Source organism: Chiloscyllium punctatum, chromosome 45 (genome assembly GCF_047496795.1).
Source record: "Chiloscyllium punctatum isolate Juve2018m chromosome 45, sChiPun1.3, whole genome shotgun sequence".
Lineage (NCBI taxonomy): Eukaryota > Metazoa > Chordata > Chondrichthyes > Orectolobiformes > Hemiscylliidae > Chiloscyllium > Chiloscyllium punctatum.
The window spans coordinates 52,665,615-52,784,090 of record NC_092783.1 but is presented as its reverse complement, the minus strand read 5'-3'; the positions used below and the strand labels follow the sequence as shown (position 1 = coordinate 52,784,090).

At 43.1% G+C, this 118,476-nt stretch overlaps 1 protein-coding gene across 1 annotated transcript; it reads left to right on the top strand.

The window, feature by feature from the left end:
- Window positions 1-1,248: 1,248 nt before the first annotated feature.
- Window positions 1,249-90,651, top strand: LOC140467116 (polymeric immunoglobulin receptor-like). The gene is made up of 13 exons (XM_072563182.1): window positions 1,249-1,419; window positions 5,015-5,350; window positions 5,652-5,688; window positions 9,532-9,632; window positions 17,471-17,526; window positions 24,620-24,807; window positions 29,900-30,099; window positions 42,435-42,764; window positions 51,201-51,524; window positions 57,939-57,999; window positions 83,175-83,281; window positions 85,494-85,549; window positions 90,124-90,651. Exons 1-13 carry the CDS (start codon window positions 1,380-1,382, stop codon window positions 90,247-90,249), a joined length of 1,962 nt encoding a protein of 653 aa, XP_072419283.1. The 5' UTR covers window positions 1,249-1,379; the 3' UTR covers window positions 90,250-90,651.
- The last annotated feature ends 27,825 nt before the right edge of the window (window positions 90,652-118,476 follow it).

The following is a 118,476-nucleotide window of genomic DNA, read 5'->3' as shown; positions in this document are numbered from 1 at the left end:
CGCTGCTCGTTGGATGCTGCCTGAACTGCTGTGCTCTTCCAGCACCACGAATCCAGTATTTGCTTTCCAGCATCTGCAGTCATTGTTTTTACCTCTAATGTGTTATACTGTCTATTGGCCCGCCCATCTGCATTCCGCAGATACCATTCCCTCTGTGACTCCACGCTCCCCCCCACGCCAACCCACCCTCCACTCCAGGTACCTGCCCTTGCCACTGCAAGAAGTGCAAAACTTGTGCCCACATCTCCCCCTTCACCTCCATCCAAGGCTCTAAAGAATCCTTCCACATCCAACAGAGATTTACCTGCACTTCCATACACATCATCCACAGTGGCCATTGTTCTCAATGTGGTCTTCTCTACATTGGGGAGAAAGGATGCCAAATTGGGGAATATTTCAGAGAACATCTCTGGGACACATGCGCTAAACAACCCTACCATCCTGTGGCCAAACACTTTAACTCACCACCACCCCCCAACTCCGCCAAGGACATGCCTCATCTACCACTAAACTCTAACCACCTGATGCCTAGAGGAAGAAAGCCTCATCTTCCACCTTGGGATCCTCCAACCACACAGGATCATTGTCAATTTCACCAGTATCTCCCTACAGCAACCTCCCCACCTCCACCCCCACCCCTCCCCCACCCACACACCACCATTTATCTCTCCTCCTTAGGCCATCCCTAATCCAGATGAAGAGCGCATGCTCGAAACGTTGACTGTTCTGCTCCTCGGATGCTACCTGACTGGCTGTGCTTTTCCAGCACCACACTTTTGACTCTGATTAGGACTTTTCATGATAGATCCACCTTGAGAATCAAGGACATCCTGGAGTAATAGTGTTGCATAAGGCAAGATTTTGTTGACAGAACCTGCTGAGGGAATCAAAGACATGTTGGTTATCATTTTTCTACACAATCAATCATGATTTAGTTGGGACAGAAAGGCTTTTCTTGTACCTATATGCAACGATTGTAAAATGTGTCTTAAAGAACAATGTCCACAATTTAAATGATTTAACGGCAATTGTAGAGGTTATATGATTTTACCACAGCTTGCAATAGTCATTCTGTCACTAACAATTGAACAGTTGATCCAATTCTTCAAACAACACTAAGAAGGAAAACAATTAGTCTTTTATATAGCATCAGAGTGTTGTACCACGAATGTACTGGTACTTATTTATTCAAACTAGACATTTTGTAAAGTCTGAGGGTGTCATAACTGAAAACTCTCCTTTCAGTCCTCATATGTGGTAATTCTAAGCTCATGAGTGTTAAAGGGAAGGAAATGACTGGTTAGAGAGTTCATTCCAGAAGCAGGGCCACTGAAGTAAAGATTTGAGTGTGGAACGTGGAGCTGTAAAACATTAAAACAATGAGTTTCACCTTCCTCTTGTCCATTGTTTTCCTATCAGGTAAGAAAGTAATAGTGTTTGGATTTTTGGATTTTTGGGAGGTTTGGATATGTGTAATTAGATTAGTCTGACTGATAGAGTATGATCAGCTGAAAGTGTCGCGACATTGAGAGAGCTGCCAAGAAATGTATGCTGCTTTCCAAAAGTGGTTTCTTTTTCAAATTCATCAATGATTGTCTTCAGAGAAAAAAGGTTACCACATCTCCTATTTTATGTACAAACAATACAATGAAATCTTAGTTTCACAAACTCAAATCTCTACTTTATAACTTATTTTCTTTTCGTTGATTTAAACCAGGATGAGTTGAATTTTCTGAATGGACAGATTACTGCTTGTGCTGAATTAGTAATAATGCAACTTAAGAAAGGGCTTAAATTCTGCCATTCAAAGCACTTTATATTGACTGACTTGTGCAATTGGTCATAAGGTTTTAGTTCATTGATCGGTTGACAGATACCAACCAAATTTGAATTAGAGCTTAATGCAAGGAGTTGTTTGAAATCATGATCAATGTCGGGTGAATATTAAGTAAGATATTTTGTATTCATCACTTGAACATCCCAGTTCCTGTAACATACACCAGAACAAATCAAAGAAATAAGATATCTTGTTATATTTTTGAATGTCTGTTAATGACATTGAGATTTTATTCTGGAACCTTTGAATAAACTTGCTTGGTTACAATGTTTAACATTGCCTTTGGGAATCTGTATGAATGTCTTAACTTATAAATTAATAAAACAGCTTTGTACTCATATTGACTAAAAATCAAATCTTGTGTGCTAAATAGATAGAATCTTACAACTAATTGTTTGCATAAATTACAAGTCTCTGACTTTTTATCTGTAGCTATTATTGATTTATTTAGCTGAGGTTTAAATTACAATGGATAATAGACCACATTTGTTTATATATTTTAACACTGATAAACAGAGGACTCATTTAGTTCCACTTACATTGTCTTTCTGACTAGAGAAGGATTCTATATTCCTCCACTCTTAAAACCACCCCTAACCTAACCCTCCACACCACCACACCGAAACCAATCCTTCCAGGATGGTATTTGAAGACTTTTGCCAGACATAGAGTTGTTAGTTATGCAAAACAAAACTCCTACTAGATATATTGAGCTGATATCTTTCTTTGCCCACACTTATAGGTAAGTTGGGAAGCCCCCATCACCAGAAAATATAAAATTAAGAAGTGATGCACAGATATATTGTGCCATCCTTGCTCCATTATTCCTAACAATTTCATTTCAATGTAAATGGGATCAATTCTACTGTACTTAAAGAACTAGGACTCTGCAGAACCAACATAAGTAAAGTTGGGACCATTTCAAGAGCCATTAACATTGAGATTTATGTCAAAACACATAGAAACATTGTTCTGTCCTTTAGTTGTAGAAGATTATAACAATATGAAAATTGATGCAAAAATATTGAATAAATTATTCTTTATACATTAAAGCTTTATATATTAAATTATACTGATTGTCTCAATATGTTTGACTAATAATGTGAACAGATGTCAAAGTTGGCTACAAAAGCAGTTTCACTTCTTGTTTCTTGAACTAAATGGGACAAAGTATGAGAATGGCTAAGAAGAAACAAACTGTTCTGTGAATGCACCACAATCTTATTCCGGTTCATTTAAACTGTGTCCAGACTCAAGCGTTGTAGGTACAATCTGTGAGAAGACTGTAGCCAGCTACATCTGTCCCAGCTCTGAGTCTCTTGCCTCCCCAGAACCAAGTCACTCATTCTAGAGCTGCCTCTGTTCCATCTCTGCCACTGAATTCTGCATCTGCTTATGTCAATGCCATGACCTTCTTTGCGGTAAAATAATTCCAGTTCTACTCTTCTAGGTGCCTGAAGCTTTAGTGCTGCTCCATTACATCTCAGCAATATAAAGTGCCACATATCAGCTTGTCTGCAAAGATAAGGCCAACAAAATGAAAGTTTGGCAGCACCAGTACTGCGCAGTTGAGTGACCTGACATGTAGCAGTGACAGTGGTGAACTGTCCCTTCTCAGGCAATGATATGCTAGGGTTCCCCATTGCTCGGCAATTAGACCACTGCTGTTCTTGATCCATGTTAATGATCCAGGGCACAATTTTAAAATGTGCTGATGACACAACATATAGACACACTCAGAATTGTGAAGATGACAGTGTCGGACAACAAGAAGGCATTCACAATGGCAGGCAGGTGTCATATGAAATTTAATGCAGAAAAGTGTGAAGGGATTTGTTTTGGTATGAGGACTGCAGCGACCATTGTTGACTCTGGCAAGATAGGTTGTGGAACTGATTAATAGATGTTACAGAATCCTGGGCTTTACAAATAAATGAATAGTGTACTAAAGCAAGGAAGCTATGGTGAACCCATTATAAAATATTAGTTCAGAATCAATTGGACTACCATGTCCAAACCTGGGTGCCTCACTTTAGGAAGGCTACAAAGACATTTGAGGTGGTGCAGAGAAAATGAAAAAGAATAATTCCAAAGATGAATATCTATAGTAATGTGGACATGTTGGTACTGTTGTCTTTTAAGGAGTTTGAGAAGAGATTAGGTAGAGATACAATCAAAAACATGAGGGATGTTAACAGCGTAGCTACAGAAAAACTGAACACTTTGGCACAGGAGTTGAGAACCATAAAGCATCAAATTAATGCGAATGGCAAAAGAACCAAAGGTGACTTGATGTAAAGCTGTTTTACAGCTCAAGTGGTCAGAATCTGGAATGCACTGCCTGAGAACATAAAACAGGCATGTTCAATCATTGCTTTGCCAAAGATTACCTGAGAAGAAATGAATTGCTAGACTATAAGGAAAGTGCAGGGGAGTTAAGCACTGAGTTGCTACTGCATGGCTCCAGCAGGGAAGCAATGAGCTAAATGGTCTCCTTTCGAGCAATGCATTCTATGATTTAGTGAAGGTTCTGAAATCTCACGTTGCAAATCTAAAGTGACAGTGGATTGGAGATCTAGATTTGGAAGGTTAAGAGGATGAACTTTGGGGCCATTTGATTTGCTATTCCTAGTACATTTTAGAATTATACTGAAGTAACAACAGGATCAATCTCACGTTGAGGAGCTATCATGCACTGAATAATACACCCAATTCACTCGGAATGTTTCTCTATCACAGTAACAGCTTCACACTCCTGCTCCCAAATGTATGTTCCCTGTTGAGGTCTCATATGTCTGTGTTGGACATGTTCACAACTCTAGACCCTTCAACTTCAAGTAGTCTTAGAGCATGATATTGGATGCCATAATCGAGTCTGTCCTCATAGATTCTAACTTGGTAAGGGCATGGAATGCCCTACCTGCCAACGTAGTTAACTCAGCAGCATTAGGGAGATTTAAACAATCTTTGGATAAGCATATGAACAATGAGGTAGTGACAATGAGGAAGGACAATGAAGGAGACAGCCAGTATGAATGAAGGAGAGGAAAGCCAGCAAGGTCATGGAAAAATAATGTGGAACTCAAAAGAGAAGGGTATATCGATGTTAATGTACTTTTGTTTCTGTGAAGCGTAAAATATAATGTTTTAAAGTTTACTATGTTTTCACATTTACAGTTACGCACGCTTCAATTAGTGGACCAGGAGATAAAAGTGGACACGTGGGAGCATCTGTCACAATCCAATGCAGATTTGACACATATTTTAGAAATTATCAGAAGTACTGGTGCAAAGGCTACTACAAGAGAAGCTGTACTGTTTTGGTACAAACTAATGGCCCTGAAAAGAAAAGTCATGATGGCAGAATAAAAATTACAGCTGATAATGCAAAAGGACAACTTACAGTACATATGGACCAGATAACGAAAAGTGATAAAGGATGGTACTGGTGTGGAATAGATAGACCTAACCTTCTGGATCCATTAACTCCCATACAACTTAAAGTTCTTGAAGGTAAGGCACAAATATGTGTTTATTTGCTGCACATTCAATGACATATTTTTGTTCAGTGTAGGTTTATATAATTTGATGTATAAATTTGTTACATATTTTGCAAAATCTCTGCGATCCTGATTTATCAGTAAAGTTTTAGAATTATAGTTTGGTTAAGAGTCAAACAGAACAACATTACAACACCATGTACTGCGTTTTGATCGTTCTAATCAAAATTTCATTCACTGTACATGTACTTTGGCACAGATAACGTGAAGCTAATGAATGACCAAATAATACTTTTATACATCATTTTGAACAGGTCGAAAGGATTATACTAAGGACAAGGAAAGACTAAGGTAAGTGACCAATTTATTTGAGCAGTGCATCTTGTAGATGTAACAAATAAAAAAACAGAAATTGCTGGAGAAACTCAGCAGATCTGGTAGCATCTGTGGAGAGAAGGCATAGTTAATGCTCAGACCTGAAACATTAGCTCTATTTTCTGTCCATAGATGCTGCCAGACCAGCTGAGTTTCTCCAGCAATTTCCGTTTTAGCTTGTTTCAGACCTCCAGCATCCATAGTTATTTAGCATGTTGCAAGTGGTATACTCTACTGCCAATATGCAGTAGTGGTGGAGGGAGGGAATCATTGAGGTTATGGATGAGGTGCCAGTATGCAAGCTGTTTTCTCCGAGATGGGTCGAGAGACTGGTGTATTACTTGTGCGATCTGCACCTATCTAGGCAAGTGCCTTGTCCAGGTTAGGTTCTGATCAATGGTAACACCAAGGAATGATGATAAAATTGATGATACACAAATAGAAGAGATCCCATTTCCAGCAGTTTGAGTTAAATTCATGCACAGCTACATTAAAGAAAAGGCATTTTTTTTTCCATCATACAATCTCTCTGTCCTATAGAATTCCATTGTGTTACATACAGCAATAACGCCTCAGTAATAGGTAAGGTAGATTTTAGTTGGTTTTGTGTGCAATGCTGGTTTCAGTATCAATATAATTATGTATGTGTGAGATTAACCATTTTTTCTAGATAGTCTTCTGTTATGTATAGGGTAAAGCAAAAAAAGTGAAATTTTGTCTCTTTTCTGTCATAATTTTACAGTTAATTCTACTTCTAAGTTTAGATCTAAATAGAGACAAATGTGACGCCGTACAGAAGAAGGTCACTTGGCCTCTTGTTTTTATGTTGTTGACAACTGTTTTTTATCCAACTATCTACACAGTTGCCTCTTTACAATTCTGCATTTCTGATAAAGAACATTGTGTATATATTGGAAATGAAAGTAGTAAATTGGAATTCAATGTGCAGTGCCAACCCAAGTTTTCAATATGTGCTTCAAATAAACAAAGCTCTTTGCCAGGAGCATGAATTCATTAGAACTATCCCCATTACTATCAGCAACTCAGGAGAGAGGTAAAGTCACCATTGCCTACTACTCAGTCATTAGAAACAGTGGTAGCTAGTGGTGGTTTAACCTGAGGATCACTTTCCCTCAGACAGGGGGAGATCTTGAGAAGGAGAGTCCTTCATGGCAACCTCAGCCAATGACAGGAACTGAACCCATGCTATTGACATCACTACATTGAAAGACTAGCTGTCCAGTCAGCTGAGCTAAACCAAACAGCATTCCCTAGGACTAAGCAGCAATGTGATTTAACCCATTACAATATCCTCAAATAAGCGCCACTGCATCAAACTAAATTTGCATTTAAATGGCATCTCTAAAGTAACAAAGTGTCCCAACATCCTTTGAGTCAACATTATCAACCTAAATGTGACTTTGAGGAACATAAAAAAGATATTAGCAGAGATGACCAGGAGTTTAGTCAGAGAGATAAATTTTAGAACACATCTTAAAGAAGAAAAGAGAGGTAACAAAGTGAAGAATGCTGAAGAGGGAATTCCTGAGCTTATAGCCTAGGCATCTGAAGGCATTGTCATCAATACTGCAACAACTGAAATTGGAGACACTCAGCAGCCAGATTATAAAGAATGTAAATACCTTGGAAGGCCCTCGGAGATATTGCAGAGATATAAAGGTATGATAGTATAAAAAGAGTTGAAAACAAGGATGAGTATTTAAAAAGAAACCAGCAAAATAACTTACAGAATTACATATCTTAAGAGTACATTGTTAACCAATATCTGCTACAATTTTAATTAGGAGTTTTAAGGAAATGTAGCCTTCCCACTATACTTTTAATTCAGCATTTTAGAAGTCAACCAAACTCTAAAACTGAAAATAAACCGTTTTCCAAAAAACATTTATAATATTCACCATAACTCTCCTTAACAACACATCAACACAGTTTGAAATGGGAAGATAATTTTGTGGTTTAACAGATATGTGTTGAGCTAGTATATTCCCCTGGGTTGCTAAGCGATCTAACACTTAAGTAATCAATGCTTTCCGCTGCATGGTCTCGAAGTAACCGCATGTATCTGCCAACTGTGATTCACTGCTATTCTGTTTGTACAATGGTAAAGCGACAAAGTAATATGACTTAAAGCTCTTAATTGTCTTACAAATACAGAAGAAAGTCCGTACTGGGGCTTGCCTGATACTTACCAGAATTAGTTAAGTACTGTTCAGTAAATGTACTGTTAGTTTAAATAGTCTGCAAATTATGTTATGTAGCCTGGGATTGAGTTGAGGGACATGGGATTTGCTAGACAAAAGAAAAGCGAGATTCACCACTCTCTACCATTTTGACAATTGCACACCATAATGGTAACGGAGTTACTGACCAGTTCTAGCATTCAATCTCCATCAGTTACCACTGGTGATGACGAGTGGCAAATCCCAAAGTATTGGGATATTTAACCCTTCCCTTTGAGTTAATGTTAAGAGCTGCTTAGTAATGCTGCATTTTCCAAACATTACTGAAATCAAACTATTTGTAAAATAGAGGGATATATTTTCATTGATGTGATTCAGTTTTGTACACATTGAATGATGGGACCAAAAATACACATACATTTTGGTACATTAAAAATGTTTTATGAAAAGAGTTATGCTGTTTGTCTGATACTTCCTCTTTTCATTTATAGAGAATAGACTGGCACAAATTTTAATTCATTAGTCATCAGGAAATAATGCAACATAATTAGAATTTTTAAAAATAGGAGTCAAACGGAAGTAGCAGAAAGGCTGATGATAGGAATGTTCAACAAGACAAATAGTAGTTTAATGGTTTATACAAATTGGCATTCATAACAACAACATTTTATATTGATGTAGCACCTTCAATGTAGTAAAGTTGCCATAGTCCCAAAGGACCAGAGGTCTGTTCTCTCATCAGAGATGATTGATGGTGGTTTAACCTGAGGAGCACCATGCCTCAGGCAACAGGAGAGATGGAGAATGAGGAGCTTTTATGGTCCCTCATGTGGTATGTAAAATATTTCCAGGCATTTAAGAGGAGTATTATCAGATAAAATGTGACGGAGCCATAGTTTGAGATACAAGGTATCTCATGTATATTATGTGGGTGCTGTTATCAGGACCAGATTTATTGCCCATCCCTCGTTGTCTTAGAGAAGATAGGGGTGAGCTGCCTTTTTGAACCACTGCAGTTCATGTGCTGTATGAGACCCACAATGTCCATATGGAGGGGATTCCAGATTTTGACCCAGCAACAATGAAGGAACAACAACACATTTCCAAGTAAAATGAATGCCTCAGAGGGGAATTATGAAATATAGATTTCATGGCAATCTGAAGGTGAAGAGCAGTAGAGTTACAGAGAATTTTAATATTAAAGCTAAGCTCAATGTTATATTACCAAAGTTAGTTCTAGTGTTAATTACAATTAAGATATTTATTTCACCGGACACAAAGTAAAATAATTCTAAGAATTAAATAATGACAAAATTGAAATAGAAAAGGCTGGGAAACACTCAGCAGGTCAGGCAAAATCAATGGAAAGAGAAACAGAATTAATCTTTCAGGTGATTGAGCTTTCATCAGTTGAATAACAACAATCTGTTGTTGAACTATTAATACAGTGACATTAGATGATAGTCCACTCCATAACCCTATGATATCATCTGAAAGATTTAGCAGGTATTGAAAAATGTTGCACTGTTCTACATTATTATCTGTTATGGTATATGTGTGGATGATTACATTTGTCCTTCAACTCATATCATTTCTCTCTGCTTTTACACAAACCAAGACTTTTCCTAACGTTGGGAATAATCTTCGGAATTCTGATGGTAATGTTTCTTGGACTTGTGATCCTAATTGTCAAAAAAATAAGGAAATACAAAGCTGATGGTAAGTGTTAAAATAAAATCAATTTCCATACAAAATAAACTTGTCTCTCAAACAAACTAAGCAAAAAAAAAGTCCTGATGTGGAACAAATTTTAATAATTGTGTCTTGATTTACTATTGAGATCATACCTACATCTGCACTTCAACAGAACGTGCATTTTTGTCAGGACAGAAATCTCCTTGTATTTACACTTCAACCTGGCACCAAGTTCAGTGAAGCACAGAGCCAAAAATGACGGTACTTCCTTTATCTCTTTGGAAGAATAGGAACTCTGTTGCAGAGCCCATTCACTACAATATAATGGTGACAGGATTGCCAGTAACATTGTGGCAATTTGTATGTAGTGCATAGCAACATGTTTTGTTTCTTGCTGATAATTCTAAAGTGTTTGGGAGTCATTTTAGCAACACAAGAGGTGATTTTATTTCTTAATTAAAAGGACCACTTGTTTGTATCTTCTTTATTTGTTGTGAGCTGGGAAGCAAAGCCATGGTCCAGTTTGGTACTGGATGAAGAACTGAAACAATTATAATTTCTCAAACAAGTATGAAAAGCCAGATGTATGAATGAGCTATCAAATGACCCTTTTGTAAATAGAACTATCATTATTGAGTCAGCTGATAATAATCACATGCAGAATTGCAATTAAATTATTCAATTGTTATAGTATTGAGTTAGATTCATTTAGAATAATTGAATAAGGCAGATATTCCTCAATCTCAAAGATGTATAGAAAACGAAAAGAGATTCTGTTTCTACAGCATTCTCAGAACATCCTGAGAAACTTCACAACCATTGAATTGCATATAAAATGTTGTTATTGTAGTTAAGTAGGCCCAGGTATGCAGCAAGATCCTGCAAACTGCAAGTTAAACAAATGACCAGGTAACAGTGATAATTATTAAAGAAGTCAGCTCACAAATGCAAATCACACATAGCGGTCATTTGTTGATGACACAAAGTGCTGGAGAAACTCAGCCGATCTGGACGTATTTGTGGAGAAAGAACCAGAGTTAACAATTTGAGTCCAACAAGATTCTTCATCAGAACTCAAATTGTTACAAGGGAGAGTCATACCAGACTCGAAACATGAACTCTGTTTCTCTCTACATGGATACTTTCCAGACCTGCTGAGTTTCTCTAGCACTTTCTGATGGTATTTCAGATGTCTAGCATTTGCAGTGGTCTGCTTCTATATTAATGTATTGACAGCACTATGTTGCCGTGGGGCAGCCTTTGAGTTTAGTTATTTAATACTCCAGGTGAAGATTTGGACTGGTGCAATGCGCAATCTAAAGGTTGGTTAAAGCAAAATTATGTTCTGTCAAATATTCTTCCAACCATCGGAAAGGCTTTAATAAAAAAAGTATCTTAATCCATCAACTGTATTTGCCAAGGAAACAGCTGGGAGAAGGTTGAAACATGACAGACATAACATTTGAGAATAAGTAACTAAATGCAACCGCAAATAAGTGATGGTTCAGCTTATACTGATTTCAGGTTCTGGGTTTCAAAATGAAGGTGAGATTGTATGAGGTGGTCAGGAAATGGCTACAACTTGCTTTGATTAGCTTTGTAGTGTGTCTGCAAGGAGCCGGTAGAAGGTCATAAAATGAAGCCTACAATTTAACTTATGAGAACTTGTGTATTGTAAGGTTTGTATTCATATCTGTCAGCTTTTTCTTAGGAGTTGGTAGTCTACATGCAGACCTTTCAGATGATACCATCAGGTTTTTATCGTGGTTGACTGTGTTTTGTATGAGCTCTCTAATAGTTCAGATGGGTGGCCAACTCCCGAGTATAATTCAGTAGGTGCAATATCCAAGTAGTGAGTGAGACCAAGTATCATTTGCAGATGTGAAAAGGAACATGTATTTTTCTAATAAGAAAGAGAAAAAAAGCAAAGAGTTAGAAGCAGCCAGGCAGACAGCATGATAATTGTTTAATCATTTAATCATGTTTTATGCCCATAGTACTAACTGCACATTGAAATGGAATAGAATAGCCTTTATTGTCATAGCAGACAGGAGAGTATCAGGCTGTGGCTATCTGTACATGGACTATCCAATCATCCTGCTTGTTCCTTATTACTAAAGAAGGCTCTTCAATTCCTTATGAACTATAACACTCCTTTATTGATAGCTGTATGTAGTAGGAGCTCAAATACAGCTCTCTAATGTAGTACATAGACCTCTCTTTTCACACACTCATCCTACACTGGTGCCTTCAATCCTACAGATACTTGAACCATGTGCTCAGTTATCTCATGTTTTACACAATTCTCATTGTTTCTCCACTTGCCAAGTATCTCCACTTGATCTATTTTATTCCAGTAGTTTATTCTTAATTGTTTACATTGTATTTGCAATCATCAACATTATTATTAATTTTCACTATAATCACATGTCTCCCCACCCTCTCTAAGTCCAAATCTCACAGGGCACAGCAATCTGGAACTCTCGGTGGCAAACCCAATCTTTTTTTCTTGAGTTCAACACTAGGGTTATCATGCTGGACCACATCTGTAATAGTTTTATTACTCTGTACTCTCTCTGATGAAGTATAAATGTGGCTGTCCCACAGCTTAGAATAACTATATTTGGTCTCACTTCTTCACTCAAGTAAGATTAATGTGTTCCTGTTCCTCCTCATAATATAGGATTGTGATTCTGAAGAAAGGTCTCTGGACTCAAAATATTAACTCTGCTTTCTATCCACAGATGCTGCCAGACTTGCTGATTTTCTGCAGCAATTTCTGTTTTTATTTAATATTCCTCTGATGACAATGCCTTCTGACTTTCTTTTCTTTAACCAGACTTTTTGCCCTGGCTTTAAGACTGACCAGGTTTTCACCCTATTGCTCTTTGCTGCCATTTTTCTCCAGTTGGTTAACCTTTTGTGTTCTTCAGGCGATTATATTTGGCCTGGGATTGTGTTCTAAAGTTAGTACAGTTTTAACTGCTCCCCAATAACAATTCCAGTACCGAATAACAATTGTTCAGTTGATAGATTATTGATCAGTAAGGCTATCAAGGGTTTGGGGAAAGGGCAGGAAAGTGGATGTTAGGATGTTGGATCAGCCATGATCCTGTTGAGTACAGAATAAAATGAATAGGTTTGGAAGTTCCTGCCAAAATTCCTTCCCATTTCCATTCTGAAGTAATGTAACCACACCAAAACAACCAATGGGCTACTCTGATTCCTCTGTATATACACACATATATCAAGTTTATTGACGTGTTATCCTCTATGATTAAGCTTCATGTCAACTTGCCCTTGCACCCGAAGATCTAGGATTCTGGGATCTTGGATGTTTTATACTTGGATTAATTTGCCTGGTGAAGGGCTTTTGACTGAAACGCCAATTTTCCTGCTCCTCGGATGCTGCCTGACCTGCTGTGCTTTTCCAGCACCACTCTGACCTAAACTCTGGTTTCCAGCATCTGCAGTCCTCACTTTTTCCTACTTAATTTGCGCAGGTATCAACCATGGCAAGCTGTCCATGAGTATTGACATGGTTGCTCCTGTGTAAGGTTTAGTTTCCTTTTTAAACACATCCAACCTTTCACTAATGGACCAGAATCAGTTTTGATTCTCTCTTTAACTTTTCCTGAAATATTGTCTTCAACTTTTGTTCTTTAACTTTAACCTGCTAAACTTTTTCTTTGTTGCATGACTTCCATTCTTCTGGGACAAAGAACAAAGAACAAAGAAAATTTACAGCCCAGGAACAGGCCCTTCAGCGCTCCAAACCTGAGCCGATCCAAATCCACTGTCTAAACCTGTCACCCAATTCCTAAGCATCTGTATCCCTCTGCTCCCCACCTACTCATGCATCTGTCCAGATGCACCTTAAATGAATCTACCATGCCTGCCTCTACTACCTCTGCTGGCAACGCGTTCCAGACACCCACCACCCTCTGTGTAAAGTACTTACGGCGTGTATCCCCCTTAAACTTTCCACCTCTCACCTTGAAAGCGTGACCTCTCGTTACTGAATCCTTAACTCTGGGAAAAAGCTTATCTCGATCTACCCTGTCTATACCCTTCATGATTTTGTAGACTTCAATCAGGTCCCTGCTCAATCTCCTTTTTTCTAATGGAATCAAACCTAACCTGCTTAACTCTCTCTTCATAGCTAGCACCTTCCATACCAGGCAACATCCTCGTAAACCTTCTCTGCACCCTCTCCAAAGCATCCACATCCTTTTGGTAATGTGGCGACCAGAACTGTACGCAGTATTCTAAATGCAGCTGAACCAATGTCGTGTACAATTTTAACATGACCTGCCAGCTCTTATACTCAATACCCCGTCCAATGAAGGCAAGCATATAATATGCTTTCTTGACCACTCTATCCACCTGTGCAGCAACCTTCAGGGTACAATGGACCTGAACTCCCAGATCTCTCTGCCCATCAACTTTTCCCAAGACTCTTTTGTTCACTGTATAATTTGCCCTAGAATTAGTCTTGCCTAAATGCATCACCTCACATTTGCCTGGATTGAACTCCATCTGCCACTTTTCCGCCCAACTCTCCAGACTGTCTATATCCTCATGTATTCTCTGACAGTCCTTTATGCTTTCTGTTACTCCATCAATCTTTGTGTCATCTGCAAACTTGCTGATCATACCAACAGATCATTTATGTATATCACAAACAACAGTGGCCCCAACACTGATCCTTATGGAGCACCACTGGTCACCTTTCTCCATTTTGAGAAACTCCCTTCAACTACTACTCTCTGTCTCCTGTTGCTCAACCAGTTCTTTATCCGCCTAGCTAGAACACCCTGCACATCATGTGACTTGTCTTTCTCTATTTGTTTACCATGGGGAACCTTATCAAACGCCTTACTAAAGTCCATGTATATACATCAACAGCCCTCCCTTCATTTATCAACTTGGTCACTTCCTCAAAGAACTCTATTAAGTTGGTAAGGCACGATCTACCCCACACGAAACCATGTTGCCTATCACTGATAAGCCCATTTCTTTCTAAATATAAATAGATCCTATCCCTCAGTACTTTCTTCAGCAACTTTCCCACCTCTGACGTCAGCCTCACTGGTCTGTAGTTACCTGGAATATCCCCACTACCCTTCTTGTACAGGGGGACAACATGAGCAACCCTCCAGTCCTCTGGCACCTCACCTGTATTTAAGGATGCCACAAAGATATCTGTTAGGGCCCCAGCTATTTCTTCTCTCACCTCCCTCAGCAACCTGTGATAGATCCCATCCGGTCCTGGGGATTTGTCCACCTTAATAACCTCTAGCCTACCCAACACATCTTCCCTACTTATGTCAACGTGATCCAGACTAATCAAACTTGTATCTCTAATTTCAACATTCATCATGTTCCTCTCCTCCGTGAACACTGATGCAAAGTAATCATTCAGAATCTCAACTATTCTTTCAGGTTCGACACACAGCCTTCCTTTGTTATCTTTTAGTGGAGCAATCCTTTCTCTAGTTACCCGCTTGCTTCTTATATAAGAATAAAATGTTTTGGGATTCTCCTTAATTCTGCTCGCTAAAGCTATTTCACGACGCCTTTTAGCCCGCTTGATTCCTCGTTTAAGACTTGTCCTACTCTTCTGATATTCCTCCAGAGCCCATTCTGTTCTTTTTCTGATTAGACCTTATGTACGCTTGCCTTTTCCTTTTGGCTAGTCGTACGACTTCTTCTGTCATCCATAGTTCACGAATCTTGCCTTTCCTATCCTTTGCCTTCAACGGGACATGCCTATCCTGCACTATCTTTAACCTATCTTTGAAAGCCTCCCATATACCAAATGTGGACTTCCCTTCAAATGGCTGTGTCCAATCCATATTTCCCAGTTCCTGCCTAATTTTGATATAATTGGCCTTGGCCTACTTTAGTACTCTTCCCTTAGGACCATTCTCATCTTTGTCTACGAAATGTGGAAATGTTTCTTATTGCAGGACTTTTACTTTGATTCTGAAGTGGTGATGGTGATGTGAACTGTTACCGAATTGGCCACATGAATACCCCACAGACATTCTTTGCACTTGTGAGTCTGTTTAAAGTCACATCTTGTGCAACCTAACATGGCCAATGATGTTGATTCCCGCTCTTTTGACATTTTGACACTATCTTACATGCAAGATGAATCACTGATGTTTCCTCTCAGTATCAGGTAACTTTAGTTTCTGCCTGCATTGCAAATTGGATTGTTTGTTCAATCTTAAATCTCTCTTGGAATAAAGAAACTCTGATCATTTCTCTTTCATGACACCAACTACTATATTGTCTCTAATTAATCTATCTTTCAAAATCCTGTATACATAGCATCTTTCCAAAATGTATAAATCTGTTATAAGGTTCCTACTGATTCTCCCAAACATTGAAATCACTGATTAATTTTCTTCAGTCCCATCATTTTTTGTTTGGGAAAAGTACACATAAATGCTTTAATTAATGCATCAAATTGGGTAGTGCTTATCTTACATCATATAAAAATATGGCAACCTTTTGGCATTACTGCATTGTGTGTAAGACTGAAGCCCAGTCTATTGCACAGAAGCTGTTGCTTCAAGAGGACCCACTTCAGGCCTGCGTGTTTTCCATGTTGCCAAATATACAAGGTAATAGAAAGCTCTCTATCAGAGTTGTCATCCCTACCTACTGTTATAGTTGACTCACCTGGGTGAACGAGAAGGAGAATCGATGTTTCGGGCATAAACCCTTCTTCAGGAATGAGGAGGGTGTGCCAAGCAGGCTAAGATAAAAGGTAGAGAGGAGGGACTTGGGGGAGGGGCGTTGGGAATACGATAGGTGGAAGGAGGTTAAGGTGAGGGTGATAGGCCGGAGTGGGGGTGGGAGCGGAGAGGTCGGGAAGAAGATTGCAGGTCAAGAAGGTGGTGCTGAGTCTGAGGGTTGGGAGTGAGATAAGATTGGGGGGGGGGGAAGAGGGGAAATGAGGAAACTGGAGAAATGTGAGTTCATCCCTTGTGGTTGGAGGGTTCCTAGGCGGAAGATGAGTCGCTCTTCCTGCAGGCGTCGTGTTGCCACTAGTCCTCACCTACCACTCCACCTCCAAACGGACCCCACCACCAGGGATATATTTTCCTCCCCACCTCTATCAGCATTCCGAAAAGACCACTCCCTCCATGACTCCCTTGTCATGGGGAGAACGTGCAAACTCCACACAGTCAGTCGCCTGAGGCGGGAATTGAACCCGGGTCTCCGGCGCTGTGAGGCAGCAGTGCTAACCACTGTGCCACCATGCTGTGCCGTGCATTTCTATTGATTGGAAATTGATTAATTTCAATAACAAGGAACTAATCTTTCCAATGGGAATGTTCTAAATTTAGCCGTGGAAGATAGCAGAGACAAGCCTGTAGAAAAGCTAAAGCTCATGAGAAATATAATACAGTATGTTAATGTAAACAGAAAAAAGTTAAACACTTTACCACGAGCTAAAGACAAAATTAATTGTATTTAGTTTTACATTAGTGAACAGTGATTAAACAGTGAAGCAATATCAGGATTTATTATAAAATTCAATACAACAGCCTGACATAGTATTTTACCCAGCAACAAGTAACTAATATAAACCAGTTTTACATTCCAGTTTTCTTATATAATTAATTATGAAACAACGATTAAATTTTTTTCTGCAACTTACGAAGTATGTACTCAATACTTTTCCAAAATTGCCTCACTACTCTCGCCTATCCTAATGTTTCGTCTAATGTTGAATTAGGAAATCAAAAAGAGCAATTCAGTTTTAAGAAGCAGCATTTAATAAAAGTTGAAAATAGTTCTTCCTTCTGTTTTATTCATGACTTTTATGTTTGCATTTTGTTTAGATAACAGAGAGAAGGAAACAACAATAGAAAATTCTATCCCAAAGTCAAACTCCGTGGTAAGGCTGCAATGTGTTGACAATGCTTTAATACTTGTGTGTTTTAATACTTGTGGAATCCACTGGCCTATGAAGTGATGTATGGACACGATAGATATGTATGCTTTATGTATTCATCTGAAAGTCCTTCAAACCAGATCTTTCAGAAGTCACATTTAGAAACATTTCTATACACAGTCTTTGGGAAAAACTTAGAAATCTCAGCCAACAGCAGTTAATGCTAGTTCAATAGTTTATATAAAATATGAAATTTTGCTAGATTTTTTTTGACCAAAAGAATAAAAGGAGTGACAGCAATGTTGAGTACATGGGGAGTTTGCAGATCTTGGCCTGAATTTTACACTCATGTTTTACATGGTAGATGAGTGTGGCCCTTGCCCACATAATGGTTTTACCAGCATCCTAATGAAGGGCTTTTGCCTGAAACGTTGATTTTCCTGCTCCTCGGATGCTGCCTGACCTGCTGTGCTTTTCCAGCACCACTCTGATCGAAACTTTTACCAGTATCAGGGAAGGCACTGCACGAGTTGCTAGTCCAGCAGTTGCTCCCTTATTAAATGAAACATATTGATACATTGGAGGCAATTCAGACAAGGTTCACAAGGATGATCCCCAGGATGGAGGGACTGTCTTATGGCTAAACAGCTTGTGACTCCAGTCACTGGAGTTGAGAAGAATGAGAGGTGATCTCATTGAAACATATGGGATTCTTAAGGGACTTGACATGGTAAATACTAAGAGAATGATTCCCCTCAGCATAGAATCTCGACAGAGGTGGAGGCCATTCTGCCCATTAAGTCTGCACCTATCATCCAAAGAGCATCCCACTCAGATCAACGCCACCCACCCTATCGCTGTACCCCATATTTACCATGGTTATTCCATCTAGCCTGCACATCCCTGGACCCTAGGGCAATTTAGCATGACCAATCCACCTAACCAACACATCTTCAGTTCTTTACTACAGGCCTCCCAACACATCTTTACTACAGGCCCCCAAATAGCAACAGGGAGATTGAAGAAAGCATAGGTCAGCAGATTTTGGAAAAGTGTGAATGTAGTAGGGTTGTTGTAGTGGGTGACTTTAACTTTCCCAGTATTGATTGGAACCTCCTTTGAGCAGATGGTTTGGAAGGAGCCGTTTTTGTAATGTGTGTTCAAGAGGGTTTCCTAAGTCAGTACGTTGACAGGCCAACGAGGGGAGAGGCCATTTTGGATTTGGTGCTCGGCAATGAGCTGGAGCAGGTGTCAGATCTTGCGGTGGGAGAGCATTTTGGTGATAGTGACCACAACTGCCTCACATTCTACATAGCTATGGAGAAGGAGAGAAGCAGGCACAATGGGAGGATATTTAATTAGGGAAAAGGAAACTATGATACTATCAGACATGAGTTAGGAAGCATGGACTGGGAGCAATTGTTCCATGGAAAGGGCACTACAGACATATGGAGACTGTTTAAGGAACAGTTGTTGTGAGTGATGCACAAATGTGTTCCTCTGAGGCAGGCAAGAAGGGGTAAGATAAAGGAATCTTGGATGACGAGAGCAGAGGAGCTTCTCGTCAAAAGGAAGAAGGCAGCTTACGTAAGGTGGAGGAAGCAAGGATCTTGCTCAGCTCTAAAGGATTACAGGCAGGCTAGGAAGGAGCTCAAAATTGGTCTGAGGAGAGCCAGGAGGGGGCACGAAAAAGGCTTGGCAGGAAAGATTAGGGAGAATCCAAAGGCATTTTACACGTATGTGAGGAATAAGAGAATGATCAAAGAAAGAATAGGGCTGATCAGGGAAAGCTTAGGGAACTTGTATATAGAGTCTGAGGAGGTAGGGGACGTCCTAAATGAGTTTTTTGCTTCTGTCTTTACTAAAGAAAAGGACCTTGTAGTGAATGAAACCATTGAGGAGCAGGTAAGCATGCTGGAACAAATAGAGATTGAGGAAGCTGATGTGTTGAAAATTTTGATAAGCATTAAGATTGACAAGTCACCAGGGCCAGACCAGATTTGTCCTCGGCTGCTTTGGGAAGCGAGAAATGTGATTGCTTCGACGCTTGCGCAGACCTTTGCATCCTCGCTCTCCACCAGAGTCGTACCAGAGGACTGGAGGAAGGCAAATGTAATTCCTCTCTTCAAGAAAGGAAATAGGTAAATCTCCAGCAATTACAGACCAGTCAGTCTCACGTCTGTTGTCTGCAAGGTTTTAGAAAGGATTCTGAGGGATAGGATTTATGACCATCTGGAAGACCAGGCTTGATTAAAGGCAGTCAGCACGGCTCTGTGAGTGGCAGGTCATGCCTCACAAATCTTATTGAGTTCTTTGAGGATGTTACTAGATAGGTTGATGGGGGTCGAGCAGTGGATGTGGTGTATATGGACTTCAGTAAGGCATTTGATAAGATTCCCCATGGTAAGCTCGTTCAGAAGGTCAGGATGAATGGGACACAGGGAAATTTAGCTGTCTGAATACAGAATTGGCTGGTCGACAGAAGACAGCGAGTGGTAGTAGAAGGAAAATATTCTGCCTGGAAGTCAGTGGTGAGTGGTATTCCACAGGGCTCTGTCCTTGAGCCTCTACTGTTTGTAATTTTTATTAATGACTTGGATGAGGAGATTGAAGGATGGGTTAGCAAGTTTGTAGACAACACAAAGGTTGAAGGTGTCGTTGACAGTATATAGGGCTGTTGTAGGCTGCAGCAGGACATTGACAGGATGCAGAGATGGGCTGAGAGATGGCAGCTGGAGTTCAACCTGGATAAATGAGAGGTGATGCATTTTGGAAGGTCGAACTTGAAAGTTGAGTACAGGATGAAAGACAGGATTCTTGGCAGTGTGAAGGAACAGTGGGATCTTGGTGTGCAGGTACATAGATCCCTTAAAATGGCCACCCAAGTGGACAGGGTTGTTAAGAAAGCATAAGGTGTTTTGGCTTTCATTAACAGGGGAATTGAGTTTAAGAGCCATGAGATCTTGTTGCAGCTCTATAAAACTTTGGTTAGACCGCACTTGGAATACTGTGTCCAGTTCTGGTCGCCCTATTATAGGAAAGATGTGGATGCTTTGGAGAGGGTTCAGAGGAGGTTTACCAGGATGCTGCCTGGACTGGAGGGCTTATCTTACGAAGAGAGGTTGACTGAGCTCGGACTTTTTTCATTGGAAAAAAGAAGGAAGAGAGGGGACCTAATTGAGGTGTACAAGATAATGAGAGGCATAGATAAAATTCATAGCCAGAAACTTTTTCCCAGGGCAGAAATTGTCAACACAAGGGGTCATAGTTTTAAGCTGTTTGGCAGAAAGTATAGAGGGGATGTCAGAGGAGGGTTCTTTACAGAGAGTTGTGAGAGCATGGAAAGCGTTGCCAGCAGCAGTTGTGGAAGCGAGGTCATTGGGGACATTTAAGAGACTGCATATGGTCACAGAAATTTAAGGGTGCATACATGAGGAAACCCACACAGACAGGGGTGGACGTGCAAACACCATGCAGTTATCCGAGGCTGGAGTAGAACCCAGATCAATGGCACTGTGAGGCAGCAGTGATAGCCATAGTGCCACTGTCCTGCTGAGAACCAGGGGGGCACAGTCACAGAATAAATGGGGGTGAGTTTAAGATTGAGATCTTCTGTCAGGGGGTTGTGAACCTTTAGAACTCCTTGGTGCAGAAAGCAGTGGGGGCAGAGTCCTTGTGTACATTTAAGGCTAAAATAGATCGATTCTTGATCAGTCGGGGAATCAAGAGTTATGGAGAAAGGGCTGGAAAGTGGACATGAGGAATGTTAGATCAGCAATGATGCTATTGAAGGGTGGAGCAGGCTCGAATGGCCTCTTCCTATTTTGTATGGTGTTAAGGTCCTAATAGAGTACCTTAAATGGACAACTAGTAAAAATGTAGTGCAGCCAAAGCAGGAAACTAGGAGGGGTGGGTAGAAAAACAGTAAAAATGACAGTAATAGTTGGAAATGAATGTACCAGTCCTACCAGACCTCCATCTTGAAACATGCAACATGCGTTGACTAGTGCACATCACTTACCATTTTCATTAGTCTTTACTTCTAGATGGCAATTAATACCCACTAAAAGGCCTCATCCCATTGCTGTCTGGATTTACCCATGGGTGGGAGAGGTGCACAACAAGGACCAGCTGGCATTTTCTCCCTGGTTGGGTATTGATAGGCAGAGGGTATCCCTCAAATAAAAGCGAATTACAACAGAAATCTGAAACGGGCACAGATAATGCTGGAGAAACTCAGTAAGTCTGGCAACATCTGTCGAGAGAGAAACATTGTCGAAGTTTCGAGTGTGTTACGGTTCCTCCTCAGACCCGTACAAGCTCGCGGCGGGGGTGGGGGGGTGCATCCACTCTAATACTGCTTAAGGACTTTGTCTAATGCTGCTCTGGGTCACAAACTGCTGAAAACTCCTGGACACATAGTAGAAATATTATCAGGAAAGTACAACTGCTGCTTGTCAACTTACTCCCTTGATATAGAGTGTCCTGTAGGTGGAATGGTGATTTGTAAGAATAGTGAAAACTCCATCTCTTCTCCACCTTAGAACTCTCAACTCCAAGATTCCTCCCTCTTTTTCTGATGCTCATCTGTTGTGCATGTTGCCAAGCTAGGCCAGATCTAGGTTCTGAAGCTTTGGCCTCTCCTTAGTTGGAAACATCTTTGAAGGGGAGAAATATGGCCTGCAACCAGATCAATTGCTAAGATATCTTTATGGAGTCAAACAGCTAAAGCAAGGCCCTTCAACCCATTGAATTCTCATATTTTAAACCGTGAAGGAAGCCATGCCAATTCTAGTCATTCTAATCAAACCTTTGCAACATGTGGGTCAGGAAGGCAAAAACAGGACACGAGATAGCTTTGGCAAATAGAGTTGAGGAGAATCTAAAAAGATTCTAGAAGTACATTAAGGGCAAAAGAGTAACTAAGGAGGCAAAAGGCCCCATAAAGATCAAAGTGGTCTCCTATGTGTGGAACCACTGGAGATGGTTGAGATATTAAACAAATATCTTGCATCAGTATTTAATGTGCAGAAGGACACGGAAACTGGGAACTTGGGAAAATAAATAGTGATGTCTTGAAAAGTGTTCATATTACAGAAGAGGAGATGCAGGAGGTCGTAAAACACGCAAAGGTAGATAAATTCCTAGGAACTGATCAGATTTCCCAGAACTTTGTGGGAAGCTAAGGCAGAGATTGCTGGGCCCCTTGCTGAAATATTTATATCATCAATATCCATGAGTGAGGTACCAGAAGACTGGAGGTTGACTAATGTGGTGCCATTATTTAAGAAAGGCTGCAAGGAAAAGTCAGGAAACTATAGACCAGTGAGCCTTACATCAATGGTGGGTTAGTTGTTGGAGGTGATTCCAAGGGATAGAATTCACATGCACTTGGAAAGGCAAAGACTGATTAGGGATAGACATTGTGGCTTTGTGTGTGGGAAATCATGTCTCACTAACTTGGTTGAGTTTCTCAAAAAGGGTGACAAAGAAGATTGATGAAGGCAAAGCGGTAAACATTGTCTATAGAGACTTCAGCAAAGTCTCCACATGGTAGACTGGTAAGCAAGGTTAGACCACATGGGATCCAGGAGGTGTTATCCAATTGGATACAAAAATGGCTTGAAGGTAGGAGACAGAGGGTGGTGATAGAAGGTTGCTTTTTGGACTGGAGGCTTGTGACCAGCAGTGAGCCACAAAGATTGGTGCTGGCTTCACTGCTTTTTGTCATTTATATATTTGATTTGGATAAGAATATTAAGGTATGGTTCAAAAGCTTGCAGATGATATGAAAATAGATGGCATAATAGACAGTGAAGAAGGTTATCTCAGAGTACATTTGGGACGTTGATCAGACAGGCTGAGGTGTGGCAGATGGAATTTAATTGAGATAAATGTGAGGTGTGACATTATGGTAAGGCAAATTCAGGCAGGACTTATATACAGTTAATGGTAGGGCCCTAGGGAGTGTTGCCGACCAAGGAGACCCAATGGTGCAGATGCTTATTTCCTTGAAAGTGGAGTCACAGGTAGACAGGGTGGTGAAGGAGCTGTTTGCCATGCTTGCCCTCATTGGTCATAACATTAGTGTAGGAGCTGTGATGTCATGTTGCGGCTGTACAAGACTTTGGTGAGGCCGTTTTTTTGAAAACCTAATACAACTCTAGTTGCCCTTTAATAAGAAAGATGTTGTTAAAGTTGAGAGGGTGCAGAAAAGATTTATAAGGAGGTTGCCAGGAATGGACAGTTTGAGTTACAAGGAGAGGATGGGGTTATATTTCCTGGAGCATCAGATGCTGAAAGGTAACTATATAGAGGTTTATAAAATCATGACAGGCATGGATTGGATAAATAACCAAAGTCTTTTTCCCAGGGTAAGGGAGTCCAAAACTAGAAGGCATAAGTTTAAGGTGAGAGGGGGAAAGATTTTAAAAAGGAGCTGAGGGATAACTTTTTCATGCATAGCGTGGGTGCATGCATGGAATGACCTGCAAAGGAAATACAATTACAATATTTAAAAGGTATCAGGGTGAGTTTATGAATAGGAAGGTTTTAAAGGGATATAGGCCAAATGCTGGCAAATGGGTGGAGGTCAGATTGAGATGTCTGATCTGTGCTGACAAGTTGGATGGAAGAGTAGGGTCTGTTTCCATGCTGCATAAATCTATGACTCTATGACTTGAACTCTGACTCCTGGTCGAGAGGCAGGGCATTACCACTGCACCACAAGATCCTAGCAATGGACAGTAACTGATATTTTCTTCATATGTGGATGTCCAAACTTTAACATGGTTTCTGCCCATTCTTTGAACCAGGGACTCTCTTCATGCAAAGCAATCATAATGGCCACTTGTTCAGGAACCCTTGATATAATAGCAGCACTGGAATGGTTAATATTCTTTCCAAAAACAAAGTTAATAATTAACACAAGGAGCAGTTTCCCTGCCTATTTACTGATAAGAGTTTTACAGCGAGCACCTTTTTTTAAACTAAAAAAGTGCTAATTTATACCTGACCTTTCCATTTACGTGCTTTTATGATGAATTGACTCATTCCTTCACTCTCCTCAATCATATCGCAAACACTTTATCTTCAGTTATCAAAGGAGTTGGAAGAAGGAGTTACGTATGCCACGGTGACGATTCAGCCCAATAATCACCCTCAAGAGGACTCTGCTGCTCACGAGAAGGTGAGAACATCCAACAGTCAGGAAGCAATCAAGCCAGCTGTTGCCGAGCCTCCTGCTTCAGAACCAATAGAGTATTCGACAATTGTATTCAAAAAGTAATGTTCTTCCAACATGACATCTGCAAGCTACTTTCCACCCATTTCCTGAAAAGTGATATTCCGATGAATTGTAAACTGTTCCTTTGGGTATGAGTATAAATTACCTTATCGTGTCCAATTAGTGCGTACTGGAATAATCCCAGGCAATATTCCTGAACTTTTCTGATACTTGCCAATGGCATGAATCCTTCCCCTCAGGTGACCTTTGTGCCTCACCAACTACCTTAGTTCCTCAAGTTGGAGGGTTGTTTGGGGTGGGTGGTGGGTGGGTGGGGAAGTGAGCTAGTGGGTGCCCAGGGCAAGGAAGCAGAATATTAAATTTAGAATTGGGACTTTCTGAGCTAATGCTCTTTTCTTTCATTTCTTTTCAAGGAACCAGTTCTTTAAATGAAGTAGGGGCCGTGGGGATACAAATCTGGAACTATATCTCCCAAAAGGGTATTGAAGTAGGGGTCAATCCAAACACTCACATTTAAGACTGATAGTTTTTTATTCAGAAAAGATATAAAGGTGTAATTTTGTCCTGACTCACACGCAGGCAAATGAATATTCTTTGAAATGTTTAACAATTTAACGTAAAAAGCATTGTTGTGAACTGATAATAAATATGGAGAATCAGGTTAGATCCCTATAATGTTTTAATGAGGAGAAGTATGGGAAGTTAATGGAGCTAAGATACAGTTCAGCCATGATTCAATTGAATGGTACAGCAGGTTAGAGGGATTAAATGGCCTATCATGTTCCTCTAAACACATAGCCATGACCTGTGTGCCTGCTGAACTTAACCAGCAATGTTCCCTCAAAACTGTCTGAGCATATGGCTGCAGAGAAATCTCAAAGGGCTGCATTCTACATTGAAAAATGAGAGAGAGCCAATGCAGTTATCCTCACTCTGGTAAAATGCTGGCCATTTTTTCAAAGCCAGGAGAAAACAAAAAAAAGGGCAAGTCCTTCACATTAGTGACGAATGGACGTGTGAACCACAGATGTTGATGGGCTAAACTTATACTCTTATGTCCCATGACTGTGATATTCGGACACATACAGCACCAGAACAAGGCAAGTTATTGTACACAACTGTAATTTCTTCCTTACTATTCACTATGTAGGGGGTAAAATAATACAAAGGTGATCCTTGAAGTTTTTAACAATTCTGTGTGAAGTGGCAATAATTCTTTCTGTAGCAATTCATACAAAATTATTGCTGTCAAACAGCGTTACTCACGATAATTCACTTTTATCATGTAATAGCATTAAAACTGCTGCTGGTGCATGTCTGATTCTATGTAATGCTGATGGCATGTAACAAATAGAGTCCTCTTATCATCGTTACATTTTGTTTTGAAGATACTGAGTGTTGACTATTATTTAACAAAATGCAGCTATGATCAACTTGTGCTTGGCTCTTGTTCCACTCAATAATATTCCATGACTAGAAGTAGTGCTAATGCCATTCCAGAATATTACAGTTGGAACTGACTGATGTTAACTTCACTCTAGAGTAGTGTGATTGAAACTGACTGATGTTGAAATCACTCTCAAATGGTGCAGTTAGGACTGACTGATGCTGAAACTATTCTCGAGTAGTATAATTGCGATTGACTGATGTTAACTTTACACTAGAATGGTGTAATATGAACTGAGTGATGTTACCATTACTGTAAAAATCACACAACACCAGGATATAGTCCAAAAGGTTAATTCGAAAGTACAAGCTTTCGGACCTCAGCTCCTTCCTCATTCCCACTGCCCCACTATAAGTTGCTATAAATTTTGTGACTTATGATCCTGGTCCACAGCTACCTGATGAAGGAGTGGCGCTCCAAAACCTTATACCTCTGAATAACCTGTTGGACTACAACCTGGTATTTTGTGATTTTTAACTTTGTCCACCCCAGCCCAACATTGGCACCTCCACATCATGGCTACCATTACTCTAGAATAGTGCAATCAGGACTGAGTGATGTTATCATTCCTCTAGAATGGTGTACAGAGGAACCTTGATTATTCGAATGTCAATTATCCCAATTTCAGATTATCCAAACAAGATCTCAAGGTCCCGAAGCTTGGGTAAACTGTATTATCCGAACATTCAATTATCCAAACAAAATACTCCCCGCCCAAGTTGTTCCGATAATCGAGGTTCCTCTGTAATTGGGACAGAGTTAACCACCGTCTAGAATGGTGTAATATGAACTGGATGGTGTTAACTTTACTCTAGAATGGGACTGAGTGATGATAAAAACCACTCTGGATTACTGCAATTGGGACTAAATTATGTTAACATTACTCTCGGTTATTGCAACTGCAACTGACTGATGTTGAATCCACTTTGGATTTGCACAATTAGGATTGACTGATGTTTAACTGGGGCTAAGTAATGTTAAAATCATCCTTGATTGCTGAAATTTGGAATCCCACCAAATATCAGAAAAAGAACATTGGATGGATTCCTGTGACAACAGTGAAATTCCAGTATCAATATTGTCACCACACCAGCGCCATTCCCATTTGTAAAACTTTATTTTAGACTCGATGACATTGATTTTTCTGATATAAAGTTTTGCTCAGTTTGTGCTGTAAATCCCCATCTGAATGGGAAAAAAAATGGATTAATTGACACTTTGATCATAACAGACATCTGTGAGACAAAATCTTGAACATTCATGAAATATTTGTTTTCCTGAACCATTATTTAAAGAATCATAAGAATATGAACTTTGTTAGCGCATTAAGTGACTCAGACAAATAATCTGGATGCCTTTAAGGAAATGTTAGACAAATGAATGATGCAAAAAAGGGAATAGAAGCCTGTGTCAATAAGGTGAAATGCAACTAATCAGAGTGGGATGAGATTCACATGGAGTGAAACTGCCTGTTTTGGTTTCTAAACTCTATGCAATACTAACAGATTCATTAGCAAAATCAAAATTCTAATTCGCACATGATTATTTCTTAACATTCAACAATATTTTCCAGATTAGCTTTAAGGTGTAAACCCTGAAAAATGTAACAAAGTTAAATTTTCTTAACTTATTTAGGGTAGAAAATTAATTTCCCCACAATTCAACATCATATACTGTGCATATACATCTGTGTCTATTTATATATTTAAGGCAGCAATCATGAAGGATGAACCAGTTCAGGATTACCTTTGAGTAAGGTTAGTGATTAGTCCTGGCAACAACTGATGAAGATACCAAAGGCTTGAATTTTGCAATAGTAATGCTGGCAAATCTGTCAGCTTTCTGCATCGTTACTGCCTTGAAACTTGCAACAAATTTGGAGTCCAAACATGCACAGAGTAACACAGAAATCCAGAAATAATCGCTAATGATTCTATGCCTCTCCATGAGATGTGCTGCTTGTCTGCCCCAGTGTATAATCTCTCAGTTATCAGCTAAATGAGATGTTGGCCTCTCTGTAAAAACCTAAGTTACATCTTGTTCTGTGAGAAGTAACTGGGTTTTAAACAAGGGTATTGACATTGTAATTCTTACTAAATACCATCACTGGCCCTTTTAAAGCCAATTTTAAATTTGTGGAAAGTCAGATTTTCAGTAGACAACAAATGATAGCTTTAAGTTTTGTAATAGTGACATTTAAATATCTATCAAAATCCAATATTAATAATTTATTTCACTGTCTAAACATTTGAAATAAAAATTAAGTGATTTAGTGCTTTTAATTTTCTGGGTTTCTATGTGTGAGAATACATCTATATGATTGGCTGACCTGACAAAGGGCTTTTGCCCAACACGTCAATTCTCCTGCTCTTCGGATGCTGCCTGACCTGCTGTGCTTTTCCAGCACCACACTCTTGACTCAAATCTCCAGCATCTGCAGTCCTCAATTTCGTCATGTCTACTCTGCTTTCTGACACTGCTGTTGCATTCTTGGAGATTCCTTTGACCTGAAGTCATGTTCAACTTGTCTTTGGGAAAGGGGAAGTCCACAATACAAGGCATGGGAATTTTTTTCTTAATGGTTAACCAATATCCGGTGGCATTACTTTGCCACTGAATGCAAAATCTAGCCCAATGTCATTAACATGATGTCACCAACTGGTATAATTGGAGTGTGCCAATATTCAAGATCCCATAGCCTACTGGCAGCTATAAGTCACTACTAAATAGAAATTGCTTTTACTTTATTGTCTTGGTCCTTGCTGTCAACAATCCTTCACCCTACTGAAGTCAATAATTACTGAGCTGAACTTATTTCAAATCTTACATGTGACTGTAGTATTGCAAAAAATAAACAAGTATGGTGTCAAATACACAATCAGCTAGAAGCTGAGAATGAAGTGAATATTCATAATTTATTATCCAGCAATACTAAGGCTGAACATATTCTTCACCTTTAACTCTGATCATTTTAACAGGATGGATAAACAGGAGAATGATGTGAAATGTTAGAAATATGCTATGGGAGATAATGAAGTGTGTGCTATACTGTAAAGTGTTTTGAAGTAATGAAAAATTGTTCCCAGATACATAAACAAAATTAAAGACTGCAACTGTACAAATGGAAGTTTGGAGTTCAGTTTGTTTTGTCAATCTTAAAACAGAACTGTATACAAATTCAAAGGATTTTGCTTAGAAATGTCTTCTATAACAATTTATGACTTTTGAAGTAAGATGGTTAAACTCAACAGACTTAGTAAGGCATAAACAATGTAGCAGATGTGTTTACCGAGGTACTAATAGCACATTAATAATTTTTTTATTTAAATATATAGTAGGTGAGGGATTGCTAGCTCACAGATACCTGTTTCTTTACCATATTTGTGTGATGACTTTATTACTTGTTGAAATTACTGCATTATTTCTTTATGACATTAAAACTTTACAAACACCTGCTGTGAGTGTGTGTCTTTTAACTTTACCTTCCAAGCATACTGAGATGTAACAGTGATTCAGATTGGCACAGACTCAAAGGCAGGCACTGGATGTGATTGGATCTGTGAAACACGGGCAACAGATGTAACTGAGCAAATATTAGAATATCACCTGATATGACAAAGTCTGAAACCACTAAAAACATGGCATGACATTTGCAGCAGTACCTTGTGTAACAGATAACCTTGCAAAGGCTTTTGCGCAACCTATGGCAAACATTTCATTATTGCTAAGTCCATGAATTCTGTCTATCAGATAGGAAGGAGATTACAGTTTCTGATTAAAACCAGACTGCACATAGGGCATTCTGTCCACAATATTGGCCAGACCTTTTCAATCATGAAAATAATTGAATTTATTGTCATCCTATTTGCAGTTTCATTATCAGGTAAGCAAACAAATAGACTGAATCAAAACTGGAGATGTTACTTTATTAAGTTTCTGTTTTAAATGCTATTTGGATTTGACAGAGTATGTAGTGTGTTATTGCCTGTAGCTAAATAGTGATGTGTGCATAAATCTTGATGCTTTCTATAAAGTTTGATTTTCACAATACAGGAAGATATTCAGTAGATGGGAGAATATCATGCATATTAACAATTTGTTGTAGAAATGACAATAATGTTGGAACATTAGTGATTAAGATGTAATGAGAGTTCTCACTCAGACTATTGGGTAAATACATTTGTTAAAATAACTTTGAGAATGTGGTCAGCATTTGCCAATTGCAAGTCAAAGATTCATTTCACAGAATTGTCACAGTGCAGATGGGGGCTTTTTTCTGGCTTTCTCGCCAAGGATGTCTTGGTCTTTTATCTGTCAGCTTTATTCAGCATGCCACTTAGATTTTCTGTGAAAAATCTAATTAATGTGGTCATTACAAACTTTCTAAATCAGCTACTGTTAAATCAAAAAGCCTGCTCATCTAATTTTTTAATGGTCTCTGCTTTCAAAGATTCTGCTTAGTCTTCCCATTTCAGGAGGGATTGTAGGGGTTTTGAATGCAGTGGTTGATATGGTTCCATGGTATTTAACCACTACGGGAGCAGGAAAATTTGGAATTTGGGTCAGGTTCTTGTTGCTCCAGCTTTTGCGACATGAGTGGAGAGCTCTGAGGGTCATCGGACCCGAAACATTAACTCTGATTTCTCTTCACAGATGCTGCTAGACCCGCTGAGCTTTTCCAGCAATTTCTGTTTTGGTTTGAGAGGAACATTGAAGTTTGTCAGGAGGGGCAGAGCATTGAGCAGATCCTGTACCCGGCCCTTCAAAGTGGGCCATCTCAGACGAAGATGTGACTGGTAACACGAACACACCTTCCCCAGCATTTTCCAAGCCCATGACCTCCACCATTTTGGAGGACCAAAACAGCAAAAGCAGGGGAACACCACTACCTGTAAGTTCTTCTCCAAGCCACACATTATTCTGACTTGGAGCAGTATTGCTGTTCCTTCAATGCTTCTGGGTCAAAATCCTGGATGTTCCTTCCTAACCGCTCTGCAAGTGTACCCCAGTGGACTGAGGCAGTTCAGGAAGGCAGCTCACCACCACTGTCTCAATAGCAATTAGGGATGGGTAAGAAATGTGCTCTAGCAAGCTATATCTGAGAGAGTCATCTGTTGGGTAAAGCTGCTGCAAGGAAAAGTGGGAAAGGAGGTTACTCCTCAGATTTTACCTCCTGGTAGAAGACCTGGGGCATAAATTTAAGGCATGGAGCAGGAAGTTCAAAGGAAATGTGAGGAACTTTCTTTCACCTAGAGGGTAATGGGAAGTGAGAACTCACGGTCTGTAAAGGTAGTGGAAAGAAAACCCTCATATCATTTAAGAAGTATTTAGATATGCACTTGTGATGCCAAGGCTTACAAGACTATGAGCTAAATGGAATAAGAATAGTTTATGGCTTGTGCAGACCCAATGAGTTGAAGCAAATTCAGAAATTGCTGAAAAAACTCAGCAGGTATGGCAGCATCTGTAGAGAGAAATCAGAGTTAATGTTTTGGTTCTGGTGACACTGCTTCAGAATTGGAGTGATTCCAAAGAAGGGTTACCAGACTTAAAATGTTGACTCTGCTTTCTCTCCACGGATGCCGCCAGATTTGCTGAGGTTTTCCAGCAAGTTCTGATTTTTTTTCTCTCACTTTCAGCATCCACTATTCTTTGGTGGTTTCTTATTCAATGGGCTGAAAGGTCTTTTTCTGTACTGTAAATCTCTACGACTCTACAAAGTCTTGAACTGCCACAGCCATTACAAGGGTTGACAATGTACTGGACTGCATTCTATTCGCATGGCCTACTGAGCTAATCTTCATCCCCACCCATTGAAAACTAGAACTGAAGCTTCCACATGTACTACAACAAACTGCAGGGAAGAGAGCAGGACTCCATTCTGATCATATCTTTGACAGTACATTTTATTAAATTTGGCAACATCATAAATTTTGGACTCATCACCCAACTGTAGGTGCCTCGAGAAATTTTCCTTGAGTCTGGCAAACCTCATAGTGATGATCCTCCTACAGTCATGATGAATAGGAAATTCAAGTTATTGTCAACGCATGGCCATTTGTCTGAGACAAGGTGGTACATGACCTGTTATTTCCATAACTCTTCTTGTAACTTTTGTGGTGTAAAGAGGGATTATCAAACTAACTTAGTGAGCTGTTAGAGAACAAGCCTCAAATAGTGCCTATGTTAGTGGTGGAAAATATGGATATTGAACCCAATGTTAGGGAAAGGCAAAGTCATGATAATCCCATGAGGCTGCTTTCACTAGTGGTGGGTTAACTTGAAGGTCCCCATGCCTCAGACAAGGGGAGAGGTTGAAGAAGGATAGTCCTTCATGATAACCTGAACCAGTGACAGGTACTGAACCCACACTGTCTGAAGTACTCTGCACTGAAAACCAACTATCCAGCCAACTGATCTAACTGACCCATGCACTAAGCAAGTTATCCCTTCCGTAGTATGGTGATTTCAAAACTAGGAAAGAAGAGAAAGATTTTAAAAAGACATGAAAGACATTTGTTTTTTACACTGAGGGTGTATTGAATGTGGAATGAACTTCCTAAGGAAGTGGTGGATGTGGGTACGATTACAACTTTTAAAAGACATTTGGATAAATGTTTGAAAAGGAAAGGTTTGGAGGGATATGGGCCATGAGCAGACAGGTGGGATTAGTTTATGGACTGGTTGGACCAAAGGGTCTGTTTCCATGCCGTACATCTCTATGACTCTATGACTATGTTTCGTCACCATACTAGGGAACATCATCAGTGAGAGTCTCTGGTGAAGCACTGGTGGTATGTCCTGCCTCTCTATGTATAGGTCTTGGTTTCTTAAGATGGGTGATGTCATTTCCAGTTCCCATTTTCAAGGGAAGGTAGATAGGGTCAAAATTGATGTGTTTATTGATGGAGTTCTGGTTAGAATGCCATGCCTCTAAGAATTCACGTGCGTGTCAGTACCCGTCTTAAGAAACCAAGACCTATAAACAGAGAGGCAGGACATATCACCAGCGCTTCACCGGAGGCTCACAGACAGAGTGCAGGAAATCCTCAAGGACGAAGGTGAAGAGCCAGAGGTGGTGGAACATGTCAGCACAAATGACGTCGGCAAGAAGAGGAAGAACATACCACAGCGGGACTTCGGAGAACTAGGAAGAAGGCTGAAAAGCAGGACGTCCAGGGTGGTTATCTCCGGTTTGCTTCCAGCTCCTCGGGCTGGTGAGGCCAGAAACAGGGAGATAATGGACTTGAATGTGTGGCTGGGGAACTGGTGCAGGAAGCAAGGATTTAAATTCTTGGATCACTGGGGTATGTTTTGTGGTAAGCATAAATTCTACAAGAGAGACGGTTTGCACCTTAATAGGTTAGGGACCAGCATGCAGGTGCAGCAGGTAGTGAAGGCGGCTAATAGCATGTTGGCCTTCGTAACAAGAAGGATTGAGTATAGAAGCAAAGAGGTTCTTCTGCAGCTGTACAGGGCCCTGGTGAGACCACACCTGGAGTACTGTGTGCAGTTCTGGTCTCCAAATTTGACGAAAGACTGGAGCAACTGGGCTTGTATACCCTTGAGTTTAGAAGACTGAGGGGATCTGTTTGAGACATATAAGATTATTAAAGGATTGGACACGCTGGAGGCAGGAAACATGTTTCTGCTGATGGGTGAGTCCCGAACCAGAGGACACAGCTTAAAAATACGGGGTAGACCATTTAGGACAGAGATGAAGAGAAATTTCTTCACCCAGAGAGTGGTGGCTGTGTGGAATGCTCTGCCCCAGAGGGCAGTGGAGGCCCAGTCTCTGGATTCGTTTTAGAAAGAGTTGGATAGAGCTCTCAAGGATAGTGGAATCAAGGGTTATGGAGAAAAGACAGGAACAGGATACTGATTAAGGATGATCAGCCATGATCATATTGAATGGTGGTGCAGGCTGGAAGGGCAGAATGGCCTACTCCTGCACCTATTGTCTATTGATGTTACCTAGTATGGTGATGAAACATCTGAACACAAACCTTCAAGCTTATTGAGCTAAATTACGTACTTATCATCAACCTGAGCTACAAATCTTCTCAAAAAATGCTGAGTTTGTCAATGTCAGGGAGTTGGTCAGCACCTTCCTATTGGCGATGCTCCATATGTGGTGCAAATGTTAACCTACTGTTCATTAACCCAAACATGAATGTTTCTAAGATGCAGCTTTAGGTGTCATCAAGGTGTTGTGAATAAACATTCCCAGTGTATGACAAAGAGAAGAGAGACTTAGTTCTGACCTTCTGACAAAGACAGGATCATTGGTCAGGATGGTTGGGCCATATATGCTTTTTTGGCAATTCCTCTGGAGTGGGGAAGATGATTGACACAGAGTCCAAGAATAAGGAGAGAGAGAGATAGAGAGAAAGGAAGAAATAGGGGAGAGAAAGAGAGAGGGAACCTGAAAGCAGCAGCATTGCACTAGCAAGATGTACAATAATTCGCCTCTAATTAGCATAACCATTTTCTTTTGTCAAAATTGATTCTGGCCATTGGACAAATTTTCTTTTGTCTATCACTGACCTGTGTTTTCCAAGGAGCACTTGGTACTATATTTTCTGTAATGCTGCCCTGATGCCAAGTCCAGCACCCTGGCTATTCAGCTCTTGTGCTGATGTCTCGGTCTGGGTGTCACAAAGACAGGAGCTGCACATTTATATGGCATTGTAGTCACTCTTGTTACAGCTAACTTGTGAATGCTTTCCAATTTTATCATGAAAAGGGCCAATGAGTTGAAGAATTTACATGAAATTGGATGGATTTTTGTCAAGGAAGAGTTGGACCAGTTTCTGGTCCCTAGTAAATAATAGCTTCTGTACAGACCAATTAGTCCAGGGTAGTCCCTAGACTAGATTTGATCAGTAAGAGGGCTTGCAGATCAATTGTGGTTTTGAGTGTAAAGCAGGAAGTGTAAATTGTAAAATTTCTGTAATCCCAATGATTTATTTATTTTTATTATTCATTGGGCATTCTACACCCTATTCCCAGTTATTAATATAGATAGTAAATTATTGAGATCCGAGGACAGCTGCTTGTGACACTCCATTAGTTACATCTTTCCGACCTGAAAAAGACTCCTTAATCCTGACTCTCTGCCTTCTGTGTGTTCACCTATCCTCAGTCTATGCTAATACAATATCCCAAGTACCATATGCTCCCATCTTGTGCAATAACCTTTTATGTGGCATCTTTCAGAATGCCTCCTAGATATCCAAATACACTACATCTACTTTCATCGACATCCTCAAAGAACTCTAGCAAATTTTTCAAGCGTAGGCTCCCTTTCACAGAATCATGTTATCTCTGATTAACTGCATTCAATCTTTCTAAAGGTCCTGTTACTGGACAAGACACTGGCTGAGGCTTTCCCAAACATAAAACTTGGATCCCCATAATTGCCTCATTCACAGTCACACCCTTCTATCCATGATCACAGACTATATTTGATGTAATTAATTTAACCCTCTCTGTTGTGTTGCAGCATTCACATCTCAGTTCATTGACTCTGAACCAAAGGCCTTGAGCAGCCAACATTTGTTGCAGGTAACACCAAGGTGCACCAAAGCCCACCCATTCCCATATACTACAGCTGCAACACATAACCTATTCAGTCAAAACTATCCTATTTAACTAATATGAAGGTTAATCCTCAACCTAGAGGGACTGCCTGACGAGAAGACCACCAAAACGTAGACTAAAACGTCAAAATGTGTTTAAAACATCTGCAGTCTCCGATAATAAAACAGAAGATTCTAGAAATGCTCATTAGGTCTGACAGCGATGGGAAGAGAAGCAGGAATGCTTCAGATTCTGATTTAAAAAAAATATTTTCCTGAAGTGGGAACTCCACTTCTCTTTCTAAAGTTACCCTAATTTTACTTCAGCATACCAGAACCCACAATATCCTCTTTTCAATTAGTTAGTATTAGCTAGCATTATTTCTAGCAGCAGAACACCATAGAATATGCAAATTAAGGCATTTCACATTAAAACCCTTAGAATTCTCCTGCAGCATTCACACTCACGGCCATGTTCACTCATGATGAAAGTTGTGTGTTGGATTATTGCATATCTTTTATTTGTTGCAGTGGTTGGTACTGACCATGAACATAAAGGCAAGTGAAATATGTAAGATACTTTGATTTAAAGAAACAGATTAGAGGCGGAGAAAGACTCCCCGTGAGCCTCCAGCTGGAAGAAACGAAAGCGGAAAGTTAGGTTGCCACTTAAACCTACTCTCAGAAACTCTGGCTCAAAATCTCGAAGAGGTAGCTGTGAATGAGAAGTCAGTTATAAGTAATTTTATTTTTTCTAGAATGTGGGCTGGTCATGCATGTTGCGAGAACCACAAATGAGCTGAGGTCATTATAGTTCAACATCTAAAAACAGGTCATCGTCAGTGGCCTGTAGATAATGCTTTTTGCCCTAAGCTTAAACCATTGCGCAAAGGAAATATTTAAATGAAAAGCTGTTCTCTCTCTATTTACTGTGATTTTCCATGACACAACCAAGATTAGATTTGTTTAAAAACGTATAACTCACTGAAAAGAATAGTGAGGGAAACCAACATTTTGAAAAGGGGGCAGACCTAGGCTACTTGTTATCAAATGGAATTTTTAAAAAGTCAATGACCTTTGTGGCCTGTTTAAAGTTCTGATTCATGGTCAGGAAATGGTCTGCCCGGAATTCAATACAAACATTTTGCAAGATTAACAACAAACACTCTGCAAACAAGTGATTTATAAAATCAGCTTTTGTGTACAGTACACACACAAATTGTTTGAAATGCTTATTAACTTGTAGAGGTGGGAAATGAGTTGTCATTTATAAGAGCATGTTAGAACACCCTTTACCCACAGAACCTGCTGTATTGTTTTCAAAATTCTGAGTTTGTGTTTTATTAATTGTGCTTTTTGATAATGTCACGAGTGACAGACTTACAAAGTGGACTGTAAGTTGTTCAGTGGGGAGGAAGTGATAATGCAGTTCTGACAAAGGGTTAATTGACTTGAAAGGTTAATTCTGTTTCTCTCCATAGGTGCTACCAAATCTGCTGAGTTTCTCCAGCAATTTCTGTTTTTGTTTCAGTTTTTTTAAATTGGTTACAAGTAGACACAGTGACACTGTTACCTCTCAATGATTTGGATATCAGATCATTCAGCCGTTTAGAGTGGGATGCAGAATATACTGAAATGGTAATTCATAAAGTGGAGTTGTACCGCTCAAAACTAGTTAAACAAATTGTTTCCGTCTAGTGGTTGAAGATGTCTACGGTCCTTTGTTGAATATAGTTATTTACCAGACATCAGAATGCAAGAATTACCTTTACTCATGCTTCCAATATGTCGACGCCTAGCTCCTCGTTCAATAGGAAAGGATTATGGAGATAGAGATCCTTGGTGGATTGCCCGTGGCACTATCTTGATAAATCAGATTCTACCTGCTGGGTCTGATTGTTGTCAGCGAAGATCAAAAATTAACAGTTCCTACACTTCCATGCCAACATGATCCAAGCAATTAGCACACACTCTTCTTATGGGGTAAATGGCTGTTCCCTTTCTAAATTTAGAAACTTGGGTCCCAGTCCTTCACTTTCATGTCTCCAATGTTTCACTTTTAAATTACCAAACAATTACTTGTACAGTGCTTGCTAATAATTTGTAAGATACTTCTTTGAGATGATAGAATCCCTACAATATGGAAAAAGGCCATTGGGTCCAAAAAGTCTACATGAGCCTTCCAAAGAGTAACCCACCCAGAACCATTCCCCTATATTTACTCCTGACTAATACACCTAACCTACACATCCCTCAAAACTACAAGCAATTTAGCACGGTCAATTCACCTAACCTGTACATCTTTGGATTGTGGGAAGAAACCAGAGCATCTGGAGGAAACCCATGCCTGCAGGAAGAGAGAATGTGTAAACTCCACACAGTCACCCGAGGCTGAAATCGAACCCAGGTCTTTGGACGTGAGGCAGTAGTGCAAACCACTGAGCCACCATGCCAACCTTCACCACTGTGCCGTTCTTATGATTGAAGGGTCTCACCGCTTGGGCAACAAATGATCGGTAAGCTCACATGAATATTAATGTTCATGAAGCTTGCTGTTAATTTTCCATTAAGTTCAGCAAGGCAGTCATGCATATCACTACTATGTATATGATAAACACATTTTTCCCTATTCAAAGTGACATGATGTAGCAAATAGCTGTCAAATAATAGGTAGAATCCTTTGTTTCCTATTGTCAGTGTACAGTTATCCATTAGAATCATAGAATCCATACAGTATGGGAGCAGGCCATCACGTCTGCACTGATCCTTTGTCAAGAATCCCACCGGGACCCATTTCCTCTACCCATTCCTGTAGCCATGCATTTCCCATAGCTAACCTACCTAACCTGCACATCCCTGAACACTATGGGCCATTTAACATTACCAATCCACCTAACCTGCACATCTTTGGATTATGGGAGGAAAACGATCAACTAAGAAGTAGTGAGGATTGCAGATGCTGGAGAGCAGAGTCAAAAACTGTGGCACCAGAAAAGCACAACAGGTCAGGCAATAGGCGACGAGCAGGAGAGTCAATGTTTCGAGCATGAGCTCTTCATCAGCTCTCCTGATGAAGAGCTCATACTCGTATCGTCAACTCTCCTGCTCTGCAGATGCTGCCTGATCTGCTAGGCTTTTCCAGCACCACACTTTTTGACTGTGGGAGGAAACCAAAGCATGTGGAGGAAACCCACACAGACACAGTCCTCCTCTACATTGGGGAGAGGGGCCACCTACTTGCAGAACGTTTCAGAGAACACCTCTGGGACACCTGCACCAACCAACCCAAGCGCCCCGTGACTCAACACTTCAACTCCCCCTCCCACTCCGCCAAGGACATGCAGGTCCTTGGCCTCCTCCATCGCCAGACCATGGCAACACGACACCTGGAGGAAGAGCGCCTCATCTTCTGCCTAAGAACCCTCCAACCACAAGGGATGATTGCAGATTTCTCCAGCTTAATTTCCTTTCCCCACCCCTCCACCTTATCTCAGTCCCAACCCTCAGACTCAGCACCGCCTTCTTGACCTGCAATCTTCTTCCCGACCTCTCCGCGCCCACTCCCTCTCCGGCCTAGCACCCTCACCTTAACCTCCTTCCCCCCAGTCCCTCCTCCCTACCTTTTACCTTAGCCTGCTTGGCACACCCTCCTCATTCCTGAAGAAGGGCTTATGCCCGAAACGTCAATTCTCCTGCTCCTTGACCTGCTGCGCTTTTCCAGCAACACATTTTTCAGCAACACATTTTTCAGCTCTGATCTCCAGCATCTGCAGTCCTCAATTTCTCCCACAGGGAGAATGTGCCAACACCACACAGACAGTTGCCCAAAGGTGGAATTGTACCTGGGTTCCTGATACTGCAAGGTAGCAGTGTTAACCACTGAGCCACCATGCTACATTACTCGAATGAGATTCATTTATTGTCATTCTGTTTCTATTTCCAATTGGCTTTACCTGTTTTTGGTTATTTCTCATCGCTGATCACAAATATTCCTGTATACTTCTTACCCTTTTTAGCTTTAATGAAGATGCCACATCCAAAGATATTCAGCAGCCTTTTTTGTCCACATATGCTCATGAACTGACTGATTATTCCTAACATTTTCACGTGTCTATCATTTTTATTGAACTTTTGTTTCTTCAAAATGTTAACACTTTGCGTCACCTTTGCTGAGCCAATTTCATACCACTCAAGAGGAGCAGGAAACTTGATATTTTGGACAAAAGCCCTTCAGAGCTTTTGCCCGAAACGTCGATATTCCTGCTCCTCGGATGCTGCCTGACCTGCTGTGCTTTTCCAGCACGACTCTAATGTCCAGCATCTGCAGTACCCAGCTCCACCTTTTATACCACTCAGCAAATTGCCACTTTTAAATAAAGGAATTACATATAAGATCAGTAAAGTTTATTCTGTCAGTTTACGTTTTAGTTTACTTATGCAACATGATAGATTCTTTATTGGTTAATTGCCTTGGGCAGACTGTAGAGGGAGATAGGTTGGTATTGGTTCAAGGAATCCTGACTGCTGCCTGATGGAATTGGTCCAAAAGCCTAATGCCTTTTCTGTGATTTCTCATGTTTTTGGAGTAGATCATTGATGAGGAGGGTCAACCTCTCTACTGCAGAGCACAGCCTGGTGGAGTGGTGGGTGGATGGATGGCTGGATCACTTTAGAAAATTAGGCAAGAAGCTGGTGGGTAAATATTTGAGAGACCAGCGAGAGCTATCATTCACTACTTCAACTGAAAAACAACTTTTTCAAATCCCCTTTCTTACTTTGAGTGGGTTGCATCGTAAGACAACAAGACATAGGAGCAGAAGTAGACCATTCAGCCCATCGATTCAGCTCTGCATTCAGTGAGATTGTGGCTGATCCTCAACCCCACTTTCCTGACTTTTCCCCCCATAATCAGTGATTCCATCACTGATTAAAAAGCTGCACATCTCAACTTTGAATATACTTAATGATCCAGGCTCTACAGCAAAGAATTCCACAGATTCACAACCCTCAGAACAAGGTCCTCCTCATCTCAGAACTAAGTGGGCCAACTGTTTCTGAGATTGTGCCTTTTGGTCCTGGAAGGGGACAGTGCCTCTCCCCATCTACCCCAAGAACCTTGCACATATTTCAATAAAGTCACCTTTTAGCTTTCTAAACTCCACTGAGTATAACTGTGACCTACTCAGTTTTTCCCCCATATGGCATCCCTTCTACGCTGGAGATCAACTTAATGCCCTTATCTGGACAACCTCCATTACCAGAATCTTTCTTCAGATTAATCCCTTCAGGAAGTGTTGGATGCCAGTACAATTACAATGTTTAAAAAGACACTTAAATAAAGTACATGAATAGGAAAGGTTTGGAGGGATATGAGCCAAGAGCAGGCAGATGGGACTAGTTTAGTTTGGGATTATAGTCAGTATGGGCTGGTTGGACCAAAGGATCTGTTTCCATGGTGTATGATGCTATGACTTTATGATTCCTCAAAACCAAGGTAATTGTGTGACAATTACACCACCTATCGAAAGTCTACAACTGCATTAGGGCCTCAGTGATGTCGAGTTTCTTGCAGTCTCCTGGACCATGCATTTCAGACCCTAAAAGAAAATGAAGACCCACTTGTCAATGGGATTTGAGACACAGGTGTCCTTTTAACCCAGCAGCCATCTTATCTGCCCAAAAGAAATGGCAATTAGTCCCATTGAATAACTCACCTATTCACTTTTCAAAACAAAATAGCCACCGAGTTAACTAGTGGGGCAAAGGGGTGTTAAATTTTAAAATAACTTTTGCTTTTAATTTTCTAAAGGAAAGAAAGGAGATCCTCTGCCTAAACAAATTAATAAGGCTTTCAAGCTGAACACTGCACAGAAGTAACATCCAGTGAAACTTGCAAATGATGCACAAGTCTGGCTGTTTTTGTGTATCTCAAAACAACGCTCCAGTACAACCATTGTATTCATTTCCAGGTTTAAACAAACTGACCACTTACAAATTCAGCATGTAACAGGATCATTTCAGCCAGACCAGTCAGAATTTCCACCATGCCCACTTAATCACACGAGGTCTTACAAACCCACCATAGGTCAGATTATAAAAATGCAGTTGTAAATCAATCTGCTAGGACATACTATGGTACACCTCAGTCACAGGTGAGACTTCCTTTAGCCTCAGGTTCTGGGCATCACTTGTTATGGCAAGCGTTTAATACCTATCCCTAATTGCCCAGAGGGCAGTTAAGAGTTAGCCATATTCCTGTGGATCTGGAATTACAGTGGGCCAGACCAGGTAAGGATGACAGATTTTCTTCCCTGAAGGAAATTAGTCAACCAAATTATTTTCTTTCCAACAATGGAAATCATTAGATCCTTAATATCCAGACTCATTATTGAATGAACTTTCACCACCTGCCATAGAGAGCCCCTGGAACATGAACAGTTTCTAGATTAACAGTCCAGTGATAATAGCACTAGGCTATTGGCTCCATATTAACTTGAATACAGATCTTCCAACACAATGGTAGGAACATTACCATTGTCCCACAAGATGCTCTAAGCCACACTCCAAATGGTTGTGACATTACACCAGCAGGTTTTTTTCAAATCTTAACACAGCCCATTTCTTTCTGCCCTGACAGGATCATACGGAGTTAAGGCACCAAATGAAGTGAACGGAAGGTTAGGAGGCTCCATCACTATCAACTGCCAGTACAACATAGCAAGGAACAGAGATTCCGAGAAGTATTGGTGTAAGGGAAGGTGGAGATTTTCATGCACTGTGTTGGCGTCCACTCAAAGAATACAGCAGGAAAGACCCAGTAGACTGTTCATTATGGACAATCAAACCAGTGGGGTATTTTCAGTAACAATGCAGCAATTATCGCTGGAAGATGCAGGATGGTATTTTTGTGGGATAATAAAGGAGGGCACTGATGAAATGGCTGATGTTAAATTGAATATTCTCCAAGGTAAGCTGAGTAACTAATAAGAGACCATAGACCACAAGACACAGGAGCAGAAGTTAGGCCATTCAGCCCATCGCGTCTGCTCTGCCATTCAATCATGGCTAATAAGTTTCTCAAGCGCATTCTCCCACTTTCTCCCTGTAACCCTTGAACCCCTTGACCACTCAAGAACCTATCTACTTCAGTCTTAAAATATGCTCAATGACCTGGCCTCCACAGCCTTCTGTGGCAATGAATTCCATAGCTTCACCACTCTCTGGCTGAAGTTTCTCCTTCTCTCCATTCCATAAAGGTCTTCCCTTTGCTCTAAGGCTCCAGCCCATTCATTGACCGTTTATTCACTTCAAGCACATTGTAAAAATTCCAATAACAGAACAATTCACTATTTGTTATCGGTTTAAACAGAAAAGGTCCTTACATTTGTTCAATTAAAAAAAGGTTTAAAACAAGGATAGAGAATGCTGGAGAAACTCAGCAGGTCTGGTGGCATCTGTAGACAAAAACAGATCTTTCAGAAAATAAAGGTTCTTTGGACTTCAATTGTATATGCAGGCTAAATCAATACCCCACATTTGAATGATGGAGTGGAAAAAATCAGATTAAAAAAAAGTGCTACATGATTAAAAAGCAGATACAGTCAGTAACTATGCAGATAAAACCTTCCACAGAACTGAACTTTGAAAAGTAAAACAGGAAAACACATTGGTGCAGGAGGAAGGGACAGGGTGAGAAGTGAACACAAGAATAACAATGTGCATCAAGTTATAGAGAATAGTTACAGCAGGAAACATTCAGCCCATCACAAGTACACTGGCTCGCTGAATGAGCAGTTCATGTAGTACCATTCCCTTGCAATCTTCCCTTCCAGATAATAATCCAACTCCTTCCTAAAAACCGCAATTGAACCTGGATCCAATGCACTTTCAGGCATCCCATTCCTGTTCTTTCATGGTGTATAAATATTTCTGTCTATATCCCCATTGCATTTTTCCCCCCCAATTTTCCTTAAATCGGTGGCCCCTCATTCTCACCACAAGTGGGACTGATTTTCGTTTAATTACTGTCCGGAGTAATTTTGAACACATCTCAAATCTCCTCTCACTCTCCATTCTCCAAGGAAAACAGAGCTAAACTCTCAATTTTAAGTCCATTACTGAAGTTCATGCCTGAAGCCATTTAGGACTTTCTGCACTCTGGTAAGGCATTCATGTAACTATGGAATAAAGGATATTTATGGTTTGGTGTGGGAAGTGGAGTCAATTAAGCAATGCAATGTAATTGATGAAAGCTGTCAGGAATTGTGATGTGAAGTAACATACTGCAGACAGTTGCTGGTATCTGCACAAAGTCCAGAGACAAATAGAGGGAAGAATCATATGAAACAGTTTGGGAGAAATTGGAAATTTGGTCAAATTCTCAAATGCAGAAACAGAAAAAAGCAAAAACTTTCAAACATTCATCTGACTTGGCTTGGACATCGGAGAAATGAGAACTGCAGATGCTGGAAAAACACCACAGGCCAGACAGCATCCAAGGTGCAGGGGAATTGATGAAGGGCATGGGTAACGTTGCTGTCTTGTGGGGACAGGGTAATGTAGACAGCTTTCAGTCCCCATGCGAAAGCTAATATTTCTTCTAAAGGAATAATCAGCTGATTATGGTTCAATGAGCTGGCAGTTGTTGTGTTGCAAAGTTTTTAAAGTACAAAATGTAAATAGAAAGTGATGACTAAGAAAAAGCCAAAATGGAAATAACAGGAAAACAAGTTAGGGAAGTTACCATGAGTGTATGTAACATTTAGCTTAGACCTGCCATTTTGCAATTTCCACTTCTGGTTCTTCTTTCCTCGCCCACTAATTTACCAGCTGCAGATTTGTGCCTTTATTTTGGTTAAAAGTGAAGCAAGAGATAGCCAAGACAGTTCAGTGCTCAAAGAGTAGTTCTGTAACTGTCCATGAGAAATGGGAACAGGAGTAGACCTTTCAGCCCCTGCAGTCTGTTCTGCCATTCAATAGGATTATGGCTAAGGAATATCTGATTAATCACTTTCCTATCTTTCTCCTACAACCCTTGATTCCCTCAAACCAAGAAATTCTCAACTTTAAATGTACACAAGTGCTCTGCTCCCACAGCTGTGGAAAGGAGTTTCCCAATCCTGGAGAAGAGATTCCTCCTTATCTCAGGAATAATTTGATATCCCCTTATTCTGCAATGATTCATCTGGTCAGACTCATGAGGGGAACATCTCAGCATTTACCCTGTCAAGTCCCTCAAGAATCACATATTTCAAGTGAGATCATATTTCTTTAGAAAGATGAATAGTATCCCAAGCTGTTTAGCCTTTGCTCATAAGACAGTTCCTCCATACTAGGGGAGTCACCCTAGTGAATATCTTTCCTTCAATAAAGGGAGGAAAACTGTACAATTGCATTAAGACTTCTCTACTTTTGTATTCCCATAAATACTGTCTTCCTAGGTGAATTTTAAAAATCATCAATTCTAGAAGTCTGAAAACTGGAAAGGCTGAAAATAGTCAGCTTCAGCAGCATCTGCAAAGAGAAATACAGTTAACTATTCAGATTTATGGCTTTAGAATTCTGATTGTCAACCTGAAAAATGAAAAAGGCCATTATCCCATCTCCTTACTTGTACACTGGCTATGGCCAATTCCCTGAATTGGATTCAGGATCTGTGTTTGAGAATTTTTTGGTTTATTCCCTGCTTCCCCCACACTCTTGGCTAACAGCAGTTATTTGGTGTGCAGATATAGTGTGAAGAACAGGGAATAAGATTTTAGTACATGTGGAAGGAAACAATCACTGCCCTTCTTGAAAAGGAGCATGCTGCATGATCAAGTGAGGGGGAGAATCTACTGTTTAGATCTTTTATTCTAAAGTAACCAAACACATTCCACTACCCTACTCCATTTAACCCTGACTAATGAACCCAACTTCCCAATCGCTGGGCACATGGCCAATTCACCTAGCCTGCATGTTTGGACTGGGAAGAAACCAGAGCATGAAGACAGACATGGGGAGAACATGCAAACTCCAGATGGTTACCTGAGGCTGGAGTTGAACCCAAGTCCCCAGTGCTATGAGGCAGTGCCAACCACTGAACCGTCATGCTACCCCATTAAGTGGTTTATTTTTTCAAATTACCCCCACACTACTGCCTATCTGCAGTAGACTAAGTTTACTTAACTGTTTGTATGCAAGAGACAGCCATTTTTATAATAGAGAGCAGCAAAACCAGGCCCCAAACCTTACCATTCAACCAGTTTACAGGAAAATGAGGACAAACCCCAAATCCCAGTTAAGCATGAAAAGACAGCAATGACATTTGTACATAAAGATAATCCAGTTACATAGGAACCATGCCTGCAATACAGACCTACAAGCCCCCATCCCTCCCACCTTCTGACCTCTAAGGCAGCCCACCCCTACACCTTCCAGGTCTGTCCACCCCATGCTCCTAGTTCTGTCTGCCCTGACACCTTTTGGCCACCTCTAGGACAATCCACCCTAGAACCTGCCTGGGGTGACAGCACACAGGACAGCTGCTCACCTGGCTCTGTCTGCCCCTACATACCATTGGGCTCACCCACCCTGATCCACCATCTGGCATGGGACTACCCTGACCCCTCTAGGACACCCAGTCCAAATTACCCCTTTAGAAGGATGCTCAAAATGGCCTACCCATGTTCTGGCTCAAGGCAACTGGCATCAGGGTAGCCTGCACACCCTCCAACTTTCAGGATGGCCTACAACCTTCAGGTTCACAATGGCCTACCCACCCTCCAGCTCAGCCAGCTTTCAGGACAACCCATAAGCCTCAGCTTGTAGGACTGCCAGACCCAGGGACAAGACTGCAGGTAATAAGCTCAAGAAACATGATAAGAGTTAATTGTTACAAACAGTCTATTTAGACTCTGTACCAGAAAGGAGTCCTTGAAAAGAGAGAGTCAGTTCTCAGGAACAGAATCCACTCCAGTTCACAGCATGTGTTGTCAGACAGTACACTCCAACTGCAGAATCCACTGCTAAGAATAGGTCCACAAAGGGCAGAGTCCACTCCCAAAGGCAACAAATGCCCACCCCACAGCACACATGTTCAGTCTCCATGAAGCCCTGGCACATCCTTGGAGACCCAGGGCCACTCACAGGAACACTACATTTTAAAGGTATTTAACAGGGGTTTTGATCCACTCCTGAAGGCAAGATCTTCTCCAAATCTCCAGGATACAGCAAGTGCTCACCTCCCAGCACAGGTGTTCAATCTTTGGAGGCTCAGTCCCAGGGCTAGGCCTCCCCACAGGAACAGCTCCTCTGGTAAAATGTCTTCCAGAAGGGTTCAGTCCAAAGTGAAGACAAAAAAAAACTAGAGTCCAAGGGCTAAATCCTACCATAAAATCCACTTACTCTTTTCTCCCTTTGAGGGAAGGAGAACAGGCTGTAACCAGCCAGGAACAATCCCCTAATGAGAACCAAGTCACACCTGAAACATTGTATGCATCAGGAGTTTAGAAATCAGTCCTCACTAAAGGAGTGCCAGTTAAACTGGCTAAATAATTCAGCCAGTTCAAGAACCTGGTTTCTCAAAAAAGCAGAAACCACCAGTAACACTGACTGCTGGCTGGGCCTCAGTCAGTCAATCTCCTAAAAGACCTCTGAATCTCCTGTTTGTGTCAGCCAGGGCTTTCCTGATTGTGTAGTCCAGCCAGTAGTCAGTAGGACTCTGTCCCAGGATAACAGTAACAGTCTCAAACTGAGGGGGTCTGAATTTCATTTTTGTTTTATTAAGTTAGAGTTTACAAAATCCAGTTAACATTTACAGCTGTAAAACAGTAATTTTACAAGGGAGAAGAACAGCAAAGCCAGGCCCCAAACCCTACTGTTCAACTAGTTTAGAGAGATGAGGACAAACCTCAAATCCCAGCTCCACATATGATGAGTGACATGACATTTGTGCATAAAGCCAATCCAGGTGCAGACAATATAGACCCAGCAAGCCCCCATCCCTCCCACCTTCTGACCACTAGGCAGCCCACCCCTACAGCTTCCAGGTCTCTGTCCACCCCATGCCCCTTCGGCCACCTCTGGGGCAGCCCACCCCAGTACCTGCCCAGGGTGACTGCTGAAGATAGCTACCTGCCTTCTGGCTGTCTGCCCCTACATACCATTGGGTACTCACCCACCCCAATACACCATTGGTGAGTGGGCTACCCTGACCTTCCAGCCACCTCTAGGACAGCCCATCCCCTTCCGGGGGCAGGGAGGGGGGGGAGAGAGAAAGAGAAGGAGGGTGTGCAGGGTAACCCACAAGCCTTCTGGCTCTCTGCTGAGACCTTGCAACCACCTCTAGGAGGGCCTGTCCCAATCACCTTCTCAGGAAGATAGCACTCAACGGCCTACATACCATCTGGCTCTTGGGGCGACTGGCATCAGGGTGGCCTACCCCCTCTGGCTTTCAGGATGAGGCATGAGCCTCCCAGCTCACAATAAGACCTGCCAGAGCCAGGGACAAAACAGTGCAGGTGGTAGACCCAGCAATACAGATAATTACTAAAGTCCTTTTTGGCACAGTCTAAATAGAGTTTTCAAAATAAGAGTTCATTCCCAGAAATGGAGTCCACTCCAGTCTGAGGTGCATTGTCCAAAATGGAGTCCACTCCTGAAGTAGCAAATGCCCACCCCACAGGTGGGCAGTCTCTATGGAGTCCTGGCCCAGCCTTTGAATACCAGGCCCACTCAGGAACATAGTACATTGTACAGGTGCTGTTAACTCTGATTTGGTCCACTCCTGAAGCAGAAGTCTTCTCCCAAACTCCAAGATACAGCAAGTGCTCTCCTCCCAGTGCACAGGTGTTCAATCGTTAGAGGCCCAGTCTTAGGCCTCTCCACAGGAACAGCTCCTCTGTTAAAGTATGTCTTCCACAAGGGCTCAGTCCCAACACCAATAAAAAATGAAGACGTACAAAAAACAAACTAGAGTCCAAGGGCTAGGCCCTACCACAAAATTAACATTGTCCTTTTCTCAAAAAAAGAAGAGTAACAGGTTGTAACCAGCCAGTGAAACAACAATCCCCGAATGAGAACTGAGCTACACCTGAAACACATTATGTACATCAGGAGTTTAACAATCAGCCCTCACTAAAAGGAGTGCCAGTTAACAAACTGGCTAAATAATTCAGCCAGTTCAGGAATCAGTTTTCCCTCCCTTAAAAAAAGCAGAAACTAACATACTGCCTGTAGCCCAGCCAGCACAGTCAGTCCCCTAAACTGAGGGGACTTGGAATCTCCTGTTCATAATATTTTGAACAAATTACAAAACAATTTACAAAAAAAGTTAACATTTACAGCTATTTACCACAGCAATTTTACAAGGGAGAGCAGCAGCAAAGCCAGGCCACAAACCCTACCGTTCAACCAGTTTACAAGGATTGGAAGACAAACCACAAATCCCAGTTTCAAATATAAGACAGCAATGACCTTTATATTGACAATCCAGTTACATAAAGTATAGACAATACAGACCCAACAAGCCCCTGTCCCTCCCACCTTCCAGTCTCTAAGGCAGCCCACCCCTACACACCTTCTGACTCAATCTATTATGCCCTTTCCAATTCAGTCCACCCTGACACCTTTTAACCACCTCGAGGTCAGCCCACCCCAGTACCTGCCTGGGGTGACAGCACTGAGGACAGCTACCCACCTTCTGGCTCTGTCTACCCCTATGTACCATTGGGCTCTCACCCACCCTGATGCATCTCCAGCCACTGGGCTATCCTGACGCCTTCCAGCCACCTCTAGGATAGCCCATCCCCTTCTCTGGGATTACAGCATGCAGGGTAGCCCACAAGCCACCTGGCTCTCAGCTGCTGACACCTTTTGACCACCTCTAGGACAGCCCATCCCAATTACCCCTTCTCAGGACAACAGCACTCAGAACAGCCAATCCACCATCTGGCTCAGGGCAACTGGCATCAGGGTGGCCTACCCAACTTCTGGCTTTCAGGAAGGCCTACCAACCTTCAGGTTCACAGGATGGCCTACACACCCTCCAGGTGTCAGGGTGACAGCTTTCAGGACAACCCATGAGCCTCCCAGCTCACAGTAAGGTCTGCCAGACCCAGGGACACAAGACAGTGCAGGTGATAGACCCAGGAAACACCACAATACAGTTAATTACCAAAAACAAAGAAATTCCTTTCTAGTACACAGTCCAAATCTATAGTCCTCAAAATACAGAATCCATTTCCAGGAAGACTCCACTCCAGTAGAAAATGTACATTGGCAGAATGAGAGTCCACTCCAAACTACAGAGTCCATTGCTAATAAGAGTCCACTCCTGAAGGCAGCAAATGCACAACCCACAGCACACAGGTGTTCAGTCCCCATAGAGTCCTGGCCCACTCACAGGAACAGTACATTGTACAGGTAGTTAACCCACAGGGGTTTGGTCCACTCCTAAAGGAAAGGTGTTCTCCCAAACTCCAGGATACAGCAAGTGCTCTCCTCCCAGCACACACACAGGTATTCAGTCTTCAGAGGCCCAGTCCCAGGGCTAGGCCTCCCCATAGGAATAGCTCCTCTGGTCAAATGTCTGTCTGCCACAAGGGTTCAGTCCAAACACCAATAAAAAAGTGAAGACACATACAAAAAGCAAAGAACACTAGAGTCCAAGGGCTAAGCCCTACCACAAAATTAACATTGTCCTTTTCTCAAAAAGAGAAGAGTAACACAGGCTATAACCAGCCAGTGAAACAACAATCCCCTAATGAGAACTGAGCTACACCTGAAACATTATGTGCACCAGGAGTTTAACAACCAGCCCTCACTAAAAGGAATACCAGTTCACAAACTGGCTAAATAATTCAGCCAGTTCAGAATCAGATTGCCACCCCAGATAAAAGCAGAAACATACTGCCTGTAGCCCAACCAACATAGAGTCAGTCCCCTAAAGCAAGGGGACTTTGAATTTCCTGTTTATATCTGTCACTCAGGGCTCCTTAATTGGCCCAGGTTAACAACCCCATTGAGATCCACCTGGTTCCAATCGCCATAATAACTAACTTAATATTTGCATATACTGTCATCTACTGAGCATTTTAAGGATTTTTTTATTTTAGGAAAGAAGTGAACTGTTTTGACCAGAAGCAAAATAAATTATTTAATACCGTGCATAAGATTTTTGTTTAACTGGTAAAGCCAATAAGAACTTGAACAATCTTGGAAAAAACTAATTTTAATCATTGGTGGAACAAAAGGAATGAATGACGGGGATAATTACTTTCAGATAACCAATATGGGAATGATTGGCTATATTACTCACTTTCTGTGCTATAAAATTCCTAGATTCTGAAATACTTGTCACTGTTTTACTAGCATGTATTCTGCTTGATGTTAAGTGGTTATATATTGTTCTTTATTCTTGCAGCTGGATTGACTGGGCTAAGACAAGTGTACGGGACTTTAGGAGATGGTGTCACTGTTGAATGCCAGTATCAAGTGCCATATTACAAGACCCATGGAAAATACCTGTGTAAGGGGTCAGAGAGGAAATCGTGTATTGTGATAGCTAGAACTCAAAAACAGAACGCAAACAGCAGTGGAAGGATATCAGCTGTGGATAACCAGAATAGTGGAGTGTTTGCAGTGACCATTACCCAATTAACGATGGAGGATGAGGGACTTTACTGGTGTGGAATCACAATGTTTGGATATGACAGAATGGATCCTTTACAACTGAACATTTTTGAACGTAAGATACATGTTGAATTCTTCTTATAGAGTCAAAGAGATGTACAGCACGGAAACAGACCCTTTGGTCCAACACATCCATGCCGATCATATATCCTAACCTGATCTAGTCCCATTTGCCAGTATTTGGCCCATATCCCTCTAAACCCTTCCTATTCATATACCCATCCAGATGCCTATTAAATGTTGGAATTGTACCAGCCTCCACCACTTCCTCTGGCAGCTCATTCCATACACGTACCACCCTCTGTGTGGAAAAGGGTGCCGCTGAGGTCCCTTTTATATCTTTCTCCTCTCACCCTGAAGCTATGCGCTCTCATTCTGGACTCCCACCCCAGGGAAAAGACCTTGTCTGTTTACCCTATCTGTACCCCTCATGATTTTATAAACCTCTATAAGGTCACCGCTCAGCCTCCAACACTCCAGGAAAGCAGTTTCTACATATGTAAAGTACTAGATATTCTGCTGAGAATAATGGTTGGAACAGATATTATTTGTTTGTAATTAATGTGATCTGTTGGGATTTTGTGCCAGAAAATGGATCTACTGGGCTCTGTCTCAGTCACTGGCAAACACCATGTTCTGTCTAGTGAGTCAGGCATGACGTAGTAGCAGAGAAAGAGGCCAATGTTCTTCTCCCTACCCCAAGCCTTGGACCCGCTAATGCTTTTCTTATCAGCAAAATCTAGGCAGGGTGTGTCCGGAATGTGTAAAATAGCTTCCCAAAAATTGCATGAGCTATATCTCCACAGAGACCAGCTGTTGGTGCAATTTATTTCTTTATAAATAGTTTATAAGCATTGACAGCAAGGTGAGTATTTATTACCCATCTCACATTGCCCTTGTGAAGCTGGTAGTGAGACACTTCCCTGTAATGTGACAATCCGAATGGTATAGGTACACATACAGTGCCATTGGAGAAGGAATTCCAAAGGTTTGATCCAGTGACAGTGAAGGAATTGTGATATAGTTTCAAGTCAGGATGGTGTGTGTTTTCAGTTAAGAGTCAATCACTTTATTGTAGGTCTAGACTCATAGGTAGAGCAGACCAAGTAAGGAGAGCAGATTTCCTGCCTAAAGGGATATTAGTGATGGGTTTTTACAACAAGGCTACCATTATGCTATCATCCTGACTTGGAAGTACATCCTCATGTCTTTGGTGTCACTGGGTCAAATCCTGGAGTTCCTTTCCTCCTGGCATTGTGGGTCAATTTGCAGCACATGGATTGTCGTGGTTAAACGTAGCAGCTCACACTACCTTCTCAAGAGGCTTAGGGCAATAAATACTGGCCAGGCAGCAACCTTCACATCACACAAGTGAAAATGAAGACTGTAAAGATTTCAGATTTCAATACTTGCCATTGTGGGATTGTGAATCTATGTCTCCGGAACATCAGGCTTGGTGTCTGGATTATTAATCCAGCAACATTGGCACTACATGAGCACCTCTCCAGTACCACGAAAATTGATTATCTTAAAGATAGAAAAAATGTCCCAAGGTTGTACAGAGGAGCGTAACCATATAAATGTTGGCAGCATACAGACGCTGGTCTGTAATGTCGACACAACTAAAGTAAAAGCAGAATTTGTCACCAAGCCATATATGTGGCTACAGGTTTGGTCAGAGGCAGATTTGAAGGAGCATCTTCAAGGGAGAGAGAAAAGTGGAAGGGTTTAAGGGTAGGATTGTCAAGTGTAAGCTCTTGGCAGTTGAGGACACCATTGTGTGGGTATAGCTCTCAGATTTTAGGAAGGATTGAAGCACAATTGCCTGAGAGATGTTCTTTTAAGGCCACTGTTCAGATAATCTGTTAGGACAAATGGGAACATTGCTTACCATGTTTCATGTGCTGAATGTTTGACACGAAGATACTTTACAAAAGTGGAGAAGTATTTATTTCTACAATACCTCGCTGTAGTTAGAATTGTCTCTGCTGATGTAAACAATCTTGCAGATGACTTTACTTCGCAGACTGGCTTAATTGCAATTTTGGACAATCTCATTTCCTTAACTTATCCTCCTCAAAATTACTTTAAAATGGCAAAATGATCAGTACTCTAGTTAGTTTGTAATCAATGTCATTTGGTGTGAATTTTACTAATATACTTGTCTCATATTTAGTATCTAATATCGCTGGGTTCTTCACCCATGCCAGAAGTGTAGCAGAGTTGGATGAAGGGTGACAATGTCTGACTAATGATGTTTCTCCTAAATACTTTATTGCATTTTTTTCTGACGACCTTAGATTAATGGCCCTTATTTGTGGACTTTTCCACAAATAGAAATACTTTCTCCACTTTTATTTGATAAAACACCTTTGTAGTTTGAAAAAAAGTTTGAATTGAGTAAATATTTATGTTAAGTATAGAACAGATTGGGGATTTTTTTTAGCTGAAGGTTTAATACTTAAATTGAATTAATTTCCATTAAAGTTCAAGCTAACAATCTTATCTATTTTGTCATTACGATCAGGTGTATGATAATGTATAACTGACATGAGGATGTAGGTTATGGCTTTAATGTAATTTAGCCTGAATTCTGCACAGGGAGTCATCACAATCAAATCTGCAATGATTTGCAGCTAAATTGTTAATTAATTTGGCACCATTCACATTTGTCGCTGACACTCTTCAACTGTTTGTTATTTGAAGGATCCACTGAAGTGTACATCATACATGGTTTCCTCAGTTATCCTGAAGTCTATAGGGTTCAATAAAATTCAATCTAAATCAAATGCAGGCACAACATTGCAAACCAAATCATGTATGAACAACATTATTTTTTCAAACTTCTTGCTGGTGATCCTACCGTCAAAACAAAAATGATTTTGAAAAGCAGTATTCTCCTTTTTGAGAAATATGGGCTTAACCACCACCTTCTCAAGAGTAATTAAGGATGGACAACCATAACACCCATATCCTGAGAAAGAATGAATAAAAATGAATATTTGCTCCACCCAATTTTATTTTTTGCTTTTAGTTAATAAATAAAACATACAAACACAGGGAGAAATCATCCACTAGAGAAGACAAACTTGGAATGTCTCATAATCTGAGGAGCATCACTGTGAATCACTATGCGAGCAGGCTGTCATAAAAATTCCAGCTGGGTTATAATTGACATACCAAAGAGGACAAAGCACTGGTTTTAGTGATTTTGCAACGTGACATGAAATAGAAATAGGAGAAAGTGAGGACTGCAGATGCTGGTGATCAGAGTCAAAAAGTATGGCACTGGAAAAGCACAGCAAGTCAGGCAGCATCCGAGGTTCAGGAAAGTCAACACTTCCGACATAAGTCCTTCGTCAGGCACATTCCTGATGAAGGGCTTATCCTTGAAATATCAACTCTCTTGCTCCTTGGATGCTGCCTGACCTGCTGTGATTTTCCAGTGCCACACTTTTTGACTCAGGAAACACAAACAGACATATGACGAGCAATAATTTAATATCAGAACCTGAGCTGTGAAAGCACTTAAATAGGAGGCAATCTAATTTGATCTTATCAAAGTATAAAAGCAATGAAATACAATAAGCACTCAGAATGATCATCGACCTAATTTCAGTCAATCTATGCGGTTCACAAAAATGGTTCAGATGGTAGTCTCACTTGGATAAGAAAATGAATGAAAAAACCACAGACACCATATACCCCTTGGTTTAACTCAGCTGGCTGGACAGTTGGTTTGAGAAGCACTGTAATGCCAACTGTTTGGGTTCATTCCAAACACCAGTTGAGATGATTGCCATGATGGTCTCTCCTTTTGAACCTCTCCCCTCGCCTGAGGCCTCAGTTTAAATCACCATCAGTTGTCTCTGTCTCTCTCTGTAATGAAAGAGCATCTCTCCAGTCAGGCAGGACTATGGCAACTTGACTCGATACCAAACGTGAGGGCCCCACAGAAAGTCAACTAACAGGGCACTGATACCTCAATTTGGAGAGAGGACACTACTGGGGAGACCAAGTGCAGTTGCTAGAATAGTCAGAATTCACAAAAACTAAACAACAGGCTCTGAAAAACAATAGAAACAAAAATCTGCAGATGCTGGAATCCAAGGTAGACAAGCAGGAGACTGGAAGAACACAACAATCCAGGCGGCATCAGGAAGTGGAGGAGTCGACGTTTCAGGTATAATCCTTCTTCCAAACTTCAAAAAACAATAGGCATCCAACAAGTTAATTCCCTTCCCTTGTTAGATTAAACAACGGTGGGTAATGAGGGATCACGGTTCTTTCAAATACAAAGCTCAGGTACCCACTGGTTTGGAACAAAGAACAAAGAACAAAGAAAATTTACAGCCCACGAACAGGCCCTTCAGCCCTCCAAGCCTGAGCCGATCCAAATGTTACTATCTAAATCTGTTGGTCAATTCCTAAGCATTGTATCCATCTGCTCCCCATCTACTCATGCATCTGTCCAGACGCATCTTAAATGATTCTGGATTAGTGGTGCTGGAAGAGCACAGCAGTTCAGGCAGCATCCAAGGAGCAGTGAAATTGACGTTTCGGGCAAAAGCCCTTCGTCAGGAATAAAGGCAGAGAGCCTGAAGCGTGGAGAGATAAGCTAGAGGAGGGTGGGGGTGGAGAGAAAGTAGCATAGAGTACAATAGGTGAGTGGGGGAGGGATGAAGGTGATAGGTCAGAGAGGAGAGGGTGGAGTGGGTAGGTGGAAAAGGAGATAGGCAGGTAGGACAAGTCCAGACAAGTCATGGGGACAGTGCTGAGCTGGAAGTTTGAAACTAGGGTGAGGTGGGGGAAGGGGAAATGAGGAAACTGGTGAAGTCCACATTGATGCCCTGGGGTTGAAGTGTTCCGAGGCGGAAGATGAGGCGTTCTTCCTCCAGGCGTCAGGTGGCGAGAGAGCGGCGGTGAAGGAGGCCCAGGACCTCCATGTCCTCGGCAGAGTGGGAGGGGGAGTTGAAATGTTGGGCCACGGGGCGGTTTGGTTGATTGGTGCGCGTGTCCCAGAGGTGTTCCCTAAAGCGCTCTGTTAGGAGGCGCCCAGTCTCCCCAGTGTAGAGGAGACCGCATCGGGAGCAACGGATACAATAAATGATATTAGTGGATGTGCAGGTAAAACTTTGATGGATGTGGAAGGCTCCTTTAGGGCCTTGGATGGAGGTGAGGGAGGAGGTGTGGGCACAGGTTTTACAGTTCCTGCGGTGGCAGGAGAAGGTGCCAGGATGGGAGGGTGGGTTGTAGGGGGGGCGTGGACCTGACCAGGTAGTCACGGAGGGAACGGTCTTTGCGGAAGGCGGAAAGAGGTGGGGAGGGAAATATATCCCTGGTGATGGGGTATTTTTGGAGGTGGCGGAAATGTCGGCGGATGATTTGGTTTATGCGAAGGTTGGTAGGGTAGAAGGTGAGCACCAGAGGCGTTCTGTCCTTGTTACGGTTGGAGGGGTGAGGTCTGAGGGCGGAGGTGCGGGATGTGGGCGAGATGCATTGGAGAGCATCTTTAACCACGTGGGAAGGGAAATTGCGGTGTCTAAAGAAGGAGGCCATCTGGTGTGTTCTGTGGTGGAACTGGTCCTCCTGGGAGCAGATACAGCAGAGGCGGAGGAATTGGGAATATGGGATGGTATTCTTGCAAGAGGTAGGGTGGGAAGAGGTGTAATCTAGGTAGCTGTGGGAGTCAGTGGGTTTGTAAAAAATATCAGTGTCAAGTCGGTTGTCATTAATGGAGATGGAGAGGTCCAGGAAGGGGACGGAGCCTCTACCACCTCTGTTGGCAAAGCGTTCCAAACGCCCACCACCCTCTGTGTGAAGTACTTGCCACGTGAATCCCCCTTAAACTTTCCACCTATCACCGTGAAAGAATGACCTCTCTTTATCGAATCCTTACCCTGGGAAAAGGCTTGACTCTATCCACCCTGTCTATACCCTTCATGGCTTTGTAAACCTCAATCAAGTCTGCCCTCAATCTCCTTTTTTCTAGTGAAAATAAACCTGATCTACTCAACCTCTCTTCATAGCTAGCACCTTCCATACCAAGCAACATCTTCGTAAACCTTCTGTGCACCGTCTCCAAAGCGTCCACATCCTTTTGGTAATGTGGCGACCAGAACTGTTCGCAGTATTCTAAATGCGGCCAAACCAATGTCTTGTACAATTTTAACATGACCTGCCAGCTCTTACACTCAATATCCCGTCTGATGAAGGCAAGCATACTATATGCCTTCTTGACCACTCTATCCACCTGTGCAGCAACCTTCAGGCTACATTGGACCTGCACTCCCAGATCTCTCTGCCCATCAACTTTTCCCAAGACTCTTCCATTCATTGTATAATTGGCTCTATAATTAGACTTGCCTAAATGCATCACCTCACATTTGGACTAGATGTTGTGTATGGGAAATCTGTAGCTGGAGATCTGCTATTCCACTGTTATTATCTGTTGTTACTGTTTTTACAGCTCTTACAACAACAGCACTGCCTGATGACTCTCAGATAGGAATGGTCTTCAAAAATGAAAGGTATCTTTATGAATCAATAAATAAGTGAATAAAGTTAATATTGTTTCAATATTTACAGAAGAGCTTTGATATTCTATACTGATGTTATGCTGTTCTAATATAAATGCAATAACTAGCTACTCCTTTTTCACATTTGTTAGGTCTTCACGGAAAATGCCTCTTGACACCCTCAAAACAGAGCAGAAGTGGGTACTGCAGATGCTGGAGATTAAAGGCAAGATTAGAGTGGTGCTGGAAAAGCATAGCAGGTCAGGCAGCATCCGAGGAGCAGGAAAATAGATGTTTTTGGCAAAAGCCTGATGAAGGGCTTTTGCACAAAACCTCGATTTTCCTGCTCCTCGGATGTTGCCTGATCAGCTGTGCGTTTCCAACACCAGTCTAATCTTGACCCTCAAAATGGAGCAGAAATGGGATTGAGGAATGCTGGAATTGGCAGGGGAGACGGGCAATAAGTACTGCAAAACTAACAGGATTTAGTTTCGACTAGGATCTGCCATTGTAATACACTGAGTTTGTTCAGTATCCTGCTGTCTTACACTGCACAATCTAAGTTGCTAACACAACATCAGGAGCAGTCCATTCAATCTGCCAAGCCTCCTCCACCTTTCAATTAGATCATAGCTGGTCATCTATCACAACTCTCCTTTCATGCATTATCTCCATATCCCTTCATGTCATGATTTTACAAAAACTTTTATCTTGAACTTTCTCAATGATTGATTTTCCCTACTCTTCAAAGTTGAGAATTCCAAAGATTTAGTGCCCTCAAAGTGGAGAAAAATCCCTCCTCTTGTCAGTCTCAAATGGCCTATTTGTTATCCTGAGATTATACCCCCTAGTTTTAGACCCACCAAACAGGGGAAAAACTTTTTCTACATCCACTCTGTCTGCCATGGAAGAACTTTGTAAAGTAACTAAGTTGGTAGGTTTTGCATCAAGTCTCGCATACTCAAATATTCAGCGGTTTCCCCAATGTTAATTTCCTTTTGATGATTTAATATGCTGTGGCTTCCGCTAGGTTGAAACTGTAACATTGAAGTCTACTTTCAGATTGTGGTTTGAAAGAGACAACTTTGTAACCGCAGATTTTCCTTTGCACCCCACTGTCAACATATCCTGAAAGTACAGAATCAAACCTTACATTGCAGTAAATTAAGACAAAAAAAAAATCTAGGCCCAGCTACAATGTGGTTAATACTTGAAACAGATAGGAAGTGAGACAATTGTGTCTCAAAGTAAATCTGACCCTTACCTTCCTTTTCAAATCAGATAAGCTTTTGAAATGTTATCCTAGGTAACTGATGAAGAAGTCTAAGGGTTTTAAGTATGCGTCAGTACCATTATACACCACAATAACAAGTTCCGCTTTTTACAAATATTTGTCCAATTGGCACTTAACGCATGGAATGTCATAGAGGTGCAGCCAAAAGTTTAATCTTCATCTGCGAATGATGGACTTTAACTTTTTTTTTTCAAAGCTAAAGATTCCAGAATCCCCATTTAAAAATTGGTTATGTTTCGAGCAGGGGAAATTGGCTCCCTTTTTAACCATCACAATGGAAAATAGAGTCATAGAGGTGTACAGCACAGAAACAGACTCTTCCGTCCAACCCATCCATGCTGACCAGATATTCCAAACCAATCTAGTCCCACCTGCCAGCACCCGGCCCATATCCTTCTAAACCCTTCTATTCATATACCCGTCCAGAAGCCTTTTAAATGTTGCAATTGTACCAGCCTCCAACACTTCCTCTGGCAGCCCTTTCCACAAGCGCACCACCGTCTATTTGAAAAAGTTGCCCCTTAGGTCCCTTTTATATCTTTCCCCTCTCACCCTAATCCTATGCCCTCTAGTTCTGGACTCCCCCATCCCAGGGAAAAAGCCTTGTTTATTTATCCTATCCATGCCCCTCATGATTTTATAAACCTTTATAAGGTCACCTCTCAGCCTCCAACACTCCGGGGAAAACACCCCCAGCATGTTCAGCCTCTCCCTATAGCTAAAATACTCCAACCCTGGCAACATCCTTGTAATTCTTTTCTGAACCCTTTCAATTTCATAGCATCCTTCCGATAGGAAGGAGACCAGAATTGCACACAATATTCCAAAAGTGGGCCAACCAATGTCCTGTACAGTCACAATATGACCTCCCAACTCCTGTACTCAATATTCTAATCAATACAGGAAAGCATACCAAACACCTTCTTCACTATCCTATCTACTTGTGACTCTACTTTCAAGGAGCTATAAGCCTGCACTCCAAGGTCCCTTTGTTCAGCAACACTCCCTAGGACTTTACCATTAAGTGTATAAGTCCTGCCAAGATTTGCTTTCCCAAAATGCAGGTCCTCGCATTTATCTAAATTAAACTCCATCTACCACTCCTCAAAGATAATGTTATTGAACAATTATAAAGGACTTTTTTTTAACAAGAGGGGAGAGGCGGTTGGGCTGGGCCCCCCAATGCCACTTCTCAACTGATGAAGACAGATGCATTTTAAAACAAAACTTGTGTTTGTTTTACCCTGAGTGCTGTAGCCATCAAAAACTGTCACAGGTTTTCTTGTAAGTTTTGAAAAAGATAAATGTTTATTCTTCAGCAGCTGAATATATCTGCATAAAAAAAAATCCATTCTCTCACTTATACACAACAGGCGTTCATTCAAGAATATCCCTGGGTCCTGATCAGATGTTTCCCAGAACGTTATGAGAAGCTACGGAAGTGATTGCTGGGCCCCTTGATATTTGTATCACCGATAGCCACAGGTGACATGCCAGAAGAATGGGGATTGGCTAACATTATGCCATTATATAAGAAAGGCTGGAAGGAAAAGCCAGGGAAATATAGGCCAGTGAGCTTTATGTTAGTGACGGATAAGTTGTTGAAGGAGATTCTAAAGGATAGGATTTACATACATTTGGAAAGGCAAGGGCTACTTAGGGATAGTCATCATATCTTTGTGTGTGGGGAATCATGTCTCACTAAATTGATTGAGTTTTTTGAAGAGGTAACAAAGAAGATTGATGAAGGCAGAGTGCTGGACATAGTCTATATGGACTTCAGCAAAGTGACTGACAAGGTTCCACATGGTAGACTAGTTAGTAAGGTTAGATCACATGGGATCCGGGGGAGCGAGGCAATTAAATCAAAATTTACTTGAAGGTAGGAGACAGCAGGTGGTGGTAAAGGATTGTTTTTCAAACTGGAGGCCTGTAACCAGCAGTGTGCCACAAGAATCAGTGGGCTTTTCATCATTTATATAAATAATTTGGATGAGAAAATGGGGTGTGAATATATGAACATGGTTACTAAGTTTGCGAATGACACCATATTAAGTAGCATAGTTGACAACAAAGAAGATTATCTCAAAGTTCAACTGGACCTTGATCATATGAGCCAGAGAGTGGCAGACAGAGTTTAATTTAAATAAATGTAAGGTGCTACACTTTAGTAAGGCAAACCAAGGCAGGACTTATAAAGTTAATGGTAGGGCCCTGCTGAATAAGGAGGTCTAGGGGTGCAGGTGCATAGATCCTTGAAAGTGAGTTGCAGGTAAATAGGGTGGTGAAGAAGGTGTTTGACACACTTGCCTTCAATGGTCAGAAGACTGAGTTTAGGAGTTGGGGTGTCATGTTGCAGCTGTACAGGACATTGGCGAAGCTGCTTTTGGAATATTGCATACAATTCTGGTTGCCCTTCTAGAGTAAAAGATGCTATTAGACTTGAGAGGGTGCACAAACGTTTTACAAGGATGTTGCCGGGTTTGAAGGGTTTGAGTTATAGGAAGCAGCTGAATTGGCGAGGGTGATTTTCCTGGAGCAGTGAAGACTGAGGGATGACCTTAGAGTCATAGAGCCATAGAAATGTACAGCACAGACACAGACCCTTCGGTCCGACCCGTCCATGCCGACTAGATATCCCAAGCCAATCTAGTCCTACCTGACAGCACCCGGCCCATATCCCTCCAAACCCTTCCTATTCATATACCCATCCAGATGCCTTGTAAATGTTGCGATTGTACTGGCTTCCACCACTTCCTCTGGCCGCTCATGAGGGTATGGACAGGGTGAATAGACAAGGACTTTTTCCCAGGACAGGGGAAAAAAACAAGGGGGCATAGGTTTAATATGAGAGGGGAAAGATTTAAAAAGGACCTGAGGGGCAACTTTTTCATGCAGAGGGTGATGCGTATATGGAACAAGCTACCCGAGAGAGTGGTGGAGGGTGGTACAAGTACGATATTTAAAAGGCATCTAAAGGCTACATGAATAGGAAGGGTTTAGAGGGATATGGGCCAAAATCTAGCAAATGAATAGATTGGGGACGAGTTGGATGAGTTGGATGAACATAACTGTTTCCATGCTGCATGACTGTATGTTTCCATAAAAGATTTGACTAGACAAGGTAGATGCATTTAAGTCTTAACAGCCTGAGGACTCCATATCACTTGCTTTTCCCAAGATCAAGACTTCAAACATTGCATGCATATGACTTCTTTCTGGTCTGTTGAAGAATGGAGTCAGGAGATTTAGGAAGACTAATTCATTATAGGCTAATGCTTGCAGTACATGCTTTCTCTGGCTCCATCCCAAGGGTTAGTCACTGACGCTAGGAATGGTCAGACAGTGAGGGTCAGTCACTGACCCTGGGAATGGTCAAAGAGTGAGGGTCGGTGTCTGATGGTGAGAATGGTCAGAGAGTGAGGTTCAGTATGTGACCCTGGGAATGGTCAGAGAGTGAGGGTCGGTGTGTGACCTTGGGACTGGTCAGAGAGTGAGGGCCAGTGTGTGACACTGAGAATGATCAGAGAGTGAAGGTCAGTGTGTTACGGTAGAAATGCTCAGAGAATGAGGGTCAGTATGTGACCCTGGGAGTGGTCAGAGAGTGAGGGTCGGTGTGTGACAGTGGGTATAGTCAGAGAGTGACGTTCAGTGGGTGACCCTGAGAGTGGTCAGAGAGTGAGGGTCAGTGTGTGACCCAGGGAATTGTCAGAGAGTGAGGGTCAATGTGTGACCCTGGGAATGGTCAGAGAGTGAGGGTCAATGTATGGCCCGGGGAATGGTCAGAGTGAGAGTCAGTGACTGACCCTGTGAATGGTCAGACAGTGAGGGTCACTTTGTGACTCAGGGAATGGTCAGAGAGTGAGGGTCAATGTGTGATATTGGGAATGGTCAGAGAGTGAGGGTCAGTCACTGACCCTGGGAATGGTCAGAGAGTGAGGGTCAATGTGTGACCCTGGGAATGGTCAGAGAGTGAGGGTCGGTGTGTGACAGTGGGAATGGTCAGAGAGTGAGGGTCAGTCACTGACCCTGGGAATGGCCAGAGAGTGAGGGTCAGTGTGTGACGATGGGAATGGTCAGACAGTGAGGGTCCGTCACTGACCCTGGGAATGGACAGAGAGTGACGATCAGTCATTGACCCTGTGAATGGTCAGAGAGTGAGGGTCAGTGTGTGACACTGGGAATGGTTAGAGAGTGAGAGTCTGTCACTGACGCTGGGAATGGTCAGAGAGTGAGGGTCAGTGTGTGACCTGGAAATGGTCATGGAGTGCGAGTCAGTGTGTGATAGTGGGAATGGTCAGAGAGTGAGGGTCAGTCATTGACCCTGTGAATGGTCAGAGAGTGAGGGTCAATGTGTGATGGCGGGAATGGTCAGAGAGTGAGGGTCAGTCACTGACACTGGGAATGGTCAGAGCGTGAGGGTCAGTCACTGACCCTGGGAATGGGCAGAGAGTGAGGGTGACTTTGTGACTCAGGGAATGGTCAGAGAGTGAGAGTCAGTGTGTGATATTGGGAATGGTCAGAGAGTGAGGGTCAGTCACTGACCATGGGAATGGTCAGAGAGTGAGGGTCAGTGTGTGACCCTGGGAATGGTCAGAGAGTGAGGGTCAGTGTGTGACCCTGGGAATGGTCAGAGACTGAGAGTCAGTGTGTGACCCTGGGAATGGTCAGACAGTGACGGTCAGTGTGTGATGCTGGGAATGGTTAGAGAGTGAGAGTCAGTGGGTGACCCTGGGAATGGTCAGAGATTGATGGTCAGTGTGTGACCCTGGGAATGGTGAGAGAGTGAGGGTCGGTGTGTGACAGTGGGAATGGTCAAAGAGTGAGGTTCAGTATGTGACCCTGGGTGTGGTCAGACAGTAGGGGTCAGTGTGTGACCATGGGAATGGTCAGAGAGTGAGAGTCGGTGTGTGTCCCTGGGAATGGTCAGAAAGTGAGAGTCAGTCACTTACGCTGGGAATAGTCAGAGACTGAGGGTCACTGTGTGACCCTGTGAGTGGTCAGAGAGTGAGGTTCAGTGTGTGACCCGGGGAATGGTCAGACAGTGAGGGTCAGTGTGTGACGCTGGGAATGGTTAGAGAGTGAGAGTCAGTCACTGACCCAGGTAATGGTCAGAGAGTGAGGGTCAGTGGGTGACCCTGGGAATGGTCAGACAGTGAGGGTCACAGGGTGACCCGGGGAATGGTCAGAGAGTGAGAATCAGTGTGTGATAGTGGGAATGGTCAGAGAGTGAGGGTCAGTCACTGACACTGGGAATGGTCAGAGAGTGATGGCAAGTGTGTGACCCTGGGAATGGTCAGAGACTGAGGGTCACTGTGTGATAGTGGGAATGGTCAGAGAGTGAGTTTCAGTGTGTGACCCTGGGTGTGGTCAGACAGTGGGGGTAAGTGTGTGACCATGGGAATGGTCAGAGATTGAGGGTTAATTTTAGACCCTGGGAGTGGTCAGAGAGTGAGGGTCAGTGTGTGTCCATGGGAATGGTCAGAGAGTGAGAGTCAGTCAATTACGCTGGGAATGGTCAGAGAGTGAGGGTGACTTTGTGACTCAGGGAATGGTCAGAGTGAGAGTCAGTGTGTGATATTGGGAATGCTCAGAGATGAGGGTCAGTCACTGATCCTGGGAATGGTCAGAGAGTGAGGGTCAGTGTGTGACCCTGGGAGTGGTCTGAGAGCGAGGGTCGGTGTGTAACAGTGGGAATGGTCAGACAGTGAGGATCAGTTACTGACCCTGGGAATGTTCAGAGAGTGAGGTACAGTGTGTGACCCTGGGAATGGTCAGAGAGTGAGGGTCAGTGTGTGACGCTTAGAATGGTCAGACAGTGAGAATTAGTCACTGACCCAGGTAATGATCAGAGAGTGAGGGCCAGTGGGTGACCCTGGCATTGGTAAGAGAGTGAGGGTCACAGGGTGACCCAGGGAATGGTCAGAGAGTGAGAATCAGTGTGTGATAGTGGGAATGGTCAGAGAGTGAGGGTCAGTCACTGACCCTGGGAATGGTCAGAGAGTGAGGATCAGTGTGTGACACTGGGAATTGTCAGAGAGTGAGGGTCAGTAACTGACCCTGGGAATGGGGAGAGAGTGAAGGTCAGTGTGTGACCCTGTGAGTGGACAGAGAGTGAGCGTCAGTGTGTGACCCTGGGAATGGTCCAAGAGTGCGGGTTAGTATGTGACCCTGGGAATGATCAGAAGGTGAGGGTCAGTGTGTGACCCGGGGAATGGTGAGAGAGTGAGGGTCAGTATGTGACCGTGGGAATGGTCAGACAGTGAGGGTCAGTGTGTGACCATGGGAATGGTCAGAGAGTGAGGGTCAGTGTGTGACCCTGGGAATGATGAGAGAGTGAGGATCAGTGTGTGACAATGGGAATAGTTAGAGAATGAGGTCATTCACTGACCCTGTGAATGTACAGAGAGTGAGAGTCAGTGTGTGACCCTTGGAATAGTCAGAGAGTGACGGTCAGTCACTGACCCTAGGACTGGTCAGTGTGTGACCCTGTGAGTGGTCAGAGAGTGAGTGTCAGTGTGTGTCCCTGGGAATGGTGAGAGAGTGAGGGTCAGTATGTGACCGTGGGAATGATCAGAAGGTGAGGGTCAGTGTGTGACCCGGGGAATGGCCAGACAATGAGGGTCAGTGTGTGACCATGGGAATGGTGAGAGAGTGAGGGTCAGTATGTGACCCTGGGAATGGTCAGAGGTGTGGGTCAGTGTGTGACCCTGGGAATGTTCTTCGAGTGAGGGTCAGTGTATGACCCTGGGAATGGTCAAAGGTGAGGGCCAGTGTGTGACCCTGGGAATGGTCAGAGAGGGAGGGTCAGTGTGTGACCCTGGGAATGGTCAGAGAGCGAGGGTCGGTGTGTGAAAACGGGAATGGATAGGCAGTGAGGATCAGTCACTGACCCTGGGAATGTTCAGAGAGTGAGGTACAGTGTGTGACCCTGGGAATAGTCAAACAGTGAGGGTCAGTGTGTGATGCTGGAAATGGTTAGAAAGTGAGAGTCAGTCACTGACCCAAGTAATGGTCAGAGACTGAGGTTCAGTGGGTGACCCTGGGAATGGTCAGAGAGTGAGGGTCAGTCACTGTCCCAGGTAATGGTCAGAGAGTGAGGGCCAGTGGGTGACCCTGGGAATTGTCAGAGAGTGAGGGTCACAGTGTGACCCGGGGAATGGTCAGAGAGTGAGAATCAGTGTGTGATACTGTGAATGGTCAGATAGTGAGGGTCAGTGTGTGATGCTGGAAATGGTTAGAGAGTGAGAGTCAGTCACTTACGCTGGGAATGGTCAGAGAGTGAGGGTCACTGTGTGACCCTGTGAGTGGTCAGAGAGTGAGGGTCAGTGTGTGCCCGGGGAATGGTCAGAGACTGAGGGTCAGTGTGTGACAGTGGGAATGATCAAAGAATGAGGTTCAGTGTGTGACCCTGGGAGTGGTCAGAGAGTGAGGGTCGGTGTGTGACAGTGGGAATGGTCAGACAGTGAGGATCAGTTACTGACCCTGGGAATGTTCAGAGAGAGTGTTTGATTGTGTGACCCTAGGAATGGTCAGACAGTGAGAATCAGTCACTGACCGAGGTAATGGTCAGAGAGTGAGGGCCAGTGGGTTACCCTGGGAATGGTTAGAAAGTGAGAGTCAGTGTGTGATAGTAGGAATGGTCAGAGAGTGAGGCTCAGTCACTGACCCTGGGAATGGTCAGAGAGTGAGTGTCAGTGTGTGATGGTGTGAATGGTCAGAGAGTGACGACAGTCACTTGACCCTGGGAATGGTCAAAGAGTGAGGTCCAGTGTGTGACCCTGGGAAAAGTCAGAGATTGAGGGTCAGTGTGTGACCCTGGGAATGGTCAGAGAGTGAGGGTCGGTGTGTGACAGTGGGAATGGTCAGAGAGTAAGAGTCGGTGTGTGACCCTGAGAGTAGTCAGAGAGTGAGGGTCAGTGTGTGTCCATGGGAATGGTCAGAAAGTGAGAGTCAGTCACTTACGCTGGGAATGGTCAGAGAGTGAGGGGAACTGTGTGACCCTGTGAGTGGTCAGAGAGTGAGGGTCAGTGTGTGACCCGGGAATGGTCAGAGAGTGAGGGTCAGTGTGTGACCCTGGGACTGGTCCGAGAGTGAGGGTCAGTGTGTGACCCTGGGAATGATCAGAGAGTGAGAGTCAGTGTGTTATCCTGGGAATGGTCAGAGAGTGAGGGTCAGTGTGTGATGGTGAGAATGATCAGTGTGTGAGGGTCAGTCACTGATCCTGTGAATGGTCAGAGAGTGAGGTCCAGTGTATGAACCTGGGAATGGTCAGAGTGTGAGGGTCAGTGTGTAATGCTGGGAATGGTTAGAGAGTGAGGGTCAGTCATTGACCCTGGGAATGGTCAGACAGTGTGGTTCAGTGTGTGACCCTATGAGTGGTCAGAGTGTGAGGTACAGTGTGTGACCCTGGGAATGGTCAGAGAGCGAGGGTCGGTGTGTGAAAGTGGGAATGGTTAGGCAGTGAGGATCAGTCACTGACTCTGGGAATGTTCAGAGAGTGAGGTACAGTGTGTGACCCTGGGAATGGTCAGAGAGTGAGAGTCAGTGTGTGATGGTGTGAATGGTCAGAGAGTGACGGTCAGTCACTGACCCTGGGAATGGTCAGAGAGTGAGGATCAGTCATTGAACCTGTGAATGACCCTCACTCTCTGACCATTCACAGGTTCAATGACTGACCCTCACTCTCTGACCATTCCCAGGGTCAGTGACTGACGGTCACTCTCTGACCAATGTGTAATGGAGGAAATGGTCAGAGAGTGAGGGTCAGTCAATGACACTGGGAATGGTCAGAGAGTGAGGGTCAGTCACTGACACTGGGAATGCTGAGAGAGTGAGGGTCAGTGTGTAACCCTGGAAATGGTCAGAGAGTGATGGTCAGTCATTGACCCTGGGAATGGTCAGTCAGTGTGGTTCAGTGTGTGACCCTATGAGTGGTCAGAGTGTGAGGGTCAGTGTGTGACCCTGGGAATGGTCAGAGAGCGAGGGTCAGTGTGTGAAAGTGGGAATGGTCAGGCAGTGAGGATCAGTCACTGACCCTGGGAATGTTCAGAGAGTGAGGTACAGTGTGTGACCCTGGGAATAGTCAAACAGTGAGGGTCAGTGTGTGATGCTGGAAATGGTTAGAAAGTGAGAGTCAGTCACTGACCCAAATAATAGTCAGAGAGTGAGGTTCAGTGGGTGACCCTGGGAATGGTCAGAGAGTGAGGGTCAGTCACTGTCCCAGGTAATGGTCAGAGAGTGAGGGCCAGTGGGTGACCCTGGGTTTTGGCAGAGAGTGAGGGTCACATTGTGACCCGGGGAATGGTCAGAGAGTGAGAATCAGTGTGTGATACTGTGAATGGTCAGAGAGTGAGGGTCAGTGTGTCCATGGGAATGGCCAGAGAGTGAGAGTCAGTCACTTACGCTGGGAATGGTCAGAGTGTGAGGGTCACTGTGTGACGCTGTGAGTGGTCAGAGAGTGAGGGTCAGTGTGTGACCCGGGGAATGGTCAGAGACTGAGGGTCAGTGTGTGACCCTGTGAATGGTCAGAGAGCAATGGTCAGTGTGTGAAAGTGGGAATGGTCAGGCAGTGAGGATCAGTCACTGACCCTGGGAATGTTCAGAGAGTGAGGTACAGTGTGTGACCCTGGGAATGGTCAGACAGTGAGGGTCAGTGTGTGATGCTGGAAATGGTTAGAGAGTGAGAGTCAGTCACATTCGCTGGGAATGGTCAGAGAGTGAGGGTCACTGTGTGACCCTGTGAGTGGTCAGAGAGTGAGGGTCAGTGTGTGACCCAGGGAATGGTCAGAGACTGAGGGTCAGTGTGTGACCCAGGGAGTGGTCAGAGAGTGAGGGTCAGTGTGTTACCCTGGGAATGATCAGAGAGTGAGAGTCAGTGTGTGATCCTGGGAATAGTCAGAGAGTGAGTGTCAGTGTGTGATGGTGTGAATGGTCAGAGAGTGACGACAGTCACTTGACCCTGGGAATGGTCAAAGAGTGAGGTCCAGTGTGTGACCCTGGGAAAAGTCAGAGATTGAGGGTCAGTGTGTGACCCTGGGAATGGTCAGAGAGTGAGGGTCGGTGTGTGACAGTGGGAATGGTCAAAGAGTGATGTTCAGTGTGTGACCCTGGGTGTGGTCAGACAGTAGGGGTCAGTGTGTGACCATGTGAATGGTCAGAGAGTGAGAGTCAGTGTGTGACCCTGAGGGTAGTCAGAGAGTGAGGGTCAGTGTGTGTCCATGGGAATGGTCAGAAAGTGAGAGTCAGTCACTTACGCTGGGAATGGTCAGAGAGTGAGGGGAACTGTGTGACCCTGTGAGTGGTCAGAGAGTGAGGGTCAGTGTGTGACCCGGGAATGGTCCGAGAGTGAGGGTCAGTGTGTGACCCTAGGACTGGTCCGAGAGTGAGGGTCAGTGTGTGACCCTGGGACTGGTCCGAGAGTGAGGGTCAGTGTGTGACCCTGGGAATGATCAGAGAGTGAGAGTCAGTGTGTTATCCTGGGAATGGTCAGAGAGTGAGGGTCAGTTTGTGATGGTGAGAATGATCAGTGTGTGAGGGTCAGTCACTGATCCTGTGAATGGTCAGAGAGTGAGGGTCAGTCACTGACCCTGTGTATGGTGAGAGAGTGAGGTTCAGTGTGTGACCCTGGGAATGATCAGAGAGTGAGAGTCAGTGTGTTATCCTGGGAATGGTCAGAGAGTGAGGGTCAGTGTGTGATGGTGGGAATGATCAGTTTGTGAGGGTCAGTCACTGACCCTGTGAATTTACAGAGAGTGAGGGTCTAAATGTGAGACCCTAGGAATGGTCAGAGAGTGAGGGTCAGTTTGTGACTGTGAGAATGGTCTGACCGTGAGGGTCAATGTGTGACCATGGGAATGGTCAGAGAGTGACGGTCAGTATGTGACCCTGGGAATGGTCAGAATGTGAGGGTCAATGTGTGACCCTGGGAATGGTCAGAGAGTGAGAGTCAGTGTGTTACGGTGGGAATGCTCAGAGAATGTGGGTCAGTATGTCACCGTGGGAATGGTCAGAGAGCGAGGGTCTGTATGTGACCCTGGGATGTTCAGAGAGTGAGGTTCTTTATGTGACCCTGGGAATGGTCAGAGAATGAAGTTCAGTGTGTGACCCTGGGAATGGCCAGAGAGTGAGGGTCAGTGTGTGACACTGGGAATTGTCAGAGAGTGAGGGTCAGTAACTGACCCTGGGAATGGGGAGAGAGTGAAGGTCAGTGTGTGACCCTGGGAATGGCCAGAGAGTGAGGGTCAGTGTGTGACACTGGGAATTGTCAGAGAGTGAGGGTCAGTAACTGACCCTGGGAATGGGGAGAGAGTGAAGGTCAGTGTGTGACCCTGTGAGTGGACAGAGAGTGAGCGTCAGTGTGTGACCCTGGGAATGGTCAGAGAGTGCGGGTTAGTATGTGACCCTGGGAATGATCAGAAGGTGAGGGTCAGTGTGTGACCCGGGGAATGGTGAGAGAGTGAGGGTCAGTATGTGACCGTGGGAATGGTCAGACAGTGAGGGTCAGAGTGTGACCATGGGAATGGTCAGAGAGTGAGGGTCAGTGTGTGACCCTGGGAATGATGAGAGAGTGAGGATCAGTGTGTGACACTGGGAATAGTCAGAGAATGAGGTCATTCACTGACCCTGTGAATGTACAGAGAGCGAGGGTCAGTGTGTGACCCTTGGAATAGTCAGAGAGTGACGGTCAGTCACTGACCCTAGGACTGGTCAGTGTGTGACCCTGTGAGTGGTCAGAGAGTGAGTGTCAGTGTGTGTCCCTGGGAATGGTGAGAGAGTGAGGGTCAGTATGTGACCGTGGGAATGATCAGAAGGTGAGGGTCAGTGTGTGACCCGGGGATTGGCCAGACAATGAGGGTCAGTGTGTGACCATGGGAATGGTGAGAGAGTGAGGGTCAGTATGTGACCCTGGGAATGGTCAGAGGTGTGGGTCAGTGTGTGACCCTGGGAATGTTCTTCGAGTGAGGGTCAGTGTGTGACCCTGGGAATGGTCAAATGTGAGGGCCAGTGTGTGACCCTGGGAATGGTCAGAGAGGGAGGGTCAGTGTGTGACCCTGGGAATGGTCAGAGAGTGAGGGTCAGTCACTGACCCTATGAATGGTCAGAGAGTGAGGGTCAGTCACTGACCCTGGGAATGTTGAGAGAGTGTGGGTCAGTGTGTGACCCTGGGAATGGTCAGAGTGTGAGGGTCAGTGTGTGATGATGGAAATGGTTAGAGAGTGAGAGTCAGTCACATTCGCTGGGAATGGTCAGAGAGTGAGGGTCACTGTGTGACCCTGTGAGTGGTCAGAGAGTGAGGGTCAGTGTGTGACCCAGGGAATGGTCAGAGACTGAGGGTCAGTGTGTGACCCAGGGAGTGGTCAGAGAGTGAGGGTCAGTGTGTGACCCTGGGAATGATCAGAGAGTGAGAGTCAGTGTGTGATCCTGGGAATAGTCAGAGAGTGAGTGTCAGTGTGTGATGGTGTGAATGGTCAGAGAGTGACGACAGTCACTTGACCCTGGGAATGGTCAAAGAGTGAGGTCCAGTGTGTGACCCTGGGAAAAGTCAGAGATTGAGGGTCAGTGTGTGACCCTGGGAATGGTCAGAAAGTGAGGGTCGGTGTGTGACAGTGGGAATGGTCAAAGAGTGAGGTTCAGTGTGTGACCCTGGGTATGGTCAGACAGTAGGGGTCAGTGTGTGACCATGGGAATGGTCAGAGAGTGAGAGTCAGTGTGTGACCCTGGGAATGATCAGAGAGTGAGAGTCAGTGTGTTATCCTGGGAATGGTCAGAGAGTGAGGGTCAGTTTGTGATGGTGAGAATGATCCGTGTGTGAGGGTCAGTCACTGATCCTGTGAATGGTCAGAGAGTGAGGGTCAGTCACTGACCCTGTGTATGGTGAGAGAGTGAGGTTCAGTGTGTGACCCTGGGAATGATCAGAGAGTGAGAGTCAGTGTGTTATCCTGGGAATGGTCAGAGAGTGAGGGTCAGTGTGTGATGGTGGGAATGATCAGTTTGTGAGGGTCAGTCACTGACCCTGTGAATTTACAGAGAGTGAGGGTCTAAATGTGAGACCCTAGGAATGGTCAGAGAGTGAGGGTCAGTTTGTGACTGTGAGAATGGTCTGACCGTGAGGGTCAATGTGTGACCATGGGAATGGTCAGAGAGTGACGGTCAGTATGTGACCCTGGGAATGGTCAGAATGTGAGGGTCAATGTGTGACCCTGGGAATGGTCAGAGAGTGAGAGTCAGTGTGTTACGGTGGGAATGCTCAGAGAATGTGGGTCAGTATGTCACCGTGGGAATGGTCAGAGAGCGAGGGTCTGTATGTGACCCTGGGATGTTCAGAGAGTGAGGTTCTTTATGTGACCCTGGGAATGGTCAGAGAATGATGTTCAGTGTGTGACCCTGGGAATGGCCAGAGAGTGAGGGTCAGTGTGTGACACTGGGAATTGTCAGAGAGTGAGGGTCAGTAACTGACCCTGGGAATGGGGAGAGAGTGAAGGTCAGTGTGTGACCCTGTGAGTGGACAGAGAGTGAGCGTCAGTGTGTGACCCTGGGAATGGTCAGAGAGTGCGGGTTAGTATGTGACCCTGGGAATGATCAGAAGGTGAGGGTCAGTGTGTGACCCGGGGAATGGTGAGAGAGTGAGGGTCAGTATGTGACCGTGGGAATGGTCAGACAGTGAGGGTCAGAGTGTGACCATGGGAATGGTCAGAGAGTGAGGGTCAGTGTGTGACCCTGGGAATGATGAGAGAGTGAGGATCAGTGTGTGACACTGGGAATAGTCAGAGAATGAGGTCATTCACTGACCCTGTGAATGTACAGAGAGCGAGGGTCAGTGTGTGACCCTTGGAATAGTCAGAGAGTGACCCTGTGAGTGGTCAGAGAGTGAGTGTCAGTGTGTGTCCCTGGGAATGGTGAGAGAGTGAGGGTCAGTATGTGACCGTGGGAATGATCAGAAGGTGAGGGTCAGTGTGTGACCCGGGGATTGGCCAGACAATGAGGGTCAGTGTGTGACCATGGGAATGGTGAGAGAGTGAGGGTCAGTATGTGACCCTGGGAATGGTCAGAGGTGTGGGTCAGTGTGTGACCCTGGGAATGTTCTTCGAGTGAGGGTCAGTGTGTGACCCTGGGAATGGTCAAATGTGAGGGCCAGTGTGTGACCCTGGGAATGGTCAGAGAGTGAGGGTCAGTCACTGACCCTATGAATGGTCAGAGAGTGAGGGTCAGTCACTGACCCTGGGAATGTTGAGAGAGTGTGGGTCAGTGTGTGACCCTGGGAATGGTCAGAGTGTGAGGGTCAGTGTGTGACCCTGGGAATGGTCAGAGAGCGAGGGTCGGTGTGTGAAAGTGGGAATGGTCAGGCAGTGAGGATGTCACTGACCTTGGGAATGTTCAGAGAGTGAGGTACAGTGTGTGACCCTGGGAATAGTCAAACAGTGAGGGTCAGTGTGTGATGCTGGAAATGGTTAGAAAGTGAGAGTCAGTCACTGACCCAAGTAATGGTCAGAGAGTGAGGTTCAGTGGGTGACCCTGGGAATGGTCAGAGAGTGAGGGTCAGTCACTGTCCCAGGTAATGGTCAGAGAGTGAGGGCCAGTGGGTGACCCTGGGAATTGTCAGAGAGTGAGGGTCACAGTGTGACCCGGGGAATGGTCAGAGAGTGAGAATCAGTGTGTGATACTGTGAATGGTCAGAGAGTGAGGGTCAGTGTGTCCATGGGAATGGTCAGAGAGTGAGAGTCAGTCACTTACGCTGGGAATGGTCAGAGAGTGAGGGTCACTGTGTGACCCTGTGAGTGGTCAGAGTGTAAGGGTCAGTGTGTGCCCGGGGAATGGTCAGAGAGTGAGGGTCAGTGTGTGACCCTGTGAATGGTGAGAAAGCAATGGTCGGTGTGTGAAAGTGGGAATGGTCAGGCAGTGAGGATCAGTCACTGACCCTGGGAATGTTCAGAGAGTGAGGTACAGTGTGTGACCCTGGGAATGGTCAGACAGGGAGGGTCAGTGTGTGATGCTGGAAATGGTTAGAGAGTGAGAGTCAGTCACTTACGCTGGGAATGGTCAGAGAGTGAGGGTCACTGTGTGACCCTGTGAGTGGTCAGAGAGTGAGGGTCAGTGTGTGACCCTGTGAATGGTCAGAGAGCAATGGTCGGTGTGTGAAAGTGGGAATGGTCAGGCAGTGAGGATCAGTCACTGACCCTGGGAATGTTCAGAGAGTGAGGTACAGTGTGTGACCCTGGGAATGGTCAGATAGTGAGGGTCAGTGTGTGATGCTGGAAATGGTTAGAGAGTGAGAGTCAGTCACTTACGCTGGGAATGGTCAGAGAGTGAGGGTCACTGTGTGACCCTGTGAGTGGACAGAGAGTGAGGGTCAGTGTGTGACCCGGGGAATGGTCAGAGACTGAGGGTCAGTGTGTGACCCTGGGAGTGGTCAGAGAGTGAGGGTCAGTGTGTGACCCTGGGAATGATCAGAGAGTGAGAGTCAGTGTGTGATCCTGGGAATAGTCAGAGAGTGAGTGTCAGTGTGTGATGGTGGGAATGATCAGTGAGTGAGGGTCAGTCACTGAACCTGTGAATGGTCAGAGAGTGAGGGTCAGTTACTGACCCTGTTTATGGTGAGAGAGTGAGGTTCAGAGTGTGACCCTGGGAATAGTCAGAGAGTGATGGTCAGTCACTGACCCTGGGAATGGTCAGAGAGTGAAGGTCAGTGTGTGATGGTGTGAATGGTCAGAGAGTGACGACAGTCACTTGACCCTGGGAATGGTCAAAGAGTGAGGTCCAGTGTGTGACCCTGGGAAAAGACAGAGATTGTGGGTCAGTGTGTGATCCTGGGAATGGTCAGAGAGTGACGACAGTCACTTGACCCTGGGAATGGTCAAAGAGTGAGGTCCAGTGTGTGACCCTGGGAAAAGTCAGAGATTGAGGGTCAGTGTGTGATCCTGGGAATGGTCAGAGAGTGAGGGTCGGTGTGTGACAGTGGGAATGGTCAAAGAGTGAGGTTCAGTGTGTGACCCTGGGTGTGGTCAGACAGTAGGGGTCGGTGTGTGACCATGGGAATGGTCAGAGAGTGAGAGTCGGTGTGTGACCCTGAGAGTAGTCAGAGAGTGAGGGTCAGTGTGTGTCCATGGGAATGGTCAGAAAGTGAGAGTCAGTCACTTATGCTGGGAATGGTCAGAGAGTGAGGGGAACTGTGTGACCCTGTGAGTGGTCAGAGAGTGAGGGTCAGTCTGTGACCCGGGAATGGTCAGAGAGTGAGGGTCAGTGTGTGACCCTGGGACTGGTCCGAGAGTGAGGGTCAGTGTGTGACCCTGGGAATGATCAGAGAGTGAGAGTCAGTGTGTTATCCTGGGAATGGTCAGAGAGTGAGGGTCAGTGTGTGATGGTGAGAATGATCAGTGTGTGAGGGTCAGTCACTGACCCTGTGAACGGTCAGAGAGTGAGGTCCAGTGTATGACCCTGTGAACGGTCAGAGAGTGAGGTCCAGTGTATGAACCTGGGAATGGTCAGAGTTGGAGGGTCAGTGTGTAATGCTGGGAATGGTTAGAGAGTGAGGGTCAGTGCGTGACCCTGGGAATTGTGAGAGAGTGAGGGTCAGTGGGTGACCCTGGGAATGGTCAGAGAGTGAGAGTCAGTGTGTGATGGTGTGAATGGTCAGAGAGTGATGGTCAGTCACTGACCCTGGGAATGGTCAGAGAGTGAGGATCAGTCATTGAACCTGTGAATGGTCAGAGAGTGAGGGTCAATGTGTAATGGAGGAAATGGTCAGAGAGTGAGGTTCAGTCACTGACACTGGGAATGCTGAGAGAGTGAGGGTCAGTGTGTAACCCTGGAAATGGTCAGAGAGTGATGGTCAGTCATTGACCCTGGGAATGGTCAGACAGTGTGGTTCAGTGTGTGACCCTATGAGTGGTCAGAGTGTGAGGGTCAGTTTGTGAAAGTGGGAATGGTCAGGCAGTGAGGATCAGTCACTGACCCTGGGAATGTTCAGAGAGTGAGGTACAGTGTGTGACCCTGGGAATAGTCAAACAGTGAGGGTCAGTGTGTGATGCTGGAAATGGTTAGAAAGTGAGAGTCAGTCACTGACCCAAGTAATGGTCAGAGAGTGAGGTTCAGTGGGTGACCCTGGGAATGGTCAGAGAGTGAGTGTCAGTCACGGACCCAGGTAATGGTCAGAGAGTGAGGGCCAGTGGGTGACCCTGGGAATTGTCAGAGAGTGAGGGTCACAGTGTGACCCGGGGAATGGTCAGAGAGTGAGAATCAGTGTGTGATACTGTGAATGGTCTGAGAGTGAGGGTCAGTGTGTCCATGGGAATGGTCAGAGAGTGAGAGTCAGTCACTTACGCTGGGAATGGTCAGAGAGTGAGGGTCACTGTGTGACCGTGTGAGTGGTCAGAGAGTGAGGGTCAGTGTGTGACCCGGGGAATGGTCAGAGACTGAGGGTCAGTGTGTGACAGTGGGAATGATCAAAGAATGAGGTTCAGTGTGTGACCCTGGGAATGGTCAGAGAGTGAGGGTCGGTGTGTGACAGTGGGAATGGTCAGAGAGTGAGGGTCAGTCACTGACCCTGGGAATGGTCAGAGAGTGAGGGTCAGTGTGTGATGGTGTGAATGGTCAGAGAGTGACGACAGTCACTTGACCCTGGGAATGGTCAAAGAGTGAGGTCCAGTGTGTGACCCTGGGAAAAGTCAGAGATTGAGGGTCAGTGTGTGATCCTGGGAATGGTCAGAGAGTGAGGGTCAGTGTGTGACCCTGGATGTGGTCAGAGAGTTGGGGTCAGTGTGTGACCATGGGAATGGTCAGAGAGTGAGAGTCAGTCAATTACGCTGGGAATGGTCAGAGTGTGAGGGTCACTGTGTAACCCTGTGAGTGGTCAGAGAGTGAGGGTCAGTGTGTGACCCTGGGAATGATCAGAGAGTGAGAGTCAGTGTGATATCCTGGGAATGGTCAGAGACTGAGGGTCAGTGTGTGATGGTGAGAATGATCAGTGTGTGAGGGTCAGTCACTGATCCTGTGAATGGTCAGAGAGTGAGGTCCAGTGTATGAACCTGGGAATGGTCAGAGTGTGAGGGTCAGTGTGTAATGCTGGGAATGGTTAGAGAGTGAGGGTCAGTGTGTGACCCTGGGAATTGTGAGAGAGTGAGGGTCAGTGGGTGACCCTGGGAATGATCAGAGAGTGAGAGTCAGTGTGTGATGGTGAGAATGATCAGTGTGTGAGGGTCAGTCACTGATCCTGTGAATGGTCAGAGAGTGAGGGTCAGTCACTGACCCTGTGAATGGTCAGAGAGTGAGGGTCAGTCACTGACCCTGTGTATGGTGAGAGAGTGAGGTTCAGTGTGTGACCCTGGGAATGATCAGAGAGTGAGAGTCAGAGTGTTATCCTGGGAATTGTCAGAGAGTGAGGGTCAGTGTGTTATCCTGGGAATTGTCAGAGAGTGAGGGTCAGTGTGTTATCCTGGGAATTGTCAGAGAGTGAGGGTCGGTGTGTTATCCTGGGAATTGTCAGAGAGTGAGGGTCAGTGTGTGATGGTGGGAATGATCAGTTTGTGAGGGTCAGTCACTGACCCTGTGGATTTACAGAGAGTGAGGGTCTAAATGTGAGACCCTAGGAATGGTCAGAGAGTGAGGGTCAGTTTGTGACTGTGAGAATGGTCTGACCGTGAGGGTCAATGTGTGACCATGGGAATGGTCAGAGAGTGACGGTCAGTATGTGACCCTGGGAATGGTCAGAATGTGAGGGTCAATGTGTGACCCTGGGAATGGTCAGAGAGTGAGAGTCAGTGTGTTACGGTGGGAATGCTCAGAGAATGTGGGTCAGTATGTCACCGTGGGAATGGTCAGAGAGCGAGGGTCTGTATGTGACCCTGGGATGTTCAGAGTGAGGTTCTTTATGTGACCCTGGGAATGGTCAGAGAATGAAGTTCAGTGTGTGACCCTGGGAATGGCCAGAGAGTGAGGGTCAGTGTGTGACACTGGGAATTGTCAGAGAGTGAGGGTCAGTAACTGACCCTGGGAATGGGGAGAGAGTGAAGGTCAGTGTGTGACCCTGTGAGTGGACAGAGACTGCGGGTTAGTATGTGACCCTGGGAATGATCAGAAGGTGAGGGTCAGTGTGTGACCCGGGGAATGGTGAGAGAGTGAGGGTCAGTATGTGACCGTGGGAATGGTCAGACAGTGAAGGGTCAGAGTGTGACCTTGGGAATGGTCAGAGAGTGAGGGTCAGTGTGTGACCCTTGGAATAGTCAGAGAGTGACGGTCAGTCACTGACCCTAGGACTGGTCAGTGTGTGACCCTGTGAGTGGTCAGAGAGTGAGTGTCAGTGTGTGTCCCTGGGAATGGTGAGAGAGTGAGGGTCAGTATGTGACCATGGGAATGATCAGAAGGTGAGGGTCAGTGTGTGACCCGGGGAATGGCCAGACAATGAGGGTCAGTGTGTGACCATGGGAATGGTGAGAGAGTGAGGGTCAGTATGTGACCCTGGGAATGGTCAAAGGTGAGGGCCAGTGTGTGACCTTGGGAATGGTCAGAGAGGGAGGGTCAGTGTGTGACCCTGGGAACGGTCAGAGAGTAAGGGTCAGTCACTAACCCTGGGAATGGTCAGAAAGGGAGGGTCAGTCACTGACCCTGGGAATGGTCAGAGAGTGAGAGCCAGTGTGTGACCCTGGGAATGGTCAGAGAGTGAGGGTCATTCACTGACCCTATGAATGGTCAGAGAGTGAGGGTCAGTCACTGACCCTATGAATGTTGAGAGAGTGTGGGTCAGTGTGTGACCCTGGGAATGGTCAGAGGGTGAGGGGCAGTATGTGATGGAGGGATTGGTCAGTGTGAGAGGGTCAGTCACTGACCCTGTGAATGGTCAGAGAGTGAGGTACAATGTATGACCCTGTGAACGGTCAGAGAGTGAGGACCAGTGTATGACCCTGGGAATGGTCAGAGAGTGATGGTAAGTGTGTGACCCTGGGAATGGCCAGAGAGTGAGGGTCAGTGTGTGACCCTGGGAATTGTCAGAGAGTGAAGGACAGTAACTGACCCTGGGAATGGGGAGAGAGTGAAGGTCAGTGTGTGACCCTGTGAGTGGACAGAGAGTGAGCGTCAGTGTGTGTGACCCTGGGAATGGTCAGAGAGTGCGGGTTAGTATGTGACCCTGGGAATGATCAGAAGGTGAGGGTCAGTGTGTGACCCGGGGAATGGTGAGAGAGTGAGTGTCAGTATGTGACCGTGGGAATGGTCAGACAGTGAGGGTCAGTGTGTGACCATGGGAATGGTCAGAGAGTGAGGGTCAGTGTGTGACCTTGGGAATGATCAGAGACTGAGAGTCAGTGTGTGACCCTGGGAATGATGAGAGAGTGAGGGTCAGTGTGTAACACTGGGAATAGTCAGAGAGTGAGGTCATTCACTGACCCTGTGAATGTACAGAGAGTGAGGGTCAGTATGTGACCATGGGAATGATCAGAAGGTGAGGGTCAGTGTGTGACCCGGGGAATGGCCAGACAATGAGGGTCAGTGTGTGACCATGGGAATGGTGAGAGAGTGAGGGTCAGTATGTGACCCTGGGAATGGTCAAAGGTGAGGGTCAGTGTGTGACCCTGGGAATGTTCTTCGAGTGAGGGTCAGTGTGTGACCCTGGGAATGGTCAGAGAGTGAGGGTCAGTCACTGACCCTGGGAATGGTCAGAGAGTGAGGGTCAATCTCTGACCCTGGGAATGGTCAGGCAGTGAGGATCAGTCACTGACCCTGGGAATGTTCAGAGAGTGAGGTACAGTGTGTGACCCTGGGAATGGTCAGACAGTGAGGGTCAGTGTGTGATGCTGGAAATGGTTAGAGAGTGAGAGTCAGTCACTTACGCTGGGAATGGTCAGAGAGTGAGGGTCACTGTGTGACCCTGTGAGTGGACAGAGAGTGAGGGTCAGTGTGTGACCCTGGGAATGATCAGAAGGTGAGGGTCAGTGTGTGACCCGGGGAATGGTCAGAGACTGAGGGTCAGTGTGTGACCCTGGGAGTGGTCAGAGAGTGAGGGTCAGTGTGTGACCCTGGGAATGATCAGAGAGTGAGAGTCAGTGTGTGATCCTGGGAATAGTCAGAGAGTGAGTGTCAGTTTGTGATGGTGGGAATGATCAGTGACTGGTCAGTCACTGATCCTGTGAATGGTCAGAGAGTGAGGGTCAGTTACTGACCCTGTTTATGGTGAGAGAGTGAGGTTCAGAGTGTGACCCTGGGAATAGTCAGAGAGTGACGGTCAGTCACTGACCCTGGGAATGGTCAGAGAGTGAGGTCCAGTGTGTGACCCTGGGAGTGGTCAGAGAGTGAGGGTCAGTGGGTGATGGTGGGAATGCTCAGTTTGTGAGGGTCAGTCACTGACCCTGTGAATGTTCCGAGTGAGGGTCTCAATGCGTGACCCTAGGAATGGTCAGAGTGTGAGGGTCAGTTTGTGACTGTGGGAATGGTCTGACCGTGAGGGTCAGTATGTGACCCTGGGAATGGTCAGAATGTGAGGGTCAGTGTGTGATCCTGGGAATGGTCAGAAAGTGAGGGTCAGTGTGTTACAGTGGGAATGCTCAGAGAATGTGGGTCAGTATGTCGCCATGGAAATGGTCAAAGAGTGAGGGTCTGTATGTGACCCTGGGATGTTCAGAGAGTGAGGTTCTTTATGTGACCCTGCGAATGGTCAGAGAATGAATTTCAGTGTGTGACCCTGGGAATGGCCAGAGAGTGAGGGTCAGTAACTGACCCTGGGAATGGGGAGAGAGTGAGGGTCAGTGTGTGACCCTGAGAATGATCAGAGAGTGAGGGTCAGTCACTGACGCTGGGAATGGTCAGAGAATGAGAGTCAGTGTGTGACCCTGGGAATGGCCAGAGAGTGAGGGTCAGTCACTGACCCTGGCAATGGGGAGAGCGTGAGGGTCAATGTTTTACCCTGGGAATGGTCAGACAGTGAGGGTCAGTCACTGACCCTGGGAATGGGGCGAGAGTGAGGGTCAGTGTTTTACCCTGGGAATGTTCAGAGAGTGAGAGTCAGTGTGTGACCCTGGGAATGGTCAGAGAGTGAGGGTCAGTGTGTGACCCTGGGAATAATGAGAGAGTGAGGATCAGTGTGTGACCCTGGGAATTGTCAGAGAGTGAGGGTCAGTCACTGACCCTGTGAATGTACAGAGAGTGAGGTCAGAGATTGAACAGAATGAACACCAGCCACTAACCCTGGGATTGTCACTGAATGGTGACTGGCTACTGATTGAAGCCAGTTACTCATCTGATTATTCAACAGCTGGTCAGCAATTGTTCATCTTCAATAAATGTGAGATTATCCAAACACTTCTGACTCTCTCCAAGTTTCCACCAAGTCCCATTTACCTGTCATCAGATTCAACCTCCTCTGTCCATTTGATAATTCATGTGCTTCCATTGTCGTTATTTCTGTAATCTTGTCCAAGCCTACAACCCTCATAAGACCTCAAAAGGCCTTCAGTTCTGGCACTCTCACATCCTCAGTTTTCATCATATGCTCAAGTAGGTTGATTCAGAATATTTATAACTACAGGGAAATTGTTCGCTATACTTAAAGGGTTCTTTGGTTAATTTCAAAGACATTTTCTAACTAAATAAGAACAACTCTTCTTATTCACTAAGAAAGCCAATCGAATCCATTGTCTGCTGTGACAAAATGCAAATGTGAATAAAAGTATGAAAATTTACCGCTGTTTTTATTAGTGCAAGGGAATTTAGGGGATAATTTAAAGGTTAAAAGGATGACACAGAGCTTTTAGAACTTTGTGGGAGTCATGGACCAGGGAAGGTACGTTTAAGATTAAATATGAGTTTCTGACTGACAGGAGAAGTATTTTCGCATCAAGGGTTTTGAGACTGTGGAAAATACTGCCAGAAATCAAAACAGAGATCATTTTGACATTTATAAATGCGTTGAAGGAGGGGAGAGTTATAAAGTCTTTATCTGATTTTTTTTCTCCATGATGGAAAATTCTAACATTTTAAAGTTTAAGTGAAAATAAAAATATTGTGTTTGGAATAGGATTCATTTTGAAGATTTACACTAACACAGACTGATGAGGTTGAACTGGCTGTTTCCATCCCTCTGGATATGATGTAATTCCTTTCTCGAACTGACCTTCATCAGCGTCACAGTGGGTCAGTGGTTAGCACTGCTGCCTCACAGCGCCAGCGACCTGGGTTCCACGTCAGCCTCGGGAGACTATCTGTGTGGAGTTTGCACATTCTCACCGTGTCTGCAGGGGTTTCCTTCGGGTGTTCCAGTTTCCTCCCACAATCCAAAGATGTGCAGGTTAGGTGAATTGGCCATGCTAAATTGCCCATAGTGTTCAGGGATGTATAGGTTAGGTGCATTGGTCAAGGGTAAATATAGGGTAGGGGAATAGGTCTGGGTGTGTTACTCTTCGTAGGGTTGGTGTGGACTTGTTGGGCCGAAGGGCTGTTTCCACACTGTAGGGATTCTATGATTCCTGAAAATCTTCAAACAAATCTTAACTGAGCTGCTGTCGAACCCCTTTAGCAAAGGTCTGTTTCGCTTCTTCAATGAAGGGCAATATAAATTCTCTTTCTCCTGAAGGATCTGAGGCAGGACTCTGTTCCTTCACTGGCCGGAGTCTCTCTCATTTGTCACCCCAGAAAATGTGCTTTCTTAAATGTCCTTAGCAAAAGCATGTTTTTTTTTGTCCTGACGCTTGAGAGTTTCTGTTCATTTTCCACACCTGATCTTTTAACTCTGTTTTCCAAGTGTCCATTTCAGATTTATACTCCATAAGTCCATTCTGAACTTCAGCTGGTGTGAAACCTTGTATCATTATGCCTTGCAAATAAGGGAGTCGTGAAAAAAGAAGTCTATGGTCCTGCTCAGAAAATGAGCTCCTATTTGGAGAAATAAACTCTCTACCGTTCTCTTTCACAGCACGCCAAATTTTTCCATAACAGTGGTACCTGCGCTCGGAATTGTGGTTATTTTGTCCCTTGTTGTTACTATCTATGCCACAAGATACAGGAAGAAAACTGCAGCTGGTAAGTTAGAGAATTCAGAACCTTCCAATTTCACATTGAAAGGCTAGCTTCTCAGCTTCCAATTGGACAAAGAGAGAGAGGCTAAACATTTCCTCAGAGCTGGTCCCACTAAACTGGCTTAAACTTTGTCAAAAGAGGGAATCTCGAGTCATAGGGCTGCTGAGATAAACGGCATTAGAATCGTAGTATTACGCAATGCAGAAGAAGCTCTTCGCCCCATGGTGTCTGCACCGACACGAAGGAAACTCACAGTCAAATTGACAGTTACCAATTTTACTAAGGTCGCTTTTGCACAGCCTTCCAGGTCAAAGTACAGCATTAAGTGCTGCCTGCCTTTTCTGTCTGCTGTAAAAGCGTAAAATAAACAATGTATGGCCACAAATTTGTCACAGGCTCTTGTACAGCCTAAATGCTAGGGTCAATGATTGTAAGGAACAGAGATTAATGCCAATACCAGGTGCAAAGAAAAAGGAAAAACTCACATTCATATAAGAGAAAGTGAGGGCTGCACGTGCTGGAGATCAGAGTCAAGAGTGTGGTGCTGGCGTTCAGCCAATTCCTGATGAAGGGCTTATGCCTGAAACATTGATTCTTCTGCTCCTTGGATGCTGCCTGACCTGCTGTGCTTTTCCAGCAACACACTCTTGACTCACATTTATATAGCACCATTTACTCCTGCACATTCCAAAGTGCTTTCCAGCCAATTGTCACAAACGTAGAAAATGTAACAAGCTCCAAAACAAAACCATTCTTCAGTGAAGTAGGTTGAGGGTAAGTTATTTGGTGGGACACTGGGAAACAGTCACACACTCACCTTGGGAATCAGTGAGCCAAAAAGGCAGACGGTGGCCTCAGTTTGTCATCTCATCCACAATGCAAATATTAAACGATGAGCCCCTGCCTCAGTGTGTATTGGAGTATCAGACAAGGCCTTTGTGTTTGACTTTATAAAGTGGGACTTGAACCTACAATCTACTGCCACAGAGTGTTACCAAATGAGTCACAGCTGACACCTGCAGGAATCTTTAGGGCAGTCACAGTAAAGCTGAACAATGAATGAAAATATGCCTTGACCCCACAGATTTAAATAAAGCCTCAGATAAAGAACAATATACAATGCAGCAAATACAGGAAGCAAGTATGCAAAGAGCTGGTGTAAATATCATCTTCCAAACAGATGTGGGTGGAAGCCTAAATGTGATGATAAGAATGAAATTTAAATACAGTGTTTAGTCGTTACAGACTATGTTTCAATGTTTTATTAACTAAATCAGTGAAATCAGTGCCATGTGTTCTAATCCCACTGCAATCAACAGTCTGACAGATAAGCTCTGCCAAATGAAGCGGGTTTCAGATTATTTATGATTTGGAGGTGCTGGTGTTAGACTGGGGTGTACAAAGTTAAAAATCACACAACACCAGGTTATAGTCCAACAGGTTTAATTGGAAGCACTCACTTTTGGAGTGCCGCTCCTTCATCAGGTGGTTGTGGAGGACACAAATGTAAGGCCAAAAATTCTGTGCCTTAGAATTGTGTCCTCCTCAACCACCTGATGAAGGAGCGGCACTCCAAAAGCTAGTGCTTCCAATTAAACCTGTTGGACTATAACCTGGTGTTGTGTGATTTTTAACTCAGATTATTTATATAATCTTTTATATCTTTTCATTTGGCCTCATTGGCATTGGGGGATTAGTTTGCTCAGTTGACTGGGCAGCTAGTTTATGATCTGGAGTTATACTAACAGCAAGTGTTCAACACCTGCACCAGCTGAGGTTACTGGGAAGGACTGTCCTTCTCAACGTCTCCCCTCACCTAAGGTTTGTTGAATCTCAGGTTAAAGTACCACTTTCAGTAATGGGAAAGTAAGAACATGATGCCTTTAACGTTATTGGAGTTAACTATAGGGTCAACTTTTATAAAACACAGTGGAAATGTTCCATGTTGTGTTTAAAGTAAGTGGATTAATAGGTTTATCAAAATAACACACAGAATGCCATTCACTGGTCTAAATTTGTGTATGCTGACATGAAATATTGCAGAGAACAATTTCTGAACTTGTGTGTCTGAATCTGTTTTGCCAATACCCCTTATAAAAGAATGTTACATTTTAGGGAATATGTCTGTTACAAAATCAAAAGAATCAGGCAGATAGTTAAGTTATATCGTGGTGGATTTTACAGCACTGAACTCTTAAATCTTTGTCATTCTTAGGTGAGAAAGAGTTAAGACGCACCAGGGAAGATTCAAACCCGGTTTATAATGATATGGTAAGAATTTCATGCAGCACCTGATCTGACATTTCACATTTACCTATCCTCATTTCAAATGCTAGTTTATTTATGGTTAGAAAACTAAGTGAGTTAATCTTCTGGATACACATCAAATTATTGCAGATGTTGGAAGTATAAAATAAAGAGAGAAATCCTTGAAATATTCAGTAGATCTGGCAGCAACTCTGACAGCGAATCAGAGCTCATAGGTGGAATCTTATGGTAGACTAAGTGACAGGAGTGATCGTGAGATTCATGGTAGACATAGACAATAAGGCCCATCTCATCATCAGGAACGACTTGCACCATCTTTCACGCTTCTGGAAAGTTGCAAGACTAGCTTCTCACCAGACATTGGTGAGTTAAGCAGGATTATTGCTTTTTGAACACTGTGTTAGAGGTCTAATTAATAGTCTCAGAAGCATTCAGTTTCCTATCTTGCCTAATACTTCAAACAAGCTAGACTTTGAGAATTCTTCACATGAAGATACCTGATCACTTCAGCTTGCCATTCATTCCAAAGGTCCTCCATATTGGACACTGGGCACTGACCTCTTGAGCATGTTCCAAAGGTATCAGCCTCAGAAACCTGATTTTCCACAGACATTGGCATCCAATATGTACCAGCCTCCAAGAACCCTCACAACAAATCTCTGATCCACTGACAGATATTTCTTGCAATCCAACGCTGCACCTTGGGCTGCACCAACAACTATCATTGCAATGTTGCTGCAAGGAAACTTTGTTCTCAAGGGCACACACCTAGCTCATGGGCTGCACCAGGCTACATCTCCAGGCTCTTCACTTGCTCCCATAGCATTCGCTCACTCTGAACCAACCTGGATGCTCACAATATCCCTACATTGCATTGCTGTGTATTGCCTTCTTACATGCTATCCCCTCAGCCAGAGATACCTGACTCATCTTACTTCTGTCTTGCCTTACCAATAAGCACAGAAGCAAAGACAAGAAGTTTGTCATGATTGTCAAGCCAAGGGAGGTAGTGTCTGGTCTGGGGGACCTGGCAGGTCAGGTCCAGCCTCCAATACTAGTCCAGGGGCTTGGTCACAGTCATTCTGCTGCTCTGGGCAGTGAGAACCAGGATGTTCTCCACAGGGAGGGGTGGGGGGGTGCTGAACATCAGGAAGCCCATCAGCCATTTTCAGTCTTCCTGCCGGATTGTGAGCTGTTTTCCTTCTAGGATAAGAAAATGCCATTGCATTAGAGGAAACAAAAGGGGATGCCACAGTTACTACTTCAGCTGCAGGCTGTGTCCTGAATAGGTGATTGGGTCAAGCAGAGAGCATACTGGGTTACTGGTGTTGGGGGTTGAAGTCAGTGGAAGCACATGACGGAAGCTGCTGCAGACAATACCTAACCTTGACCTCCCATGACCCCTGATATCCCTGCTGTCATCCTCTTGTCCCTTCTTCAATCATATTTGGATCTCAGTCACACTGACCCAAACTTCCTGTGTCAACTCTGCACCCACTGTCCCCACCATCATGACCTGCTGGAGCTTGAGCTGAATTAGGATTTACACGCTAATGTAGCAGTTCACCATACCTTCACCCCCGAAACAAGGGAACTGCTGCCATTGTTAGAAAGTTTATAGAGAATGTGAATAAGCAGTTGAAATGTCCAAGACTATGGGCTAAGTGCTGGAAAGATGCATTTAAATAGGTTGACTTGATGGACTGAAGGACAGTGCTGAATGACTCCAAGCTTGTAAACTTGAGATCTCCTTAAGAGGTGTGAGGACAAGAAGCATTCAAAAGACAAATATTGAGTTGGCTTCAACATCTGATATCCCTGATTGCATTTGCTCAGAAATTGAGTTCATGGGGTTCCAAACTTGACCAGAAGATAGTGAGGACTGCAGATGCTGGAGATCAGAATCAAAGAGTGTGGTGCTGGACATTCTTGATGAAGGGTTTACACTTGTAACGTCGATTCTCCTGCTCCATGGATGCTGCCTGGCCGGCTGTGCTTTTCCAGCGCCAAACTCTTCAAACTTGACCAGACCCAATCTTTCCACTTCCTTAAATTCCCAATCAAGTTGAGATGGTTGACTTTTGACCTTATTGTGTGAAATGCTTCTTCGACGTAACTGATCCAACTCCCCATGTGGGTGAGAGCATCAATGATTAGCAAAGAGCAGTTTGAAAGCCAGTTAGACCATCACATTCATACACTCATACAGAAATAAAAGGCAAAGGGCTAAATCTTGTGATATTTTGGCTAAGTGCCAATCTTGTCGCCTTTCATGGAGGACTTCTATCCATGAGGCCTGTGGAATTTTCTCACACTGTCACATCAAACTTAGCTCATTATTTACCTGCTCCCCGTCTATGGTTCCCCCCCCCCCCCCCCACCCATCCAATGCTAGCCCAATTTCACCACTCAGTGTAGCAATAATGACTGGCTATTACCCAGACATTGCAAGAATGGACTGCCATCCCTGGTCCCAGGTGGCATTTTTGAAAAGATGTTGAGCACCTGGTCAAGAACAGCCCAGAGCTGCCCTGCTTGGTTCATGACCTTCATCAAGATATAGTAGAAAAGGAGAATTTGGTGCCCCACTTCATTGACAGGGACCTGGAGATCCTGGAAGTTGGGATACTACAGAAGAAGGAAGCTCTTTTTCCCCAAGACTGTCAGAGGTGGCCACAGCTCCAGAGCCTACCTGCCTGGTCCAAATTTGCCACCCAGATCACGATGATCGCAGCCATCCAGAAATATGCCCAGCGCTCTCGGAATAAGGTCAATGGCCTTCTCCACTCTACAAGAGTAAGTGTCACTATCTTCTCTCTGCTACCACAATCACCTCCCACCAAGGCTCACACAGTATCACAATTGCATATCGTATCTTCCCTCACTAGTTTTTATCCAGCCCAATTCCCCCACATGGCTAGCTGTACATACCTCTGAACTATCTACTCAAGCAGGCAAAAGTGAGGACTGCAGATGCTGGAGATTAGAGTCGAGAGTGTGGAGCTGGAAAAGCACAGCAGATCAGGCAGCATCAGAGGAGCAGGAAAATCAATGATTCAGGCAAAAGCCCTTCATCAGGAATGGTCGATTTTTCTGCTCCTCGGATGCTGCCTGACCTGCTATGCCTATCTACTCAAGCACTCAGGACACTTTTGCCCCATTGCACCAAGACTAACAACAGTGCCACCCAATTTCATCTCACTCAATCCTTCTCGTTCCAGGAGGGAGCAGCCCACAGGAGGGCAGAAAGAGTCAAGACAGGTGGTGGGCTACCTGACATTTGGCTTCTCAACCCCTATGAGAAGAGGATTCGGATTGTGACTACCCCAAGGGATGAACTGACACTGCACACACCTGGACTGACATTGGAAGCTGCCCATGACTTATTGTGCCAAGATCCCCTGAATGAAGGGGGTCTCCCTTGACATGACGGACAACTCCTCCCTGTAGATGTTGAGGCATGGCCATACAGTTGAAGCGCAATATCAAGTGCAATTGCTGTGTAGGCTGCAGGCACATAATGCAGGTACGAGATTGACATATTACACTGCCATACAGCAACCTGTCTGATGACTGCCTACACTCATGACAAACAGCCTGGCACTAAAAGACAAGGCAGGGCATAGATGCTGTCAGTATCCAGGAAGGCTCAAAGTGAGTGAGCACTATGACAGCAAGTGAGAAACCCTGAGATGCAGCCTGCTCCAATCTGTGAGCTCTGTTCAAAGTATTTTTGCAATGACATTTTAACAGTAGGTGCCGGTGCAATGCAAATTGCAGCATGGCATTGCAGCAGAGTACCTTAAGTGGGCCAGAGATGTGCCTTGAAGATGTGGAGAGGGTGACAGTTGTCAGATGCTAGTATCTGTGGGTATGCATGTGGTCGATGCACTGAAGTGTCCACTGGTCTGGATCACCCAGGCACTCATTCTGCCTTCCTTGCCGGGAATTCTTGGTCTCTACTTTCCAAGCTGCAGGTGGTGGGATAAGATCCTCATAATGAGCAGTGGGACTTGCAGTTAATGAGGGTAATAAAGATAAAAATTATGCCGATTCATAGGCTCACGCCGCTCATAAATGAGAATTTCACCTCAATGTCTTGAACTCTGTTGGAAAACATGAGTTAGAATCATACAGTACAGAAGAGGCCCTTTGGCCCATCAAGTCTGCACTAACAAAGCTACACTAAATCTATACTAGTCCCACTTTCCAACATTACGCCATAGCCTTTTTTACTCTGAATATCACAGAAGGGCTCACTCAACTTCTTTTGTGATTCTCTTAGATTTTTCTTCATTGCCAATGTCATTCAGGGCCCTAGAAGATTCCACCCTCAGTTCAGGTTTTCTATGTTTCAGTTTGATAACCTTTCATTTGGTTTTAACAGTTCTTATGATGTAATGAAAAATTGTGACTCTCTCACTTAATTATTCCTAACTCTCAAATAAAGTATGAAAGAGAGTAAAACACTAAAGTGTATAAATTAATAGTTCTTTATTAATCACAAACTTTGTATTTTGTTCTCTATGAACGTAGTCGCTACATATTTCAATGACAATTTGTTCATTTCTTAAAAGCCTTTCAGAGATTATGGTGAAGATATCACCTATGACATGGAAACAAGCAAATCCCTCAATTGGACGAAAGACTTTCCTACTTATATTTGTGATAAGCAAAAGTATGAACAGAAGGAGCCTATCTAATTAGCAAGCACTGCTAATTCTGGAGAATGGATTCAATGATCTACTCTTGGATTTCAATATTGCTTCTCTCATCAACACTTTAAACTCTCGTACTAACATCACAAGAACAGTCTGAAGGTTCTATTTTAATCAATGTTTTCATTCCCATCTGTTGCCTGGGTGATCGGCAAGAAATATGGATATTGTTGCTGATGTCATTAACAAACTGTTTCCTTGCAGTCCATCCTCTATTATTGGTAAATCCTTAATTAAAGGGACTAATGTCTATACTCAAATTTCAGCCAGAGAAATACCACATGGACAAATTGTATACTCATCCAGTGGTGCCCTGACAATGATTTCTTGGTAAATTGTCTCTCTCTGCCTTTATGAATTCTTTTTATAAAAATATTGTCGCCTTTACCAGATGTATCATGTCATCAATTATGTGTATTGCATCAACTGTACACACAGCAAATTATTTGCACATCCACTATACAGAGGCAACAGAGAAAGAAGTTCAACTTGTTAACAAATTAGATATTTTGCTAATAAACTGTCACCTAAACAATGTAAGTTCAAATATTTGGTGACAATCTTCACATAAATGTACATTGAATGTACAGGGATGATATGTGACTCAGAAGGCATGTAAATGAATGCAATTTACACAGCCAGTTATTATTGAATGTTGCTGTCTTAAAGTAGACAATCATTGGATTAAAAACAGTGATACAAGAAGGTAAGTTTTCATTAAGCTACCTGTTAATTCCCTAAAAATGAAAGCTTCTTCTGAGCTCTAAAACATTGTTTGTTCAAATAACAATGTAAGGTCCATGTTTGTAAGGTCACAAAGAACATGCATGTATTAGGATCACAGCTGATGTTATGAGTGGATAAATCAGACATCAGGCTGAAACCCGACTTGATAGATTTTTTTTGTTGGTTTTAACAAGATGATCTTACACTGGAACCTGAACATGCAATGCTGCAGAGTTAGTTTTAACAATAAAACATTTTTATAGAAAGAAATGAAAATGCAATAGAATAGGGTGTCATGGTGGCTCAGTGGTTAGGACTGCTGCCTCACAACGCCAGGGACCTGGGTTCAATTCCCACCTCTGTCTGTGTGGAGTTTGCACATTCTCCCAGTGTCTGCGTGGGTTTCCTCCAGGTGCTCCGTTTTCCTCCCACAGTCCAAAGATGTGCAGGTCAGGTGAATGGGCCATGCTAAATTGCCCATAGTGTTAGGTAAGGGGTAAATGTAGATGTAGGGGTATGGGTGGGTTACGCTTCGGCGGGGCGGTGTGGACTTGTTGGGCCGAAGGGCCTGTTTCCACACTGTAAGTAATCTAATCTAATCTAAATTACCTGTAGTGTTCAGTGCATTAGTCAGGGTAAAAATAGTGGAATAGGTCTAGTTGGGTTGCTCTTCGGAGGGTCGGTGTGGACTTGTTGGGGCGAAGGGCTTGTTTCCACACTTTCTCAACCAAAGTATTTAAAGTTAACATGTTTAAGATTTCAAAATACATAGCACAATGCAATCTTATTAATCCGAACTGTAGAGAGTTTGACTTAGTTGTGGCCTCAGTAATGAGAATTTGATAGCCTCTTCCTTGATTCTTCATACAGCTGAGCTTAGACTTTCTCAGCTTCACGTAACTTCTTCAAGGTTTTAATTGAACACTTCTGGGTTGGAATTTTTAAACTAAACTAACAATTCTGAAATGTCTCACTTTCTCAGGTGTAACTGTTTCATATATCCAGTTCCAGTCATTTCAGAATGGAAATGCGGAGACATTTCTTCAGCCAGAGAGTGGTGGGCCTGTGGAATTCATTGCCACGGAGTGCAGTGGAAGCCGGGACGCTAAATGTCTTCAAGGCCGAGATCGATAGGTTCTTGTTGTCTAGAGGAATTAAGGGCTACGGGGAGAACGCTGGCAAGTGGAGCTGAAATGCGCATCAGCCATGATTGAATGGCGGAGTGGACTCGATGGGCCGAATGGCCTTACTTCCACTCCTATGTCTTATGGTCTTATGGTCCAGTCAAGACATCCGAAAACTGACAAAACTAAATCCCAAAAGCTCTTTTCAAGCTCTGGGCTTTCCTTTAATCAAAAGAAAACCAATGCCATAAGTCACTTGAGAAAGTGTGCCCCAGAGCCCCAGAGTTGTCACAAAAATTAAAGATTAATCAAATAGTCAGATTCACAGAAAACACTATTATATATAACAAGAATCAATATTTATAATAGCGAATCGATTCTAACCAGAGGCAAACAAAATGATTAATTACCAAAATGTATAACTTACTAGCCAAAACTCTAACCCTGTGTTTAATCCTTCAACACACATCCAGACAGACTTAACAAACAAACAGGGATGGAAGTTAAAAATACAGGAATGAAAACTGGGCAAAAGTAGATTAATAACATCAATGCACAAGATTCAATGAGATATCCCTTTTGCTTCTTCCAAGACCTTCAGTTCTCCAATCACTTTACTTCCACATCCTTTCACGGGGCATTTGAAACAGTAATTGTACAATTTTCCAGTCGCTGCTGGGAGGCAACAGCTTTCAGTAACTGATGGGAGAAAATAGCCAGCTTTCTTTCAGGTTTTAGTTACTTCACTGTCAGTTGCTCAGCTCTTTAGCAGCCAATCAGAGAATTATTGTCCTGCTGGTGATATCAGCCCCTCAGCAGCTCCCGATTGCACAAACGAATCAGAAATCTGACTCTGGATCAAGCTTGCACCAATCCCCCGATGCCATGGCATCTTAGGCATCTACCCTCACTGCTTGAACAAAGCAACTGTATAAACACAACTCACAATGAATTCCATCAACTTGTTTTTAAAAATGCAGCAGCTCTTTCCGCCAATATTGTTTTCTAGCAGAATCTTCTTTTCTCATTTTGGTCCTTAATCCAAAATAAAGAAATATAAAATGATATGTTTTTTACACCAACCTCTCTCCTTCTAAATTGAAACTTAATGGACACTCTTTGCTTTGAAACTTTTTTAATGGAAACCAAAACTCATTACACACTTGGAACTCTCTGTCTCTTGTGCTGGTTTTAAAATAAATCACCATGGCTTCAGAAATACATATAAGTTAATCCTTAAACCTCAGGCACACAGAAAACCCATAGTTCACTAGATCAAAATCCAAACTTAAAAATAAATTATTAAAATACAGATATATCACAACATCTTATAATACATTTAGTATAATATAATATGGTCTTGAAAACAAGTTTACTGAACAATGCCAAGTATTCTATGACTGTTGAAGCTCCCACTTTAATATTTACAATCGTGCTTTAAAGGGGTTTCTTTTTTACTTCACCGCTCCTCCATTATAGAAATAGAAAAAGGCATGGTGAAAACTTTTAGTCTTCTGTAACAAGCAACTTGTTGATTCAAAAATTTTTTTTTAATCTCATGTACTCTTGAGGTCTTGTGGTGCTGGACCAGAAACTACAGCTCAAATCCCACATCAGGAATTGTTGACTATAAAAGATGCATTTGTTACATGCCCATTTAGGTTGATTGTCTGCCTGGAAATCTTCCCAATATGTCATCGTCTGAATCTCCTGATTAACCATCTTGCAGAAAACAATGGCAAACCACTGCAGTAATTTGCCCATAAACATGGTTCAATCTACAAAGGTTTCCAAGCTCAAACTTTGGAAAAAAGAGGACAGGAGAAATGACTGATCTTTGACCAAACAATATTTATCACGCATATTTTATATCTATTTATTCTGTGCCTAGCCTCAAGATGGCTGTGGTACCCAGTGATCAGCTCTGATAAACCTAAAATAGTTGAGGATGATTACAAGCATGGAAAAAAGAGATGATTATCCTTTACCAAATATATTCACATTTCCTCTAATAATGAACATGATCTTAGCAACAACCATTTGGTAACATCTGTACCTCATAACCCTCAGTCAATGAGATAACGACCCATAACATGGCCTCCATACCACCAACACTGCCAAATACCTATCAAGATAAACTGGTAGGTTACCTGCTCATACAATAAAAGACCAAATGCTAAGAATGGGTGAAAAGTTAATTATTTCTCAACCTGTGGTAGTTCATCAAGTAGTTACAAATTTCAGCAGTTAGGATGCTCACAGCTAGCCTGGGTAAACAGAACTGCAACAAACACTAAAGAGAGTCAATGGACTCCAGGATAGAACAGACTTTTTGAAGCGCCTGTGTCACTTCAAAACCTATTTTTCTTCTTCAAGTAGATTTAGAATGTGATTTATGTGATGAATTTGAGCATTATATCTTAATAGAAAGCCATTTTGGCCAGGTTTAAACAGTTACAGATTTCAGCCACCAACACAAACAGACCAATGGTTAAGTGAATCAAGTGCCAAAGATCTGAGGCAGTGAAGTTCATTGACCAGGTCAAGGCTTATTCAATCTGCCATTGACTGCTATTCATTTTGGGGAAAGCAGGAAATGATTTTGAGATCAATATTACGAGAGAGGGAGGGGAGTGCAAGAGCAAATGGCCTGTGGAGATGGGGGTGCAAATTCATGAATTCCTTAAGGTGGCAGGGCAAGGTAACAAGGCAGCTATGAGATCCTTGAGTTTGCAAATAGTAGCATTAAATAGGAAACAGGAAGTTGTATTTGAACCTTTCCTAATCACAGATTTTACCTCACTTAAGGGAAGGAAATGGCCTAGTGGTATTATTGCTAGGTTATTAATTTAGAACTTAGATAATGTTCTGGGCCACCAGAGCTTGAATCCTAGTCACAGTGGCATTTGAATCCAAAATCCGGACTTAAGCATCTAATAATGACCATTAGCTGACCAGCTCTGATGAAGAATCATCTAGACTCGAAATGTTAGCTTGCTGTCTCTCCGCGTATGCTGCCCGACCTGCTGTGATATACAGCATTTTTTGTTTTCAGTACAATTTCTTGAGGCGCTTGGATTCTGTTAAATTCAACAACATGAGTGTCCGATGCTTCTTCAGTGAAATTGACTGGAAGGGAAGCCTTTCACATTGAAGGTGAAGAGGTCCAGTCATGGTCAGATGTGAGGTTACTGTTCATCACACTGTTTCTCAGAGCCTACTGTCTTTGAATAAGCGGGGATATCAATGTCTTCACCGACAGTTCACCTGCCTGGCACTTCACTCCCCTCTGCTTTCATCACAGCATGGCAGTATAATACGCAGCTCTACCTATTATCTCTGACAAACAATACGGGGAACAACAAAACGACACTGACACAGCAGGAGCAACTTTCTCCTCTGCTGTAAGACACTTGATAAAGCAAATGAAAGCTCCAAGAGGGGAGGAACCCAAACCAGGTAGAGGATCATTTTCTTGATGTGTCTGAGCACCAATGTCTCAGGAGGTTCGGCTTATCTCAGCATGTCATTGCTGTCATTCATAACCTTCCGCTATACTCCCTTCCTCACACTGGGCCAGATGGGCTACATTGCCAATGGCTGTTAAAATGGCTGTCACTGAAGGAAGACACTCCCCAGCCACCACCTCACTCAGGTCCCCAACTCTCCCTGAACCTATGCCTTCTCTTCTCCTGCAAAGGAGAGAAAGTAAAGACAAATGAGGGTTAGGAATGCTGTTTGTGAATAGGAGGGACCCTGGCAGAGAAACACAGTAAAATGTGACTACAGAAGGTTGCAGAATGATGTGAGGTGTGGAGATGAGGTGCCCAGACAGAGAGTAATGTATGAAGCTGTAAGCTGTGCTCTCCTGAGAATGGCTGCTCAGAGAATCCTGGGAAAGACAGAGTGTGGGACTTGACTATTGAAAGTGTTGTGCCACTCATTCTTCCCATCCTCCTGACATCCTGATCTTGGCACACTGCCTCCACATTGGAGGAGCCTCACTTTCACTGCGGACCTCCTTCACCGCTGCTGGTCTACAGCTGTTTGGCTGCTATGGTTGTTCTCTTCCTGCCATCCCTGGGAGAGCTGACCTCACTGCAGCTCCTCAGATCTTTGACCAAAGTGTCCACATTAGACTTGTGAGCAGCGGGGAGGGAGAAGTGCAATCTTCCCCGGTCTGATTGGAATTCTTATATTTTCTGCAGCCTCACAATCACTCTGATACCCTCAGGTTCCTTTAATTAGAAATCATTCCTTTGAGCCACCCCAACCTGCCTTATTCTCACAAGATATGCTATTTAGAAATACAAATCAACAGAGTGCAGAATGTCTTTGGTTACTTTAAGGCATGCATTCGGACATGGCCTAACTATTATTCCCACAATTTTTAGGTACAAAACTCCCAAAAGGACAGGCAAACAGTACAAAAAGGTGTTGCAGCAAAGAAGATGATACAGAGGAAACAAGAATGGGATCGAATTCTGTGACAATAGATGCATTGGTAGTTATCTTCCAAAAATCCTTAGATCCTGAATAAATCCCAGACTACTGGAAAATTGTCAATTAACCCCTTTATTTACAAAGGGAACCATTCAGAGAAAAGATAATGATTAGGCAGTCAGATTAGCATATTTTATTGGGAAATTGTTAGAGTCTGTTTTAAAGGACTTAAGAGCACAACATTTAGGAAAACATAAAATGATCAAGTAGAGTCAGCGTGACTTGACAGAAGGCAATGCATACCCACCAATTTATTAGAATTCTTTGAGAAAATAATAAGCAGGATAGATAAAAGGAATGCAGTGGATACATAATATTAAGAATTTCTGAACGGGTTTCAGAAGATGCCACTCATTAGACTACTTAATAAGAGAGGAACTTATGGTTGGAAGTTGTATATTAGTATGGAATGAGGATTGTCTAAATAAGAGATGACAGATTTAGGGTAAGGAGGGCATTGTTCTGTGCAATTTGTAAGTACTGGAGTGTCATGGAGATCATAATAATTCATAATATGTATTAATGACTCAGATTAGAATGTACTATAGCCATTTGTGAATGACACAAAAATAGACATGCTGTGGAGGAGCCAGTGTTGAACAGGGCTGGACAAAGTTAAAAGTCACATGGCTATAACTTCTGTGTCTTATCGTCTTATTCTCCACAACCACCTGATGAAGGAGCAGTGCTCCGAAAGCTAGTGCTTCCAAATAAACCTGTTGGACTACAACCTGGTGTTGTTTGATTTTTAAGAAACATAAAGGGGAAGGAAAGTTTTGAGGATGATATATAGAGGACAGTTTAAGAACAAAATCTTGCCAGAGGGAATATAATGTATTAAAATGTGAGTTTACACACTTCTAGCTATCAAACTAATTTAATTTCTTACTAAACAGGCAATCCTGGTTCCTCTGCCCATTTGCCTTTCCTTTCAATCAGAATGTGTATCCTTAGAGATTTCACTCCCAGCCCTAGTCCCCTTGCAGCCACTTTATGATACCCTCAGGAACATTTTGGGATTTATGAGATTATCACTCTACTGTGTATTTAAACATTTTTTTATATAAACTGTTAGTTTGGTTTAATTTTTTTCATTATTTATTTTGTTAATAAACTTCAATTTTATATATAAAATCTGCAGCATTACATCCATAAATTCTATTAAATGCTATTAAATAAAATATGATCTATGAAGCCAGGTTTCAGTCTGGGATCTGACTTGTCCTGTAGTAACTTGAACTCGGATCATAACATGGACCCAATACTAGACAATCACTTTTGCAATCACATCTTCAACTCATTCACAAAGGATTAGCTGAAACCAGAATCATTGCTGTATTTGGTGCTGTAATCTCTCAGTCCCCCATTCAGTTTCAGTGTATTTTGTTGCAATTGCCTCTAAATTTATTTTATTGTGCAACAGTCTAACCCTGTTAATGCAATCATTTCCTTTAGTCCTAATCTAGAATGATCTGGTCACTAGGAACACAAGCAATTCAATGTAAACATTTAATGCTGAGAAACAATGAATTATGACATTTAAGTGGTTCCATTAATGGGAGTGAACTCTGGGGAGAGTAATTTCAAAAACATTCATCAATTTGCGCCTTTATAGTGCCAATATGGAGCTCGACAATGCGACCAACCAGCAGCACAGCAGGAACTACTCAGCCTCCTGTTATAACAGCTCTCACCATGTCTTCCTCCACCATCAGTTCACCCAGGTTCATCTCTTAAACATTTTTCTGTTGTTAAGATAACCAACCAAATATTATCTATGCCCATCTTAACAAAAGAACATATCAAAAAGTTTGATAATCAACATAATTATAGGTTGATTTTTTTTTTAAATTAAATACATGTTCAAGAATCGGTTAGAATTCAGAATCAGTAAGATAGAAGTATAATTGTTTCTCTCTATGAAATTTCCTAAAAGACAAATGTAAACACAAACACTGACACAGCTCAGAAAAAGTCAATAATAGATAGATTTCTCTGCAGGGATTGACTTTCTGAAAAAGAAATACTTTGGCCAATTCATTCTTCTTGAAGGCAAATGGAAAGAGCTGTTACTAAATCTGTTGCTTTGACGTTCTGGTTTGTGTGGTGAACTAACTAATCATGCACAATTGTCTCTGAAGTCTTGCAAACAGATATTACATAGGAAATCCAATCTTGCAATGTTCTTCTAACCCCTCTTTCAAAAGAACAAACACTGACACCTTCACAAGGGCAACATGAGATGGGCAATAAAAGCAGGCCAGCCTTCAGCCTACAATTGAAAAGAAAAACGATTTCCCCCTACCCTGAAAAAGAGGATTTTCTTTTCTGTAATGGGAATATACAGGCTTGTTATTTGATCTCCGCAGGCATCCTTCCTCCAACTCAAGTTTCTTCTAAGGAGGACTTGGTACCTGAACCTGATTTACTTTAACTATCTTCAAGCTAGTCACTACTCATCCCAGAATACAGCACAACATGCAGTTAGCATGATACGTGATTGAAAGGAAAACTTCTTAAAAGAAATCTCCAAGTTCCATAATGAATTTTGATGAACCTTTTTAAAGAAATTACTCCAGGTATGTTCCCAGGGATAGAAATAAACCCATTTGGTTTTCAGCATGGAGAAATCCACGAGAATGCTTGTATCTTTGCTGTTCTTGACAATGTTTGACTTTGTCCTGCTGCGTACCTGAGGTAAGTTACTTAAACCTTTGCATATTTATATCTTGGCGAAAACAATTGCCAAATCAACTGAATGTAGTTTCCTGAACAACTGTTCCAATTGTCACAAGTGGCCATTCCATGTATCACAGTAATCCTGTACACAGTTCAGAACACTAGGAGAAAGTGAGGACTGCAGATGCTGGAGATCAGAGTCGAGAGTGTGGTGCTGGAAAAGCACAGCAGGTCAGACAGCATCCGAGGAGCAGGAGAATCAATGTTTCGGGCATGAGCCCTTCATCAGGTAAGGTTGGCCATTCATGATGCTGCAAGGAGGATTGGAATATACAATCTGAGTCAGAAGCAGCCCCAATAGCAAGGTCAACTGTTGGTGCCCAGATGCCTCCATATGTCTCAGAGCAACTGAAACGGAGTGTCCACTAGAAGGTGCTGGTGTTTATCTCCGTGGGTTCCCAACACAATGGTTCACCCTCCTGAGTCATTTCATTTGATATGGATCGTGAAGTCCCAGACCTGGTCACGTTGTTGGTTAAAATATCTACTGGCTACTCAGGAACCTCCAACTGGTAAAATCCCACAGCAATGGGAAATAATTGGTCTACCTTCCGGTCAGCTTACCTGTGATTTTCCAAACTCTCCACCTCCCAGCCCAAATTCAGAAGACTCATTAAAGCAAACTCATTGTTACCATGCCAATGCTGTGGAGTCACTGTCTGATCTATTTATATTATTAATGTCATTTATTTTCGGTTGAGGTTTTGGTTTTACTTTGACTGCTGGACAGTCCTGTGAAGCTTTTCCATGAAGCTATTTTCGACCAATGCTCCAGAGAAGGGAAGGATGCAGTGAACTCAATTAGAAATCACCCAGCACCAGGTTATAATCCAATAGGTTTACCTGGAAGCACTAGCTTTCAAAGCGCTACTTCTTCCTCAGGTGATTGTGGAGAATAAGATCGTATAACACAGAATTTATAGCCAAATGAGGACAGTGCCGTGGAGATGTGATAATATGCTAACCAATTTTAGATCAAGTCTTTCATCTTTTAGAAGGGGATATGTTGGTTTCTGTTCTTTGACATGTAATTCCCAGAACTTCTTTGAAATGATGCCTGATGAATGTTGGATTCATCAGCTGCACCCACAAGGTAGAGCAAAACATCACCCAATCACAACACCACGCCATCCAGGCTCTCAAACCAATCACAACATTGCCATCAAACCAGCAGATAAAGGAGGAGCCATCCTCATTCAGAATAGAACAGATTACTGCATGGAAGTGTACCGACAACTGAACAACCAGGAACACTACAGGCAACTACCAACTGATCTGACCAAAGAACACACCCGTGAACTAAAAACATTGATCAGGACTTTGGATCCAGTCCTTCGGAATTCCCTACGCACCCTCATCCTACGTACTTATTGCGTCGGTAACTTCTACTGCCTTCCAAAAATATGCAAAGCCAACACACAAGGACGTCACCTCATATCAGGCAATGGGGCCCTGTATGAGAACCTCTCTGGCTATGTTGAAGGCATCTTGAAACCCATTGTACAGGAGACCCCTAGCTTCTGTCATTACGCTACAAATTTCTTACAGAAGCTCAGCACCCACAGACCAGTCGAATCGCAAGCATTCCTCGTCACAGTGGAGGAATTCTTTGTCGTGTATCAGCACTCGACGCCAGCATTCCCCACAATGATGGCATCACTGCAACAACCTCGTGCTCACTACCAACAACCATCTCTGAGCACTGTGCTACAACTCATCTGCTTCATCCTCGACCACAGCCAGTTCTTTATCCAGACACAAGGAACAGCCATGGGGATCAAATTTGCACCACAATATGCCAACATTTTCATGCACAGGTCCGAACAAGACTTCTTTTCTGCACAGGACCTCCAACCAATACCATAGACCAGATATATTGACAACATGTTCTTCCTCTGGACCCATGGCGAGGAGTCACTGAAACAACAACACAGTGTTATTTCAGGGGTAAACCCTGCTGCTTATTTTAAAAACTGCAACACAGAAAAGGTTTGTCCCGTGCAGTAATCTATAAAAATTCGAGAGGCCAAGAACTATTTAAAGTAAAAAATAACAATTTAATTTCTTAAATTATTATAGAGAATAATTAACTAACAACAACTTACAATTCCTTCCTCTAACCTATCTTTTTCCTTCCCTTCTATAATACTTGTCCGATAAAACTCCCAATTATGAGTTACAGAAAAATTCAAATTTTAAAACCAGCCAGCGGTTGAATCTTCTCCTTATTTTTGTCGGTAGATTGGCTCTCCAGGTAAGTGTTGAGGTTTTTTCTCTGTACAACCTCCTTCTCTAGACAGGTACCTCTCAGAGAGTTCTGACTTGCAATCTACAGTTGTTGGTCTGGTGGCAGTTCTCCTCCCAACTGTTCAATTATACCCCAAAGTATTGGAATGGCATTAGTTTTTAAGATTGTCAATATACTCAATTCAAACTTGATTGGAATTTGGTATTTTTCAGGGTATAATTTAAACTGATTGGCATAATTCAAATCTGTTTTGTCGTTTCCAGGCAAGTAGCTACCCCACATGTTACATTGTGCCGTATTGAGAACACTTGGTGCTGTCACTGCTAGCTTTTAATCTCTTAAAGGTATAATGAACCCACATCTTCATAACAACAGTGCACTGAGCCACTGCATCCAAAGATGTGATTAGTCTTTAGAGGTGCATTAGTCAGAGGGAAATAGGTCTGGTTGGGTTACTCTTCAGAGGGTCGGTGTGGTCTTGTTGGACCGAAGGACCTGTTTCCACACTGTAGGGAATCTAACCTAATGTAGAGATTTGCAGTAAAGTAATTGTTAAGAGGACACAAGAAATATGTATAGGTAGATAGGGATCAGTTCAGTGAGAGGGAAAATCTTTGGCAAAATGTGGAATAACGTGTCTATATTCTCATTGCAAGGAACAATAGAAAAGCAGCATCATATTCCCATGGAGAACGCTTGCCAGATTCTGACATAAAAAAGGGATTGGGAATGTGCTGGGATATGAATCATGAAGGGCTGGAATATGAAACCAGCAAGTGATAGTGAACTGATTGTTGTGATTTTTTTGCAAAGGAAGTGGAATATAAAATTCAGGATGGTTTGTCTCAGTTGTAAAGGGTATTGCTGAGATCACATTTGGAATTTTGCACACAGATTTCATTTCTCTATTTAATAAATGATACAAATGGGCAACAAGCTGTTCAGAGAAAGCTCACTTCATTGATATCTAACATGAGGAAGTATGGTTATCTCATGGGGAGATGCAGAATAGTTGGGATTCCAAAGAGGAACTTACAGCTTGCTGTATTGTACACTGTCACTCTCCTTCCAAAATGATGGAGCTCAATGATCTTCCAGCTCAGAGAGTACAATAGAAAGGATCGATTCTGGATCTTGTATTAGCTGAGAGACATTCCCGATATTCTATTGTGTGTTCAAAGCTCAATAACTCTCAATCTGATTGCACATTAAACAATCACACTATGCTCACACAACCTACAACACATTCAACGTTTTGTTGGAACACCTTTGGAGGGAGGGGTTCATGAAGTCCTGCATGGCTGTAATAGAAATTTCTTTATTCGCTTCAGGTGGAAATGATTTTGTGCTGTATTAATTATAGTTCTTTGCGTAATCAGAGTCTCATGAAGGAATGGGCTATGATCCTTTGGTTGCTCTTTTCTGCTCTGGCACTTTGCTCTGTTTCAATCACGAGCTGCACTCGTTTTCAGACATCCCAGGCACAATGATTTAAACCTTTCTTTCTGACATTTACAAATATTTCCCTTCAGTTCAAAAGCTCAAGCACTTTTAAAGTTGCCTAGAAAAGCAGCAAATAACCCACAAATAAATTATGTATTCATTAACCAGAATGTCGCTATTCTAGTAGTACAATAATGACTTTTGAAGTTCATGTTATACTTGCCAACAGAATGTTTCATTGGTCTGGAAATATTTGACTTAAATTGGAAATCAGACATGGAATGAATCAAATACACAATTGATACAAAATAATTCTTATAGTTTAATTCTTATCTTATAACCCTATCTACAGACAAATGTGGCATTGAACTGAGGTTTGAGAGGCAGCACCTGAAAGTCTCCTCACTCAGCCACAGTGTGTTCTATTGTACAATCCGGAACATGAGATGGATTGACATGGACGTACACCTGGGAAATAGAACTCCCTCACACCGACTCCAGGAAAGTTAAACACATTCAGAGGAAGATGTTTTGGCAGTCAAAACCTCACCATCTCAACAAGGATACCTTCACCCACCCACTCACCTGCGAGTTTTTGACAAGTGTCTCTTGAAATGCCTTTGAATGATGTTCAATCTTCATCACTTCCCACCTTTTAAGTTCATTTCTTATTCTGTTCTCCAGCCAAACAAGAGAAGGATCAATTGGAAACATGACTCACAGAACAGAAATGAAACCGATCTCTTCTTGAAGATGGGTCAGGAGATTCATTAACTCATACAAGAATGTCCAAAATATTTTGGCTTGTATTTCAAATTTATTTTGCAATTTTCTGATGTTTTTTATAACTGAGGCTGGAGAGGGCACAGTCGTTCTGGTCCTAATATTGCACAGCTCACTGCACAAAATAAAGACAATTTTCCAGTCTCCTTTACAATCAGTTATCCATGTCAATCCACGATCGATCCATCAAGTGTCTTAATAAATACAGTTGTCAAGCTGTTATGAGATGAAATGTATTCAACAAAGATGCAATAATTGGTTAACATACACAGTCTGTGAGATAGAAGTATAAATGCTTAACCTTCTAAATATACCCTAAGTACAGACATAAACATATTCACACACATACACATATACTCACACTCTGGCAAATAGAAAATAAAACCGATTTCTCTGCAGAAAGACAAACACGTTAGCCAATGGATTACTTAGAGGGAAGAACATAGGATGCTTCAAAGTCTGTTATACTGATGTTCTGGCAAGAGTGTTCAAGTCACCAATCACATATGGTCATGTCAGCTATCTTTTGCGACAGCATTATCAAGAAACACAATTTTCAGCTGACCTTTTCAAAAGCACAACCATGAACTAATACAGAGGCTTTCTGTTCAGAAACTATAGAGTCATTTAGTCATACCCTTCAGTCTATCTAGTCCACATAAAAACGTTCTCAAAGTAAACTGATCCCATGGTTTGGCCCATATCCCTCCAAACCTTTCCTAGTTATTCACTTATCCAAATGTCTTTTAAATGTTCCAACTGTACCTGCATTCACAACCTTCTCTGACACTTCACTCCACATGCCAACCACCCCTCAAGTCCTTATTAAGTCTTTCTCCCTCCCCTTAAAATATGCTCCCTAATTTTGAACTCTTGCACCATGGAGATAAGACACTTAGTATTCACCTTGTCTATGCACCCCCATGATTTTATAAACTTCTACAAGGTCACCCCTCAACTTCCTACACTCCAGTGAAAGTAATCTCAACCTAACCAACCAATTTTAATAACACACTCTCCATTCCTACCAACACCCTGGTCAATATTTTCAGAACTCTCTCCAGTTTAGTATTGTTATTCCTATAACAGCGTGACCAAAATTGGACACAACATAATCCAGAAGAGGCCTAACCAACTTCCTGTACAAACTAGACATGGAGTCCCAACTCCTGTACTCAAAGGTTTGAGCAATGAAGGTGGAAAGGTCAGCCAGAAAGCTTTATCTTTGTAAGCTTTCCTCCAAATTAACTTGTTCTAATCAAGCTTTCTGTCACATTAGTTTGTCTTTAACAGGCTTCCCACTAACTAAACCAGATATAATAAACACCTCTCCAAGTCAGTAACTGATAGAAACAGCCCAGCAGGATATACAGCAAAGCAAACCATTATCAACAGTCCTGTTGTTTCGTATTAAAAGCAACCACTAATGTCAAGTGTACCATCAATGTCCTATTTTTAAGAAACCACTTTGGGTCTGACCACAAAACTTGAAATAAGTTTCTTTTTCACAATACTTGAAACCTTGGAATGCCAAAACAATCTTCAATATAAAGTATCTTCATAACAGCAAGGTGATATTTTATTCTTTATTTACAATCTGAAAAACTTTGTAATGTTTCCACAAAGTGTATGAATTGTTTCTGTTATAAAAAAGTAATTAACGTTTACTTATTGATTCAGGAGCAAGCTGTCATCTGTGCAATTGTCACAAGCTATGCGATTCAAGGAAGTGGCACAGTGGTTAGCACTGCTGCCTCACAGCACAAGGGTCCCAGGTTTGATTCCAGCCTTGGGTGACTGTCTGTGTGGAGTTTGCACATTCTCTCCGTGTCTGTGTGGGCTTCCTCTGGGTGCTCCAGTTACATCCCACAGTCCAAAGATGTGTGAGTCAGGTGAATTAGCCAAGCTAAATTGCCTATAGTGTTAGGTGCATTAGTCAGAGGGAAATGGGTCTGGGTGGGTTACTCTTTAGAGGGTTGGTGTGGACTGGTTAGGCCAAAAGGGCATGTTTCCATACTGTAGGGAATCTTTTAAAAAAAACTGAATCCCAGTTTACAGTAACTACCTAAAAAAAAGGTATTTTATTGTGTTTTTGAAATACAATAAAGTAATTGGGTTAATTCCCATAGATATGTGGAGGTGAGATTGGGAGCAAGCAGAGAGTCCCATCATGGAAGTTCCAAAGCACAGCCACATTCTGCCGAATTCCAAGTGGACTAATTGCCTGAGAATCAGGAACTGTCCTGCAGCGGTCCAATACATCTCCTCACAGCTAATACCCTCCAAAGCAGGCAACTTCCTGGTCAACCTTTCCTATACCTTCCCCAAAGCCACCACAAACTTCTTGTAGCTGTGGCAACATGAACTGAACACAATATTCCAAATGTGGCCGAACTAAGGTGTTTTACAGCTGCAGCATGACATGACAATATTTCTACTCTAAGCTCCAACTGATAAAGACAGGCATGACATAAGCTTTCTTGAGCATTTTAGCCGTTGCGTTGCCACTTTCAGGGAACTCTGGGTGTACGTCTCGATACCTCTGTATGTTAAAGCTTCTTAGGATTCTGCCTTTTACTGTATACTTCCCAATTTCATGAGACATTCCAAATTGCATCACCCCACATTTGTCCAGATTGAATTCCATCAGGCATTTCTCCACCCAAGTCTCCATGATATCTAGAGTCATAGAGTCATAGAGATAAACAACACAGAAACAGACCCTTCGGTCCAACTCGTCCATGCCGACCAGATATCCTAACCTAATCTAGCCCCATTTGCCAGCACTTGGTCCATATCCCTTTAAACCCTTCCTATTCATATACCCATCCAAATGCCTCTTAAATGTTGCAATTGTACCAGCCTCCACCCCTGCCTCTGGCAGCTCATTCCATACACGTACCACCCCCTGTATGAAAATGTTGCCCCTTAGGTCTCTTTTATATCTTTCCCCTCTCACCCTAAACCTATGCCCTCCAGTTCTGCACTCCCCCACCCCAGGGAAAAGACTTGGACTATTTATCTTATCCATGCCCCTCATGATTTTGTAAACCTCTATAGGGTCACCCCTCAGCCTCTGATGCTCCAAGGAAAAATGTCCCAGACTACTCAGCCTCTCCCTATAGCTCAAATCCTCCAACCCTGGCAACATCCTTGTAAATCTTTTCTGAGCCTTTCAAGTTTCACAACATCTTTCCGATAGGAAGGAGACCAGAATTGCACGCAATATTCCAACAGTGGCCTAACCAACGTCTCTATGTCCACAACATGACCTCCCAACTCCTGTACACAATATTCTGACCAATAAAGGAAAGCATTCCAAATGCCTTCTTCACTATCCTATCTACCTGCAGCCCTACTTTCAAGGAGCTATGAACCTGCACTCCAAGGTCTTTTGTTCAGCAATACTCCCTAGTTCTTTACCAAGAAGTGTATAAGTCATGCTAAGATTTGCTTTCCCAATATGCAGTACATCGTATTTATCTAAATTAAACTCCATCTGCCGCTCCTCAGCCCATTGGCCCGTCTGATAAAGATCCTGTTGTAATCTGAGGTAACATTTTTCGCTGTCCACTACAACTCCAATTTTGGTGTCATCTGCAAACTTACTAACCATACCTCTTATGCTCACATCCAAATCATTTATATAAATGATGAGAAGTCATGAACCCAGAACCAATCTTTGTGGCACTCCATTGATCACAGGCCTCCAGTCTGAAAAAAAACCTTCCACCACCACTCTCTATCTTCTACCTTCGATTCACTTCAAATGTCTAGTTCTCCCTGTATTTCATGAGATCTAACCTTGCTAACCAATCTACCATGGGGAACCTTGTCAAACGCTTTACTGTGGTCCATATAGATCATGTTCACCTCTCTGCCCACATCTAGTCTCTTTGTTACTTCTTCAAAAAACTCAAGCACGTGCGTGAGACATGTTTTCCCACGCACAAAGCCATGCTGACTATCTCTAATCAGTCCTTGCCTTTCCAAATACATGTAAATCCTTTCCTTCAGGACCCCCTCCAATAACTTGCCCACCACCGACGTCAGGCTCACTGGCTTCCCATTCCCTGGCTTATCCTTACCACCTTTCTGAAATAGTGGCACCACGTTTGCCAACCTCCAGTCTTCCAGCACCTCACCTGTGACTATCAATGATACAAATATCTCAGCAAGAGGCCCAGCAATTACTTCTCTAGCTTCCCACAGAGCTCTGGGGTACACCTGATCAGGTCCTGGGGATTTATCCCCCCTTATGTGTTTCAAGACATCCAGCACTTCCTCCTTTATAAGATGGACATTATTCAAGATGTCACCACCTATTTCCCTACATTCTATACTTCCCATGTCCTTCTCCACTGTAAACAGTGGTGCAAAATACTCGTTTAATGTCTCCCCCAACTCCTGTGACTCTACACAAAGGCCGCCTTGCTGATTGTGAGGGCCCTATTCTTTCCCTATTTACCTTTCATCCTTGATATATTTGTATAAGTCCTTTATATTCTTCTTAACCCTATTTGTCAAAGCAATCACATGTCCCCTTTTAGCCCTCCTGATCTCCCTCTTAAGTATACTCTTGCTGCCTTTATACTCTTCTAAGGATTCACTCGATCTCTCCTGTCAATACCTGATATTTACTTCCTTCTTTTTCTTAATCAAACCCTCAATTTCACTAGTCACCCAGCATTCCCTACACTTACCAACCTTTCCTTTCACCCTGACAGGAATATACTGTCTCTGGACTCTTGTTATCTCATTTCTGAAGGCTTCCCATTTTCCAGCTGCCCCTTTACCTGTGAACATCTGCCTCCAATTAGCTTTCGGAAGTTCTTGCCTAATATTATTAAAATGAGCCTTTCTCCAATTTAGAACTTCAACTTTTAGATCTGGCCTATCCTTTTCCATTACTGTTTTAAAACTAATAGAATTATGGTCGCTGGCCCCAAAGTACTCCCCCACTGAACCCTCAGTCACCTGCCCTGCCTTATTTCCTAAGAGTAGGTCAAGTTTGTATCTTCTCTAATAGGTACATCCACATACTGAATCAGAAAACTTTCTTGTACACACCTAACAAATTCCTTTCCATCTAAACTCTTAACACTATGGCAGTTTCAGTCTATGTTTGGCAAGTTAAAATCCCCTATCATAACCACCCTATTATTCTTACAGATACCTGACATCTCCTTACAAATTTGAATCTCAATTTCCTGCTGAATATTCAGGGGTCTATAATACAATCCCAATAAGGAGATTATCACTTTCTTATTTCTCAATTCTACCCAAATAATCTCCCTGGATGTATCTCCGAAAAACATCCTCCCTGAGTACAGTTGTAATGCTATCCCTTATCAAACCCCCACCCCACCCCACGCCACCACCACCCTCCCCCTCTCCTCTCTTGCCTCCCTTTCTGTCTTTCTTGTAGCATTTGTATCCTGGAACTTTAAGCTACCAGTCCTGTCCATTCCTGAGCCACGTTTCTGTAATTGCTCTGATATCCCAGTCCCATGTCCCTAACCATGCCCTGAGTTCATCAGCCTTCCCTTTTAGGCCTTTTGCATTGAAATAAATGCAGTTTAATTTATCCTGATGAAGGGCTTTCGCCCGAAACTTTGATTTTCCTGCTCATTGGATTTTACTTGACCTGTTGTGCTTTTCCAGCGCCACACCCTTGAGTTTAATTAATCAGTCTTACCTTGTTCTCTGCTTTGTCCCTGCCTGCCCTGACTATTTGACTCGCTTCTTTTCTCAACTGAACCAATCTCACATTGATCTCTTTCCTCACTATCTCCCTGGGTCCCATCCCCACACTTTCTTAGTTTAAATATTCCTGAGCTGCTCTAGCAAATCTCCCTGCCAGTGTATTAGTCCCCTTCCAATTCAGGAGCAATCTGGCCTTCTTGTACAGGTCACCTCTACCCCAGAAGAGATTCCAATGATCCAACAATGTGAATCCTTCTCCCATACACTAGCTCTTCAACCACGCATTCATCTGCTCTGTCCTCCTCTCCCTACTCTCACGAGCTCATAGCACGAGGAGTAATCCACATATTACTACCCTCGAGGACCACCTTTTTAAATTCCTGCCAAACTTTCCATATTCTCCCTTCAGAATCTCATCCTTTTCCCTACCTACATTGGTTCTGATATATACAATGACTTCCTGCTGGTCCTTCTCCCCCTTGAGGACATTCTGCACCCTCTCTGAGACATCCTTCAAAATGGTGCCAGGGAGGCCACACATCACTCTGATTTTTCGCTGCTGGCCGCAGAATCGTCTGTCTATGCCACTGACTAGAGAGTCCCTCAACATAATTGGTGGCTTGGAACCCGACATACCCCTCATTACATTATTGCCAGTCTCAATACCAGAAACTACATTCTCTTGAGAATCCATCACCCCTTACATTTTCCAAAACAGCATACTTGTTTGAAATGGGGATAGTCACAGAAGATTCCTGCACTACCTGCCTACCTCTTACCTTTCCTGGAGTAAGCCCATCAATGTGACTGTATCTATGACTTTTCCCGCTTCTTATAACTGCCATCCATCACAAACCCTGGCTCTTGTAAATTCCTCATTGCCTGTAACTGTCACTCCAACCATTCCATTCGATCTGATATGATTCGCAACCAATGACATTTATTGCAGATATAATCCTCAGCAACACATAAACTCTCCCTACATCTGATAAAATGAACATATCACTCTACTAAAGGCCATTTTTGCTCCTTCCAATCTACAGACCCAGAAAATAGCACCATCTTACTGCTCCCAGCTAACACAATATTTAAGGCTTATATTTCTAACATTTAGTCAAGAGACATATCTCAATAAAATATATAATCAAGAAAGAATCCACTCTACTCACTACTGTAGATTTACAGCAAGGTTACACTTAAAATTATACACTTATCTGTTTCTGTGTTGCGACCTCTATCTCCAAGATCAAATTCTATTTCGTACTTTATCCTCTGGCAATCTTCGTCATGATCCACAGCTTCCTAATCTTTGCGGCATCTGCAAATTTCTGAACAAAAGACCCTCTATGTTCTCCATTAGTCATTTATATGCAGATCAGAGGCAACAGGAGTCCCAACATGGATCCCTGTGGAATATCAGTGGTCACAAATCTCCACTCAGAAGAGCACTTTTCCACCACTAATCCCTGTCTTCTATGACTGAACCAATTCTGTTTTCATCTCAACAGCTCATTGCGGATCCCATGTGACAGCACCATCTGTATCAGCCAGTCATGACAGACCTTGTCAAAGGCCTTAATAAAATCCCTACCGACAACATCCTCTGCCATGCCCACATCAATCCTCTTTGTCACTTCCTCAAACAGCTCAGGTTTGTGAGACACAAGTACCCCTGCACAAAGCCATGCTGCCTATCCCTAAGAAATCCATATTTTCAAAATGTGCGCAAATCCTGGCCCAAAGAATCTTCACCAATAATTTCCTTGCCACTGATGTAAGCGCACCAGTCTGGAATTTCCCATGTTCTCACCATTTTCTTTTCTGAAACAAAGTAACAACACTAACTATTTTCCTCTAACACCTCTCCTGCCACTAAAACGGATCCAAAAGTTTTGTATCAGGCCTCTGTAACTTCCTCCTTAACCTCCCTCAGTATTCTGGGACAGATACCACCAGGTGTTGGGGGCGTGTCCAACTTAGCATTTTTCCACACACAGCACTTTCTACCTCCTCCATGTTCCTCAATGTGTCCAACTGCCATTCCAACCAATCCATATGGTCTGAAAGCAGCTGCAGTTAGACACACTTCCTGAGGATGTTCAAAACTGTCTCTGATTTACCACATTCCACAGGAGAAATGTCCTACCTCGCTGACGCTTCCATTAATTTACAACCAGTGAGGTGGTCCCCAGTGTTAGATTCTCATCAAAGAATATTAAATACACTATTCTCTAACCAAGTTTATTGTAAATCCCAGTATTGTATGGCTCAAACATTCACTGAAATCCCACTGCTATAAAATATGGTGAGTATTGTTGTGATTTAACCACGACCAAGTGGATCTCATTGACTATGAGATCCCTGATTGGGGCGTTCAACCTGGGCCAAACAGGAAGCCCGGTCTGACAGATATAAACAGGAGATTCTGAAGGTCTCCCTCAGTCCAGAGACTGTCTTTGAGCTGGCTAGTCACAGCCCATGTACAGTGCACATGTAAATAAAGGGTAATTTGGTGACAGGATACCAGCCTCTGTGCAGTTATTTCAACAATGAAAACTCAACAATGAGATCTCGATCTTTAGTATAATTAAAAAGTTCACTTGCAATCAGAGCTGAGAAAGACCAGAAATGTTTAAATGTTACAGTCGCCAGTTGGTTTGTGAGGGATAAGTCACTGACAAGTTGTTTGGAAAGTTGGTATTGTGGCTGAGGTCAGTCTGTTCCCCCAGCATCACTCACCTGGTTTTGTGTCTCTCTGTGGGATCCCACTGAACCTGAATGTTTCTGTCCTGTTTGAAACCAGAGTTCCTCGTCAGTGCTAACACAGTAACTGCAAGTTTTTCTTTGAAGTAATGAAGGCTCTACAATTGGGAAGCTTAACCCACCCAAAGTCCTTCAGGGAAGGGAGGGCTGTGGTACAATGGGATTGTTCATGGTCACGTCATCCAGAGACCCAGGCTCAAGTCACACAGTGGTGGATGGAGAGACGTGAACTTCACAAATCTGGATATCTATTGGACCCTTGAGGGAAGGAAATCTGCCGAATGACATGTGATTGCAGACTTACAGCAATGTGGTTGATGCACGACTTCTTTTGAAATTCAGAATATACTCAGCTCAGGGATAACTAAAGAGGAGAAGCTTGGATGCCAGTGGTAGCCACATTCCAGGGAAAGAATTTATGAAATAATATTTCAAAATGTAAACTTTAGCACAGCATCCATTGGGTCCACTGAATCCAGTATCATGCCTCTTTCAATCGATGCCCAAGTGCAGACTGAGAAACGATGGCTAATGGTTGAGAAAGCAATTTCAGATTTGATCAAAGAAAATATTTTAAAAAGTCAATATTTTCCCGAATGCCATGAACAAACCAGGGGCTGGGTTTTCCAGTCCCACATTGAGCAAGTGCACAGTGGGGGCATCAAACAAAAAGCGGGTGTGGCCAGGAGGTTCCACTTCCCCCAGGCCCATCCCAACACCCACAACTTTCTCCGCAATAACAAATGGGCAGACTGGGAAAACCAGTGAAAAGGGAGGGAGGAATTCCTCTCCACTGAGCTTCGTTCATCTTCCCGACATCAAAGATCAGTGTAGATAGAGAACATAAATCAGTTGTAAGGTGATGAGTCTCCCCATGAAGCATTGATCGAGGGGAATCTGGCCCCAGAGGTAATCACAGGCTGATCATTCAGGAATATTGGGGCAAAAACTCAATGTACACTATAATGTGTGTGACAGAATCGGTGAATGTGACTCCATACGAGGAACTCAGTGTGGAAAATCAAGTTTGTGATCACAAATTATAAGGGAGATTGCTATAATCATGAAATAGGAGTTCTTATTTGATTAAATCTTTTCTGTCCTGATTCTCATACACATATCAATGATTGCTCATTGCTATACTCCAATAGGTTCACATCAATTAACTGGGCCCAAGGAGGTTCGTGGAGAAGTTGGAGGTTCAGTCACTGTCGACTGTCGCTATGATCAGAAATACAAAGAGCATGAGAAACAATGGTGTAAGGGTCGTGCAATCCTTTCCTGTTCTGTTATTGTTTCGTCTGATAATCCACAAAATCAAAGAGTATCATTGACCGATAACAAAACACGCGGGATATTTTCAGTAACCATGGATAACCTGATGAAGAGTGATGAAGAATTATACTGGTGCATCACGGAAGTATATTTACATGATAGAAAGGCTTCTATCATATTAGAAGTTTTTGAAGGTAAGATGATCATGTCTTTCTCCTCTGTCTACCCTGCCCAAAATTAAACATTTGAAATGAGAGATAACCCTAGCTCTGCTCTGACAGTGACCCTGTGACAAAGCCTGAGCTCCCCACAGGGGTGCTCACTCTTTTACTGAAGTGCCTGAAATCTGGGAATACTCTCCATGGGGAAGGGCACCGGGAGAATGTCACACTGTGTACAGCACACAGCCCTGCCAAATCCCCAATGGCTCACCAGCCTTTCCTCCCATTTCTCCTGGGTGACCATGGCTCCAGTGTGGAGTCTGGCTCAGTGAGTACCCTCGTGACAGCTCTGCACACAGCAGGACAGAGGGTGGTCTTTTATCCACAAAGGCCATTGGATCATTGTCTTATTGAAAAGGATGGGATCACGATTAGTGATGGCCACTCGTGTGTCTGCAAGGAGAATCAGAATATAAAATCCGAGCCTGAAGCAGCCCCGAGAGCAAGGTCAACTATTACTGCAGAGATGTGGTGGTGGGAGGTGCCTCCATACGTCTCAGAGTGACTGGAATGGAGTGTCCACTACAAGGCGCTGGTGTTTATCTCAGTGGGTTCCCTACACAACAGTCCACTGCTGATGTCACATGATTTCATACAATTTCATACGGATTGTGATGTCTACAAACCTGGTCATGTTGTTGGTTTAAATATCTACTGGTTACTCAGGATCCTGCTGCAGGTAATATCCCACAGTAATGGGAAAGTTTTGGTCTTCCTTCCTGTTACCTTGCCTGCGATTTTTCAAACTTCTCCACCTCCCAGCCCAAATCTAGGAGACTCATAAAATCAAACCCATTGTGGTGTCACTGTCTGATTTATATAGACTTTTAATGATATATTTTCAATTTAGATTTTGGTTTTACTTTGACTTTTGGACATTTCTGTGAAGTTCTTCCATGAAGCAGGTTGTATAGACCAATGTGCCAGAGAAGGGAAGGGTGCAGTGGAACGAGATGACTTCAGAGTAAAGAGTTGGGGGTGTGCGTCCCAGACCAGTGGCTTTAGGCTAAACCCCTGAAGAGATGTTGGAAAGCTGAATGTTTTTGAACTCAGGTGTCTAATAACTCCAGGAACAAGCTATCAGCACTTCCAGTCTGTCAGTTAAAATCACTGGTGGCATAATCACATCGAGGTGTGAGAGACAGGGCCTCTAGCAGGAGTAGTGTACAGGTGGTGTTTTAGTGACTGTACAAGGTGTGCTTTGATACTGTATGAAAGCTGTAACTCTTCTTTTCATTTAAAAAGGAAAGATTTGGGATTCATGGTTACTACATACTTTAACATCTTTCAATTTGTGTTATAAGCAGAAAGTTTGCTTTATTCTATTTCATCATCATTTAGTTTGTTAATAAATTTCTACTTACAGTGTAAACAAAATCTGCAGCATTATGTGCATATCTTTCAGCGAGTGATCACATCATTAAAATCAAAACAATGATCTATAAAGCCAGCTTTCAGTCTAGAATCTGACTTGCCCTGTAATAACATGAACTGGGATCAGAACACGGCCCCATTACCAGTCGATCACATCTTCAACTCACCCACACAGGACTGGCTAAAACCAGAGCTATTTCTGCATTTGGTGCTATAATCTCTCTGCCCACATTCAAATTGCGTGTATTTTGTTGCAGTTGCCTCCAATGTATCTTGTTGTGTGTGGTCTAATCATGCTAATGCAATCACTTCCTTTAACACTAAACTGGAACGATCTGGTCATTTGTAACATAAACAATTCAATGTGAAAATTTAATGTAAAGAAACAATTAATTATGACATTTTAAGTGGTTCCATTAATGGAAGTAAACTGCATGGGGAAATTGATTTCAACAACTTCATCAAATTTCTCCTTGAGAGCGCCGACAGTCATGTGGCTGTAAGTATTCGAGACAAACACGTCATTATCCTGACAGACTGACTGCATCAATGCAGAACTCCATTCTAGGCAAAAAGTGAAAACTTCCTAACCTGGAGGAGGTGGGAGGAATAGTGAGGGGGTCAAATTGATTGGGCGAGGGTAAACAGTTCAGATTCTCACTGGCAGAATAAAGTGTTGTGAGGAACTTGTCTGACCACAAAAGGTAGGGCAAATCTCACAGTTACTGACATCAGAAAGCTTCAAGTTATCTGTTAGCATCTCAGAAAGTGATCCTTTTCAATTAATTATATTTGCCATTCGGAAGGGTTCGAGCGGTATGGTGGTACAGCCCATACCTCTCAGCCACAAGAGCCAAGTTTATTAGGAAAATATCTACTTGTCAACAGAAAAAGTGTTTCAATCTCTTAGCATGCAGCTCATTTGATGAGGTTCCATGTGGGAAATTGATAGCAAAGGGAAGGGCACAAGGAAACCAAGAAAATTCAACAAATTGGATCCACAATTACTGAGTGGGAGAGATTTTTTTTCTGACTGGAAGTCTGTGTACTGTGAAGTTTAACAGAGTTCAGCGTTGCTGCATTTACTCTTTGTGGCTTATATAAATGATACCAACTTGTATGGAGATCAGAATCCAGAGTCAGTTTTGATAGAGATAAGAAATAAAGAAAAGAGGGCTTTTGTTGGTATAAGTTGTAAGCCCCTAAGTGTAACCGCACTACATGTTGGAGTATACAGGCTAAACATAATGGGCGCTGGTCAAAATGATATGACTATAATCATGGTGATATTTTACCTTTGATATAGATGACATGGCTGAAGGGACTGAATGTATAATTGCTAAATTTACTCATGTTTTAAATGATTTATAGTAAGTTAACTGCAAAGAGGACATAAGGAATATGTATAGGGAGACAGGGGTGAGTTCAGTGTGCAGGAAACTCTTTGGCAAATAGACTGTCATGCGGAATAATGTGTCTGCATTCCTGTTACAAGGAACAATAGAAAAGCAGCATCATATTCCCATGGAGAAAGCTTGCCAGATTCTGAGGTACAGAGAGATTGAGGATGTCCTGGGATATGAATCATGAAAAGTCGGAATATGGGGCCAACAGGTGATTATGAATTGAATGATGTGATTTGTTAGAAAGGAAGTGGAATATAAAAGGAGGGATGGTTTACATCAGTTATGAGGAGTATTGCTGAGACCACAGCTAGATTATTGGATACAGTTTTCATCTCCCTATTTAATAACAGATACAAATGGATTACAAGCCATTCAGAGATCGCGCACTCGACTGATACCTATCATGGGGAAGCTGAAAACCACAAGCACTTTTAAAGTTGCCTGGAAAAGCAGCAAATAACCCACGGAGAAATGATCTACTCCGAAAAGAATTCCAGTGTTAGAACAACGGCTCTTGGGGCTTAGTTTATACTTGTCAAAACAATGCTTGGTTGGTCTGCAGATTTTTGTTTCCCATCGGAAATCTGAGATTGGCTGAATCAAATAAAGTTTTGATCCAAAATAATTATTTTTAATTTAATTGTTATTTTATAACCATGACCTCATACAAATGTGACATTGAACTGAGGTGTGAGAGGCAGCACCTGAAAGTCTCCTCACTCAGCCACAGTGTGTTCTATTGTACAATCCGGAACATGAGATGGATTGACATGGATGTACACCTGGGAAATAGAACCCCCCCCACCCCGACTCCAGGAAAGTTAAACACATTCAGAGGCAAAGTCAGAAGACATATGACACCAGGTTATAGTCCAACATGTTTATTTGGAATCACAACCGTTCGGAGCCCTGACTCTTCGTCAGGTCACGTGTGATTTCTGACATTGTCCACCCCAGTCCAACACCAGCACCTCCCCAACATGGCTACCAATTTCTGAGGAAGAAATTATGGGAAGTAAATCCTTACCATTTAAACCAGGCATCTCCACTCACCCAACCAGCTACGGATTTTGACAAGTATCTCTTGAAATGCCGAACCTTTGAATGATGCTCAATTCATTCATCTTCATCAATTCCAATGCTTTAAGTTCATTTCTTACTCTATTCTCCAGCCAAACAACTAAAGGATCAACTGGAAACATCAACCACAGAACAAGAATGCAACAGAACTCCACTTGAAGATGGGTCAGAAGATTCATTAAATCATGCAAGAAAGTCCAAAACATTTCACCATGTATTTAGAAGTTAGTCTGCAATGTTCTGATTATTCACACTTTAATACAATCTGAAAGGCTTTGTAAACAATAGAATTTACTTCTCGATATTTTTATAATTGAGTTTTGGGAGGGCACTGTCTGTCCGAACATTGTACAGCTCACGGCACGGCAGCTCAGTGGTTAGCACTGCTACCTCACAGCATCAAGGACCTGAGTTCAATTCCTGCCTCGGGTAACTGACTGTGCGAAGTTTGCACATTCCCCCCGTGTCTGCGTGGGTTTCCTCCAGGCGCTCCGGTTTCTTCCCATGGTCCAAAGATGTGCAGGCCAGGTGAATTGGCCATGCTAAATTGACCATAGTGTTACATGCATTGGTCAGGGGAAATATAGGGTAGGGTAATGGGTGTGGGTGGGTTACTCTTCGGAGGGTTCAGTATGGACTTGTTGGGCCGAAGGGCCTGTTTCCATACTGTAGGGAATCTAATCTAATAAAAACTGTTAAAATTATTTTACAGTTCCCATGACAACCAATTATCTACATCAATTGAAGATCAATCAAACAGCTTTCTTAATAAACACAATTGTCAGTCTATTATGAACTGAAACTTATTCAACAAAGATGCA

Excerpts from the sequence above, each read along its gene's own strand:
- LOC140467116 (XM_072563182.1), top strand. The coding sequence starts at position 1,380 with ATGAGTTTCACCTTCCTCTTGTCCATTGTTTTCCTATCAG. Across the intron at positions 42,765-51,200 it reads TAAATTGAATATTCTCCAAG|CTGGATTGACTGGGCTAAGA; the intron begins GTAAGCTGAGTA and ends TTATTCTTGCAG. Across the intron at positions 58,000-83,174 it reads ATGGTCTTCAAAAATGAAAG|CACGCCAAATTTTTCCATAA; the intron begins GTATCTTTATGA and ends TCTCTTTCACAG.